Below are 135340 nucleotides of genomic sequence, written 5' to 3'. Positions count from 1 at the left end.
ATGAGTCTTCCAGATATTGCTGGGCTACAACTCCCATCATCCCTGACAATTGGCCACAGGCTGGGACTGTTGAGTTGAAGTCTGACAGCCTTTGTGCAGGGGGCACAGGCTCCCCACTGCTGACCGACATGATCCATTTAGACCAGAGGTTTTCAAACTTTTTGAGTCCACGGCTTCCTTGACCAACCACATTGTTTCTGCGGCACCCCTGTGGGGCTCAGGAGCCCAGTTACCGTATTTTTCGCTCTATAAGACGCACCAGACCACAAGACGCACCTAGTTTTTGGAGGATGAAAACAAGAAAAAAAATATTCTGAATCTCAGAAGCCAGAACAGCAAGAGGGATCGCTGCGCAGTGAAAGCAGCAATCCCTCTTGCTGTTCTGGCTTCTGAGATAGCTGCGCAGCCTGCATTCGCTCCATAAGACGCACAAACATTTCCCCTTACTTTTTAGGAGGGAAAAAGTGAGTCTTATAGAGCAAAAAATACGGCATGTCACCCCTTGCCTGCAGAGCTGGCAGCCTCTTGCCCTTTTTCAAACATTCTCCCTTGTGGAGGGTTCCTTCAGCCTCCGCTCCCCTGTCCTTGGGAGTCCTCTGGGCAGCCGCTGCTGTCACCCCTGGTCTCTGAGCTGCCCCCATGCCCACCCCAAAGAGAGGTGCCTCCTCACACTGCCCCACAGCGGCCTGGAAAGAAAATATCCCCAGCCTTAGTGGTCCAACAGAGACTGGCCAAAGGTGAACACCTTACCTTGGAAGGCAGAAGTGGCAACAGTGGGCGCTGCCAGGCCTACATGGCGGAAAGGCTGCCCTTCAGCACTGGGCATTGAGCTCCCAGGCAGGCCTTGCACACAGCAAGCACAAGAAAGGCTAGCACCGTGCTTGCCTGCCTGCCCAGCCTCCTACTTCAATTCTGTCCATTCCCAAAAGCAAGGGCTGGCGGACTGGCTGGCTGGACTCTCTCACCCACTTGTTTGCTGGCAACCACTCACCAGCCCCAGAGGCACCATTCACCTGGAGATCTTGTAGCTGGGGCTGCTGCAACAAACAGCTATGAAAGCCTTTGGGAGGCAGAGAAGCAAGAGGGCAGAGGAGGGAGGGAAGGAAAGAGGGAGGGAGGCCAGTGTTGCCCACAGCACCCCAACCATCATTCAAGGCACCCTAGGGTGCCACAACACACTTAGCAAGAACAGTGGAGCTGGATTGCCTCCTGCCCTATAGTGGTACAGGAGATCTTACTATTTATTTTTTTTTGCAACATTTATATACGACTTGATTGTAAGAAAACCACAAAATGCTTTACGAAGATGAATAAAACAATAAAATGATCAGTTAAAAGAAGATTAAAAATAGGTACTGAAAACATTTATAAAATCAATTAAAGTCAATGATAAGCTAAAGACCGCACATCAAGATTCTCCATGTCTGGATAGATAAAATAGCAAGTGCCTTAAAAAGTACAGAGAAGACTCTTGCCTGATGTCAATAGGCAGGGGGTTCCAAAGTGTAAATGCTGCTACACTAAACGATCAATTTATTGTGAATGCAGAACAAGTATTATGTGACACCAGATCCACAGATTACTACCTCTAGTGGGTCACTTTTGACCATAGGAGCCAACTCCTAGAAGCTGAGGGGGCTTCTGCCCCCCCAATAAAATATCTGAGGAGGCTGCTGCCCCCCAATGTTGATGGGCATTGCCATTGAAATGGTGTCTGTACACTGCATCATGTGATCAGTTATGCAGGGGGGGCTTACCTGCCCCCCCAATATTTTGTTCAAGTTGGCAGCCCTGTTTTTGCACTTTGCAGGATCTTGTAGTGCTTCAATATGTTTAACTTCATGCAAGAGAGCAAGTCAAGAAATATATACGTATAGACTCATAATTGCATTTTGCAGCCTTCAGTTGTGTCTTGAAACTGTTCTTGGTTATTATCTGCCCTTCACCAGAAGGCCCTAGGAGAGGTTACAGAAATAAAAAATGCAGCTTTAAAGACAGTATAAAACAAATTGCAACCATGACTTGAGCAATGGTCTCTCCGCTGGCAAAGGCACAAACTTGGCATGTGTTTTGTTTCCTACGGCCAACCTTGGCCAACCTGGTGCCCTTCAGGATGTTCTGGACTGCAACTCTCAACAGCCCCAGAAAGCACGGCTGATGATCAAAGATTTAAGAGAGAAAGTGGCTTGGTCTTGCTCTAACCACACAGAGCAGGAGAGGGAAATTTTGTGCCAGCCCTAAAATTAAAAGGGAATAATTACAGGAAGCTTTCATACCCTGCTCAAATGGCCGTCACTGATCTCACTTTCTAGTCTAGTGCATTAAAGAAAGAACACGCAAACACACACACAAAAATCCAATCAAACTACTTGGACACAATCCAGCCATAGTTAAAACGTTTTCTTTAAAAATGCTTTGATTTCAATAATAATAATAATAATAATAAATTTTATTTATATCCCGCCCTCCCCAGCCGAAGCCGGGCTCAGGGCGGCTAATTCAAGTGACAGGACACCAATCAGCTACTTCCACTGAGACTTAAATATGCTTAACTTTGGCTGAATTATATCCTCTGCTAAGAACAAAAGATACTTGGCATTGCAACTACATCAGGCCAGCTGAAAATGTGTGCCAGGATGTTATGGCTCTCCAAATACACATTGGCGCTGTATCTTTATAGCTTTATATCTTTTCCTTAGAGAGAGAAATAATAATATATACATATGTTGTGTGTGTACTATATACACTTCTAATTCAATGAGAGATGAAATCATTTCACACACACCCATCCTTGAATTTCTACTCTTATCCCACTGGCTCTATAGCTTTACTGATCACAATTGTTCCCATACGAACTCATTTCTTTCCTTCCTTCCTTCCTTCCTTCCTTCCTTCCTTCCTTCCTTCCTTCCTTCCTTCCTTCCTTTGGGTTGCAGGATTTCCTTAACAGATCAGTTTGTTGAATTAGGATTCTTCCATGCTCTCTCTCATGCAAAAACCCTCGCTTGTGTAGGAAACAAGGCAGAGGTCGCGCAAGGAAAGGAAGCTGGCACGATTTCTGAAAAGACCCCTTTTGGCAAGGATCTGGGCTTCTCCTAGGCGTTTTTGTAAGTGAATGATAAAAATATCTTCGAATGACTCCTTTCTAGAGTAATGTCATGGGCATTTCTGAAGGGGTTTGCTCTGAAGGGACAAGGAAAAAAGCAGACTCAGAATGCTTTTCCCCCCAGCGAGAAAGAGCTCAGCTTCTTTACGAAGAAAGGCAGATTTCAGGCTTGTGGGATCTACTTTGAAACACAAACTGAAGCCCTTTGATGCGCCAATTGGCGCCTGGTGCAAAAGACCAGGAATTTGTTCTGAAGACCAGAACTGAACTGAACTCATACCAAAACTCATTCTTGGTTACCCCAAGTATCGCAGCAGCGTTATTTAGCGGATAGGGTCCTTTTGTTGCTGCCCTTGTTAAGTCACTGTGAGTCAGAAATCCTTGCCGATCTACTGCGAACCACTCAGAGATCTACCAGGAGAAGCAGCAGATCGACCATCTGCCCAAACCTGCCTTAGGAAGAGGGGGCTTAGCTGTGTATATATTTAGGGAAGAATGAATTCTGTTCAACCAACCCTCGCCAGAAATCCCAAATATTGGCACACCAGGCAGGCAGAAAATCCTGAACAATCGCAGGTGGAAAACAGCTTTCTCTGTTCAGATGCGACACAGAGAACCCCAAGAAGCTGCCATCTGGTTCAGTGTTGTCCACACTGGTTGGCAGCGGCTCTCCAGGGTTTCAGGCAAGGGGTCTCCTACCCCATCGGGGACTGAACGTGGGTCCTGGGACCTTCTGTAAGCAAAGCCTTCTCTCCGCCACTCAGCTACGGCCTTTGCCAGTTAAAAGAAATACAATGAGGTACCAGGTCTGTTTGCAAAAGCATATTCATAATAACGAGGTGGAGACGGGTGGGAGACGATGGTGTTCCCTTATAACGTTTAGTATTTCCGGAAAAAAAACTACTGTAATCCCTGCACTTTGCCGCGCGCATGGAGACAGGGTTATTTCTTTGCAAACAGGCATAGGATCGGGAGCAGCATGGCTATGATGTCTCCCAGTGATCCCAAGTTTCGGGCACATATACAGCTGCAGGAAAGTAGTGTCGGGGTGGGAGGTGGGGGAGCGAATTTATTTGGGAACCAGGATTTTCAAACAAGCAACCCGGCCCTCCGCGGAACAAAACGGACCCTTCGCTTCTCACGTGTAAATGGGATTAACTGGCGTGGTGCAGTTTGAACCCGGGGTAGGTTAGTATGGCTTGAAGTCCATGCTGCAGCTTTGACGCCTCCGTCAGTGCCTCTCCCGCTATATAAAGGGATTTTGAAAAGTTCCATTCCTTCTGGAACGCTTCCTTTTCTGGGGGCGGGAGAAAAGATCTCCAAAAGGTCAACATGAAAAGATTGTCACGAAAACAGAATGGAAGCGATTATGTCGATTTTTTAATTTTATTTTTATTTGTTCTCTTCGGGGCCCCCTCCTAGAAAAATCCTCTTTTCTTGAGGAGGTAAAGGGAAACGAAAATAATCCATATTAGTATCGGAATGCCCTTTTAGTTTGTGGGATTATGGATAGTTTTGTGGGAGGAGTGAATCCTTTGGCATCAAATTTTCGCAGTTCGAAAGCATTATGCTTTAAGGAAAATGAAAAAAATATATATGAAGCATTCCACCGGAAACACTGTAATCTAGTGTGATTTATTCAGGGAACTGTGTGTGGAACCCGTTGGAGCCTTCAGTGACGATGAGTAGCAAATAAGAAATTCGTGGGGAAATTTCCGTTTCCAGATTTTCTTAAGCGAGCCAGCAAGTGTTAAAAAAACAACAAACCTCTTAGCCTGGTCGTCGGATAGTGGGGAAGGCAAACCCAGGTTTTATAATAGCATTAGGATGGCATTGAAATGCAAAAGCTTCAACTTTAACCCATAAAATATGGTGGGTGTTTTGGGACAGAGTGGCGGGGAGAATTAGGAGCAAAAAGATAGAATACATATTTTTTTGGAGTAACGTCTACAAAGCTGGGCGGCGCAAAGCCGTGCAATTCTCAAAAGGGCCGCGAGGGGCCGCCCTTGCTCACCGCAGACCTGGCAGAGCAGCTGCCAATCAAAACAGCTTCGGATACTTGGAAATATATAACACTCCTAAAACAAAAAATCGTCATTCACCTTTTAAAACCAATGTTGGCAGGAAGGGTCCTAAAATTAAATGTCGCACATCTATGCATTGCCAGCTTCCTTATATATTTAGCAGGTTTTGTCCTACTCCCATCAGATTCTCGATGGAATAATATTTTAGGAAATATAAATGTAAATGCATAGCTTTAATTAAATAGGCGAACTCTGTGAATATGCCGTGGGTTTCTGTTTTCACGTGTCTGAGTGTTTCACTGTGGGTGCATGCATTGGCGTATGATTTATTTATTTATATATAAATATTATAAACGTCAGAGGAGAACTTGGAGAGTCGTGCTGCCATGTTTATTGCGTAGGCACCTCGTCCCACGATAGTGCAAACTGATATACTCTCTAAAATATAGGAGGAAGAGCATTTTAAGCCAAAGAGTAAATATACAAACAAAATATGCATTTATTGAACGCCCGTCTTTTCATACAATCTACAAGCAGAATTTTGCTTCGGTTAAAATACGCCGGAAGGCTCATCTCTTTCCTGGGTTATCGATTTCGTCCTAGTGGATGAATGTTTCAGAAAATTGTAGAGGCGCGGAGCGTAAATGTTGTCTTTTTTAAAACAACAAACATTACAAATTCACGAATTTATTCTATTTAAATTAATTTTTGCTTGCAAAATCGGTAGTGCCTGGAGCGAAGCAACCGGATTCTCATGCCACCTCCGGATACTTTTTTTCTCCAGCATCCTTTTGCCTGGAAATAATGTATAAAAGAAAGAAAGAAAAATGCGCTTTTAAAAACTGAAAATCTTCCGGCATCACAATGGAATTTCCAGTTTAGATACTAACAATGTTCCAAATCTGCGGGGTGTGTAATTGTGCAGTTTCTCTTCCTCCCCGCTCCTCAATATTTACCTTTAAAAAAAAACAACTCCCTCCCCCCCAAAAAACACACACACACAATCCAGACTGTTCGGGGTTAGAATTTAGAAATGACCATCTAGGGATGTTGTGCGTGCGTGTAAGAAAAACAAATTCGGTTTCTATCTCCATAAATTTCATAAAGTTCGCTCCAGAAATCCATTTCTTCAGTGAAATGCTATTAGAAGTAATTAATTAATTAATTAATTGGGAAATATTAATCGAGGTCGAGCATTTAACCCCGAAGTAGTCACCACTAGGAAAATAATCTTTCAGGAAAAGAGAGATTTCTTTTTTTCTTTCTTTCTTTCTCCCCCAGAACAAACAAGGCGGGCATGGGGGGGGGGGGGGGGGAGGACGACACCCAACCCTGGAGAGAAGTAAACAAGCATATTACCTTAACGTGATTGCAATAAACAGGCCAGACAATTGACAGAAAAGGGAATTTGTTTAACCTCTCCTGCCCTTTCTCATTGAAACAAACCGGTCCCTTTTTGTTCCCGGGCGGCTTCAGTGGGAGAAGAACAGAATCCGGAGGTCAGGGGTCAAGAGCTTCGCCCATTCTCCTTGCTTTTATTTCCCTGCCCTTTTTCACTCAGGGGATCATCTTTAAAAAAAGGGGGGGTGAGGAAGGTCGCTTGATGACCCAGAAGTGTCCCTAGACATTCCATTACAGGAGATGTGGATCTGGATAAGCCAAAGGATCCGATCTGTCAGGGGAGGGAGACCGAATCTTACCTTTCTAGGTCGGGGGAAGGAGGCAAAGAGACCTCCCAGACCATGCTAGGATGTTGCTGGTGGTATATTATATTTGGCACCCAACTTCTCGAGCTCTTGATTTCATAACTCCGAGCTTGGTTTAATTCTCCCGGTTGTAGCCCATCTCCATTCCACCAAACTCTTCTAGAAGCCCTTTGGCAGGAGAAGCCGGGCAGGAAAGGTTTATGGAATAAAGCAAGATGGAGAAAAGGGCGCGATGGAAAAGCTAAACAGTGGGCGAGATCATTCCGGGCAAAATTGAGCGCTATGAAGTCTCATTGATTTCAGAGAGAGAGAGAGAGAGAGAGAGAGAGAGAGAGAGAGAGAGAGAGAGAGAGAGATCCGTTTCGACCATCACTAGCACCAGCGACAGTTTTGAACTTTGGGTTGGATCGGGCCCCAACGTTTCGGTTCTGTTCTGCTTCTTCTTGAGAGTATATTACATAAAGCCAAGCTATTTGAGAACACTCAAAACGCAACCCAAAATTTCAAACGGTGTTGTTCTGGTGTTTCTTTAAATATATATATTTAAAAATATAGAGAGCATGATACTTGCAGAACAGAACGGGAGAAGGGTGGTATTTTTGAGGAGGGGTTTATATTAATAAAAACGATAAGAAAAGCGATCACACATCCACAATGTGGATATTCAGTTGCTATATTACATGTGCACGCGTATTGCAGTTTTGTCATTCCTAACGCGGAGACTACGTTCGGCTCCATTCGCGTCTCAAGGAGTTCACATGAACATTGCTTCGTCAAGTACTGGAAATCTCTATTAGACAACTTTCCCTGGTTTGCAAGGAGGGTGCGTGTGTGTTAGGTGGGGAAGTGGCGGAGGCGAAAGGCTGGACTTTGACAGCTTCGTGTTGAAAAGTTGTTCCAGTGTAGAAACTGAAGTATTTTGATTGCAACAGCAATGGGATATTATAAACTGGCCTCTTACACCCGCACGTGTGTGCGTGTGATAGTGACTGTCCAAAATGCGGCGACTGTTGCTATCCACGAGCACGTGCTTTCTCGCACACATTTACACAGGCGTGAGAAAAATAAAACCAGTGATGTATCGTCACTGTCAGTCACTTAGTCACACGTACACACCAACAGATAGATGCACACACACACAAACACACAGGCGTGTTATAAAAAAAATTAAAACAATTATACGAATGTAAATCGACAGTCCCTGTAATACATACACAGCAATAGGTGTGCCTCCTTCCACCCAAGCTATTGGCGTGTTTATAAGGCAGGTTGTGTGTGTGTGTGTAACTTAGACCGACCTGACTTTTTCTCCAGCCATCTATCTCATCTGCCGTTCTTTATGGACACTGTTTTCACACAAACACACGCGAGCGCGAATAATGGAACTGGGTGCGTAAGGGGAACGGTGCTGAGTGAGGACGCAGACCTCAGATCAGAAACCTGCCCGTCGTCTCTCCCTTCCTTCGAACTGGGCGCTCCGTTTATGGTGTGCACGCATCCCTCCCCCGGGTTCCGTCACCCTAGTCGTGAGGATAGTGTGCTCTGCCCGTGGGCAGAAATGCCCAGATAGCGCGCAGTGCGGAGGGAGCCTGCGCCCGCGGGGAAACTCTGGACTACTGGAAAGGGGGAGCGGAGGTTAGGGGGCAAGTAGGGGGCTGTGGATTTCTTCGCGTTAGCAGCGCCCCAACCGGGACAGGCGACCGCGAGCTCCGGAAGACGGCGGCGGCCACAGAAGAAGCCTCGCTCCGCATCTGGCTCCTCAATCCAGTCCAGCGGAGCGTGTGGACGCCGCCTCGCTCGCATTGCCAAAACTCGGTTGGCAGGGCTGGAATGAGAACGGGGCAGCTTTCTCGCGGTGGTTCTTCAGACTAGGCTACTAGGGGGCTGGAATAAACCCCTCGATGGACGGAGACCCCCCCCTCTCTCTCGGTGGGGCAAAGAGAGAAACCCCCATGCTTGAGAGTTTCCCCCACCTAGTTCCCCTCTTCGCCTTTTGCGACCCCCGCCGCCTCTTCTTCCTGCCTTTTGGAGGACTTGGGATTCCTCTCCGTTTTCTCTTTCCAAACTTTCCCCCAAGTCTGCGAACCCTCCATCCTTGGACGCCAACTATTGCCCCTCTCCTCCCACCCCAAATATTTCAGCGATGTTCCCCATCACTCACCCAACCTCTGCCTCTCTTCCTTCCTCAGCACAAGTCTGTAAGTTATTTCTCTCCCCCATTTATTCTTATAAGAAAAGGAAAAAGAGCGACGAGGCTTGTTATTATAGATATTCATATATTTATTAGGCGAGCATTAAGAGCCAGGAGCCTCGGAGGAAAGGAGGCGCCGGGGGCTTTTTATAGGTGACGTATAGACCTACGTGGGGTGCTCTGGCCCCACATGGCCCCTGCTTACAGGCTTCCCACATCCTAAAATGACATTTCCCCGCAGTCCTCCTCTTCCTCCCGCCTCCCTCTGAGGTGAGGAGGGAAGAGGGGCGGTGGGGGGAAATCAGCCTTCGTTGTTCTGCTCGGGAGACGAGCGACGGAGCTTCAGTTGCACAGAGAGGCACAGAGACGGAGGAGCGCAGGGAGGGAGCTCTAAAAAGGACCCTCCATTTGTGGGAGGGGGAGCGCTCAGGGGACACCCCCTCCCAGGAAGAGAGATCGAGAGCTGAGATCCAGCAAAGCGGACGGGGTCGCCAAGTCCTCTCCAGCAAGGTAAGGTCGCAGTGGTTCCTATTGCGTGGCGTTTGCTTAAGACACAGTAGAGAGGGCAGAAAATGACTCTTCATTTCTTTCTTTTTAGAAGGGTTCTTGGCTAAGGAGCTGCGGAGATCTGGGGGTGTTTGTCTTGGGGGTACAGAAGAAGGCTGGAATATAAATGATGATGGCGGGGTTGGGGGGGGGGCTTTCCCCACCACAACAAATCACAAGTCCTGTAGTGGAATTTCTGACCTTTTACTGTCTGAAATTGACTTGGGCTGCCGCAGTGGCCCCAGACACGTGTCTTCCTTCCTTCCGTTTAGGGAGTCTTAAGATTTAGAGGAGGGGGTGTGGAATACACACACACACACACACACGCTTGTGTGTTTGTGCATGCGTGCGATGTGTGTGAGTATGAAACACAAGCCATTCTAAGGTTGTTGACTGACTCTGTCTGGATTGTCAAGAAGAGTTTTCTCGCTACACATCCTTCTGGATCCTAGCTCCGTCTCCATAGATGAAGGCCAGCTGAAGCTCTCTTAGGCAAAAACTTATTATCTGTGTGTTTGGGGGTGGGGAGAGACTTTATAGCACCTTGTATGCAGGAAGGAGAAGGGGCAATATAGTAATTTTCTCCTTTAGGATTTTGATTGATTGAAAAAAAATGTATAGACCCGCTTTTAAAATTAGGATGTAAGGTATATATGGGAGCCCTTTTCATCAGCTCCATATGAACTCTCCGTGCTTCGCATGGAGTAAGGGGAAAGGCGAGGGACAGCAATTCGTTGTTGTTTTTTGTTGTTTTTTAAGGCTGGGAGTAATATTTGCACACCGTTAATCCGGATCGCAGTCCGATATTCTCCTTTTCACACAAGGGAGGACATGGAGGAAACGTTCATTCATTCGTATGGGGGCTAGGGAAAGAGGTTGGGGACTGAGAGGGTTTGGTTGACCGTGAGAAGCAGATAACTTGTGAATTTTCTCCCCATCGTCCTCAGAGATGTTAGTCTGGTGGTAGTAGATTCCTGGCGCACTAGATAACGTAGTGGGCTGGACCAGCTCTGCCCTGGACTCTGTGTGGATGTGTATAGAAACTATGATATATTAGTTGGATATTATCCTTCCTTTTGTGAGTTTAGCAGAGTACACCCCTTGCAGTAAAAATGGGAAGATTGCACACCCAGCCCTGACTTTATGACTTTCTTATCTGTTATGTGTGCTTGTGTGTCTATATCAATATCTAAACAGATTACACACACGCAATCCCAAAGCGAATTGTTTCCTGCAACGCTCAACTATTCCCTCTCGGAAAGCACAGAGCAGTTTTACAAGCAAAGGTCGACCCACACAGACACACACGCACGCCGACTCCTCGCTCTCGAGGTCCCCGGTGGTGTGTGCCTTTAAACACACCCAGACACACAGCACACACCCGCCGCACCATGGTCACCATTGGAAAGTTGCCTTGGCAGAAACTTCACTCAATAGGGCGACAATGGAGCCCCCGGGGCGGGCGGGACAAAAGGGGTTGGAAGTAGTTGAACTGCCAGGCACGTCCACCCCCCGGGTGCTTGAATTAAAAAAGAAGAAGGAGAAGGAGGAGAAAAGGAAATAATGAATGAGAGAGAGGGAGAGAGAGAAAGAAAGAAAAATGAAAGAAAAGAAATGTACGGGGGGAAGAGGGGGGGGGGAAGCTAGAGAGGGACTTTTCTTTGCGCTGGTGAGAAAATACTCCGGGCAAAAAGTTGGTTCGGCGTCTTCATTTCAGCGCCAACGGAGCAAAGCTAATTCAATAGGAAACGCGAAGGTTTCCAAATAAAGAAGGGCTGTTAACGTGAAAAGTTCGTCTCTGGCGAATTAATTGTTAGGGCAAATAAACTCAGCCACGGAGAGACGGCAGTAGGTCGGGAAGGGGATTATTACTATTATTTTCTCTTAACTGCTGGCTGACGTTTCCTCCGCAGTTACGCAATGATTTTTCAGTGCTCGTACTTTCGCGGAGAGAGTTTAAATCTAACCCGCACAACGCTATCTCAGATACTTCCGGGGGAAAGGAAGGATGTCATTTGCTGTTGTTGCTTTTATTTTATTTTTTTTAAAAAAAATTTATTTATTATTTTTTAAAAAAATAAAATACGACCCTTTGTCATAAAGCAAAATGAGACAGAAATCGTGGCAGGGCCTGGTGTTTTCTAAGAGAGCGCAGTGATACTCGGAGCATCTTCTAAATGGGAATTTGTATTTTCCCGTTCAGAAATCCGAAGCGATCAGCAAGATTTTTGTAGCTATCCCATCTATTGTATAGCTGCCTCTTCCGAAGTTTGGTTACTGCTAGCGAAGGTTTGAATACCTGTTCTTGTGGTTTCAACGTTTTATACCATAGCGCCTCTTTATTATCCTGTGTTGTGTGATCGTATATTTATATATCTATCTATACATACATACATACATACATACATACACATATATATACATATATATGTATATATGTATATGCATGTGTGTGTGTGTGTGTGTGTGTGTGTGTGTATATATATATATATACACACACACAGATTGAGTCTACAGTCCAAGTTGGGAAACATTAATGGCCCAGAGAAAAGAGTTGCAGAAGCAACGGTTGGTTAAATAATAATAATAATTTTTTAAGCGAAGCATACTGAAAAATGCAGATTATTTTTTGTGTGCATATGGAAAATAAATTCATTACATAACATACATGGCAGGAAAGAGAAACAAGACGTTTGGAGATAAAATAATAATAACAGGTGTACAGTGCTAGCTTAGACAGGTCTACTCAGAAGTAAGTCCTATGAAGTGGGCCTTATGACCAGATAAGTGGCTATAGGAGTGCAGCTGCAATTACTATAAAAAAGGGAGGGGATCCAAATACATAAATAAATAAGACAGCGACTAGAGTTGCTCGAGGCTAATGAAAGCACGGGGCGGGGGGAGACGTGGAATCAAGACGAGAGAGAGAAGAGAAACAAAACGGGAAGGAACTGATTTAAGGCTCCAAATGCTCGAATTCCAATTCAGACGTCCACACGCCCACATTCACCTAAACACAGCACCGCCTCGCACCGTCGGTTTTATTGGGGGGTGGGGTGTCGTCTGTTCCAGCGCAACACAGGAATGGCCTGCAAGGGGTTAAACTGATTGCTCATGAACTTGGCCTGTCTGTCTGTCTGGATTTTGATGGATGGGGTAGACCCCGCTGGCAAGTTCAGGCGGCAAGACCTCCCCCGCGGCTTCGGCGGTCCTGGGAAGCAGACGACAGAGGGAGAGGGAGGGGGAAGGGGAGGGGGGCGAGGGAGGGGAGGGGGAGACTTCACCTCCCCGTTACTCCCCCTCGCTTTACTACCGCAGCCTCCCACCCTTCTACCTCGCTGCAGAGGAGGGCGAAGTTGCCCGATCTCGGATAGAGAGCTGGTCTTTCCCTGGCCTCTTCAAGGCCCCTAATTCGCTTGGAATGGGATGGAGAGACAGGTAGAGGGAGAAGGTGGATCCACGCGATGGAAGGAGAAGGCAGGCTGGGAAAAAGCGGGGCTGGGTTTCAGCATTTGGACAGCGCCCGAGGCAAGGTAACCACGGTGGGCGAAGAGGGGCATGGAGAGAGAGGCAAGCGCAGAAAGCGGGGGGTCAGTAGAGAAGAGGGTCTCTAGGGCGACCCCCTTCCTCCCTGGCTTTCAGATCACACCGTGGGGGGGTGAAGTTGGGGAGGGAGCCTCTCTGGGTTTGGAAATTTGGGGTGGGGAAAGAGGTTTTCCTAGAATCCAGGTGCAAATCCAAAGTGCCCGCGAGCTGTTCCTCTGGTTTGCCATATCCGCCCATCTGGTTACCGACCTATGGCGCGCACCCCATCTATCATCAGGAGAATTAACAGACAGACAGACAGGATGTATGGGTGGCTATAAAGGCAACAAGGAGGGGAAGAGAGAGAGGGTCACCTAACCACTGTCACAAAAATATCAGTTATGTCAAAAAGGCTATGATCAATATCCTTCCCGCTCCAATACTTTTTCTTCTACTCAATCCCCCATCCCAAGATGCGGAAAGACTTGGGGGTCTGCTCAGCAAACCCCATTACCCCCTGTCCCACAATACCTTCTCTCAACGCCCTGCAAAGAATGCGGCAAAACCAAACATCCCCCCCAAAAACCGCCTCTTTTACCTGCCCAGAATTCCACCCCGTTGGTCATTCCCCTATCCAGGAGGGTTTGAGGACTGGTGGGGGTCTGGTGGGGCAGGTGGGCGGGTATAGTGTTGGTTTTCTTCTTCTAAGCCTGCCTGAGCTGTTTTCAAAAGGCCGTCCTTATGCAAGCCTATCAGAATGGACTCCCTCTCCCCCGCCCCGCCACAAGCCACTTTCCCTTTTTAATTGGAGCTCCACCGGAGTCTTAATTACAGGCTGAGAGAGGGAGGGCAGGCTGAGATTTCTGCTCGGTGAAGAAGCCTGGCCAAGCGCCCCCTCCCCTCCCCCTCCTCCTCGCTTCTCCCCCTCCTCCTCTTCTTCCTCCTCCTCCTCCTCCTCCAGCCGCCCCTGATTGGCTCGAGTAAGACGCTGCTGCTCTGACGTCACCCAGCCTGCCAGCAGACCAGGCTTTCTTGGAAAACGACCAGAGCTTTTGGAGCTAAGAGGAGCTGGCTGGGCGCGCGGAAGGAAGCCCAGCTAGAGGCGCCCTCCTTCTCTTAAATCCCTCTCCTCCCCACCCCTCTCTCCGCTCCCTCAGAGCCAGAAGGGGGAAAGGGGGGCCGGCCAAGGAGGCCCCCACAGCGAGACGGAAGCCGTGGATCATCCTCGGCTGGGAAATAAGCTACGCAGCAGCTCCAATCGCCTTTCGCCCCTTCTTCTTCTCCTTTTTATTATTATTATTTTTGTTATTTTCTTGGCCACGGATTTCTTCTGTCTGCCTGCCTGCCTTCTCCAGCACCCGTGCTTGGAGCTGCCGCGTGTAAGTGCTGATCTTGCTTGCTCTTCGCCGAGAATCCTGCCTGCCTGCCTTTCTTTTCTCTCGCTCCCCCACAACCACGGGGGAAGGCGTTAAAGGCTGTGGGTTTTTGGGCCCACCATCGTAGAAAAGAGAGATGGGGATTCGGCTGGGTTAGAGGCGGTGGAGACGGCTATGGAGTGATGGCGCTGCTCGCCTTTGAAACAGCGTCTGGCGTGAGGTGTGGGGGGGGGCGTTCAGGGGGGTGCTGGCGTTTTGAGGGGGGTGGGGGGCAGAAGGGGAACGGATTTGGGAACGATCGAGGGTGCCGGGGGGAGAAAAGAAATATCTCCCCCCCCTTCTATAAGAGAAAGTTGATCTTCCTTTGCTGCTTTGAATAAGCAAACGAGGCAAAGAAGGAAAGGAAGACGAGCACGTGTGAATTGCAGGTTTGGGGAAGGGAAGTAAGATCGTGGGAACGCGGGGAAGAGAGAAGAAGGCGCTCGGGAAGAAGGAAGAGGGTGTCGGGAGAAGTCCTCCCAGGCCTTCCTTGGTTGCAAGCTTTGGATCTTGACAAAGCCGGGTCTGCGTGCGAGTGTGTTTTTGCTCCCACCCGCTGGAAAAAGCTTTAAATAGGTAGGCAACCATGGCTTTGGGAAGTAGCTGGGGTCTTGGGATGTTGCGCACGTGAAGGCGAGGGAGCCAAAGGAAGCAGGGGTGGGTGGAATTGTTCGAGGCTGCGATCCCCTGACACGCTGCGCGCCGTGCGTGATTATTGGCTCCCGAGTAAAGCTTGCTTGGATTGTACTTGCACGCGGGTGGATCGGGTAGCTGCGTTACGCTGCCGTTGAGGAGCGTGGTGGCGGTGGCGTCTTCCCGCAGTCCCAGATTAAAGCTATCCCCTGATAGCATACGGGTTGTAACCAATGCTAGTCCTGCTGGGTGTGTAGAGCCATTAAAGTGAGTGAGGATGAACTAACTGAGGTCCATTGCTTTCAATGGGTCTACTCTGAGTAAAGCTACGTTAGCTACCACCCTTTGCCAAGTCAAGGCATTCCGAGAGTCTACTGTGCGTCTGTCTTCGGTTCTTGGGCTGCTAGAACTAAGAATGTTGCCAGGAGGCCTTGAAGTTCATCGCTAGCATTTACTAACAACACTAACAGCAGAAAGTAATAACTGCACTAACACTAGCGATGATGGTGCTGGTAAATAATAATTATATTAAATAATTATTAAATAATAATTATATTAATAATGCATCATTTTTTGGTGTCTTTTGTCCCGAATCCACCACCCGAGGCAGCTGCCTCAGTCGGCCCACTGTTGGGGACGGCCTTAAGTTTCAGGCTTATATTCCACGTTTATGGATTTGTTTCCAAGATGCGCGATAGAAACGAGGGGACGAGTTGTTGGTTTCTTGGACATTCACATAGTTACTGAGGTGCTCTGAGCGGGTCCTTACCAAACCTTAGAAAGATATCGACCCACTTCTCCCAAATGCTCGCTCTTGTAAAAGCCACTTCTGAGACTATTATTTACGCGGAGGGCATTCGAAAGATTCTTCACCCACCAGTTATTTCATAAGGCTTTGTTCTTTTCGAAGGGCCCTTGGGTTTGTGGTGAGCGTGTGCGATTTGCATGGGATGGTTAATATTGCAAATTCTCTTAACAAACAAAATGGGTTCTGTAGTGTTTCGATGCCCATGGTGGAAAATATTTATATAAGAGTATATATATAAGAGTAACAGATTTCAAGACACGTGTGAAATATCCCAGGCTTACGGTGGATATTTTTTGAGAGAATGATAATGACAACAACAATTACACTTTTTACATGATGTCTGGCCTTGAAAACACAGAGAGCATCCCATTTAGAAGCATTGCTTACTGTACATTACCGAAATGAGGACAGCCACTAAGAATGAATCATTTAATTTGCTGTTATTGGAGGCAGAAACCCTAACTAACGTGGGGGGCGGGCGGAACTTGGATATATTTTCTATCGCAAGTTACAGCCGCTGCATTGATACCTAGGTAGCAGCGAATGCTTGTGCGTCTGGATTTATTGCCTTTGCTTAACTTTCATTTTATTAGGTATCATTTCTCCTTCCTTACCTTTCTTTTCTTCCTCTTATTTTTCAGAGTCAATTAAAATAATAATAGTGAATTAGAACGATTTCCACCCATTAGGCCTCAGCCTTGAGCGTGTGCCTGGGGATATAGCATATGATATTTTAAGTTGCGCCCCTCAAAACAGGCCAGGCGCTCAAAGGACGTGCATTCCTGTCTAGATCACGGTCCCCTCACTCCCCGACGCTTGTTTGGAAGGCAGTATAAAGAGAAAAACAAACACACTCTGGCCCTCCTCTCTCCCTCAGCTTTCTACTCCATTTCTGGAGCGGCCGCATTTACACCGTTCATGATGGGACTCTTAATTACTCGGCAAAGCGAGGCTTCCCAGTTCACCGCCCTTACTTTTCCCCCAACCAGCCCGCTTCTTATTTCTCCAAAAATACCCCCCTCCGAGCCCTTCGGGATCTGCGGTGCGAAGTTGGCAAAGAGAGAGGTGAGAGGACCCAGCACAAACCAGGAGATTCACCTGACTGAGTCCACCGAGCAAAGAAGCGTGTGTGTGGTTATTCGAGGTTGGCTAAAAATAACTTTCCCCTAATTAAAGAAGACCTGACGTCAGACATGCTCAGGCATAAAAAAAGGGGGAAGGCCTCGAGAGATGATGTGTGTAGTTTTCTTTCTTTCTTTCTTTCTTTCTTTCTTTATTTCTTTCTTTCTTTCTTTCTTTCTTTCTGTCTTTCTTGGAGAAGAGGAGAGCAGGAGGGCTTCTTTAATTTTGAATGTCTTGGAAAGCGAGTGCGGCAAGGTTGGGGCTACGATTCTTTCTAGCTGGCTGGTTGTGACCCTTTTTAAAAATGCTCATCTCAGTAAAACCAGGCACGATCTCTCTCTCTCTGTGTGTGTTATGATTTTGCCACGCTAAAAAACCCTACTCTGGTGTGCGTCTCTCTCTGTGTTGTGCTTTTGGGCGTTGAAATAACGACACGGTGTGGAACACAGTCAGCCTAGGGGGGTTGTGTAAGCATGCTGGAGGGAGGGAGGGAGAGGGGTGGAATGGAGAAATATCACTGGCGAAATCTGGCGGCCGCCATGTGAGCGTGGTAGCTGCCGAGCCTGCTCCCCCTGCGAGCCTGCGGCCCCGGCCACTGCGAGCTCGGCCTGCCTTTTCTGCACCAGCGCACCGACAGACAGACAGCCGTGTTACATGGCTCCCTGTTGGGACTTCCACGCGATTTCCTCCCTCCCCTCCCCACGCCTCCCTCTCCCCGCCACCCTTAAATCCCCACATTTAAAGCATTCCTTTGCAGCAGCACAAAGCTGTTAGAAGGGAGCGAAAGCTTATGCCCCCTAGGCCCATTTCACAGCTATAGGGATGGGGAGCATTTCTCCTGAATGGTACCCCAGTATTGGGAAGATCTGACCTGTCCAGTCTTCCAACACGGACCCGTTCACTTCAGAGCAGCCACACTGGCTGCGGTGGGGCACATTCCCAGAAAGTGGGGTTGTAGATTCTTTCCTCTCTCCTCTTCTCTTCGCCCTCATTTTCATCCCTGTATCTTCTCTCCGCCTTCCACCCATTGCTCTCCTCTTGGACTGGGTGAATAAATATTCTTCACCTCCCAGAATCGGGCTCAGCTACGCGTCTGAGGTGTAGGAGGGATTTTGAAAGATGCTTTTTGGATTTAGTGGCGTGCTTGAAATCTTCTCCCACCTACTACTCCTAGGTAGGGGATGGCGGTGACGTGGCTGCAGCCAGGACACTCTGTCTTTGTACTGAGGCTTGATGGATCCGAGTTGGGCCTGGTTAGACTGACACCCTGCAGTCTACCAAAGTCTTGGAGGCCAGGGAAAAGAAAGAAAGTCTACAGCCCTCTTCGGGAAGGTTGGCAACCACCTTAAATGCAATCCTTATAAAACAACCAATAACTGTGACTTGTTATTTCAATTAGAGTCGAATTGCATCTAGCTTTGATGATCTGGTGGAAGAGCGAACGAGTCTGAATCGATTTGTTAGAGTGGAATCCTATACATTTCTAATCAGAAGTACAACCCCCAAGTTCAGTGGGGCTTACTCCCAGATAAGTGGGTTTAGGGGTGCAGTTTCAGCCTTTAAGATAGCACCAGACCCTCTGCAACAACAGACTAAGAGGGTTGCCACCGCTCTGGAAGTTTTCTTCATCTTTTATAATTTCCGAGGAGGGGAAAAATATTTATTTAATAGGGGACTGTTCATTTTCCATCCGTTACAAATAGCTCTAGCCAGAGGCGGATTATACCTAGATTAGAATTTCTTTTTTTAAGGTTGGGGGAGAATTTTTTATTATGTAACCTGATGCACGATTTTGCTATTTGTTTACTGTCCCTTACCAGGAAATTTCCCATTGTATTAGAAAGGAGGGAGCGGAGGGGGCATTAAGGAGATTTTATTTTATTTTGCAAGAGGCGAGCGGGTGAGAGATGGTGAACAGATGATGCAAATATGTGGCGGCAACGAAGGCACGTTAAGGGAAGCTAGCTTCCAGCACCTTGGCCAGTGCCTTCGCCCTCGGATTTAAGCAACGCTTCATTCTTGGGCAGCCGGTGGAGAAGTAGGGAATTGTGTTCCGCGGCAGAGTTAGTCCCCAACCGCATTTTCCCATCCGGAGACCCGAGGGAGGAGACCTCTCACTGGGGTTGCGGGAAGGCTGGTGTGCTCCCAGTTTCCAAAAGCCTCTCGGAGGATCTGTAACGCGAGACAGCACCAGGAGGTTAGGCCTAAGGCTGCTGGCAAGACTATCCCGGGCTTGGCCAGAGCTAGCCTACCTGCTGAATGATGGTGGGGGTTTGAAAGGAAAGTGCTGGACAGAAATGGGGCAGGAACGACTGCTTGGCCAGGCTGGCTAGTAGCTTGGCACCAGGCAAAAGCGGATCCGGTCGCCTCTTGCGTTCCTTGGTTCCTTTCCTTCTTCGTGTTCTGTGGATTCGAAACCCCCCTCTGGAAATAGTGGTTTGATCCAGGGATTATTTGATTTATTTAGATTATATTTAAATTCCTTATTTCCTTCCCTTCATCTCTCCCTCCCCTCTTTTTACCCGTCGTTCACCACCTCTCTCTGTCTTATCAATATTCTATCTATCCATCCACACATATCTTCTTTCTTTCTTTATTTCCACCACCCACCCACTCAGCTAACAAATCTGTTTTATCCGGATTCAACGCACACGTAGAACAGCCATTCCCCATAGCGGAGAGATCCTGTGGCATTTAGCATCGATTTGAAACATACCGTTCAACTGCACGGGCAGATGCATAGAATATTGACTAGAGGAGACAAGTCAATGTGACACACACACACACACACACACACACATTTAATGGCAACGACAACGTCTTAGAATTAGCATGCTTGCAGAGGGGTAGCCATGTCTGTCGGTTGCAGCAAAAACAGAGTCTTGTAGTACCTTAAAGGCTAAGACACTCTGACTGTGGCAGAACCTGTCGGTTCTGGATTTAGGTTATCGAATCGTCTGCCTAGCTTGCAAGCTACCTGTGTGTTGGAGCGGGGGCGGGGGGCAGAAATCAGCTCGTCCAAGTGGCTTCTGCGTATTTGCGCACAGAGAAATAATGAATGCAAGGATTTTCCTTGCATGTTTTACGGTCATCCTGTTCAGGCGCTGGAGGAAATATCGCGCGCTTGGCCTTGAGATGCCGGCTTCTGTTTTCCACGCAGGAGTAGAAGCAACAACAACAGTACAGGCAGAAACGAGCGGCGCGTTTCTACAAGGCCAGGTTGGAGGGGGGGGGGCGCCTCGTTTTATTCCGAGAAGGGGAACCGGTGACCTTCCAGATCCTTCCTGGACTACATTTCCCATCATCCCTGACCACTTTCCACGATGCCTGGCGCTAATGGGAGTTGGGGTCCAGTAACACCCGTGTGTGTGTTTCACTAGTTCCCCATCCTTGATTCAATCGCAAACCCCAGAATGAATGTCCGTGGAACCCAGAACGTCATTCCGAACGTCTTTTCGCTAGAAATCTTCGGAACTTGATGGGCCTTCCCTTCCCTTCCCTTCGCTTGCAACCCACACGGAAAATAAAATAAATTGAGAGAGCATCATCCACACACCCCTCCCCACCATTGCACCGCACATTTCGCTCCTGCAAAGGTGCCGGGCCCTGCGGGCAACAGACGTGGACTCAGGTGGAAAGATTTTATATTTTCACGGAAACATGTAAGGGAAGGCGCAGAACATTAAGACTCTACACAGAAGTGTGAGGATTTGGGAAATGGCATTCGGGAAGGTGGAATTTTAGGGATGGCTACTAAGCGCAGGGACCTACTAGCCAGCCATGGATAATCATCCTTTACTAAAGAGAACCACACCTCCTTCTTTTAGGAAAATCTACGACAATTCCCCCTGGACCTGGGGAGAGGATCATTAATGTTTGGATTTTGTTTGAAAACCCCAAATTCTCAATGTTCAGTATCTTTCCCCCGCTTTCCCACCAATCTTCTAGTCCAGAGAAATCTAATTCAAGATTAGTCCTTTAAAACAATCTGTTTTGCAAATACACTGGATTAGGCCGTGGGAGGAGGGGAGGGAGTTGCAGATCTGCTTCTGATCCGAAGTCAGATCCCATTCACTGCTTTCACTCCGGTTTGATCCACTCGTTCTCAGTCCCACCCAATCAGAGCCTTTCAAACGGCAACAACGCGTGTACCATTCGGGTGTGTGTGTGTGTGTGGGGGGAATCTCTTCGGAAAGGACGAGCGGTGTTTTTAAAGCGTGTTTGTTCCGAGTCAAAATTAAAAGAAAACGGAGGGTGGGGGAGAGTGAAGGAGCCTAATTTTCCTCCAAGAAATGGTGGGGGGAATGGAGACGGAGGGCGTCGTCCCTGAAATCTAATCCCACCGTTCATTCAAAGGTTCTGGAATTAGAACACAGTACCTGGTGGACCTCCTCCGAAATTACGACTTATTTTCGGTGGATACCTGTTCCACTGACTTAGTTTCAGTCTAAGTGTATTGATTGACCTATGGAATGGTTTGAGAGCCCCTTAAGGTCCCTTTTCCATTGTACCTGGAAGGCGGTGCGTAAAGATTTTGCCCTGGGGTATTCAGAGAACTCTAGTGTTTCCTTAGAGCTTCAGTCCTAACATTACTTGGAAGTAAGCTTTGATGAAATCAAAGGAATTTACTTCCGAGGTCGTTTATTAAACTAGCCATTAGCCTTGTAGCTAGTTTTTTTTTAATTAAAAAAAATCTTTATGGGGGGGGGGGAAATCACGCGAGAATGTTGATTTAATGTTGATTTAATTTTTGAAGTAGAATAAGCTATTAGATCATATCCATTGGTGCTTTGTGCAGGTCAAGAGCCCGGAGATAAGAAAGACCCCCTTACCCAATATAATCTATCTAATTATTAGATTGCTATATGTGTGTGCGCGCGCGCCTGCATAGCGACAGGAAAACAGGAAAGACAGCCTTTTGAAAATGGTTAAAAGCAGAGATCTATGTTTCCCTCCCAAACATTCCAAAAAAGAATCCGAAAAGGCTGGATTGCTTTTGGGAATGCGCGCTAGAATGGAATCCAGTGTGTGGAGAATCTTGTTGATCTCTCTTGCCCCAGTGGCATAAGGGTGAGCCTAGTGCCTGGATATCAGCCGGTTTGGACTTGCAATCCTAAACCCACTCACTCCATAACAGCGCAACTCTAAGCATTTATATCCAGAGACAAGCTGATATCCTCAGAAGTAAGTCCTGTGGAATTCAAGCGGGGTTTTTGGTTACAGGAAAATGGGATTAAGGGTCGCAACCTAAATCTCCGGGAACACAGTGAGATTTACCTCTGGGTAAATAGGCTCAGGATTGTGGAGTCAGTTAGATCCCGCCGCCTTCTGAGATTAGCAGCAATCTAGAATTCCATGCCGGGAATGTGATCTGGAGGTGATGTTAGAAGGCTGTTTAGGCGTGGATAGCTCAGTCGGTAGAGCACGAGATTCTTAATCTTAGAGTCGTGAGTTCGACCCCCACGTTGGGCAAAAGATTCCTGCATTGCAGGGGGTTAGACAATATGACCCTCGTGGTCCCTTCCAACTCTACAGTTCTAGGATTCTGTGGAAATGAGTCACATATACCTTGGTGCATTGAGATCAGTAACCTGCTGTGATTTAAACTGCAGTCCTCTGCCTGCACTCACCTGCAAGTAAGTCTCATTGAGCTAAAAAAAGGCCTGTCTTCTGAGTAGACATGTATAGGAGTTCCACTGAAAATGTGCTTGGCATTGGCCTGTTGGATGCTACTTTTATTTCGGAATAAAGGGTGGACCTGAGGCTGTTGATTCGCTATTCTAGAATTCCTTAGGTGCCGCTCCCTTGCCCCGGCTTCTAACCTTCCCCTTCATTCTCTGCTCGTTTTCAATCAAACATGCTTCGCGTTGCATTTCCGGATCTGATCTCGGTTTGGGGACCGTTTGGAAACCGACAGGAGGAGAGATTGTGTCTGATGCCGGTTCAGACAGTAATCGCTTCTAATGCCTGTATTGTTTGATCTGTGAGCCTATCGCTCGTTGTCGATCGCTCCAGTGTGTTAAAACGCGTTGAGAAGCGAGGCGTTGGTGCTGAAGGTGAGGCGGGTGTCTTCCACACACAGCAGATCAAAGCAAAGACGCCTTACGAGAAGAAGAAAGGGATAAAACCATTTATTTATTTTAATCATCTCGCCTCCTAATTCTGGGTGGTGCTTATTTGATAGAGTGCTGGAGCCAAGGGCGCGCTGCAATGTGTGTGCATTGTAAGTCAGAGGCTGGAGGCCGTAGAAAAATACGAGATAATTCATATTTCGTAACTGGGGATTTTTTTTTTGCAAGGCACTTGTTTTCCATTTTCAACTCTTCCAGGGAAAAATGCATCGTTAAGAGGAGAAAATATACTGAACGATTAGGCTCCTCAAACTCAGCTGACGACACATTTTTGCCATGCCCATGTTTGTTTCAAGAGGGAAACTGTCTCTGCTTTGATTTTAATTTATTTATTTATAATTTTTTTTTTAAAAAAACAACATGTTGGGAGACAGGAATCCAGACAGCATTAAACACTTTACATTGGGGGGGGGGGTTCAACAGGAGATATGTATTGGCTGGGGTTTGGGTATTTATAACTAAAAATAAAAATAAAATCCCACAAAACTCGTTGGAACTGAATCTCAAGCATCACTGCTGTCCTACGCGTTCCAACGTAAGAAGAAGCCCCCTCCCCGTGCTCAATGTGACGATTTAAACATGTATGCTCAATGTGACGATTTAAACATGTATGGGATAGGGGCCATAATCGGGCACGTTTGCTGCAGCCGTTAGCAAGTGTCTAAATCTCTCCCAATGAACTCAAGGGAACTTCATAGGGCTTAACTTTCGCTGGATCGGACCCTGGGACGTGAGAAGGGCTCCTCTTTCGTGCTCCGGAGTGCAAGAATCCTCTCCATCCCCAGTGATTTTAAAATGATCTGATTTCACCCCCCCCCCCAAGAGTCTGCAAAATCCCAGGCCTCCCCCACGCCCCACCTCCCAACAAAGTGGTGTTAGATCGCCCTTAGTCAAGGGGCTGAGCGCTAGTTCAGATCTTAATTTGCGGCACCCAGGGTTTAGACTGGAAGCCCCCATTGAACAAAATCAAGACCCCCCACGCACGGGTTTCTTTGAGCCCCCCCAGAAAAGAGGAAATGTGCGTTGCAGGAAGCCCCGTTCACTTCAGTGGGGCTGGCTGCCAAGTGAAATGGCACAGGGTTGTGTTGCAGGCCTTAACTCAGGCAGGGAGAGAGGGCTGGGGGTTGGTATGGCAAACTTCAAAGAAATATTGTTGCCTAAAAGGAAAGGGGCGGGATGTGTGTTGGGTGGGGAGGCGTGGGAGGGAAAGAGCAAAAGAGGCGGGAAGGAGAGGTGATTTGAATGCGAGGCCGCCCATTGGCTGCCAGCCCTGTTGACGTCACTTCCCAAAGAAGGGTGTTTAGCATCAGAAAAGGAGTATAGAACTTGGTCAGTAGAAAGAGGGCGAGACATCAGCCCAATATCTCAGGGTGTGATTTGAATGTAAACCAGCTGCTTCCCCCCAAGGGAAAATGCCTCATTTCAGATAGTCAGAACTCAGCAATGGGTGACTTCTGCCAGCCATAACCTGCAGAGCAGGTCCTTCTCCCGCTTTTCCTTCTTAAATAAGTGCAACGCTGCTCTTTTCCTTCTCTCGTCTTCCAAAAAAGTTTCACTTTCTTTTATATCTTTCTCTTTTTTTGCTTTTTCGATGGCAGATCGAAGATCCAAACCTCGCCACTCTTGTTTTTTCTTCTGCTACCCCCGCCAAGTTGAGCCCAGCTTTATGAGGAGGGGGAAAAAAAGAAAAGAGATAGAGAGAAAAAGTGGAGGGGAGGAAAGCAAGAAGACGCCTCGGAAGAGGGAGGGCTGTTTCTGTCTTTGGTTATCTAGCTGTATGAGTGTTATCAAGCCATCATAAAGCTAGATAACCGAAAGTAGAAATGACTTCCAAAGACTTCTGAGAGCTGGGAGGCGAAGAGGAGCAGCACGGAAGAAGAAGAAGAAGAAGGAGGAAAAGTCCGGAGAGCTGGAGACAAGGGGAAAGAAAACGAAGCCAAAAGATCAAGATTCTCAGGGAATGAAGTTGTCTGCGACTGCTGGCGTTTGAGAAATGCTCCCCGCGTTGTTTCAACACAGGTATCCTCCTATATATGATTGCTGCTTTATTTATCTTTCTAATTTGCTTGTTCTTTTAGGAGTTTTAATGATGATTCACTCTTTTTTTCTGCCCTCAGCAATTATGTGTGCGGGTGCATGCAAATGCCCCGAAAACCAAACCGGAGCAGGCTTGTGAGAACCTGGGGGCAAGTGGGAGGTAGCAGAAAACACAAATGATCCAAAATAGATGTGTGTGTGTGTGCACGCAGATATATATGGCTTGAAATTAATTTGCAAGACTTGTAGATGCGCCCCAAAGTATTAAGACAGTGCAAAGTGTGGGGAGGAAGAGGCTGCTGGGTGTGTGTGTGTGTGTGTGTGTGCAGCGACTGTGTCTGAACTCTTTTGCAACAATGCCCCTTGATCAAATTATTCTATGTAGAAAGCCTATTAGCATTTGGAATTTCTCTCAAGCACACTACACGCCCCCCCCCCGCTTTTCCAGGATCTTCCTTGGTTTGGGTTTGTTACAGGCCTCTCCCCCAAAACTCTGCCCCCTCTGTGAGGTCAAGTTCTTGATAATTTGATCACTTTTCACGGGCTTTGGCAGCTGCTTTTGTGTGGAGTTGGGGGTCTCTGTGCAGAGTGAAGTGGAGCAGAAATGAAGGGAGAGTTTCTTGAATAGAAAGGGGCCTGGTTCCTAGGGCCAGACTTTAACATTGAGACTCTGCCTGCATATAAACTACCTGTTTTAACTGCTGAGACTTTTCTGTCTCTCTCTCTCTCTCTTTCTCTCTCTCTCTCTCTCTCTCTCCCCCCCCCCGACAACCCCCCCCACCCATTCCCACTCTCACTACCACCTCCCCTCCTCCAAGTTGCCTGAATGGTTAACATTCATAAAGGATTCTTTACCTCCACTGCAAACCCCAGAGTTGAAACATAATATGTATTACAATGTCTAGCAAATAAAAAAGCAATTGGGGAAATCTGCATTCTGTTCCCATGGCAACGCAAAGCACAGCGCTAGCTCGGCCTAGTCTCTCACTTCTGGCACATTTTAGCCGCCAATTTGAGGCAAATAAGTGCTTTTTGCCTGATTTGGTTGGAAGCAACTCTCCTCCGTCCCCCCCCCGCCAACCTTAAACCATGGAAAACAATTCACAAAAGATCACTATAATTCTTTCAGGAGCTGACTCCCTAGTTGGTGGCTGTTGTTGACAGTCATTCCTCCCCCCCACCACCAACAAAATACAACAACAATGTTTAGAAAGGTCCAGGGAATAGAGCTCTCCCCATTCCCCCCCCCCCACTGAGGGTTTGATACATTGCTTAGTATTACTAATCAATTAATTTAATTAAGTAGGTGTGTTAATTACTCACCTTTCAGTTGAAGGTCTCGGAGCAGGTTACCTAGTTTAAAAGAAAAAAACACAACCCAGTAAAATCTAATATGCAAATGGCAGAACCTGGCACAATTTGTTTATTTATTGCATCTACCTATCTATCATCTATCATCTGTCTGTCTATCTATCTATCTATCTATCTATCTATCTCTATCTCCCCTTTCTGCAAAGGCACCCAAGACAGTTTAACACTTTAAAATACTAAAACAAAATATAAATCTGGACCTGTGACTTGTGGTGTGGAATAGGATGGGGGCATGGTAGTCTCATTGCAGCAGGCCGCGATCTAGCCTTTGCCTGCCTCCCTTGTTCTTATCTTCCTTCCCACAGGGCTGTTGGTGCTGGTTGGTGTTCCCATCATAACCAGTACAGATAAGCAACAATTTAATTCCTCAGACCTTAACAGCAACAGCTTCTCAATTTGTGGGACGCAAGCCATTGGGGCGGCATAAAGCATGCAGGGGTTCCTTCCTTTCTCCATCACCAGTTATGAACTTGGTTGTGTGTGTGTGTATTTGAGAGAGACAAAAACATGTATCTGGAAGAAGGAAGCTCAGGTAGAGGTACTATTTTGCTCTTATAAGACTAGCCAAGTCAGGGCATTCATCCATCCAGCACATCATGGTCTATGCTAGAGGTAGCCATATGGTGCCCTCCACATGTTGGATTAAACTCCCATCAGTCCCAGCCAGCAATGCCAATGATCAGAGACAATGGGAGTTGTAGTCCAATGATAATGGCCATTACCATGTTGACTGCCCCCAGTCTACCCTTGCTGGCAGAAAATCTTCAGGGTTTCAGACTGGGTCTTTTCTTAGGTCTACTTGCAGATGCTGCCAGTTGTGCCCAGGACTGTCTGTGTTGTGCTCTACTGCTGAGCTAAGTGTCTTCCCTTGTTGTTTTAGTGTTTCCCTGGTTGTGTAGCTTTTAGGCATAAGCAGAGGTGCTCCTGTTCTACTCTTATAATGACAAAGTGGGGTTTGCTCCTCCAAATCCCCAGTTCTTGCACACATGGAAGCTGAAGTCCTCATGACTATGTGCAAAGATTTTTGCACATCCTCCCAAATGGGTGTTGAGTTGGGAGGCCCTGAAATGAGTTGAAATTTAGTAAAAGTCAGAGTTTATTCTCTCCGCCCCCCAAAGCACTGCTTTACAACCAGTGCCTTAAAACCTGGTTGCACTACCCTTGGGATATGTAAAGATGTAATATGGTTCCACTGAGCATGTACAGAGTGATTCCCCCCTCCCCAAAACCGAATAACCACCAAATCTAACACATCTATGTTTGTGAAGTGTGTTGGAGAGCAGGAACCAAGCTGCCTAGACATGTAAGGCATAGGCTTATAGGAATGTGTGATTATGGTAGAAATTAAACATTCATTTGATCCATCTCATGCAGTATTCAGTTCCTTGCAGAAAGCAGCTTTATGCTATGAGGACATTCACAAGTTAGGCATGAGAGTGATGGTGGAAAGGCCATAGCTTAATGATAGCACACATGTTCCCAGGTTGCCAGCTCAGTTCTTCTGGATCTCCCTAACAGAGTTGTGAAAGTCTCCTAGCTAGAACCCTGGAAAGCTCCTGCAAGTACAGTAGATAACACTGAGATGGATGGACAAATGATTTAACTTTGTATAAGGCAGCTCCTTAAGTCCTCCTCTGCTGTTTATCACCACATTTGTTCTTCAGGGCTGGAACATCATAATAATCAGCCCCTTACCTAACAGTTGTCAGTTGGTCTGTCTGTGATTAAATGGTTTAGTTCTTTTTCTTAAAGCCACCCCAATAAGCGAATTACACACCGTGCTTGTAATTGGTCACTTTAGGAATAAATTGGGGGCATACTGAATTTGACCAGGAAAGTGGAATTGGAGAGGGCCGTACCACTGTATAAGGATTTGCTTATCTGTAACTTTTCAATATTCATACCACACTTGCATCCCAAGAGTGTGCATGTTTACTCACAAGTAATTCCGCCTTGGTTCAGTGCAATTTATTCCCAAATAAGTTTGCCTGATAATACAACCTGTGTCTAATTCTTTGCAGTCGGTGCAAATGAACCCCTGTGCACTTAGTGTTCCCTTTAATGTTTAGGACGGCCTTGCAAAACTGCTTGAATCAAGGTGGTTTTATTGTATCTATAGAACTCAAAGAGAAACAAAGGCACTACAGTGGTACCTCAGCTTACATACACTTCAGGTTATATACGCTTCAGGTTACAGACTCCGCCAACCCAGAAATAGTGCTTCAGGTTAAGAACTTTGCTTCAGAATGAGAACAGAAATCGTGCTCCAGCGGTGCAGCAGCAGCAGGAGGCCCCATTAACTAAAGCGGTGCTTCAGGTTAAGAACAGTTTCAGGTTAAGAGCAGACCTCCAAAATGAATTAAGTACTTAACCCGAGGTACCACTGTATAAGCATAAATACAAAGGTGTGCTAGGTCTAGAATATTGCAGATGTAGACAGTTGTGCACATTGGATACTTTAGTACATTTTGCACATTTTGCTGTGGCTGTAGGTGTTCCCATCTTCTTAAAGAGTCAGGCATTTTCTCTCCATTGCTATGCTGCTGGAGAAGAATCTTGATCAGAGCAAAAAAGTAGATTTTACCAAAAGTAGCCTACCATTTATAGGAAATCTGAGTGGGTTTCGCTAATGGTTGCAATCTTGTACTTTTTCCCTGTCAGTATAGAGCCCAAAGTAAATGGAGGGGGAGGAATGGAACTCTGTTCCAGCTTTGTTAAAAGTGCTTAACTTTTAAATGGTATGAATTACTACTGAGTCGTTCCAGCTGAACTCTGTGGGGCTTGCTTCTGATTATGATTCTTAAGATCATGCTGTACGCTCAATTGAACAGAACAGGAAAGAGTTAAACCTTGTTCTTGCCAGTACATGCTATGTGGCTTTTAAAAAAACAACTTGGAAGCAATAACCACAATGTTCAGTGGTACTTACTCTTAAGTAGAGCTGGGTGAGGAATTTGATTTTCTGTGAAATCTGATGCATATTAATATGAATGAACGGATTGGAATGCTAATTATCTCTTTTATTCTGTGCTTCTCTGAATTTTGTGATACATTTCCTGGTTCAAATGTAGCAAAATGTATCAACACGGGTATTTTGGATAAAATACATGTAGGTGTATATTGAAATGCATATTGAAATACCTTTTTAAAACTATTTTTATTGCGGATTTTTTTAAAAAAATGCAAAAGGGGGACAGGACAAACTTACGAATCAACACACATGAAATTGGCTTGAAACAGACAGCTCCATCCAATCCTACTCTCTGCTAAACATATTTAGGATGCAGTTTGTCTCCCACTGAAACATATGGAACTTAGAAGAATGGAATGGTGGTGCTTCATTTTGGTTGGATTGGGTGTTTTTTAACAGCTTCATTTCTTGTGCAGAAAATATTTTCAGGAAGTATTGTTTTAGAATATTCTGTGCTATTCTTCAAGATCTTGATTGGATTCACATTGGCGATTTTTTTTGAACGAGATTTGGATAGGTACTACCCAACAAGATTAGCTGGAGTGGTTACTTGACTGAATGTATAGAAAGATAGTTCTTGGAATCTATTCTTTGAATGAGTGGCTGCTTTTGGAATTCATGCAACAGAAAGATTGGCCCTAATTTAGTTTAGATCTGATTCGGTAATAGATCTGCTGAATCTGAATGTCAGTGTCACTGTATTTGACTTATAGCATCATGGGTTTTAACGTAAGTAATTTCACTGGAAGTTGGGTGTGCAGGGAGTCTTTTTAAAAAAAATTTGTTTCTTAATTTATGATAACTGTTCATTTTGTAGCTCTTTCTCTGACTATCCTGGACTAGTTATCAGTCAGTAGTGCCTATTGTTTTTTGGATGGGTGTATTTACTTCCAGTATTCTGATCTATTAAAAATATACACCTGACCATTTATCAAGCATTTAAGGAGTTAATTGTTTCAAATTACTTTTCTTTGATGCACCAGGCAGTATTTACATTGATGCATTTTTAAAGACTACTGAGCACCTTCAGGTTCATCACTTGATGCCTGAAAAATTAGGACATGGGTAGGCAAGCTAAGGTCTGGGGGCTGGATCTGGCTCAATCACCTTCTAAATCCAGCCCGTGGATGGTCCAGGAATCAAGAGTAGAATGTGTGCTTTTATTTAAATTGCATCTCTGGGTTATTTGTGGGGCCTGCCTGGGGTTTTTACATGAGTAGAATGTGTGCTTTTATTTAAATTGCATCTCTGGGTTATTTGTGGGGCATAGGAATTCGTTCATTCCCCCCCCAAATATAGTCCAGCCCCCCCCCAAGATCTGAGGGACGGTGGACCGGCCCCCTGCTGAAAAGGTTTGCTGACCCCTGGATTAGGAGATGACTAGAACATGTAATAAGGCAGCTGTTGCTAAGTGGAAGAGCTACATCTCCTTTGCATGCAGAAGATCTCAGGTTCAATCCCTCGCATCTCTAGGTGGGGCTTGGAATGTCCCCTGGCTGAAACCCCGGAGAGCTGCAATAAAGAGGTAGATGGGCCAACGGCCTGATTAGAAAACAGCTTTCTTTGTAATGCTTTCCAATGGGTCTGGTTGACATTCAACTGCTAGCCACCCAGAGCCAAGCATTCAACTTGCCTGTGTGAGTTAGTTGATACTGAAGAAGGGAGATGTGGCCTATGTTTGGCAGATGCTCAAAATCCATCTGCTTGGTTTCAAATATTTGTTCTTGATGTGGGACAACCTGAGGCCAAAATCTTTGCATACTCTGAAGAACATCTAGGGAAGGACTGTAGATCAGCGGTGGAGCATCTGCTGTGTGTGCAGGACACCCCAGATTTGATCCTTGGCATCTCCAAATGGGACTGGGAATGTCCGCTGTCTGAAATCCAGGAGGGCATTTGCTCTGTCAGTGTAGATAGTATAGAAAGACAGTATTGACCAATGGCCCAACCTGATGTTTAAGGCAGCCTCCTATTTACCTTGCAAGTTGTTTTGCAGGTGAAAAGTCACACCAAGCTAAGAGGCCAGTATCCAAATAAAGGCCTTTTGTTCATTTTTAGAGCACATCCATTTATATGATGCTTTTGTATTTGGACCCCACCTTTTTTTCTATGATGGAACTCAAGCTGGTATGAATGGGGCTCCTGGGCAGTCTCTCCTCCAAATACAGCCCAGACCCAGACCTGCTTAGCTTTCAGCAATGTTATTGCCTCTTAAGACCATGTACTGGGACTTACCTGTCTTTCAAAGAGGTAAGGAGAAGACTAAGGCAATTCACAACTGAAAGAGGGGAATAAGAAGAGCAAATGGTTTCATTTAGCTCTTTAACCAACATGTTCCCAAAAGAGAAAGATGGAAGAAGCCAAAGGAGCGGGGAGTGGTCTTGCATTCGAATCCTGCTTATGGGTTTCTCACAGGAAGGAGTGCTTTACCCAGTACCAACCACCCTAGGCTTTTAATATCCTCAGAGGAGGCCCGGCTAGTAGTGCCCCTAGTGAGTATGGCCTGGAGGGCCACTATATGAAGTAGAGCCTTTTTAGTGGTGGCACCGCAATTCTGGAACACCTTCCTTGTTTAATCAGGCTGTCCCACAGATTATTTTAGGTTAGGTAACACCTTAAGGCCTAATATGTTCCATCAGGCCTTTGGGACATAATAGGAGTAGAATTGTTAGCTACTCTGGGATTTTATGAGTGCAAAGGTGGGGCATAAGAAATAAGATAATAATCATCTTAATTGCCCACCAAGAGCATGTTCCACGATCTGGTGCAGCAATAAAACTGCGAGTGTGTTTGAAAAGCTAAGCAGGGTCTGGTATGGTTTCAAACTGGTTGGGGTACTGCGTGTTGAGATTCCTGCATTGCAGAGGGTTGGACTAGATGACCCTTGGGGTCCCTTCCAACTCTACAGTTCTGTGATATACTAGGATATAAATTAATTTTATCCCCTTGAGTCCATGAAGTCATGGCTGCAATCTTAGGCATCCTTACTTGGGAATAAGTCTAATTTTTAACCTAGTGGGATGCACTTCTGAATATACATGCACAGAAGTGCTTTGCAAATCTGCTTAAATAATTTGTCTGCCTGGGGTTGAGGATCAGGCCATAGGTTTGCAGCTGGCTATAGACAACTGAGTGTAAGGAGCCAGCCACAAAAATAACATGCAAAATGTGTGGGAAAGTGGAGCTTCGGGTCTGGAGGCTGGGTATGGCTCTTCAGATCTCTCCATCTGGCCCTTGGTACTCTCTCCGGGGCGCCCCCCCTCCCCATTCACACCCTCTTTGGGCCTACTGCATATTCTTCTTGAGTGCTTTTGCAAGGCTGGAATGAACTGCTTCTCTAGATGGAAATAATAATAATAATAATAATAATAATAATAATAATAATAATACCCGCCCATCTGGCTGGGTTTCCAGAGTAAGATGTGTTTAGAAACTGGACAAAGGCAAAATTTACAGTCATTGCTCTGTCCACTTTTGTTTCTGGCCCTGTGCTTCGCTGCTATGTGGCCCCTGGAATGCTGTCCTTAATGGAATGTGGCCCTCAGGATGAAAACAGTTAATAATTCCTGAATTTGAGAATGTTACTGTGTTAAATCGTAGACTCACCAACACAAAGGAAAAACTTTTAAGGAGTTTATTTTTGTTTGTTCTAATGAGAAGTCATTGTACAATATATGTACGCTTTTTTTTTTTAAAGACTGGAAAAAAAATAGCAATGGTGCTAATTCCACAGGAAGCCTCCCAGGAAAAAGGGCCCTGTGAGTTTGAATGCTTGAAAGCATAAAGGCCTGGAATTAGACTATCATTTAAGGAAGCGTTACTAATCCAAAATTACAGCAGCAATTCTGTGATTTGTCGGGGTCCCACATGCATTGCCGGAATGAAAAGGTGTGGATTTTCCAGAAATGGAGCTCAGCTGTAGCACATAGTCTTGGGAAGATGAGAATGAATTATTTCTTTCCTCACGCTGTAGGGAGACGAGAACGAAGGTGCCATTTACGCAACCAGTTTTTGTTCTTTCCAAACCATGTGGAATAGCATTCTGGACGCAGCCCCGGAGTGTGATGCAAAGGCCGAAGAAAAGCCATTGGGAGGGATCACTTTCTGTGTAATAATGTTATGCAGTGAGGCTCTTTGTTTTTAAAAATCTGTATATAAATAAAATGTCCATAGAGTCCTTGTGTACATGTTGGACAGCACCCAGTCGACTTCCTATTCTTAAAGGTAAAGGTACCCCTGCCCGTGCGGGCCAGTCTTGACAGACTCTAGGGTTGTGCGCTCATCTCACTCTAGAGGCCGGGAGCCAGCGCTGTCCGCAGACACTTCCGGGTCACGTGGCCAGCGTGACAAGCTGCATCTGGTGAGCCAGCACCAGCGCAGCACACGGAAACGCCGTTTACCTTCCCGCTATAAAGCGGTACCTATTTATCTACTTGCACTTAAGGGTGCTTTCGAACTGCTAGGTGGGCAGGAGCTGGGACTGAACGACGGGAGCTCACCCCGCTGTGGGGATTCGAACCGCCGACCATGCGATCGGCAAGTCCTAGGCGCTGAGGTTTTACCCACAGCGCCACCCGCATCCCACCCTTCCTATTCTTAAGCCCCACTAAAAAAGAGTTTGGATTTGATATCCCGCTTTATCACTACCCGAAGGAGTCTCAAAGCGGCTAACATACTCCTTTCCCTTCCTTGCCCACAACAAACACTCTGTGAGGTGAGTGGGGCTGAGAGACTTCAGAGAAGTGTGACTGGCCCAAGGTCACCCAGCAGCTGCATGTGGAGGAGCGGAGACGCGAACCCGGTTCCCCAGATTACGAGTCTATCGCTCTTAACCACTACACCACACTGGCCCCACAGCGGCATGGCTTTCAGAGCTGCAACTTGAGCTGCCCTGAATATTCTTGCACTTTCAAATTGCCCTACAACAGAGGTGGGGAACGTTTTCCTGGCCCCGAGGGTCTTTTTCTAGCGGTGCTAGGGGCCAGAGGCAAAAGTGGGAGGAGCTACATGTGCGATTTCCCCTTTTGTACAGTAGTCCAGTTTCTACATATACTGCTGTCTCCATTCAGACAAGCAAGAAGCATGGTCAGAGTCCAAGAACACTTTCCAGGCATTCGAAAATGGGGCCAGTGGGAAGAGTCTCAAGGGCCAGACAGAGAGGCATCTGGCCCCTGGGTCACTCGTGGCCTCGAAATGAGCATATTTAATGTGACCAAATAAAACACTCGTGTGCATGGCATCTTCCCCACTTCATAGAATTGTGGAGCTGGAAGGAAGTGCCATCTAGTCCAACCCTCTACAATACAGGAATTTTGATTGAAGCATCCCAGACAGATGGCCACCCTACCTCTGTTTAAAAGCTTCTGATGAAGAAGAGCCCACCATAGAGCAGTGGAACATTTCTTAGCTTCCTTACTTCATCTTGCCTTCCCTTTAGATTATACAACCTTTCCCTCCCACTTTTCCCTTTCTGTCTTCAGCCCCCCTTGTCTTTTGAGGTGATTTTGTCTATAAGTGCCTGTGACATTGCTTTGCCCACGTAGCGCTGTGTCTCCGTCGACAAGACCATGTTTGTTTGTGTGTTACATTTACAGTGGTACCTCAGGTTAAGAACTTAATTCGTTCTGGAGGTCCGTTCTTAACCTGAAACTGTTCTTAACCTGAAGTACCACTTTAGCTAACGGGGCCTCCCGCTGCTGCCATGCCATGGCCGCAAGATTTCTGTTCTCATCCTGAAGCAAAGTTCTTAATCTGAGGTACTATTTCTGGGCTAGCGGAGTCTGTAACCTGAAGTGTCTGTAACCTAAGGTACCACTGTAGATCTCGCATTTCCTCCAAGGTGCTTGAGGTTCTCCTTGCTCCCACAGGAACCTAGGAAGCTGCCTTGTGCCAAAAGACCATTGGTCCATCTACCTCAGTGGATGGGCAGCAGCTCTCTCAGATTCTGATCTCCCCCAACTCTATCTGGAGATGCTCAGGACTGAACCTAGAACGTTCTGCATGCAAGGCAGATGTTTTGCCGCTGAGCTGAAGCACCAGAAAGGATACAAGAACAGCTGGTGTGGATGCCGAATTTCATTGCATGTGAACTGCGTGCTTATCATGTGCCACTAACAAGTGTGGCAGCTGGGCGTATTTGACTAGAGAGACAGTTTGTGTGTGTCAGGGGGGCAGCATGCACAAACATGATATCATCACTTGGCAGCAACTGTTATCTTAGGTAAAGGGTAAAGGGACTCCTGACCATTAGGTCCAGTCGCGGACGACTCTGGGGTTGCTGCACTCATCTCGCTTTATTGGCCGAGGGAGCCGGCATACAGCCTCCGGGTCATGTGGCCAGCATGACCAAGCCGCTTCTGGCGAACCAGAGCAGTGCACAGAAACGCTGTTTACCTTCCCACCGGAGTGGTACCTATTTATCTACTTGCACTTTGATGTGCTTTCAAACTGCTAGGTTGGCAGGAGCAGAGACCAAGCAACGGGAGCTCACCCCGTCGTGGGGATTCGAACCGCCAACCTTCTGATTAGCAAGTCCTAGGCTCTGTGGTTTAACCCACAGTGCCACCCGCGTCCCTAACTGTTATGTTAGGCTATAGCAAAAGAGAGAAGAGAAGGCATGCAGGGCCAGTCCATCAGCACAGCTAAGATCAGGAACTTTTGCCTCCCCCTTTCGTTGAAAATTTCCACCGCAGCTTGGCTTTAGGAAAACTTTAAACTAAAAACTTGTACCTGAACCTGCTCATTTTTCTCCCTCCCAAACCATTTTCCTTTCCTGTTGTGGCCTTGTACCTGGGTTTCTTATTTCTCCCTCCCTCCCAAACCATTTTTTCTTTTGTCTCATGAACTCTTACTTGAAGACCTGCAGCAAAATGTTTAAATTTCCCCCACTGAATAATATTGTACTAGAGGCGATATAATTTGAAAACACAGTTGCGGGTGTTAGATCTGCACATGCAGAACATCACTTGGTGGTACATGTAGTTGCGAGCTTTTGACTTGTTGGCAAGGGACCAATTTTTAATCTGTGGGGATGTAAGATCAGGCCACATTTGGTTCTTCCCATTTGGTTTTGTGGTGTTACTTGATGGGGAGAAAAAGAAAACATGAATGGTGCTTTTCTTTCTAACAGTGCATGGTAATTTCTTTTGTTTTTTCAGTGTGTCAAAAGCGAATGTTTGAGGTTTGCAAATTTAACCAAGGTCAAATTTATTTGGTTGTAGCCAGCTGAATGGCAGGTGTCTGGTCAACTCCAATGAAATTTATATAGCACTTACCGAGTGTTCAAAGCACCTCACCTGAGTTTCATAATCTTTGCAACATCTCTGCAAAGTTGATCAGATCACCTGCTTTGTTAGCTCAGAGCATTCATTTACTGCTTTCTGAGCAAACAAGCTGCCAACATGGTTTTTGAAGTGCATGTATGTGTGGTATATATCATTATAACATATTATGCATGCATGCACAAAATATTTAAGTGCATAAATAATTATATATTTCATCAGTAAATTGTATCGAGTGCCCAAAAATTGTATTATTTGTAATGTGTCAGTATTGCCGCCAAAACTGCCCTCACTGCAGTAGAGTGGTGAGGCTGAGAAATAGGAACTTTTAAAAGACCAACCTTGTACATTTTGTAGCAGAGGTGAGACTAAAAAACTGTGGATTTTCTGGTGTACTGTTCACCTCATAGCTATTTTGTAGTATGTTAGGAGAAATTCACACACCAAATGCAGATGATTTTTTATGAAGATTCTTTTTAAAAATAATAAAAATAATAATAATGGCAAATTGCTGCAAAATGTGGAGAACTGAATTTAAGATTGGGAAGGATATAAAGAAATTGAGAAAATAAAAATGGACAGATATTTCCAACCATAAGTGGGGCTTGAGTTGGTTGTTTTCTCTCTGCCTAACCTACCTCAGAGGGTTGTTATGGAGGTGAAATAGAGAAGGACTATATATTTGCTCTTTAAGCAAAGGTGAAATAAGAAGGTTGTGTTGTTACACTACACTCATTTTTTTAAAAAAAATCAGTTGGCTGTAGGGATGGACAAATCTGTCAGTTATGTGAGTTTCTCATTTTTCCAGTCTTTAAGTCCCGTTCACTCTTATTTCCTCAGCAGTATTTTTTTTAAGTCTGCATGAAAAATTGTGTGCATTCTCATGCACGTTTCTCCTAATAGACACATTTTTTTTTGCATGCCATTTCGTCTTAATGTATGCATTTTTGCAAGCCATTTATCCTACTATAATGCATTTTGATACATTTTCACTGTTACACACATTTTTGGGGTGCGCTATCCCTTAATATAAGCGCCTTAATGCATTTTTCTGGTTAGAGAAGCACATCACAACATTCGGAGATTTGCGAATCGCTGCCCTGGACTCCATTGGGAGGAAGGGTGGGGTAAAAACTAAAGGAAGTAAAATAAAATAAGAATTTGAATGATAGTTCTGGTTCAGTTTATTGCGTGTTGGTCCACTAGGTAGGTTTGTGTTACAATGTGAACTGGATGAATTTGTCCCCCACCCCCCAAATCCTTAATTGGCATTTCTACTTTGATCATGACTTTCTCTCCCCCCCTTCATTGTGATCAAACTGAATTACACGTCCGTGTTTCTCTCTGTGTGCCTGTAGAATGTATTGCCCCCCCCCCCAGAAGGGGAAAACCCCGCCGACCCTGACAAATTTGCGTGTCAGTTGATCTCACCTGATCTTCAATGGCTTCCTTTCTCTTCAGCAGAAATCACAATTGTTATAGTTGATGGCTATATTGATTGCCTTGCTTTTGGCTTAGTTAGGGGCAAGTGAGCCTCGACAGCTCGGAGAACAGGAGGGGGAGAGGGGAGAGATTTTCGACAAAGTCTTGGTCAGTTGGTCTCTTAGAAACAGGAGCCGCTGTTCCTATAGAAGAGAGATGTTCCATTCACCTTGGCCCTGCCTTAAGCACCACTCTTAAGTGGGCCTTGCACATTCACATCCAGGCTCCTTGAAACCATTGAGACTGCAGCCATTTGAAAAGAAGGCCCAGCCTTCAATGGCAGGACCTTGGGCCATTCTAATTGGTTTTGGTTCAAGGGGCTACTGGATTTGTGAAAAGCCCATGGGCAGCTTTCCCACGCCGTTCTCCAAGCAAGTGGAGGATGGAGGAGGGTGCTAACAAGGCTTGCAGGGGGTGGTGGTAGCTTAGAGATGGAGAATGGAAAGGCAGGAGCGCCATATAGGGTGAATTGAAGCCTCTCTTTTTTTGCTGGCAAAGCAATTTATTCACTCATCTAGGGACACAGGTGGCGCTGTGGGTTAAACCACAGAGCCTAGGGCTTGCCGATCAGAAGGTCGGCGGTTCGAATCCCCACAATGGGGTGAGCTCCCGTTGCTCGGTCCCTGCTCCTGCCAACCTAGCAGTTCAAAAGCACGTCAAAGTGAAAGTAGATAAATAGGTACCACTCTGGCGGGAATGTAAACGGCGTTTCGTGCACTGCTCTGGCTTGCCAGAAGCGGCTTGGTCATGCTGGCCACATGACCCGGAAGCTGTACGCCAGCTCCCTCAGCCAATAAAGCGAGATGAGCGCCGCAACCTCAGAGTCGGCCACGACTGGACCTAATGGTCAGCAGTCCCTTTACCTTTACCTTGTTAAATGTCTATCCTGTCCTTCTTCCAAGGAGATGGATGCAACATACGTGGTTCTACCTCTTCCCCCTTCCGCTTGTTCTCACACTAACCTTGTGAGGTAGGCTTTGCTGAGAGGTGGTAGCAGTGAGCTTTGTGTCCAAGGGTAGATCTGGAATCTCCAAGGCGCTAGTCCCTAATCACTAGCTACATCAGACGATAGCGCTGCAATAAAATCCCACGGCAATGGCCTGTTCTTTGTATAATTATCCCTGATGTAATTGCTTCCCGTATGCACTGGTCTGCCTGCCTGCCTCTCATTATTAACATGCTGTGTATTGTGATTTCTTCCTCCTTTGAGGACCAGCTTGTACATGTATCAGAAACAAGCAGGAAATCATCCCCCCCCCACTGGACTGGACAATGTGAGTTGTTTGGCAGGGGGTGGGGGAATCACTTTTAAAAAAAATTATTCCCCACTTCAACAAAGCATGCACGAACCAGCTAAGTCACAGGAAAAGACTAGACCTATTCCTTCTCCGTATTGTGCTTGATTTTGATGTGTAGTGCAGTGTATGTAGAACCCCTTTCGCTGTAGTAGAATGTTCACAAACACAGTTGCCCACCTGGAGCCTGAAGTGGTACAGTCCAGGAAAAGCTTCACTCCTTATAAATCCATAGAAAGTGCAGACTGGCTTTTATTGGCTAGCTGCTCTCATTTTGCTTTAGTTCAGGTAGTTTGCGGAGGCTGTTTGGTGGGTGGGGATATAGAGCTCAGGAGCCAACACCCACCTGTGCATATGATGAACTGCCCAATGCTGAATCTTGAGTACGGATTCTTGCAACTAGGAGCTCCACTTGCTTTAGGAAGACTTGCATTTGGAAACTTGCTTGCCACAAGCACAATTTGCTATGCCTTTTTCTTTTCTTTTCTTTTTATAAGCAGCACTCTGGAGCTTGTGCGTGGCCTTGTGCTTCCTGGTTGTGAACAGACCCCTTAGTTAGCTGAATAATAATAATAATAATAATAATAATAATAATAATACAGTGGTACCTCGGGTTAAGAACTTAATTCGTTCTGGAGGTGTGTTCTTAACCTGAAACTGTTCTTAACCTGAGGTACCACTTTAGCTAATGGGGCTTCCCACTACCACCACACGATTTCTGTTCTCATCCTGAGGTAAAGTTCTTAACCCGAGGTACTATTTCTGGGTTAGCAGAGTCTTTAACCTGAAGCGTATGTAACCTGAAGCGTATGTAACCTGAGGTACCACTGTAATGGCACTTAGCATTATAGATGAGGATTTAGAACCTTAAGCCTCATATAAATGCTAAGTACCATTATTATTACTGTGCTAGCTAAGGGGTCTGTTCACATGCGCGTTTTAATTTGTCCAAGGTACTTCAGTTACGGTACATTATCTGGGTAATCCTCAGAATAGCTCTGTACGATGGGTCACTATTGTTAGGAACATAGGGAGTAGCCTTATACTGAGTTAGGCCATTGGTCCAACTACTCAATGTTCGTCTAAACTGAGCGGCAGTGGCTCTCCAAGGTTTCAGGCAGGAAGCCTTCTCAGTCTCACTGGGAGATGCCTTCTGCATGCAGAGCAGTTGCTCAGCCACTGAGCTGCAAACCTCCACTTGTTCCCATTTTAATTTGTTCAGCGAGGAGACTGGGGATGAAATTTGGTAGCTTGTGAGTCGGTGGCAGAAGCCTCCTTGGTTCACAACCCAGCCTCACCGTAGAGATGTAGTTCAGCTGGGCAAAACCAGTGTTTCCACTCTAGAAAAAGGTTTGAACTCAAGACGTTTTCATTCCAGCTGTCCACCAAATCATGCCTCTCTCCAGTACCCATTCTGCTGCTGCTGTTATTATTAAATTTCTATACTGCATAATATATGAAAATATCTCTAAGTGGTATACAAAAAAACTGAAGGAACAGTAGACAATTTAAACAAAATATTGCAAAAACAGACAGTTACCTATAAAAATGTTACATTAATACACTAATACACTGTTACTAATATACATATGGAACTGTGTGGAACTGAGGTCCAGCAAGTTCCAGCTGACCTCAAAAGGACCAGCTTTTTATGGTTTCTCTCTTGTATGAATTTTTAAAGTGTGAGATTCCAGTCACCTTGAAATGTAAATCTGGCAACCCCTGATGCAGGGCATCTTTGATGTAGGTGGTACCAGGGCTCTTTTTCAGCTGGAACTTGACGGACCTCAGTTCCGGCACCTCTCAGGTGGGTGCCATTGCCTTTTCAAGAGTATGAAGAGTTCATGGTGAGTTCCAGCACCTATTTTTCTAGGGGGGGGGGAGAACTGGACAGTACCATCTTTTGGAAGCGAGTGAAATAGGCCTTTGCTCGTTTTGTGCCCACATGAAGTGTTCATGTTGATGCACTCTGGTGACATGATAAGGAAAATATGCAACTAGTTTATTATGACTTGATTCATTTTTCACTTTACTTCTGAGGGAAAATAGCAATAAACTTTATTGAGCCGCAGTGATGGTACCTGGATATTGATGGGTTGTATCAAACTAAGTTCTACTTGTAGCAGACCCGTTGAAATTAAGGGAACTAGAATAGGGCCCTGCGGGACTTGACATCTTTCCACAGGGCTTGCAAGACAGAGCTGTTCCACCAGGCCTTTGGCCAAGGCACAGTCTGACTCCTTCCTTTGGTGATCCTCGTAGAACTCTGGTCCAGTGGTTGCCATTAATTTGATTTTGAATTGATTTTAGATTGAATTGATTTTAGAATACTGTGTTACTTTTATTGTTGTTAGCCACTCTGAGCCCGGCTTTGGCTGGGGAGGGTGGGATATAAATAAAATTTTATTATTTATTATTATTATGTCCACTAATGGACCAGCTATGAGTAGGACCACTATTGGATACAACTTTCCGGCATGAAAGTTCTCTTCTTGTTGATGATGCTTTTAAAGGGTTGGTGTACTATTTAGTTTTTCTTATCTGTATTAAGAACTAACCCCCTGATTAAAGCTTTGCAAAGAGCCCAGGGATCCATTCTTGCACATGTATGCCTTCATAGAAATCTGCAGAAGGCAATTGGTAGCTCTTGTGTGGTGTAGTGGTTAAGAGCGGTAGTCTAATAATCTGGGGAACCGGGTTCGCGTCTCCGCTCCTCCACATGCAGCTGCTGGGTGACCTTGGGCCAGTCACACTTCTTTGAAGTCTCTCAGCCCCACTCACCTCACAGAGTGTTTGTTGTGGGGGAGGAAGGGAAAGGAGAATGTTAGCCGCTTTGAGACTCCTTAAAGGGAGTGAAAGGCGGGATATCAAATCCAAACTCTTCTTCTTCTTCTTGTCATGAATTTCCATTCTGATGTATGTGTCTCATTGCAAGGTGCAGCCTCTGCCTTAGGATTAGTGTGGTTACTCTCCTCTGTGGAATTTCCTCAAGTGAAACTAAGAAAGAAGTCCCATAGCTCAGTGGCAGAGCACTTGCTGTGTCTTCATGCTAGAAAAGTCCTGGGTTCAGTCCCTAGTATTATAAGTTGAAAGAATCTCTGGTGACAGAACCTTGGATAGCTGCTTCCAATAAACACAGTGTTGGGCTATGTGAAATAGTAAGTTTATACCTCACATCCAGAAAGACAGTCCCCCTTCAGAAATGTATCTGCACTGGGATGTGTGCTCCATTTAGACTTTTGTAACTGGGGAATTGATTGAAAATCGGACAGGAAAAAGAGTATGGCTTATTGCAGACAATAAAGGCAGATGAAAGATTCACGCCCTGTGCTAAACTGACTGATGGTCTGGCTTGCTATGAAGCTTCATGTATTGTTCATGAGAGGTAGGTTTCTTTCTTGATGTTTCCTGCAAAAGTTTGAACGTGTACAGAAGAGTACAGTGAAACATTTTAAACTTTCCTTACACAAAGGATGGTGGCTCGCAGACAGTGCAGGTGTGATTTAGCTTGTGTGGTGAGAGATTCTGGGCCCCTTTGTCTCTGAACCGTTTCTCAGGCAAAGCTCTCTTTTGCATGATTTATTTACACCCTGCTATTCAAACTAATTTTGTAAAGCGGCTTAGCATTACAAGAAACATGGCAACAATAATATACTGTATTAAAAATTAAATAATGCACTAAAAATACACACCTTTTTTTTATTTCAAAAAACGCAGCAGATCACTGATTGTGCTGCACAGAGAACCCTCCAGACGTCCTTTTATTGTGAATTCATGATTATTTGCGCTCAGGCTCCTGTCAAGGTGGCCATATGCAATATTGCTTTCAAAGCAGTTTGTGCCCATAAAAGTTTTGGGGTGACGATGCTGTTTCAGTGCATATTTTGTCATTTCTTGCTGAAATTCCATAACTTGTTTGGAGCTTTTAGTTTTGCTTGTCCTGCTTTTGTTGCGCTGTGGTCCCTCTGGAGAGCAATAATGTGTTGGCAATGGGGAAGCATTGCAGAATTGCTAACAACTAATAAAGTAGAATAAATGCACCACTAATAACACACTATTGTTGTGTCAAGAACATGGTGCACCTGTGATAAATCACTAATCTAGATTGGCCTTTTGTTATCTATCTAAACACCTTCAGAAATAAAAACATATTCAAATGGCATCTAAAAATGGTAGGGAAGGGGATTGCTGGATCTTCCCAGGGAGAGATTTCCACAACTGTGGTGCCACCACTGAGAAGTTCCTATCCCAGTTGGATCTTTGCCAATCATAGGCTAAGAAGCTGGACCTCTGAAGCCAATCTTGAAGCATTGGTTTGAATGTAAAATGAGGAAGTGTGCATGTGTATAAATATATATATTGCACAGACACTTTAAATTAATATATTGTCATGAATGCTCAAAGTTGGCGAACACCAACGTTTTCAGATTAATTTTGCGAATTTTCCAAAACTCAGATAGACGTAACTGAATGTTAAAAGGCACCTACAGTAAATGTGATTGCAGCATGTTAGTGATGACTTGTGTATATCTGACAATCAGGGTTATACATCTTACTTCTGGGCATTCTCAGAATTCATTGGTGATTATCAACATTTGCAAAGGAATGTGAATAGGCACCAAGTTGTGAAATGCACGGTGTGTATATGGTTAGATATTTATATAAAATCAGGGCTGCAAGTTTGGGCTGCTTAATCAATGTGATTAATCAGCCAATGCTGTAATTACAGATCAAAGTTTCTACTTCTCACTCGTCAAGGCTGACATGAAAGCACAGGCTCTGTGGCTCAGGTTTCTTGAAAGCCAGCCACTGGTGAGTCTGCCCACGCTTTGACCACCTGCTCCTTAGACAAGATTTGATGAAATAGATACTTCACATTTCCTCTTCCATTTTACGTCCAAACCTGGCAGATAGTTTTCCTGTGAAGGTAAAACACCTGTGTTTTCTTCTGGCAATAGGCTTCGTGGCAACACTGCAATAGGGAATGTTTTGAATTCTAAAATTCAATGAAAAATGAAATAACAAATGTAAGCAATGGCCATCCCTTCTTAAAAAAAAAAAAAGAATCATTGGCGTTTTTGTATCTTAAATTACAATTTTTGTCTTTCCTCTCTGAAGACAGACTCTCCCCTTTGTGGATCCTCAGAAATGCTTCTACACTGAGGATTTGTAGTGTGAATTTGTCATTGGTGAATCAGTTAAAAAACGAGAAAGTAAACTATACATGGTTTGGATGTCAGGTCCTAGACAATGAATTGTCACGTGGGACTATGCATGTGCAGCCCAAGATAGTGACTGTCATCCAAAGAAGTTTTTTTTAGGGTCCTCCCAATAGGATGATTTTATTTTTTAAAAAAGAACAGACTCCCATGCCTTATCAAACACTGTTTTTGAAGGTACCCTCATTTTCAAAAGCAGATTCCTGTGTGAGCTCAGACTTCTCTTTCTCTCCCCCCACCCCAATTAGTTACACAAAACTGGTTGTGCGATTTGTTAAATTGCAGCTAGCGACTAAAGGTAAAGGTAAAGGGACCCCTGACCTTCAGGTCCAATCGTGACCGACTCTGGGGTTGTGGTGCTCATCTCGCTTTACTGGCTGAGGGAGCCGCCGTACAGCTTCCGGGTCATGTGGCCAGCATGACTAAGCTGCTTCTGGCGAACCAGAGCAGCGCACGGAAACGCCGTTTACCTTCCCGCCGGAGCGGTACTTATTTATCTACTTGTGCTTTTATGTGCTTTCAAACTGCTAGGTGGGCAGGAGCTGGGACCAAGCAACGGGAGCTCACCCTGTCGCGGGGATTCGAACCACCGACCTTTTGACCGGCAAGTCCTAGGCTCTGTGGTTTAACCCACAGCGCCACCTGCGTCCCACTAGTGACTACAGATGCTTAAATGTCATCCACACTTCAGTGCAGGGATGGGGAACCAGTGGCCCTCAAGATATTGCTAGACTCCCATTGTTCCCGACAACTCCCATTGTCCCTGATGCTTGGCCATGTTGGAAAGGCATGGGAGTTGAAGGAAAGGGGAAGAATAAGCAGTGGATACAAGATGCTGAAGGAAGGGCAAGCCTGAGTTCGGGGGATTTTGGGATCAGTGGCAGAGAGTCTGCTTTGAATGCAAAAGGTATCCAGTTCAATCCTCTTGAGGAAGGACTGAGAGAGACCCCTATATAAAATCCTTCGAAACTGCTGACTGCCAGTGTAGAAAATACTGAGCTAGGAGGACCAATGGACTGAGTTGATGTAAGGCTCTGTTCCTCTGATGCTCAAGGATTTTGATCTCTGAAAAGTCCTTTGGGAGCTGACCTGATCCGGGCTTCCTGGATTTGTATGAAGTATGGAATGGAATTATCCTTTGGACTTTTGTGACACAGTTCTTGGCTGGGAACATTCCAAAATGGTTTGCAAAGATTTATTTTAGGATGTTTTTAGAAATGCTTACTTTGCGATAAAATGCCTATTTAAACACTTGTTTTTAAACACATGTGAATACTGTTTTTTTGTGGCAATAGGGGGAAGGATTGCAGACTTTATGCCGAAATGGGACAGGAGGGCATTTGGAATATAGATGTTTGAAATTGACATGGATTGGGAATAGAGTGGCCTATCAATCCCTATTGTAGGCTAGTATCTAAAGGTTGCCGCATCTAACCCCCCAAGGGTCCTATTGTGCTTTTAAGAATTGTGGCTTCCACTGTTGCTGCAGCATTGTACTGTAGTTTGTCCATCTTAAAGAGGGAATAAGGGCAGCGGGGATAGGATGCTGTGTGTCACAAAACTGTTCATTCCTTCGCTTTAGGCTTCAAATGTGAATAGAAATGCATATCATGCCATCCACACTGAGACATGGCAAAAAGGTCTGTATTAGATGCCTCACATCCAAATGAATGTACATTGCATTTAGTTTAGAGGTGTACAGAAATGGTGTTAACACAAAAAATTTTTTTCCTTCCAGTAGCACCTTAAAGACCAACTAAGTTAGTTCTTGGTATGAGCTTTCGTGCACACGAAAGCTCATACCAAGAACTAACTTAGTTGGTCTTTAAGGTGCTACTGGAAGGAAAAAATTTTTTTGTTTTGACTATGGCAGACCAACATGGCTACCTATCTGTAACTAGAAATGGTGTTGGTCAGGCATAGGCAAACTCAGCCCTCTAGATGTTTTGGGACTACAACTCCCATCACCCCTAGCAAACAGGACACCAGTGGTCAGGGATGATGGGAGTTGTAGTCCCAAAACATCGGGAGGGTGAGTTTACCTATGCCTGGTGTTGGTGATAGGTATTGCTGGGTACCAGCCAAGGCTCATGGCTTCGAAGGAGGTCAGTGCTGATCTCTAGAACCCCTTACTCTGTTGTTTTTCCTCTTGCTATTGCCCCCTGCTCTGGGGGGTTCAAGGAACTGTAGCCAGCAGCCACTGCTTGCTTACTCACCTGCCCTTTCTTTGGGAGCACTGGTGGGGATTAGGCAGCAACAGCAGAAGGGAGAGGAGTGGATCATATTAAGGACATCCTGTCCAAAGTCTCTCCTCTCCCCAGCTTGGAACACCACAGGCACGAACCTCACTGGTGTTAGAATTCAGCCAGGCACCAGGCGTGTTTTGTGACTGGAGCAGGTCCAGTTGAGACCACTTGGAAATCTATGGTTGCCAGCTTGGTGACTGGAGAAAGTAATATGTCACTTAGAGGAGGATCTGAAATATTTTCCTCGAAGCTCTCATTTGTTTTATTCTGGAGTGCTTTATTTGAAGTATTAATGTGTTGTAAACCACTTTGAGCTTTGCTCTTTAAAATACAAAGTGGTATAGCATTGAAATTATCATCATCATCTCCATTGCAAAAAAGAGACAACAATAACCTAGGTTTAATGTGCCATTGGCGATTAGATTATATATCTGAGTTTTTAACAATGACCTCACCACCTTGAAAATTCCTAATCCAAGATACACTCACTAGACAATTACTCATCTCTTAGTTAATGGAGGAAAAACTCAGTGGGTCTTTTAAAACTTCTTGGTCAATAGAAGAGCAAGCTGGCAAAAATGCCAGGAAGTTTCTGACTTGTGATGCTGAAATATCATCATTGACCTGACCAAAGAGCTCTGATATTTTTCTTCTTCTTAGAGCTCAGCTCTGTTTCTCCTTTCAGGGAAAGTTTGGCTGCTTCTTATGAGATGTCCTCAGATGGTTTACCCAGTGCAGATTCTTGTGATTGGGGCATACGGTAATATAGGTATAAAGGTCCTGTATAAAGATGGCGCAGAGACCTGAATTTGTATGTCATTTTGAAGGGCCCAGTGCATTAGTACAGGGGTCCCCAACTTATATGGGACCAGGGGCATATTTGGGGGAAGATAAGAAACCATAAACTACTCATTCCAAGAAGAAAACCTAGTGATGTTGAGAAGTTGCTTCCGTTCCAAACCATTTTCACCCCCGCCAAAAAAACAAGTAAAATGTGGATGAGAAAGGAGCAGGCAATTCCCCTCCAATAGCTCCTCAAATGACCAGAAAACCAATTTTCGAAAATTGTGATGGGGAAGGAAGCATGGCGAACCCCATGAGGGATATCTGAGAGTGCTGTGTTGCCCATGGACGCCATATTGCGGGTCCCCAGTACTAGGCTATAGTTGCTACTGTGGCACTCTTCCTTGATCATGCTCTCATTAATGGGATTGTTTTTGCATATGGTGACAAGAAAATCTTGTTGTAGGCTAAAAAACGATTCCTTTAAAAACTGCTGTTCTATATTTCTCTCCCCCTCCCCATTCCCCACCCAGATAGTTGTCAAAGATTTGTTTTTGCTTTCAAAAGCTCTTTGCATCTCTGGCTAAGAGATGTTGAAAGGTGTGTTTTGATGTATGCCTACAGATGAAAGATACGCACCATTTTTTGGTAGCAAACTGGACCTTGTGTCTATTTGAATACATATTCAGATCCTTCCCCCCCTTTTTTTCTTAGTTATTTATAATGTACTGACATCAATGGATTTTTATTGGCATACGAGTACTTCAGTTGTTGCCGCTGCAAAAATCCAGCTTTTTGAAGTGGGGGAGAAAGTGAATTGAGCCTTCTGTATTTATGATGACTTGGTAAATCGGGGATGGGGGTGGGGAGCCCTGGAGATGTTGCTGGATTCTCCACCCCTCTTGTAAATCATTTTTATCCAGATATCCTGCTCACCCCTCAACAGTCTCCAGTAGGGCTCTAAATGAATTAAACAGTTTTTTTTAAATTGATCAACTGTTATTTAGCTGATTAAAAAAATTCTATATGTACCTTTTTTGATATATTGACAGCTGGGGTAACGTAATAATTTAACAAACAATGCCTGCCTCTTCATGTAGTAGCTATTATTTTCTTTTTATTTCCCCTCATGGTAACACAGCTGACCAAAAACAGCCCTAAAACGTAAACAAGCATGCCCCCATCTTAGTCTCACTGGACAAAAGTTCCCTTGACTGACAAATCGACTTAAGTTTAAGTTGATTGACCTACCAAGTTAAAAGTTTGCCAACCTGATTTCCAGATAGGGGGTAAATAAGAACCTTCTGAATCCAAATTTCACATGACCTTTGTGGCGTGGGTCTTTCTGAGCCAAAAGGAGGCTATCCTCCATACATGGGCACACACCCTTGTTGATATTATCTATGCATGAACATAGAGGTGTGCTCAGTGGTGCACACCTGCTCAGAAATCAGTTCAATAATTAGGCTGCGCAAGAGGGGCACGCCTTTGTCTGTGATGCTCTGTCTGTGATGCAGGCAATAAACGTCTGTTCTCACCCTGCATTCTGTTAATGAGATAGAGACAGGTAAGCATCACACATCTCAACTTCCTTGCCTTCAGCTACATCAATGAAACAGTGACAAGCTATTAATGGGAGGTGATGGGCCGAGTGCTAATTAGTGCTTCTCCTTCTCTCTTTCCCCTCCACCCAACTTTTACTAACCCTGTGCACCGAGATCTTTCTCACAGTCTTTCCCTTAAGCTTGTTGTCCTTTGTTTTCAAGTAGTTCATATAAAGCAGATGAGCAGAGGGATTTTTTTGGGTGTGGGTGGGTGTGTCTGAATGGTATATCACCGTTCAAACCTACATGTGCTTATTCAGAGGTAAACCCCAATGAATTCAATAGGTCTGAAAGCCCAGTTAAGTGCGTATAGCAACTGTCAACAGCCAGGTGCTCTCCAGATGTTGGGCTACATTTCCCATCATCCTTGACCTTTGACTCTGCTGACTGGGGCTGTAGTCCAAAACAGCCAGAGGGCATCATGTTGGAAGAAGACCAGTAATGCAGTACAGTGGTACCTCAGGTTAAGTACTTAATTCGTTCCGGAGGTCTGTTCTTAACCTGAAACTGCTCTTAACCTGAGGTACCACTTTAGCTAATGGGGCCTCCCGCTGCCGCCACGCTGCTGGAGCACGATTTCTGTCTCATCCTGAAGCAAAGTTCTTAACCCGAGGTACTATTTCTGGGTTAGCGGAGTCTGTAATCTGAAACGTATGTAACCTGAAGCGTATGTAACCCGAGGTACCACTGTACAAGGAGCCATCTTATACCAGGTCAACCTGGTTGCCCATCTAGGTCTAGTCATTGATAGACCCTCTGCTCTGTGAATTCATTCATTCTTTGTTAAAAATGCTAACTAGTGGAGGCTGCTGCTACTTTTATAGTTGTGAGTTCAATGGCTTTGTGTCCCATTCTGGGGGATGCACTTTAAGGCGGATGCAGACAAGCTGATATGGGTTCAGAGGAGGGCAGTGAAGATGGTCAGGAGTATGGAAAAGAAGTCATAGAATGAAAGGCTGAAAAAACTGAACATGCTTACTCTGAAGAAGAGAAGACTGGAGGGACATAAAAACATCCATCAAATCTGTGAAGGGCTGTCACATAGAATACTTGTTTTCAGCTACCCTGGTGCACAGGAGAAGGCCAAACAAGCTTATGTTACAGAACTGTGGATTTGGGTAGGAGACATTTCTTAACTCAGGGATGGGGAACCTCAGGCCTGGGGACCACTCTCTATCTTGCCCTTGAGACTCTCCCCAAACCATGCATCCTTTTATCTCCAGGCCACTCCCCTCACCAGCTCTGCTTTGCACCCTCCTTGAGTGTTTTTGCCTGGAGGGGGCATGTCCTTGGACTCTGTTTCTTGCTTGCCTGGGTGAAGGATAGAATGAGTGTGTGGGCTGGGTCAATTAGCATTTGTTGCTCCACCCAGTTTTTCTCCTGGCCCCACCTACCACTAGCATGTGGTCCCTGAAAGGTTACCTGGAAGGGAATGCGGCCCTTGAGCTGAAGCACTTTCCCACCCCTGTCTTAACTGTACAAGCAGTTTGACAATGGGACCGATGACCTAGAGAGGTTGTAGGGTCTCCCTCCCTGGGTGCCTTCAAGCAGAATCTGGACACCCACCCATTGTGGGTGCACAAGCTCTTCATTTCCTGGATCAAGCAAGGGGTTCGGTAGATGGAATTGCATACAAGGCCCTCTCCAACTCTAGGAGTCTACGTCTCATATGAAGGTGCACTTCCCTGCAGCAGTAGTAGGGAACCACTGGTCCTCCTGCCATTCTTGGGCTCCAACTTCCATCAGCACCAGCCATCAAGATCAGGGATGATAGGAGGTGTATACCAACATCATCTGAAGGGCCACAGATTATCTATCACTGGTCTACACTGATTTTGCCAGTCTAGGTTCACCCCCTGGCATAAAATATTGCATTGTCGTTTATAATGGTGGTATTTAAAATTCTTAAGGCACTGTGATATACCATATTTTTTGCTCTATAAGACTCACTTTTTCCCTCCTAAAAAGTAAGGGGAAATGTGTGTGCGTCTTATGGAGTGAATGCAGGCTGCACAGCTATCCCAGAAGCCAGAACAGCAAGAGGGACTGCTGCTTTTGCTGAGCAGCGATCCCTCTTGTTGTTCTGGCTTCTGAGATTCAGAATATTTTTTTCTTGTTTTCCTCCTCCAAAAACTAGGTGCGTCTTATGGTCCGGTGAGTCTTATGGAGCGAAAAATATGGTACCTGATAAGCGGTGGTATATTTACACACACACACACACACACACACACACACACACACTTTAAATCAGAAACATGCATTTCTATAGGGCTTGTTTTACTACGAGTAGGGTTTCAAATTTGATTGTTGATGTCGATCCAGCAGTACAGACAGAGCATTTTTAGACTCTAGGCTTGGTTATCATTTGTTTCCTCCCCTTACACAATAATGTGTTTTACTTGCTCGCTTCAAAATGTGGCAAGCCAGCCCAGCTACTTTTGGGGGCCTTTCTGCTTATTCCACTTTTGGGGGCCACCTGCCCCCAAAGTCCTGCCCTGATGGCAACAGTGTGCCTACCCCCTCACAGAAATGAAGTTTGCAGGGTTCCTTGTATGAGAGGAATTAAACCAGATGAAGGCTGTGATATGGAAATGTCCCTTTATGCTGTGATGCACTTTACAGGCAGTTACAGTCATGTTTGCTGTGAGCAGAGGGCATTTCCCTGCAGCAAGCTCATTGGCGTCGCGCGGTCAGGTGTGCATCCTTAAACACCCATGTGGAGAGCCACAACCGTGTGGGACCTTCCTAAATTCATGGACGTTTTAAGGATACACACCCAACCATTCATGCTTTGGTTGCAGAAAATGCCAACGCATTCATCAGGGCAAGCACAGACGTGGATCATTGCTAGGGACTTGGGGCATCTGAAAGAGTAGCCAGCCAAGGTATTGCATAGTGACCGATTCATCTCCATGACTGAATGGCTGTTGTCTAGTCCCTCTCTTCTTCTTTGTCCATCTCTCTCTCTCCCTCCCCTGCACCCTGTTTTTGTGCTTGCTTTGGCAGAGGGGTTGCCTTGCTAGCTCTTCAAATGCAAACAGTTATTTTGTTTGTTTTTCAGACAGTGGTGGTGCTTTGTAGGCACACGGAATGGAGCGAGGCGGGTGGGCAAAGGGTGGCCGGCGGGGGGGTGGGGAGACGAGAGAAGGACTCATTCACATTAGCGGAGTTCTTATTAAAGCCGGGTGCGCAATGGCCAGTTGCTCGCCACAAAACCATATGCTGCTTCCCAGACATAAATCCCATGCAGGAACAAAGCCTTCTGTACCTTGGGCCACAGTTTGTTCTCCCTCCCTCCTCACTCTCTCATGCCGGAGGTTTCCTAGTGCCAGGGAGATATGATAATTCTCATGGAGAGGGAGGGAGGCAGAGAGAGGGAGGGAGGATAAAAATGCCTTTGCTCTTTGTGTCTGTTTAATTCAATGCGAATCCCCAGCCCTGGACATCATGAATGGTGGCTTTGTATTGGCCTTTCCTAAGCCTCAACTGCCAAGTCTCCCTCCTTCCCTGGCCTCCCCCTTGTTTCCCACCATTGGATGCCGATTAACAAACTAAATTATTTTCCCTCCCTAATGATGTTTTCCCACTTTGCACATGGGGTGGATGGATCTGGTGGGGGAAGGAAAAGCTTCTTGCAAAAGGAGATGCTAACCCGGCCAGAGAAAAGGAGCTGGGAAAGGAAGGAGCTGGATTAAAGAGCTTGTGTGTGTGTGTGTGTGTGTGTGTGTGTGTGTGTAGTGGAATACATGCTTAATGGTGAGGAATTTATTTTATTTTATTTTTTTGCTTTTTCTAGCATTCCTTCTAATTACATGAATCAAAATGGGGGTACACTGGCCTGGTTCGCAAGGCACCCTGAGCCAAACCTTGACTTAGCGACACCAATGCTGAGCTAAACCAAGGTCAAGCTGGTGTTTCTTGAGCCAACATCAAACATTGGTTACAGCTTGTAGTAAGCAAGGGTTGCCACACTTTCAAAGAGTCAAAACAAAAGTTGTTGAGCCTTTTTGGGGACAAAGTTGTTCAGCTTTTTTGGGGGGAATTTGCCAACAACATACGCCCAACATATTCGAAGCTTTTGGGTAGGACAATTTGCCAACAACATACGCCCGACATTTTCAAGATGTTTCCAGTGATTTTCAGAAATTATGCCCAGACACTGTTTCTGACGGACGATTACCAGATATGTCTGGGGAATTCCGGGTGCGTGGCAGCCCTACAAGGAGAGAGCTTAACTGTGATTCCTGGTTTGGACTTTGGGTTGATGGGAGCACAAAGGTCTAGTGAGGAACAAAGCAGCTGCAATTTCTTCCCTGGAAACCAACACGATATTGCTGAGCCACAGTTTAGCATGCTGTGTGAACCAGCTCACTGTTGTGATATACTGGTGAGGAGTCCATGGCTTAAATTTTATCTCAGCCCATAAGTTGAGCTCCTTGCATGGCCTTAGGCAAGCTAACATGTTTTCAGGCTCTCCCCCCCCCCCAATTTCAGGATGACACCACCCTACAGGGCTGTTGTAAAGGGCCTTTAATCTGAGCTTTACTTCGTAGTTCTGTTAGTTTGGTTTATTCCATTTGTTCATTGCTTCACACAGCTTAAAAAGTGATTTATAAGGACATTATAAGGATGACGGAAGTCTTAACATATGGATTTTTTTTTATGTTACCTTTTTTGTATTTGATGTGATCTGGGTTTGTTTTTTTTGTTCTCTTTGTGGTGAAGGGACTTAATATGTAAAAGAATAAAAATTAAAATGCCCAAAAAACAAAGAGTGCTTCTCGACTGAGTGGGGATTCAAACCATGGTCTCCCAGCACTCTAAACATTGTGCCATGCTGGCATTAAGGGACATGCTAGACTGTATAATTTCATCTGTGTGGGTGATTGTATTTTTTTAAAAAATGTTCCCCTGTGGAAAAGAAAACCTCCCTGTATTTAATAGACTAGAATATGGTACACCGGAAAACGTGAGACCAACTGGTTACAATGTCCAAGGTAGAGTGTGTCATATTTCCACCTCTGGCCTGAAATGGCACCGTTTGGAATTCTGCCACCTCATATTGCTTAATGCATAGATAAGCTCCTAGGTCCTATCTCTACAAGTGACAGTATGAAATAGTAAAAATCTGAGTGGTTTGTTGTTGTTTTTTTGGGGGGAGGTGTCATCGCAGACTGTAATACTTCAGACTGCAATGTGAATATATCCAATGCATATTGCATATTGGATAATAAAATACCATGTTAGGGAGAAGGTTGGATGGATTATGCTCACTTTCTCCAAGCACAGAGTTCTGTTTTTGTGGGAGAGCAATCAAACGTCTGACATCTCCCATTCCATCTTGAACCCACACACCTACAGCTTAAAGTGGTGTAGTTCGGCAATGACTTTACCACTTGATTCTGTCAAATGAGTATAAACTGGAAACCAGCCTACCAAGCGGAGTCCTCAAATTCCTTATTTTAAGGCCTGCATAGATCATCTGAAAACTAAATTCTCTTTCGGCGTCCATTTTTCTGTGAATGGCAAGCAGTAATTACTTGACATCCATCCAGACGTGTGGGAGCCTTTCTCTAATTGAGATGAATTTTTTTCTTCTTCTTCCTTAATCAGACGTGACTGAGAGTTCATGACTTGGGATGCGGTGACACAAAGAGACAAGACATCTCTCTCTCTCAGCTTGGAGAGGTGAGTCAATGGACTTGGACACAGAAGGCAGAGGGGCTGGGTGGGTTTTTATTTTCTAATCATGCACATTCTATGTATGGGAGCATCTACTCCAGAAAACCAGAACCAATCATATTGGTTGCTTTGGGTGCTCCTATGTAAAAGACATAAGACGAAAATATATTAGTGGGAAGAGAGTCAGTTTTACATAGTGGTTAGAGTGTTGGATGGACTGGGGAGATTCAGGTTCAAGACTCAAAACCATACATTTAAAGCAGATAGGTAAAGATATAGGGACACCTGACCATTAGGTCCAGTCGTGGCCGACTCTAGGGTTGTGGTGCACATCTCGCTTTATTGGCCGAGGGAGCCGGTGTACAGCTTCCGGGTCATGTAGCCAGCATGACTAAGCCACTTCTGGCGAACCAGAGCAGCGCATGGAAACACCATTTACCTTCCCGCCGGAGCGGTACCTATTTATCTACTTGCGCTTTGACGTGCTTCCCGACTGCTAGGTTGGCAGGAGCAGGGACTGAGCAACCGGAGGTCACCCCATCGTGGGGATTCGAACCGCCGACCTTCTGATCGGCAAGTCCTAGGCTCTGTGGTTTATTCCCCCAGATAATCCTGGAGCTGTAGTTTTTTAGGGATTCAGATACTCCAATGTTATCTACCCCAGGTATGGGGAACCTTAGGCCTATGAGTCAAGCTTAGCCCTCCAGGCCTCTCTATCTGGACTGCCATGTTCGACACCTGAGGTTTCCCATTGCTGGAGTAGATAATACTAAAGCAGTTTCACATATTCACATATCCTGGAGTGAGAGAGAGTAGAGGTAGAGGTAGAGTGAGGGAGAACAGACTTATAGTATGATCTACCACTACTGTTACTTTCTCATCTTCACTCCCTTCCCCAGGGAAACTTGGGTTGGGTCAGGATGACAAACACACTTCTTAGAACATCCATGAGTTTGGTTATTGTGGTCCTTCCCTCCCCTCCAAAAAGTTAGCTACTGCCCACCACCATATCAACAGTGCAGTAGGAATTGGTCCTGTGATCCAGCAAGATCAAGAGTGGGAGGGCAGGTATCTGAATCGCATTGAATTCAGAAAGGTAGCAAAGGTTAATTCACACCCAATTAGTGAGTTGCAAATGGCTAGGAACAAAGTACCAATTATCCTGGTAGCAGATGTGTTCATGCTTCAGCTCATAGGTGGTGGCAGACTTACAGCCTCAGGGGTGTGACCAAGTGCCTTTTTTATTCAAGGATGAGCAAAGTGTACGACCTGTTCTGGCCATGTTGGGTGTTTGAATAAGAGTGAAGGGGAACTGACCCAGAACAAAGAGTGTGTAAGGGGCAGGTCTCTGTATTTAGGCAGTAGAGAGCAGGTTTGGGGGCAGGTTTTGTGAAGGGCACCTGCTTTACATGCAAAAACTATGAGGCTCAATCCCTGGAATCTCAGGGGGAGGGGAGGGGGCTAGGAAGGATCCCTGCCTCAGACCCTAGAGAGCCATTGCCAGTCTAAAACTGGGCAATATGGTCTAGCAGTCTGACTCTGTATAAGGCAACTTCCTAGGTTTCTGTGTTCAATCAGCCAGAATTGGGTACTTCAGGACCTGGGAGAGCTCCCCTGGATGAACTGAAGTTGTTCTGACACATTCCAAAGACTAACCCTTATATTTGCAAGCTGGCCTGCTAACTGCCAGAATCATACCATATATATGTAAGACAAATGTCATTTTTACCAGATAGGACTCACGTTACTTCTGCGCCGCTGTGGTGCAGATATTGCCAGTGAGGAGAGGGAAACGATCTCATCCTTTTGCCCTCACACAAGAAATTCTGGCTCCATCTTTTATTGTGTGTTAAGGCCCCAAAAGCTGAGTGCTTGTGTCTGTGAGTACAGTGTGAGAGTGTATAGTGATATATCAGTTTACAGGGATTATCTGTGTTTTTGTCTTCCTGTGTGTAACCATGGCATTATGCCCATGTACCGTACTCTGTGAGTAATGACGCTGTGCCTTATTGTCTCCCGCGCAGAGGCTGTGCGACATTCTGCTGCCGAGATAAGGAACTTCCAATTTGGCACGAGCTGCAAACGGCGATGAAGATGGAGGGCCACTGCGTGCGTCTCTGGCTTTTAATTCCCCCTGCCCTACTTCCTCCTCCTTAGTCCTGCTCTCCCCTCCCTCAAAGCCCATCCGTGCTGTGTGCGGTGCCCTCAAAGAACAAGTAGGAGGAGGCTGTGTGTGTGTGTGTGTGTCTGTGTTTGTGTATGAAAGAAGGGCAGCCCCTCTCCCTGAGAAGAGACCCTCTCAACAACTCCAGGCCACCCTGCTGCAGCTTATAGGTTCTCGGTGCCAGGAAGCCATTTTGATGGAGTCAAATGCCGTTTTGTAAGATGGCCGCATTGACGTGAGGTAGGTTGCACAGCTGCTGAATCGTTACCGTAATGCCGAAGCCCGCCCTCTCCTCCCTTTTGATCTCGCTAATTAATTAACCCACAACGGCAGAACAATAGGCCAAGCTGGCACATCCCCATTTCTGTCTGTGCCACCTCCTTCCTCAGGCAGAAAAATCCTTGCCCTCCCGCACGAATAATTGAACTAATGGACTTTTCCCGCTTACCCTTCCTCATATTTTTTTTTTTTTTGGGGGGTATGTGTTTATGCCTGTATGCTGCCCATCCTGTTATCCAAATGAGGGTAGAGGCGCAGGGAGGGAGGAAAGAAATTGGTGCATAGGATGGAGTGGGGAAGAAAGGAATGCTTTTATTTCTTTGCATGCAAAAAAAAAAATACTTAGTGATTTTTAAATGCAGGGGGGTCAGTGGGAGTGACATCCCCCCCCAGTATAAAACCCATCAGGGCAATGACAGGATGAGCTAGCTTTGCTTTGGGTACTGTAATAGCAAACTGTAATGTCTGTTATTCCAAAATGTATACGCATAAACACACATGCTCAGTCTCTGTATATTCAAATATGTTACCATATTCAAATATATCTGTAAGTAATTTGACATCGTACAAAGGATAGAAATCCACCTGTTCCTTTGTTTTGACTTTTTATGACTGCCTGGCCTGTAAATGCTTTATTTTATTTTACTTATCTATTTATCTATCACCTCCATCCCACCTCTCTTCATATTAAAGACTCAGTGCAACAGGATAGAATACCCCACCCCACCCCCCACCATACAATATTATCAAGTCAAACAATGCAGAATCAAGCCAATCCTATAGGTCGTTACTGCAGTAGACCGCTTCCAGTTGTGTGTGTATGTGGTTTTGTTTGTGTATGTATGAATGAATGTGATCAGGGGTTGTATTCAAATTAGGAGAGTGTTCTGTCAGATTTCTCCTTGGTGCGACGGAACGTTCTCTCTTTCTCTCCCCCCCCCAGTGTTCCCTAAATATCTTCTGGGTTTCCCCCCAATGCTCCAGTGGAGGATGGCATGGGGTACACATAGGGAAAGAGGGGGAAGATCCTCTATAAGAATCCTAAATAAGAATTTAGTACGATGCCATCCACATTATCTATATGTGTATACATAAGTGTTAAAAGGCGTAATATACATTTGTTTCTCCTAAAGAGGATCAATTTGGACATTTCCCTGATGCCAAGGGGTAATCTGTTTATTCTTAATTCTACTTTCCATGTAGCAACTCTGCAAAAAATACAACACAGGAACTCCACGCCCATTTCAGAAGTAGTCCCCAAATAGCACTAACTGGAATACATGCCAGTAGTCTAAGGAGGGGCACTGCCGCGTTCACAACCCGAAGTTTACGTATCCAGAGGGATACGTAAGCAGAGGTACGACTGTGTGTGTGTGTGTGTGTGTGTGTGTGTGTGAGAGAGAGAGAGAGAGAGAGAGAGAGAGAGAGAGAGAGAGAGAGAGACAGAGAGAGAGAAATGTGAGTGTGCACGTATTAGGCATGGCTAGTTTCTCCATTCTCTTAAAAGAGAATTTCTCATTTGACCATAGCACTTGCCAGGTGCAATCTGAAACAATGCTCTGGCAATTTTGTAATTTCTGCTGCAAAGCCAAAATAAAATGTAAACAGTGCATGAGTTAAAAACAATGTAAACAGTGCATGAGTTAAAAATAGTTAAATGCTGCCTTGTGCAAATATACATTTTGGAGGCAGACTTGCAGTTTGGGGGGGGGCAGGGGTGGGGCTGAAGGGGCATTGTGCCCCCCCCGAGTTTCAGAGCATATGCAAATAATCTTTTGGAGAGCTTGCTTTTCTGATTAGCTCTCTGGCCTGTTGCAGATGTAAACTTGCCAGCTTCGTAAACCTTGGTTTATGAAGCCAGGAATGAGCATTTAGAACAATTCACTGAATGAATATTGTTTTATACAATTAAATAGGCCTTGTCCTAAATGTTTACTCCACAGTCATGTATCCTTTTGGATTTTAACTTCAGCTTGCAGGCACCAGGGAGGACTCTGTGGGTGCATTTGCACTCTCAAGCGCCCCTGTTTTATGCCATTGGGCCTGTGGGAGCATCTCTGCGCTAGCTTTTTGGCTGAGAGAGGTGGCATCTGTCCACCCCCCATAGTACCTTCTGGGACCAAAGGCGAGAGCGCTCCCTCCCTCCCACTGCCTCAAAGCTGCTGTAAGGGCTTTTCTGATCTCATGCTGTCAGCTGATGGTGACAGCACACATGAACGATTTTGGGTCACAGTACTATCGAAATTGGAGCACGGGTGGTGCTGTGGGTTAAACCACAGAGCCTAGGACTTGCCGATCAGAAGGTCGGCGGTTCGAATCCCCGCGACGGGGTGAGCTCCCGTTGCTCGGTCCCTGCTCCTGCCAACTTAGCAGTTCGAAAGCACGTCAAAGTGCAAGTAGATAAATGGGTACCACACTGGTGGGAAGTTATACAGCATTTCTGTGTGCTGCTCTGGTTTGCCAGAAGCGGCTTTGTCATGCTGGCCACATGACCTGGAAGCTGTACGCCAGCTCCCTTGGCCAATAAAGCGAGATAGCGCCGCAACCCCAGAGTCGGTCACGACTGGACCTAATGGTCAGGGGTCCCTTCACCTTTACCTTACTATAGAAATGCGCCTAACATTGAGTCAGATGATTGGTCCATTGTGTATTTCCTACACTGTCCAGCAATTATTCTCTAGGGTTTAAATGGGGTATCTGCAGCCTTATCTAGAGATGTTGAGCACTGAGCCTGGCAACTTCAGTGTGGAAAGCAGATTCTCTGCTGCTGAGCTATGGCCCTTTCCTAATTTGCAGTCCCCACCAATTTGCAGGGTGAGGTGCATCAGGTTCTAAATGAAGATATTTTTGTCTTGCATGGGGAAGTTTGCCCAGATGTCTGTGGGGACCCCCTCTGGCACACCTTCTCTTCCAGTCTGAATGCCCCACATGTCCACAACACAAGCACACACTTCATATTAACGGGAAAATGATGATATCCTTAACCTTAAAGCTAGTGGGATGGGAGAACTTGTGGCTTTCCAACAGTTGTTGAGCTCCAACTCGTATCGGCCCTGCCAAATATGGCCAGCGATAAGGAAGGATGGGAATTGTGGTTCAGCAATAACTAGGGGGCCACAGGTTCCCCATTCCTGTTTTAGATGTGGGTGAAACTCAGCAAGTTAAAGGATCACCTAGGTAAAGGTAAAGGTAAAGCGACCCCTGACCATTAGGTCCAGTCGTGGCCGACTCTGGGGTTGCGGTGCTCATCTCGCTTTATTGGCCGAGGGAGCCAGCATACAGCTTCCAGGTCATGTGGCCAGCATGACTAAGCCGCTTCTGGCAAACCAGAGCAGCGCACGCAAATGCCATTTACCTTCCCGCCAGAGCAGTACCTATTTATCTACTTGCACTTCAAAGTGCTTTTAAACTGCTAGTTTGGCAGGAGCAGGGACCGAGCAACAGGAGCTCACCCCGTCGCGGGGATTCAAACCGCCGACCTCTTGATTGGCAAGTCCTAGGCTATGTGGTTTAACCCACAGTGCCACCTGCGTCCCTAAAGGATCACCTACACAGGGCCAAATCGACTTTCTGTGCAAGAAATAGGATGCAGACCATGACAGATTTTTTTAGAATTTTTTTTTTAAAAGAAAAAAATCATTTCCCCATCAGTGCATCATATGGTTACATCCTGATCCGGCAAAAGAAACAGGCTTCCATGTGCAGATCAATATTTTAGATTCTCTTTCTCCCACACCTGCAGTTGGTGTAGACAGTGCCGTTTGATGTAGTGTTTGAAGACATTTCTGTATTCAGACCCACCTCTCCCCTTGTCAAGCTATTGAGAAAGCTCTTAATTTCGTTGTGAGATTCTGGTTCCTGAGTGACCTGATAAGGCCTGCATATCTGGGAGACATTGTGGCTGTTTAGCTCTATATTAATAGCAATGGTTCCTTGATACCTTCTGGATTTTGGACACTCTAGAGGAATTTCACATTTGCACCACAGGAAGTTACTGGTGCGCTCAAATCTATTTCCTGTCAAGCTGCTTGCCTCTTGTCATCTTCATTTAAAAGCCTGCTCTTCTTGGATGTGTATAGTTGACCATTTAATGATAAAGAACATAAGTTAGACCTTGCTGGGTCAGTCCAATGGCCCATCTTTTATACTTTTATACTTTTCTCTCAGTGGCCAGTCAGAAGCCTGCAGGAAACCCTCAAGCAGGGTCTAAACACCACAGCCTTCTCCTCCCCTATGGTTTCCAAATGTGGAGGTACAGCATAACTATTTGTCATTGATAGCCTTCTCCTCATGAACTGGTCTCATCCTCTTTTGAAGCTCCTGTAGGAACAAGTACCATAGTTTAACTATGCACTGCACAAAGAGGTGCTTTCTTTTACCTTTCCAGAATCTTCCAACATTCAGTTTCATTGGATGTGCACATGTTCTAGTCTCATGAGAGAAGGAGAAATCTTTTCTCTATCCACTTCTTCCATGCCATGTATAATCTTATAAATACCTGTCATGTCCTATCTTACTTGCCTTTTCTCTATACAGTGGTACCTCAGGTTAAGTACTTAATTCATTCCGGAGGTCCGTTCTTAACCTGAAACTGTTCTTAACCTGAAGCACCACTTTAGCTAATGGGGCCTCTCTCTGCTGCCGTGCCGCCAGAGCACGATTTCTGTTCTTATCCTGAAGCAAAGTTCTTAACCTGAAGCACTATTTCTGGGTTAGAGGAATCTGTAACCTGAAGCGCATGTAACCTGAAGGGTATGTAACCTGAGGTATCACTGTACTAAAATGCTCCAAATGTTGTAACTTTTCCTCAGAGGTGAGTCACTTGATGATTTCGGTTACCCTTTTCTGAACATTTCCCAACTCCTGTATCCCTTTTGAGGTGAGGGTTGTGGAAAAAAGGGCTGCCTCTATGATTTTGAGCCTCTGCTTAGGACGTGACCTTTACACTGAAACGGAGAATCTGGCCACCTCTGATGAAATCCCTTTTGGACACTGACCAATTCCCGAACTGAAGCCATGACATAGCATCTTTGTTTTGGGACACCTACACAGTTTGCTTGTCCTACACAGTGCAGGCCTATCGAAGTTGATTTACATGGCTAACTTAGGTTCACTTCACTAGGCCTACTCTTGAGTAGAACTTGGTTGGATGCAACCCATGATGTTTCAGGAAAGAAGCTGGGATTCCCCCTCCCCCGCATGCACTTCTGGCATATGACAAACAAATAAACAAAACTAACAATAAACATGCACGCTTTTGCTAAAGCTAGTACAGTGGCAACTTGGTTCTCGAACACAATCCCTTACAGAAGTCCATTCGACTTCTGAAATGTTCAGAAACCAAGACGCGGCTTCTGATTGGCTGCAGGAGTTTCCTGCACTCAATCAGAAGCCACGTCGGACGTTCAGCTTCCAAAAAACGTTCAAAAACCAAAACACACACTTTCAGGTTTGCGGCATTCGGGAACTGATTTAGTCATCAGCTAAGCCGTTCAAGAACCAAGGTTCCACTGTATCCCCAAACCTTACCTAGGGTTTAAATGCATTCAAACCAAATGCATAGTCCTAACTAGAGTTGGCAGTATTGGGGAGCTGGTAATTGGTAATGGAAGCTTTCAGGATTTAATTTTACTCTTACGTGACTCTTTACAAAGTCATCTGTATTTGTGATGATGGGCTCCATAAATCTCAACTGTCTGTCTCCCTTCCCTTCTTCGTCTGTCTGTCTTACCATGTTCTATCCATCTCTGCTCTTCCATCTGTTTCTTGAGATGTTCCTTGGACTGAAAAAGCATGTTAACAGTGTTCATGGGGGGTAGCGGGTGGGTGGGAATTTGTCTGGCTGGTATCATAAATGTGCCAATGAGGGAGGCATTGGGTCAGAAGCCAGAAGTGACCAGATGGTGTTCCAGCTTTTCCAAATCCTTGTCTTGGGGCTCCTCCCCTCTTGAAAATGGTCAGACTCCTCGCTGCTATGAGTCTTCCTGATCCTACCTAATCTCTCTTGGATTGGATAGAAATATGCCCTTCCAAGCAGAAACCGACGCAGCCTCCCTTGTGTCCATGATCTGAATATGAAGGCTCAGATCTCTAAGCCATGGAAGGGATTGTGGATGCAAATTCAGTCCTTGCATCCTAGCGCTGTAAAATTGGAAATGCAATTTTACTGGAGAGCCAGTATACATGTAATGAAGAGAGACGGGGGAAATGCAGGTTCATAGCTGGGTGGGGATTCGGTTCCAACTGGGAAGCCTAATTTATTTATTTATGCATATTTAAATAATTTATATTACTGCCCTTTGCACAGGCCACAGGATGGTTTGCAATAATAACCTACCTCACAGGGCTAATGTAAGAACAAAATGGGGGACGACGACACCCCTGTATACTGCTCTGAGCTTCTGGGGTACTGGGGGATGCAGAGATACAGACAGGGAAAGTACTATTGATGATGGCTACTAACCTTGATAAGGGACGCGGGTGGCGCTGTGGGTTAAACCACAGAGCCTAGGACTTGCCGATCAGAAGGTCGGCGGTTTGAATCCCCGTGACGGGGTGAGCTCCCGTTGCTCGGTCCCTGCTCCTGCCAACCTAGCAGTTCGAAAGTACATCAAAGTACAAGTAGATAAATAGGTACCGCTCCGGCGGGAAGGTAAACGGCATTTCCGTGCACTGCTCTGGTTCGCCAGAAGCGGCTTAGTCATGCTGGCCACATGACCCGGAAGCTGTACGCCGGCTCCCTCGGCCAATAAAGCGAGATGAGCGCCGCAACCCCAGAGTCGGTCACGACTGGACCTAATGGTCAGGGGTCCCTTTACCTTTTACTAACCTTGATAGCTTGATTGGCCTCCACAGTTGGTAGCAGCAACGCTTCTGAATGCCAGTTGCTGGAAACCACAGGAAAGGAGAGTGTTCTTGTGCTCTAATTCCTCTTACTGTTTTCCCACACACATTTGGTCAGTCACAATGAGAACAGCATGCTGACCCTAGATGGGCCATTGATCTGACCCAGCGGGGCTCTTCTTATGACCTCATGAAAACTGCACAGGTGTAAGATTCATTGTAACCCTGCCCTGGGATTGAAATAGAAGGCAGGAGAATGTTTTGTGAATTTTGCAAAAGCGAAAGTTGCAATTCCAGAAAGAGGACTCTGTTAGTCTGCTGCAGCAGAAAGTGAAAGAATGGAAGCATAAGGCCTGTATCTAATTAAGTCCTATTCAGAGTAGATGCATTGAAATTAATGAACCTAAGTGAGTGATGTCTAAGTTCAGTAGGTGTACTCTATGTAGGACTAGTGTTTGGTACCACCCTAATATGTTTATTATGCCATAAGCTTTCATGGACTGGAGTCAACTTCAGATGCATGAAATGTTATTCTGAGTTGACAGACACACACACACACACACACACACACACACACACACACACAGTGGAAGAAAGGAAGTAAGCCTTGAGACTAGAGGGAAATGAAATGAAAATGCCATACTTTTTGCACGTGTATATTGAGTTTTTCCTTGTAAAACCTGTCCAAAGGACCTGAATATCTAGGCGAGTTTGTGGCAAAATTCAAATCCACCAATGCAAATCAAGAACTTGATTTCCTGGTGGTTTCGCATTGTGTGATTTGCACTAGCCAATTTCTATCTCCCCTTTCCACATATGTTGGTTTTAGTTCTACAGGGTAGTGGAACTGCTGTCCTGTCCTGCTTTGAAGGCTGTGAATCCTAGCTAACGCTTACTTGGGAGTACCTCCCACTGAACTCAACGTGACTTAACTTCAGAGTGGATGTGTACGGGACTGCATAGTAAGAGTATGATTTGGGCGTGAACTCTCTGAAGGGCCTTGGGCAAGCCACAAACTGCAAAACATTTCATGCCTATGACCTCAGTCACCTCTGCAACAATCCTGTGAGGTACGCCAGTATTATCCCCACATACACTTGTGTGCTTTCGTGTGCTGAGTGATTAGGGACTTTCTAAGGCCACCAAATGAGTCTTATGACCAAGTTGACCTTTTGAATTGGTGTGGCTTGTACTGTTACTATTTTAGACTCCTTGGATTAAAAGAATCAGGAATTCCTTCTGCCCGACAGCTCATAGGGGCTGGGTGTGTGTGCTGAGTATGTTTAAAAAAACATTTTTTAAAAACCAGCATTTTGTACTGTAGTACATGAAGTAAAGAGCATCCATTGATGAATGTGTCTAAATATACATGTCTAAATATATCACCACTAGTGGACATTGTGCTTTACACAGCGACATATTAAGATCAGGCAGGCACCTTCATGGTACTCTTTTCAGCATTTTCAGCAAAAAAAAAAATTTGTTTAGACAAGTCTACCCAAATATTTAGAATGTTGACGTGTGTTTTAATGTGTTTCCAGTGTATTGTTGATTTTAATTTTTTGAACGTTTTAAATTGCTGTAAATTATTTTATTGATAATTTTATTGTTTTGTAAACCACTTTGATGGGTTTTTTTAAAAAGCAAGTGTATACCGTATTTTTCTGTGTATAAGACGCCCCCACGTATAACACGACCCCTTTTTTTTAACCCCAAATTAAGAAATAAATTTATTTATATATTTAATTGCAACATTCCATGTATAAGATGTTAAACTTTAAAAAAATGGGGGGGGGGATATAATCGTATACACTGAAAAATACATTAAATAAATAGGCACCTTCCATGGAGCTCGCACTCTAAAACAGCCTTCACCAACCAGATATGTTGGACTACAATTCCTATAAGCTGTCCAACAGGTACCAAGGTGGACTGGGAAGTCTTAGGGCAACAAAGGATGGATGGCAGTAAGTGTATATATATATATATATATATATACACAATTTCAGCTTCGTTTCAGTTTGGATGAAGACTGTTAAACACAGGGCTGTGATGTGAGAAGGGCGCAACTCTTTAAAATAAGGATGTCTGGCTATCCTAGGCCAGGACTTACCGTGGCTTTGTCTGCCTGGCTAAGAAGGTGAAAGTGAACCAAATTGAACAATGTTCTGCTCTCGCTCAGAGGTGGGGGCACGACTTTGGCTCCCTGCCAACTACAGCTTTTGCAGCCTTTTGTTATCTGATGTTTCCAGCGCATGCCTGGCAATCCATTATTTAGGATTTAGGTTACGGGTTTTTTGGTGTGTGCACGTTTCTTTGTTCCGTTTTTAAAGGAGGAAGGTTTTTGCTGTGGAATTATGTGGATTTTCTAAGGGTGCTCCGGTGCACGCCCAGGGACACACGCTGTGGCTCTCCATGCATGTGACGAGGGTAAAATGAGAGGTCCGAGCATGAAAGATTAGGCACGCATCTAAGGACCTGCGTGGGAAAGGTGCCAAGAAGCAAATGATCAAAGAGGAACATGTGCATCCTGCACTAGAATTTGCTGGATGGCCAGATCTGTTGCAATTTATTTCCTTTCTTTCTTTCTTTCTTTCCCTCCCTCCCTCCCTCCCTCCCTCCCTCCCTCCCTCTGCGTTTGTGTAGGTCCTTGATTGCGTGGCCAGCTAAGGGAAGGCTTGCAGTCTGACCTGGTGTAATAAGGAAGCTGGCATAGACAAAGGAAAAACCAGGGGAGGGGGTTACTACAGCTCAGGCCTGTAGTAGTTGAGTGAACCCATAACGATGGAGCAAGCTGGGATTTGTCTAGATCAGAGGTGGGGGACTTGTCTTCTGCAAATGTTGTTGGGCTTCAACTTCCATCATCATCCCTGACCATTAACTACATTTAGTGTTGTTGTTGTTGTTGTGTTGTTGTTGTTGTTGTTGTTAAAAAACAGGTTTTTAAAAAAGTACAATACCATAATACAAATATTTTAAATGCCCTAAATTAAACTTTACACTTATGGTTGAGAGGCAACCATTTGTTGAATTTTGAATGGTCAGGCTTGATAATTTAACTGTTTTGCTATAATGTAAATTCTTTGATCAATTAATTGGAATTAATTTAGAGTTAGAAAAGAATGGAAAAACACAGATTTATATTTGCTTTTTGTAATTTTCTATGTATGACTTGGTATATGAGGTGATAAAGTACTATATATTTTATAATTATAATTATATGTATATATATAATTTGTGTGTGTGTTATTTTTTAAAAGATAATAGGGAATTTTGGTAGTGTGCAATTTTAATCAAGTGGTGAATTCATTCAAAACCGGTGATGATGAACTGATCCTCTTTTTAAAAATAAAATAAAATAGGGAGCAGCCTTGTGGGCCAAATGGGGAGGCCTGACAGGCCTAATTAAGCCCAGTAGATGGAGGTTTCCAACCACTGGCTACTTTGTCCTCATCATGAGAAGGGCCATAGTTCAGGGGCCATAGCTCAATTGCAGATTTAATATCCTGGGCTCAATCCCTGATGTTTCCAATAGGAATGAGAACCCCCAGCCTGGACCTCTAGATTGCCAAACTGTATAATCCTGACCTAGATGGACCAATGGCCAGACTCGATTTAAGGCAACTTTCTATGTTCCTATGAATGGAAGAATTGCCATGGGGAGCCAGATGAAGCCCTATCTAGTCTAGCATTCAGTTATTAACAGGGGTTAACCAGGTGCTTCTAAGTGCTTTGCAACCAGAGCATGAAGGTGATAGTCTTTCCTGGTAGCTGGTATTCTGAGGAGGCTTAACTCTCATGGCCAGTACAATTGCTAGACCTCTGCCCTCAATAAATTTGCTTAATCCCCCCTAAAAAAAGCCACCCTGAAACAGTGTGCAGTGAGTTCCATAGGTTTCCTGTATCTATTGATTTGTATATCCTGCCATTCTAGTTTCCATGTACCACTCAGAGAAGCATTGTGCACACATTTTGCCATGACTCCAGAGTCCAGCAGCAGTCAAGACTCGGAGTCAGAGGTTGCACATTTGCTAGCTCAGGAACCAGGCTAGATGTAGGGCCTGCGGCTGATGCTGAGGAACATGAACTGCCAGAACAAGCTCTTGTATCTGTAGGGCCAGAGCCTGGACCCTCACAGACACTTTCCTCTGAACCTGAGGAAGCAAGTGCCTCATCCCCCAGGACCTCACCAGTCCAGTGGTGCAGGTGGGAGACTTGGAAACAGAGGAGGAGCACTTATCTTCAAGCCAGAATCTAGAGTTAGTCACAAGGGAGCGGAGTCTGAGAGAGATGATCCAAGTGGAGGAGCTTTAAAAGGCTCAATCTGCTCTGGCCTTTGTGGAGAAAGTTGTTCACTTGGAGCTATCCATAGTCCTGCAACTTTTGACCAGCCCTGTCTTCTTTTCTGTGAGACCTGGCAGCGAATCAGATCAGAGCATATTTATGCATTAAATCAGGGGTCAGCAAACTTTTTCAGCAGGGGGCTGGTCCACTGTCCCTCAGACCTTGTGGGGGGCCAGACTATATTTTGGAAAAAAATAATGAACGAATTCCTATGCCCCACAAATAACCCAGAGATGCATTTTAAATAAAAGGACACATTCTACTCATGTAAAAACACGCTGATTCCCAGACCATCCGCAGGTTGGATTTAGAAGGCGATTGAGCCGGATCCGGCCCCTGGGCCTTAGTTTGCCTACCCATGCATTAAATGCACAACTGCTGCCTTTTATCTGTCCTGAACCTTAATGCAAGACTTTCCTGACCCCAAGAAAGAAGGATCTCTCTCTTTCTCTCCATTCATTCTATGGTGTTTGTAACTTGAAAGCCTTTAGACTGAGGGTGAGCAGGAGAGTTAATCATGACCCTAGACTAGGAGATTTGGCCAAAGGTTGTCATCCTAAATGCACTTTCAGGGCAGTAAAAGGCATCTTGCTCGAATGCACCTCTGTGCTTCTGGGTAAACCTGTTTGGGCGTTTGTGTTTTGTTTCCATTTATGAACAGCTTCCTACGAAGCGTATTGAAGTGATTTAACAATAAAAACACAAACAATTTGTGCACTCGCCCACACCAATTTCATATATAAAAACAACTTAAGGACCATTAAAGACACAGACTAGGATAAATTTTTTTAAAAATCTCCACTTAAAAAGCTTGTTGGAAAAGGAATGTCTTCAATAGACAGCAGAGGAGGTGCCCCGTCTCATATGTAAAGGGAGGAAGTTCCAAAGGCGGGTGCCGCCACACTAAAAGCCTGATTCCTACATCATACAGAACGGACCTCCTGATGAGATATGATAGCTATAGGAGGTCCTCTCCTTCAAAGCACAGCGATTGGCTGGATATATTGGTTGTGAAATGATCGTTTAGGTACCCTGTTCCCATCGTTGTGCCTGGACACTGAAGGCCTTCTGGTGTTTCCTTCGCTGCGAGAAGCCAAGTTACAGGGAACCAGGCAGAGGGCCTTCTTGGTAGTGGCACCCACCCTGTGGAACGCCCTCCTACCAGATGTCAAAGAGAAAAACAACTACCAGACTTTTAGAAGACACCTGAAGGCAGCCCTGTTTAGGGAAGCTTTTAATGTTTAATAGGTTATTGTATTTTAATATTCTGTTGGAAGCCACCCAGAGTGGCTGGGGAAACCCAGGCAGATGGGTGGGGTATAAATAATAAATTATTATTATTATTATGAGCTAAATAGGGCTTAATAAAGCAGTGCCAGCACTTTGGAGGTAGCTCAGTAGCTAATTTGCAGCCAGTGTCAAGTTATCATAAGGCAGGAGTGGGATAGGGAATCTTTTTCAGCTGGAGGACATCATCCTGTTTTGAGCAACTGTCCTGGGGCCACATGCCAGTGCTTGGTGCGGCTAAAGGCAAAAGTGGGAGGAGCAATGAATCAAAGCATTACTGTTGTACAATAGGCCACTTTTAATACACTCCCACATCACCCTCTCTATCCTTCCAGGCAAGCAAAGTGCGTGATCAGTGTTCAGGGACACATTCCAGCCAGGCAAAAACACATAGCTAGGCTGCAAACAAGATGGCAGTGAGGGGTGTGGCTTGGGCAGAGGGGGTGTGGCTAGGGAGGGTTCTAAGGGCCAAATAGAGAGGCCTGGAGGGCCACATCCAACCTCTGAGCCTGAGATTCCCCACCCATGCCGTAAGTGATGCGAAGTAACTACTCTGTATTTTAATTGCTGCGAAGCTCTTTGTGGGACCAGATTGTAGGTTAGTTTGCCACAAAGGCCACGCTGGCCCTGAATGTGGCTGTTCAGCAGTGATGAGGAGCAGACGGTGCATGGACAATGACAGTAACGAACTGCCAGAGATGTGCATGACGGCCACATTTATGCTCTCTGGATTTTCCCCTTTCCCCATGACTCAAAGAGGATTTTAGCTTGCAGTTTCTAAGACCTCCCCTTCTCTTGCTGTTGGCCATGTATTATTCTGCCATGAACTGAGAGGGGAATTCTGTGTGCAGGTTTTTAGAAGTGTCAGAAATGATCAATAGTTAAATGCAAAGATGGTGGTGAGCTGTTAAGGGAAAGCCAGTGAACTGATGGTTGGAAAGCATGCGAGGCCCGAGAGGCCTGTCAGTGATAATTCCTGGAGGGGACAGAGAGGTTGCTGGTGGATTGGAATTGCCTGCATTCCAGCCCTAAGATGAAGTCCAATCGATGACCACATAACAGGCCTGGGTAAAAGTCAGAAGCTATATCTGCCTCCTTGACTCATTCTGCCTGGAGGAGAGGAGAACTGGAAGCTGCCTTATGCAAGATTGGGCTTTTACTTGTCTGTCCAGCATGGTAGTACATAAGAAGAAAATTGCTGGATCAGGCTAAAGGTCCATGTAGGGTAACATCCTGTTCTCACAATGGCCAACCAGATGCCCATGGGAAGCTCCCAAGCAGGACCTGAGTGCCACACTTGTGATTTCGTGGCAACTGGTATTTAGAGACATACGCTGTGGGTTAAGCCACAGAGCCTAGGACTTGCCGATCAGAAGGCCGGCGGTTCGAATCCCCGCGACGGGGTGAGCTCCCGTTGCTCGGTCCCTGCTCTTGCCAACCTAGCAGTTCGAAAGCACGTTAAAGTGCAAGTAGATAAATAGGTACTGCTCTGGTGGGAAGGTAAATGGCATTTCCGTGCGCTGCTCTGGTTTGCCAGAAGCGCCTTAGTCATGCTGGCCACATGACCTGGAAACTGTACGCCGGCTCCCTCGGCCAATAAAGCGAGATGAGCGCCACAACCCCAGAGTTGGTCATGACTGGACCTAATGGTCAGGGGTCCCTTTACCTTTACCTTACACCTGACAGCAAAGGGAGAACATAGGTATCGTTAACTAAGAGCTACTTGTAGCCTTATCCTCTGTGAATTTGATTGCAAGAACCATCAGTCCCTGATCTCTGGCAGAGGTGTGTTCATATCACCTGCTCCCTCACCTTTTAAGAAAAAAAAAAAACTTGAGGTGACAGCGGATTGAACCTGGGACCTTCTGCATGCAAAGCGTGCCCTCTACCTTTGAGCTATGGTTTTGAGTAGGAACTGAGGTCTCTGGAGCTACCCCAGAATACAATATCCTTGAAACACAGAGTCCCCATCTGCACTATGCATTTAAAGCAGTAACATACCTCCTTAAGCAGTCCTTGTTCTCCCTCCTGCTCCACTCCTGGGCTTGTAATTTCTTAAGGGTGCTGAGAGTTTTTTAAAGGTAAAGGTAAAGGTACCCCTGCCCGTACGGGCCAGTCTTGACAGACTCTGGGGTTGTGCACCCATCTCACTTAAGAGGCCAGGGGCCAGCGCTGTCCGGAGACACTTCCGGGTCACGTGGCCAGCGTGACAAAGCTGCATCTGGCGAGCCAGCGCAGCACACGGAAACGCCGTTTACCTTCCCGCCAGTAAGCGGTCCCTATTTATCTTCTTGCACCTGGGGGTGCTTTCGAACTGCTAGGTTGGCAGGCGCTGGGACCGAGCAACGGGAGCGCACCCCGCCGCGGGGATTCGAACCGCCGACCTTTCGATCGGCAAGCCCTAGGCACTGAGGCTTTTACCCACAGTGCCACCCGCGTCCCCTCATAGGGGTGCAATTCCAAAAAGAGGTTTAACAATCAGTGGTTTACACCCACCCCCATCTTCAAGATGTCTTTGACAAAAGTGTCTCTCACTAAATGTAAACAAACTGTGAAAAAGACTCTATGAACTGAAAGTGGAGACATTGGAGGTACCATTCCCTGTCTATCTGTTTTGTAATACCAAAAATTCCTCAATAAAAAATATTTTTTTTAAAAAAATCAGTGGTTTAAGTCAGGGAATTGTAGCTCTGGGCAGGGAATAGGGGTCTCTTAAGCACTCGCAACACCCTGAACAAACTACAATTCCCAGGATTCTTTGGTGAGAAACCTTGATTGTTTAAAGTCGTATGCCTTAAATGTAAAGTGAAGATGGGGCGAGGATCCCTTAAACCACAAATAATTGCTCAAAAAGTTATATTTTTGCAGAGTTTAATCTCCGCCCCCCCCCCCCAAGCAGGTTTATGATCTAATCAGGCCCTGGCTTTGTGATCATGAATCTGTTGTTAAAGCATTTTTGCTTTAGGCAAGGTTTCTGGTATTTAAGCTGCCTGTAGCTGAGATGTGGTCAGATGGTGGATCACAAATAGCCCTGGGGCATGGTCTTCATCTTGCTAAAGCTAATCAGGTCTGTGTCTGGTCAGCGCCTGGATGGGTGACCACCCATGAAAGCATCACGTGGTGGGTGTGATCCTTGAGTTCTATGATGGAAGCAGGGACATGTTTGGCGCTGTGGTCTAAACCACTGAGCCTCGCCAATCAGAAGGTCAGTGGTTCGAATCCGCGCAATGGGGTGAGCTCCAGTTGCTCTCTCCCAGCTCCTGCCAACCTAGTAGTTTGAAAGCATGCCAGTGCAAGTAGATAAATAGGTACCATTGTAGCGGGAAGGTAAACAGTGTTTCCATGCGCCCTGGTTTCCATCACGGTGTCCTGTTGCACCACAAGCAGTTTAGTCATGCTGGTCACATGACCCGGAAAGCTGTCTGTGGACAAAGCCAGCTCCCTCGGCCTGAAAGCGAGATGAGCGCCGCAACTCCATAGTCTCCTTTGACTGGACTTAACCATCCAGGGGTCTTTTACCTTTACCTCTTTTTTTATAGTTCCTAACATTATTTGGAGGAAACCATGACCGTTAGAGATATAACTGTTCTTGAAGTGAAGGGTGTTGGTTGATGTGCCCAGGGTCCCTTAACACAGATGAGTTATGCCATAACAATTGAGAGATTCTGAACATGCCACCTTGTTTGAAAAACACAACACACATCGCCGGATCACAGAGATGTTAGTAAACAAAAAAAGTAGACCACGCAAGATGGAAGTCGGCCAATTCCCATTGCAGCTTATCTGTAAAGGAAGCCTCTTATGAAAGAATTAACCATTTATCTGCTCCGAGACAGGCAGAATTGCAACAAACTTGAAGATGAAGAAGGAGATTATTTCGTTCTCATTCTGTCTACTTAGTCTTTTTTGTCTGGTGACTAGATAATGCTGGAATCTCTTGCAAGAAAAGCCGGGAGAGAAGTAGCAGTAGATTAAATACTCATTTATTATTTCTGTGCTACTACAACTAGGACTGGGTGCTCAATAATGGTGGATGTAATCCTTATATTATTTGCGCGAACGTTTAATTAGATTAGACAGGCTTTGTAAATATAGTAAATATAGTTTTGCTGTGTACGTATGCAACATGGAGGTGCCCTCCCATGTTTTCACGCTTGGGCACGTTTATGCTGTGGGATGTGTATGCTGGCATGTCTATCATCATTTTCAGTTGCACCCATTTCACACCTCCCTTTTGTTGACATGTTCTTTGCTCCCCTCCCCCAAAATTGACTAAATCAGATGACAGTAGATTCTATTTATTTTAAATAGTGTGCTGGAGTAGAAGGAAATCTAGTCACACAGAGTCTTACACAGCACATAAACTATGGAACTCCCTGCAGTGATGGAGGCCGTGATGGCTACCATCTTGGGATGGCTTTAGAAGAGGATTGGACAGATTCATGGAGACAAGGCTCTTCAGTGGCTGCTAGCCATAATGGCTATGTTCTGCCTCTACATTTGAGGTAGCAATGCTTCTGAATACCTGGTAACCACAGGAGGGGAGAGTGCTCTTGTGCTTGATTCCTGCTTGCAGGTTCCCCACAGGCATTACGAACCAGGTCCCATGTTTGATATGGGTATAAATATTTGCATCAGGGTGGATATGTTCTTTGGCATTTGAAGCCCACCTGGGCGCATCATAGTCCCGCATTTGAATCCATCACATTTGGTAGCGTTTTGCCCGTTGCAATTAACTCAAGCCTGTTAATTTAGTGAGATTAATAGTAATAGTAATAATAATATTTTTTTATTTATACCTCGCCCTTCCCAGTTCAAAAACTGGGCTCAGGGCAGCTAACAACAAATTTAAAACACTTAATTATAAAAGCAGCATAAAATACGGTATAAAACATCAATGACAATAAAATTCAAAAATCAAAAATCAATCAGATAATCCTCAGGGCTAGCTGGCTGAATTGGCCCTACTTGGGCCAGCGAGGAGGCCAGGGGAGAATTTGCTGTGGGGTCTCAGAGCGGGTGATCTAGACGCTGAATTGTCTTCCCGGATTTACATTTGCACACTCTAAATCCACATACTCCCATTCCGACTGGCTTGACTTGTAGTCCATGTTTCACGTAGCAATAATGTGTGCATGTATTGTGAGTTAGGTTTACTCTCAAAGTCTTCATTCAGCAATGAATCTTTGCAGTCCTTTTTGTAGCTATCTTGTGCACGGCAGAAAGAGAAGGCCACAGTTCTGAATGCATTGAATAGTTTCAGGGGATTTTTTGAGGGGGACTGAGTTCCGGCACCTCTCAGGTAGGTGCTACTGCCATTATAAGAGAACAAGGAAGGAATTCATGGTTAGTTCCAGCACCTCTTTTTCTAGGAAAATAGCACTAAATAATTCCATGCAAACAAACAAACAAATGGCAGAAGACATTCGCAAAATCAAAACTTTGTGAACAACCTTATGGTGAAATAGATGATTTAAAAGTTCCTGTCCACCTAAGTTTTTTTTAATTTAAAAAATAGCTTTAAAAGATTAGCTTCCTTTGTATCCTATAACACCCACTTTAATATTCAGATATCATCAATGTGTGCCTCCCGATCACCCCCCCTCCGCAAACACTCAGAAAAAAATGTTTGGGATTTCAAAATCTGGCATACGCCAGAGCCATTGTGAGATCCACTTTGCAAGAACTTAACCTGTCCGAAATAGGTACAATTAGCAACAAGAACATCCCCGCTGGATCAATTTGAAAGTCCATGTTCTCTGGCATCCTGGTCTCATGGTATCCAACAAAATCCCTGCAGAAGCCTGCAAGCAGGAACTGAGTGACCAGCCCCACCCCCCTTGAATAGTGGAAATAGAATAGGGCCATTGTGGCTAGCAGCCATGGAGAACAGCCACTTGCCTCTACAGTGGTACCTCGGGTTACAGACATTTCAGGTTACAGACGCTTCAGGTTACAAACTCCGCTAACCCAGAAATAGTACCTCGGGTTAAGAACTTTGCTTCAGGATGAGAACAGAAATCGTGCTCGGGCGGCGCAGCAGCAGCGGGAGGCCCCATTAGCTAAAGTGGTACCTTAGGTTAAGAAGAGATTCAGGTTAAGAACGGACCTCCAGAATGAATTAAGTTCTTAACCCAAGGTACCACTGTAGTTGTAGGTGGCAACTCACTCCACAACAGCTCTCTAAGGAAACAGGACATCCGCATAGTCGGACAGAGGATGGTAGTAATGATAGGTTCCAATTCGACAAACGAAGCACTATGATGCCCTCATACAGATCCAGCCAGATGGGCGAGGTATAAATAATAATAATAATAATAATAATAATAATAATAATAATAATAATAAATCTGTCTCCAAGAGTCTTGGCCGGAGAGCTTCCTGATGAACCAGGCCTTGAAACAGCAACATCTTGTATTAATAATAATAATAATAATAATAATAATAATAATAATAATTTATTATTTATACCCCACCCATCTGGCTGCTGGCTGGGCTTCCTCAGCCACTCTGGGCAGCTTCCAACAGAATATTAAAATACCGTAATACATCAAACATTAAAAGCTTCCCTGTACAGGGCTGCCTTCAGATGTCTTCTAAAAGTCAGATAGTTGTTTATTTCTTTGACATCTTGTGGGAGGGCGTTCCACAGGGCGGGTGACACTACCGAGAAGGCCCTCTGCCTGGTTCCCTGTAACCTCACTTCTCGCAGGGAGGGAACCGCCAGAAGGCCCTTGGAGCTGGACCTCAGTGTCTGGGCTGAACGATGGGATGGAGATGCTCCTTCAGGTATACAGGGCCGAGGCCGTTTAGGGCTTTAAAGGCCAGCACCAACACTTTGAATTGTGCTCGGAAATGTACTGGGAGCCAATGTAGGTTGATGCGATCCAAGTGCAGTTTGGAGATCCTGAAAGATGAAATTAAGAAGCGGGACCCACAAGATTGTGTTTTTGTAGCTTGGGGGGAGAACCGTAATGTGTGGCTGTTGGCGTGCTTCCTCCCCACCCCCCCAAACACTCCCACCGCTGCCCTAATAGATGCCTCTTTGTGTGCATGCTTGTCTGGGGCAGGGCTATTTGCATATTGAGAAGACTTTATTCTCTTGCTATCCCTTGGCTCCAGAGAGCTGGGCGAGACATCCTCAAAGGATGATACCCACAGTGGCGGCTGATCTGCAGGCCAGGTGTAGCTGCCCCCCCCCATGCTGTTTGAGCCCCATCTGCTCCACGTGCTTATGGGCACGTTCCTACCAGGGGAGGGGGGTATATGTGGGAGAATTAAACCTTCCCTGCCAAGATCTCCATTGTAATTTATTGGCTGGGAAAGGGAGTAAATTAAATAAAACAACAACCACAAAGCTTGAAAAAAGAAATTCCTGCCTTCAGATAAGCTATACATTGAATCTTGCTTTTCTTCTTTCCTCTGTCTGCTACCAGCAGTGGCAGAATTTAGAAAATCCCTCGGGCTGTAAGTGCCCTCATTGTAACTGTGACACTGCTCTGCAAGGCTGGGTTTAAGTCAATGTTGTTTTAGCTGCAGAATGCCAGTGAGCGTGGGCTTCAAGCTATCTCCCTGAGCCTCTGACTATCGGGCTTCTTTTACCTTCTTTTCTAAGGGCTTTAAAAAAATTTTTAAGAGAAGGTTTTCCCCAAGATGAAGGTGTGGTGGTGAGATTTCCCCCCCCCTCCCACAGGATTGCTCTCTGCAAGGCTGCTGTTTAAAGGAGCGCAGCTCCTCTTCCCTTTCTTCCTTAGCCCTTCGCTAGAGAATATTTACCTGCCATATCGCTTAACTTTGGGCATGATCCAACTAAGTGCTACTCAGAGTAGACCCACTGAGGTGACTGGACCAAAGTTAGATGTGTCCATTAATTTCAATGTGTCTACTCTGAGTAGGACTAGATACAGGCTGCAAACCTTTCTTCCCATGCTAAGTCAGGATTTAAAAAATTGCTGGGGTGAGACCAAGGGCTTGAGACCATCCATTCTTTTTGTCGGGTGAGAATTTTAATGTATTTATATGAAGATCAGACCATAAGCTGCTCTTGCCATGTGGGTGCATAGGAGAAGATGAGGGATGGGCAAATATGTCCATTTTGTCCCCCCCATTTCTCATCCCCCCCCAGTCTTGCATTCAGTTCTCCACATTTCCACATCAGTTTCTGATATATATTTTTAAAGTTCACATGTAAATTTATCAGTATTGGAGTGCATATTTCTCCTAATACAGTATATATATTTTTCTGTGTGAAATTTCGCCTAATATATACATATATATTTTTGCAAAGCACTTTTCCACAGTACAATGCATTTTTGCACGTTATTTTCACGAACATAAGCCTTTTTGTGCATGCTTTCCCCTAATTATATGCAGTTTTGTGCACATGGCTTGGCTGGAGAGCTGCGCTGCAAGATTCAGAGAGCTGCAAGTTTTGTAAGGTTCGTTTGCTGTTTCGGAAAGTGAGGATTTGGCACGCTCTCCTTCAAATGCGAACCAAATCACTTTTCTCCCCTATCCCTAGGGGGACACTGAAGTCCCAGAAACACAAATCTGAAATACCTCTTGGTAGCACAGCAGTGGAGGAGTTAGCTTGGCAGTAGGTGTTAAGTTAAAGCAAATTGTCAGTTCATAGCTATCCCTCCCACTTGCCCTATGATAGCGATTGTCATTTTGGATCTTCCCCTCAATAGCTTACCAGTGTTTCCCAGACTTGGGTCTCCAGCTGTTTTTGGACTACAGTTCCCATCATCCCTGACGGCCGGTCCTGCTAGCTGAGGGATGATGGGAGTTGTAGTCCAAAAAACAGCTGGAGACCCAAATTTGGGAAACACCAGCTAAATCTAAGGCTGGGAAACCTGTGGCCTTCCAGATGTTGCTGGACTCCAGTTCCCATCATCCCTGACCATTGACCAAGCTGGTTGTGTGGCTGGTGGGAGTCATTTGGAAGGCATCCTGTTTCCCATCCCTGACTTAGGCCATCTCCGGTACACAGTTAGCTGGTTTCTTTGGATCCTGTCTGAAATTTATGGCTTCCAACTGCAGCCCAACTGGCCATTCCAGCACCTGCCCCCTTCCCTTTGTGTCTGAATTCGCACACATTTCTTCCAAGAGGAGCTATGGAAATATTCTGCCCCTCGTGGGTCCTTTCGCTGTTCAGACTGTCTGGGGGAGACTTCAAGGCAGCTGCAAGGGGTCGTGTTGGTAAACATTTTCCTAGGTTCACATTTTTTTTGTCTCACACTCCCTGCCTCCCCTGCTCTCCTCCTTTCCCTTTTCTCTGTGGCACGCACAATGAGACCATTGTCAAGGGCCGATTTGAATGAAGGGGGGTGTCTCTGGGCATGTTCCCAGCATTGCGGAAAGGGCTGGAGTGCGGGCGGCGCGGGGGAAACAAACACAAACTCTCTTGGGCCAGCCAGAGAAGACCAGACCAGACTGAGACAGATGCCTAAATTAGCAACAAAGCCCTTTCAGTGGCCCCTCCTCCCAGCTTTATGCTCCTTGCCTCCGTAGACAAGGACAGCCTTGTGTGTGTGTGTGTGCATATAGAGCTTTGTGTGGCTTGGACAGCAGCTTGTGTGTCTCCCCATGTTAATTAGTTTTGCATGCATGTCTGATAAGGTGCCAATGAATATGTTTGTCCTCCATTTGCTGGCAAAAGCTGTTTTAACGGTAGGGGGAGGAGGAAGGAAGACGGGGAGGGAGCTGGCATTGGAAGGGTGTCTATAGTGTGTGTGTGTGAACATTGAATGCAGCCTTGAAGCTTTGGATAATTGAGCTACAAAAAGAGGAGATCTGGGGGGGGGGGGAGGTAAAGCTAATGTGGGTCTCTCCCCCCCCACCTACCCCCATCCCAGTGTGCCTGTGTAGGAGTTATGCTTTGTCGAAATGTGATCTGATATTTTAGACTGGCTGATGGGGCAGTTGCGGTGGCGGGTGTGCATGTGTACAGACAAGAAAGAAGGAAGGGAAATTATAAAATGGTAGCCGTGTTTATGATCTCATTTTTCCCATTCTATAATTCTGTTATAATATTTTTTTTCTTTGGGGGGGGGCGGGATGGAGAAAGCTCCCTTCCCTCTTTTTCTACCCTCCCTCCTTCCCCACACTTTCCCACGGGTTCCTCGCTCCTTTTTGATCATATGCTTGTTTATAGAAGCCTTTAGCACCTCTTCCTACATGCCTGTAAAAAAGCAAGTTGACTTTCTGGAAGACGAGCAGAGAAAAGGAAATGTTGAATGAGATTGTAATGAAGCATATGCAATGTGCAGTAAGGTGAGAGCGAAGAAGAGTGTTATGGTTGAAACAGGATGTGTTTATGGGGGCGGGATGAATGCAGAAAGGTTATTTGGGGGCAAGGAATCGCAATTAATTTTAAAGGCCTGTTGCATATTTTGCTTCCTCTAAGTCACTCAGCATAGCATATTTAGGCTATACATACACTATGACGGGGATGCGGGTGGCGCTGTGGGTTAAACCACAGAGCCTAGGACTTGCCGATCAGAAGGTCGGCGGTTTGAATCCCCGCAACGGGGTGAGCTCCCGTCGCTCGGTCCCTGCTCCTGCTAACCTAGCAGTTCGAAAGCACGTCAAAGTGCAAGTAGATAAATAGGTACTGCTCCAGTGGGAAGGTAAACGGCGTTTCTGTGCACTGCTCTGGTTCACCAGAAGCAGCTTAGTTATGCTGGCCACATGACCTGGAAGCTGTACGCTGGCTCCCTCAGCCAATAAAGCGAGATGAGCGCTGCAACCCCAGAGTCAGTCATGACTGGACCTAATGATCAGGGGTCCCTTTACCTTTTATACACTATGACTATACCTTTAAGGCACATTCAAAACTCATTCTTTCCAAAGGATTTCTGGGCACTGTAGTTTGTTATGAGTTGGTTGGAATTGTACTTCTCTGAGGTGTAAAGTACAGTGCCCAGAATTCTTTTTGGGGGAAGGAATGTGCTTCAGATTATAAAGGTATAATGTGTATTCAGCCTTGGTCATTATCGTTGCCCGCCCCCATTTTATCTTCTCAATAGCCTTGTGGGGTCGGATGGGCTGATCTAGGTACTGACGGGACTGTTGAAGCTTTCATGTGCACACACACTTCTTCAGATAAGTGTGCATGCACACAAAAGCTTATACCAAGAACAAACTTAGTTGGTCTCTAAGGTGCTACTGGACAATTTTTTATTTTTAACATATATTTAAATAATAATAATAATAATAATAATAATAATAATAATAATAATAATAAAAAAACTGGTTTGAAGTCCATATCATGATATCAGTTTCATAATTCTTGACCTGGCAATATATCGCTAATCATGATGTGTGCATGTGCTATGCAAAAACCACAATGTGGGAAAAACCATGAAGCCAATCAATGCTTCTCTCGATTCCTGCAGCCCCTATAAATTCTGCCGGATCAGCTCTACCCTGCCTCCTGCAGAAGGCAATGAATCAGAAGAGCATGCACCTCCAAAAATCATGATGCAGGAAAAACCATGAAGCCAGCCAATGCCTCTACATAGCTCCATCCTTATTTCAAACCTTTTGATATATCAGTATATTGTGATGTTTAGCTGGTGAACATATCACAGTGTTGAAAACTAGACATTGCCCAGCCCTACTGACCCCAGCTCCCTGTCTTCACAATAAGGTTCACAATACTGAGCTGAATGGACACTGCTCTCACTCAGGATTTCCTAGATTTCCTTTCCTTCCTGTTTACATTTTTTCCTCCCCATGTAGACACCTGCAACTCAGGATAAGTGAGGCCGGCTGTAGTCCACAAAAGCTTATTCAGTAATAAATTTGTTGAGTCTTTTATGGTGCCACAAGACTCTTGTTATAACAGAACGGGCCAACCATGCTGAGCTTCTGTAAGGATTCCCGAGTTAATATATGTGAGCTGCATTGAAGGACCGAAATGTTCTCCATCAAACCTTGTTATGATTAAATGAGAGCACCAGCCACCTGCAGACTGCATGTTCAGGGGCACGAACCCTTCCCGATCACTCGTGTACAGTCTAGGAGGGCCGATGCAAGAGTTGAGAGCCACCGTTCAACAAACAGCAGCAGCCTTGCAATAGGAAGTGCCTTTTTAATGAGAGAGCCCCTTTTGCACCTCCAGGCTTTTGCGCTGGCATCAGTAATTGGAGCCAAATGTAAGTGTCTGCAAAAATTGGAAAGGAAGGGAAGGTGCCACGGCTTAGTAATAGAGCACCTGCTTTGCATCTAGAAGGTCCCAGGCTCCATCCCCAACACCTCGAGGAAGAAGACCTGAAATCCTGGAAAGCCTCTGGCAGTCAAAGTAGACCATACTGAGCTAGATGGACCAAGGTTTGCCCTGATATTCAGAAGCTCCTTGTGTCCCTAAGGATGATGTTGTTGTTTAGTCGTGTCCAACTCTTCGTGACCCCATGGACCAGAGCACACCAGGCACTCCTGTCTTCCACTGCCTCCTGCAGTTTGGTCAAACTCATGTTGGTAGCTTCGAGAACACTGTCCAGCCATCTCGTCCTCTGCCGTCCCCTTCTCCTTGTGCCCTCCATCTTTCCCAACATCAGGGTCTTTTCCAGGGAGTCTTCTCTTCTCATGAGGTGGCCAAAGTATTGGAGCCTCAGCTTCAGGATCTGTCCTTCCAGTGAGCACTCAGGGCTGATTTCCTTAAGAATGGAGAGGTTTGATCTTCTTGCAGTCCATGGAACTCTCAAGAGTCTCCTCCAGCACCATAATTCAAAAGCATAAATTCTTCTGCGATCAGCCTTCTTTATGGTCCAGCTCTCACTTCCATACATCACTACTGGGAAAACCATAGCTTTAACTATACGGACCTTTGTTGGCAAGGTGATGTCTCTCCTTTTTAAGATGCTGTCTAGGTTTGTCATTGCTTTTCTCCCAAGAAGCAGGCGTCTTTTAATTTCGTGACTGCAGTCACCATCTGGATACCAAGCACCAATCCTACTAACAGCAGACCTGGATGCATGTAGTCCAGAGCAAAGAGTGCAACTGAGCAGAGAGAAGATGCACAGCTGAAAAGTGTGGGAATGTTTAGGAAAGCAGGAGAGGATATATTAATTAATATGATTCCTCATCACTCACGCTAGTGGGCAAACAGCAGAGCACATCTCCTTTCAGCTTGCAGGAAGCTGCTGATGACTGGTTTCAGTCTTTTAACTAAGCAACCCAGGATGCCTTTGTGCACACTGGATTCTTCCTGGTGATTTTCCCTTTATTTCCCTCTTAAAATAATAATAACACAAAATAGTCTTCTTAAAAATAAGAAAGTTTTGCTCACATTCAGTTGCTCACAGCAGTAATCTGAAGGCAGGCTTTATCTTGTGGTTACAGTTACATTAAGTTAAGGAACACTGGTGGAACTGTGGGTTAAAACACAGAGCCTAGGACTTGCCGATCAGAAGGTTGGCGGTTCGAATCCCTGCGACGGGTTGAGCTCCCGTTGCTCAGTCCCTGCTCCTGCCAACCTAGCAGTTCGAAAGCACGTCAAAGTGCAAGTAGATAAATAGGTACCACTCTGGCGGGAAGGTAAACGGCATTTCTGTGTGCTGCTCTGGTTCGCCAGAAGCGGCTTAGTCATGTTGGCCACATGACCTGGAAGCTGTAAGCCGGCTCCCTCGGCCAATAAAGTGAGATGAGCGCCACAACCCCAGAGTCGGTCACGACTGGACCTAATGGTCAGGGGTCCTTTTACCTTTACCTTTTTACAATTATATTTGTGGGATAAAACACGTAGAGAAAAGAGGTCTGAGCTGAATCTCGGACTTGCAACATGTGGGCTCCACTCTTTGTAAAGGATGAGCCACGTGCTGGCTAAGAGCCAGGAGCTGTAGAGAAGGTCCAAAGGGAAGATGGCTGCGGGTCAGCTAGGGTCACGCCCATCTACCTGGTCACACTCAGGGGGAGCTGTCTCCCAACAGGTAGTCTTCCCTATCTGGAGCCACATTCCCCTGCATGACCATTCTAGGAAACAGGGAATATTGTACTTGAATACTCTAGCAATACATCTCACAAGGTGGCTGTGGAGCAATAATCCTATACACCTCCAGGAAGTGGGACGAGCTGCATTGGCAGGATCTTATTCCTCTGGGTCACTTGGGCCATTACTTGGTGAGAGGACATCTGCTCTGCAAGCTAAAGGTTCCAGGTTTGGTTCCTGGCATCTCCAGGTAGGGCTTGGACAGACCCTGGCCTCTAACTCTGGAGAGCTACTTCCAGCCAGTATAGACAAAACTGAGCTAGCTAGACCAATGGGAAAGGTGCCATCTTATATTCCTGTTTATACTGCTTGATGCATTTTCTTGGTTTTGTAGTAATCAGTTGCACTAAAATTCTAGTTCCTCGGGAAATACACTATGATAAACATATTCATATGATTCAGGGGAAATTTCCTTCCCAGATTCAGATACGGTGATCTTCAACTGAGTAGTACCTTTTGCTGTTCTTATTTTTTTTCCTGGGAGAGCAATGTCCAGTGTAATTTATAACTTGCACAATTCTGTATATCTGTGGTGTAGTCACATTTGGACTGCTGTCTGCACTTCTAGAGAGCCCTTAAGAAAAGAAGGTAGTATATTGGCCCTGGAAAATGTACAGAAAAGGGATCCTGGGACTGAAGTATCTTCCCTATGAGGATACTGGGTGTTTTAGTCTAGAACAAGGGGATTGCAAAGGATGTGGAAGAAGTGGCTAGAGTGAGCAACTGCTGCCTCTCTTATAGTACTAGAACTAGGAGCATCTAAAGATTTGTGGTGACAAATCCCTCTAATAGCTAACTCGGGGTGGGGGAGGCTGACAGAAAAGGAGCCGAAGCAGGACCACTGAGAAAGAAGAGGACGGTTTGGGCATGCTCAGCAGAATGCAATATTTGGCAAAGTATAAAATCTTTTTTAAAAAAACTTAAGTCTGAAAGGGGACAAACATAGAGTCTTGAGTGTCAGCTGGAAAAATTAAAACAGAAAACTAGGGAGAGGGAGAGGGCAGGAACTGTCTGTTTAGGATCCCTGAATGGGAGTGTGCATGTTGGGCATGAGGATTCACTGCAACACTTTGTCACAGTTTTCCACATCTCAAAGGATATTAGCCGTAATCGACAAAGTGAAACCTCCTGGTATAGTGGTAGCATATTTCTGTACATACCCTGTTTCTGAACTTCCATAAGCATCTGGCCATATGCATCTTTGTTAAAAACGGAATGTTGCATTAGGTGGACTTTTGGTGTGATCTTGTTCATTTTACACACTAGTTGAAAGAGACTGTGATGCCCCAACAGAAGAACCTTGTCGTATTTGCACAATTCATAACCAGGTTGTCAAATGCTCCCCCCCCCCATTGCATTATCATTATTATTACCTGTGTATCTGTTATACAAATAGAACAACAGTCCCAATTCATTGTGTTATCACCCAAGGAGTTTTGTGTCAGTATAATGATATGTAAATTATCACTCCTGTGTACTAAATTTCTGATTATCTGAGCGTTTTGGATATCCCCTGGCCATTTTGGATAGATGAGATTGCACTTTATTGCAAAAGCGCAGGAGCACTATGTTTGTTAATTGGCCATTTGTAATGGTGCAATTCATATTCTTTTTGGCAACCATCCCATAGATCTCGGGGTTTTCTACTTGCAGTGGTTAATTCACAATTCATTATTTCAGTATTCATTATTTCCACTTTCACATTCATATACTCCACACTGGAGTTGGCTTTGCTGTGTTGTTGTATCTGGGTGTGTGCATGTGTTACTGTGTATGCATATATCTCCCGCTCCCCAAATCCAACTCAGGTGTGTTTAAAGGCCAACATACCAAAGTCACCCTTTGCAAAGCAGTATATGTAAACCAAAACATAGCTATCTTTTTAAATTAGCACTCTCTGAAATTTGCAATGCATTTCTGCAGCCAAAGATGTGTATACTATTGAAATTAACAAACATTATATTAGGGGAAACTGCTTTTCCAAAACACGTCTATTAAGGAAAATTGCATACAAAATATGTTTTTTTAAGGGTAAAAGCCCACTAAAATGCTGATGAATTTTCTTGAGGATTTTTTAAAATCACAGATTGCTGAAGAAATGTAGAGAGGTGAATTTAAGATTGGAGAAGTATGAAGCAGAGGGAGCTGAAGTTGACAGGCTCATCCATCCCTAACTCCCACAAGTCAATAATTTAACTTATATGTAATTTGGCTTGCTCTGTGACGAGGTGCTGGCTTCTGTAGTGGGTTTTCTCTCCTCTGTCTAGTTCATCTGCAAAAAAATACCATAAAGTATTTTGGGGTACCCTTTATATGGCCTTCACTTTAAGTGAGATACTTGCAAATGTCCTTTTAAAAAAATTGTCGTGGTGTTTTGGAGCATGTATATATTGAATTCGAGTTTTATAACTCACGGGAAGTACCCAAACAATTTTAGCATTTTTCCAGGCATTTTAAAATTCTTAAGATCTTTAGTGTTTTTAATGCTTTTTTATGTGGTTTGCTCCTTTTTGTAGTATCTCTTCTGTTTTTATATTGTGACTGTTCTGTTTTTTTTTATTTTTAAAATGGCTTTTGAACTGTATTGTTCATTGTCCAGAAAACATTATTTGTTGGACAGTGGGAAAAAATTGTTAATAAATATCACAACACACACACACGATTTCAAGTGAAATTAAACTTTAAAGTAATAATGGTTGTGATCAATAGCAGTTTTTAACAAAACAGTCCAACAGTGCTTAAGTTCTTCATGCAGAAAGTCTGACATGAATTAAAATAAGTATCAATCAAAAGTTGAACTTCAAGTAGAACTTATCATTATGGTCTTAGCATTTGGTGCAGGAAATAAAAGGTTTCATTGCTTCCTTTCTAAATGTCTGTCACACCTTTCTCCCATGATGGTTGTTATTACTATATATATATATATACAGTGGCGTAGCGTGGGTTGTCAGCACCCGGGGCAAGTAATTTGTGCCCCCTAACCCATGGATTTTAGCACTCGAGTCTCTTCCGCCCCCCCAGATGTTGCGCCCGGTGCGGCCGGCCCCCCTGCATCCCCCACGCTACGCCACTGTGTGTGTGCATATATATATATATATATATCCATACACACACACTCCAGCTTTTCCCCTCATAGGACTCAAGGCAGCTTATAGATAAAAAGAACTGCTAAAAACAAAAGCAGTTACTGTATTTTTCTGTGTACAAGATGCCCCTGTGTATAAGACGACCCCTATTTTTTTGAACCCGAAATTAAGAAATCAATATTTTAAATATCGAACAGAACAACTTTGAGGGGGGGTTTTTTGGGGGGGGGAGGTCGCCAGAGCCCAAGCCTGAACCCCTATGCATTCACCATCCATGTATAAGACAGCCACCAGTTTTTGACTAATTTCTTTTTCCAAAAAAGATTGTCTTATACACAGAAAAAATACTGTACTGAGGAGGTGGTGAAGGTGATGTTGTGGGTTAAAATAATGTGTTTTAGGGAATTCCTTTAAATTCTTCTTTTGGCTTTGGGGAAAGAGCCCTTTAGTACCATGGACAGAGCCGTGTGGGAAATGAAAGATACAAACAAGTTACAGTAATCCCCAACCTCTAAATACCGTACATATGGCCATATTATTTATGTAATGTGCGGGGACTGTGACTTAAAACACAACACAACACAACAAGAAAGGAGTATACAGGACCATGGCTTGTAGTAATTGAAACACTGGGGGAGGGAGGGAGGGAGAACGTGTGTGTGCATTTGTATGTGTGTGTGTCAGAGAGAGAGAGAGAGAGAGAGATCACTCTTCTCACCCATTTTGTGAGAATCCCCTTTCTTACCTTCTGCTCTTCCGTTTATCCTGGTTCTGATCAAGGAAATAAGACATTCTCTCAAGTGATAAGGTGTTTTCAGGATCCATCCTTTTCCTGTGACTGTAGTTTGTTTTGACTGTTTTTAATATGGAATTTTAAATTGCTGTTACCTGCCCTGGGCTGGTGAAGGATGGATTATTATTATTATTAATAATAATAATGATAATGATAATAATAATAATAATAATACAGTCATACCTCGGGTTACAGCCGCTTCAGGTTGTGCATTTTCGGGTTGCGGACCGCCAAAACCTGGAAGTATCGGAACGGGTTTCGGCAGTTGCGCATGCGCAGAAGTGCTAAATCACGCTTTGCACATGCGCCAAATCACCGAATCGCAACCCACACATGCACAGACGCAGGTTGAGAATGCTGCGGGTTGCGAATGTGCATCCCGCACAGATCATGTTCGCAACCCGAGCGTCTGCCTGGTTCCCTGTAACCTCACTTCTCACAGGGAGGGAACCGCCAGAAGGCCCTTGGAGCTGGACCTCAGTGTCCGGCAGAACGATGGGGGTGGAGACGCTCCTTCTGGGCCATTTAGGACCAACACTTTGAATTGTGCTCAGAAACGTACCGGGTTCTGCTTTGTATGCAGAAATTCCCAGATTCAAACCCTGGCGTTTCCAGGTAGTGATGGAAATCATAGAATCATAGAATCATAGAGTTGGAAGAGACCACAAGGGCCATCGAGTCCAACCCCCTGCCAAGCAGGAAACACCACCAGAGCACTCCTGACATATGGTTGTCAAGCCTCTGCTTAAAGACCTCCAAAGAAGGAGACTCCACCACACTCCTTGGCAGCAAATTCCACTGTCGAACAGCTCTTACTGTCAGGAAGTTCTTCCTAATGTTTAGGTGGAATCTTCTTTCTTGTAGTTTGGATCCATTGCTCCGTGTCCGCTTCTCTGGAGCAGCAGAAAACAACCTTTCTCCCTCCTCTATGTGACATCCTTTTATATATTTGAACATGGCTATCATATCACCCCTTAACCTCCTCTTCTCCAGGCTAAACATGCCCAGCTCCCTTAGCCGTTCCTCATAAGGCATCGTTTCCAGGCCTTTGACCATTTTGGTTGCCCTCCTCTGGACACGTTCCAGTTTGTTAGTGTCCTTCTTGAACTGTGGTGCCCAGAACTGGACACAGTACTCCAGGTGAGGTCTGACCAGAGCAGAATACAGTGGCACTATTACTTCCCTTGATCTAGATGCTATACTCCTATTGATGCAGCCCAGAATTGCATTGGCTTTTTTAGCTGCCGCGTCACACTGTTGGCTCATGTCAAGTTTGTGGTCAACCAAGACTCCTAGATCCTTTTCACATGTAGTGCTCTCAAGCCAGGTGTCACTCATCTTGTATTTGTGCCTCTCATTTTTTTTGCCCAAGTGCAATACTTTACATTTCTCCCTGTTAAAATTCATCTTGTTTGTTTTGGCCCAGTTCTCTAATCTGTCAAGGTCGTTTTGAAGTGTGATCCTGTCCTCTGGGGTGTTAGCCACCCTGGAGAGCTGCTGCCAGTCTGTGTAGGCAGTACTGAGCTAGAATGACCTATTATTCACTCTTATTATCACCTGATGGCAACTCAAACAGTTCCATGAATCTGCTTCGCACCTTTGAGCTGTGAGTCATCAAGTGTCAGGTAATAGGAAAATATGAGCCGATTTGTCAAACGTTGACGATGTTCTGTTCCTTTAAATAGGAAAGGTAAGAACTTTGAGAGTTTCCCACAAAATCTGTGCCTCCCCAGCAGTGATTCATCCAAGCAAAAACCTCCCCCTTCTCCTCCCCCACCAGTTTTCTTTATTGCTTGACCAGTCACCTTCTCATTTAAATCCGATCACCAGGCAAAACGTCGCTCCATCGAAAAGTCCTCGCTGAGTTGAGATGTGGGGGATTTTCTGGTTGGGATAAATATATTATATATGTCTTTCCATGTGAGCAAAGCTTCTTAATGAATCCATGGCAGGAAATGAGTTGCCTTTGCCAAGGCTTCTTGGCACAATCAGAGTCACGTAGTCAAATGAGCCAAATGAGCCGTTCCAGCAAGAGACAGAGAGTAAGCAATTCAATGAAAGCAACACTTAAGCCATGTGCATAGAGTATATCCTAGGATTTTCCCCTTTTGGGATCAGGCGTCTGGGTGTGTGTGTGTGTGTGTGTGTGTGTGTACACTTAAAAAATAATAATCTTCCCTCTATTCTCTCCACCTCCACGCTGTTTCCCCTTCTCCCCCAGGAAATAATTTCACTTTCCAGTCTGGGGAAGGATTCTTATTTCCTCCCCAAATATTTTAAAAGATGTGTGGCCTTATCTAACACCCTCTGTCCTTTAGTGCAAAATCCCTTGTGTTACTGGACAGCATTATTGGGCAACAGAGGAATCCCAGTGCAATAGTTATGTGAGCAGAAGCTTGTTGGGCAAACAGCAATCTTTGCTTCTGTTTCCTCTTGCAGAGGTCCCTCTGCTGATAGCAACACCTGGGAAGGAGGTGGTCTTTCAGGTATTTTGGGCCCAAGTCATTTAGTCATTTAAACACTGATGTGAGCACTTTGAATTGGGCCCAGAAATGAACCAGCAACCAGTTACCAGCGCTTCAATTTAGCGCTTCATTGGATTCGACTCTGTGTTTGTGTTTGTGTTTGTGTGTGTATGTGTGTTGAGTATGGCAGGGCAAGATTCATTGCTGTGGTCAGCGGCCTGCTTTTGAGTATAGGTAAAGGTAAAGGTAAAGGGACCCCTGACCATTAGGTCCAGTCGTGACCGACTCTGGGGTTGCGGCACTCATCTCACTTTGCGGGCCAAGGGAGCCAGCGTACAGCTTCTGGGTCCTGTGGCCAGCATGACTAAGCCGCTTCTGGCGAACCAGAACAGTGCATGGAAACACCGTTTACCTTCCCGCCAGAGCAGTACCTATTTATCTACTTGCACTTTGACGTGCTTTCAAACTGCTAGGTTGGCAGGAGCAGGGACTGAGCAACGGGAGCTCACGCTGTTGTGGGGATTTGAACCGCCAACCTTGTGATCAGCAAGTCCTAGGCTCTGTGGTTTGACCCACAGCGCCACCTGCGTCCCGACGCTTTTGAGTATATTCAGGTTCAAACGGCAAAGCAGACAAAATCAAGTGTAATTTAAGCATATGTGTTCCTGTGGAATAATTGCATCTGATCTGAAATATGGCAGAGTGGCAGAGGATGAAAGGCTGTGCCCCCGCTCCCAATGGTTCCAGGTTGCAACTTTAGTGTTAGGGTGGCATCTTACATATTGCCAAAAAAGAGAACAAGCAAGGGTGCTAATTTGCATAGAATTTGCACATGGTTGTATATATGTATGTATGCCCATTTCGGCATAATTACTATAATTTAAATAGAAAAAACAACAACATATCACACCAAAGCAGGATGGTGGTGGTTGTGACTCAGTGACCCATGTGCCTGCCCAGTCTGCAGCCCAAGTGTTCTTTCTGCTATCCCTACAGTTCTTTTATCTTTAAATTGGACTTAAACTAGACATTCCTTCAGATGGAGGACGCTAGATACAGAACAGTCCTCTATAAAGTAGGACACAGCATTGGCCACCCTATTTAATACTTAAATATGCTAATATTATATGGACTTTTGTAATGTAGGGGTTGACCTCTCAAATGCCGTTCCTATTTGCAGTCCCCATACACCACCTCAGTCGTTAGTAGATGGCAACATAGCCAAGGAATCTCCTAACAGTTTATGGCCTGAATTTTGTTTTAGTGCTTGGCATATACACTCCCTTTGTGCACAGATTTGAGGGGTCCCCCCCTTGTACTAGGTAGTGTGCAGAGAACCTAGGCATTTGCAAGTTGTGTAGACTTTGTTCTAAATATTCAGAGCAATCGGCAGTGATCCTGTGTACCATTCTCCCCACAGTATTCACTGGCCATCTGAAAAGAGCTATTTCAGTAGGTTGTAGTCAGCTTAGAAGCTGGTATAAAGAAAGACAGTTCTATTACTTTTGCTTTTTTGGGGGGATTTGCAAAACTAATTTGTGAAAAGTAAGTTAGTGCTGAAATAAAGCAGAGCAAAAGAAAACCCTAAGCCCTCTACTCCAAAATGTCTATTTATACAGGATCTTTATTTGAGAGCTGGCTCTTTAGGCATGGCTTCACTCCCAGGGATGTGGTGGGCTGTAAGCAAGTGAGCCTGGGAGCTGGGCCTTTTCCCTTGCAGTGCTACAGCTCTGAAACACAAAGGTGTATTGAATGTAGCACAAAGATAGTCACCTAGCCATATACTTATTCAACTGGAGAAGTGTTTTGCTCCAGAGGAGTGTTGTGCAAGAGAATGCATATGTAGGTAGCTGGTAACTCTGTTGCACAATAGATTGCACAACCTGTTTCCTCTGTCACACAACATTGCAACTCACATGTTCCCTAGCACAAAACCACTTGTTCTAGTCGTGGGCTGGGCTGGGCTGGAAAGTCTTGAATCCAAATCTTTCATCAGTCACAAATTAAACTAGCTCACATTATCATAGCTACTAAAAAACATTTTCACTCCATATTTCCATTACAAATGGGCTAAAAGTGGCTTTACAACAGGCATGCCATTCTCCCCAAATCTGTCTTGCAGATACCCCTACCATGGGGATAATGCTAAGTCAGCTACCTTACAGATCCATTGTAAGGATTACTGAGAGGCTGTCTGTGAAGTGCTTTGAACACTATCAGGAATGGAGTCCCAACATCTTGACTATCTTTCTTTCTCTCTTATTTTTAAAAACTTCATGGCTGAATAGATATGATCAGTTTTAATTTTCTTTTTTAAACGGGGTGAAAGTTGCATGATAGAAACATGTGCTACACACAGGCTCTTTACTCCATTGTCATCCCTGGTCAAAGAAGGATGAGTGTATGAACATCAGACAAAAAAATAGTGGTTTGTGCATGTGCGTGTGTACACTGCAGGAGTGGGGAGCCACTACCTCTCCAGATGTTGATAGATTGCAACTTCTATCATCTCTTACCATTGAGCTGGAGTCGAACAACATCTGGAAGGTACTAGGTCCCTTTCCCCTGGTGTATACTGTGGTCAGTTATGGCTCTGTCATATCAGTTGGCTGGTTAAAGCGTTGGACTAGAACTAGGGAATCCCACAACCAAATCCCCATGCGGCCTTGAATGACTCACAGGGTGCCTTTGAGATATTCACTCGCTCACTCATCCTAGCCTACTTCACAGGGCTGTTGTGAGGATAAAATGGGTTGGGGCTGGAAGAACCATGCATGCTACCCTTTACTCCTTCAAGGAATGGTGGGATATCAATATAAATGCTAAACTCTCTGACCTGGTTTGCACAGAACGTTAACCACAGTTTAGTGTTACGGTGAGCTGCAGCAAACCTTGATCTTGCGGCCTCCTCCCTTCCACCTGCCTGTGAGGAGGAGATTGGAAGCTTCCTCTTTCATTTTAGATTAACCACAGTTTAGCATTACATCCAAACCCTAAACCGTGATAAATGGTAGGTGTGATTTGTTGAGAAACAACCCAGCATCTCAAACTATGGTTTGTAGTCTGCTTGTTTCTCAGCAACCATAGTTAACGTTAACCACAGTTTGTCATGTCTGGATGACTCTGCAACCCCTGTGAGCAAATATGACTCCTCTTAATGTCCATCTTCAGCCTTAGTTTATATTTTATCCATTTATTAAATTTGTATACTGCTCTTCATACGAAGATCTCAAGGCGGTTCACAGCATAAAAATGCAAGATAAAAACAGAAAACCTGAACTTGCTGAAACTTCCTCTTTTTCCATCAGGGTCCAGTTCATCTGGCTTTCATATCACTCCCATCTTCTTCTTCTTTTGTTTTCAAGTGGGAATGAGGTGTGTGTGTGTGTGTGTATACAGTTACATGGGGGATTGTTTAAAAGAGATTTGCCCCCATCCCATCCCACATGACCAGCCTCAGCTGCAGCTCCCTTCTTCTTAATCTGGAGATAAGTGCGATTATCCAGGGAAGGGCTGTTCTGAGCTTTTGTAACTGTGACAGGGGAGCTTTCGAGCTGCACTTTGCCGGCAGAGCGGAGCTTAAAGCCGGGGAATGAGATTCCAAGCATGGCTTTGCATCTCGTTGCCTGCCGGGAACATGAGCGCAGGGCAAAGATGGGAGTGGGGATGGGAGCTTTATTTGGACTTTGCTTATGAGGTGGAAAAAAGGAAGCAGGAGGGAAAGGCATGGGGGACGGGGGACGATGACAACAACACACACAGAGACCCGCTTGCCTAGCTTTGCAGTGAAGAGACACACAGATGGTGTGCCCAGCCATCAGCATTCCTTTGGGACTGGGCCCAATGCTGTGTGGAAGTCGTTTTGTTGTGCTTATTTTTCAACAATGCTCTGTTGGGTTCCTGGGTGATTTGCTGCTGAGCTGCTTTTTGTTTTTTTGCAGTGGTGTTCTTTGATTCTACACACACACACACACACACACACAGAGAGAGAGAGAGAGAGAGAGAGAGAGAGAGATTTCTTCTATATCCCATCCTTCTTCCCAGACAAGGAGTGGCAGTTTAGCATCACAGCAAACCCTGCCTCACAGCAATCTTCACAACTGGCTGGGCATTGGGGCAATCCTGTTTTGGCTGGGGGGGAGGTTGTAGTCTCCGCCTGCCCCTCCAAATGCTGAGGTATCCCGTTAGAGCAGGGGTCAACAGACTTTTGCAGCAGGGGGCCGGTCCACTGTCCCTCAGACCTTGTGGGGGGCTGGACTATATTTTTTGGGGGGGGAATGAATGAATTCCTATGCCTCACAAGTAACCCAGAGATGCATTTTAAATAAAAGCACACATTCTACTCATGTAAAAACACGCTGATTCCCTGACTGTCCACGGGCCGGATTTAGAAGGTGATTGGGCTGGATCTGGCCCCCCGGGCCTTAGTTTGCCTACCCATGTGTTAAAGGGATCTGGGGGGAGTGGTCATGTCCATGTGCCCTGGCGGGGCCAGGGCCGAAGGCACTCCCCCAGACGGCAGTCCCTGCTGGGGTCACCCTATTGGATATAAGTCTTAGGAACCCCCACCTGGATTGACCACACATCACTTCCGGTGGGCAGGCCAGAAGTATTTAGATTGCCCCATGCCCAAGCCAAACCTTTCATCTGCATTCAATAACGTTGTGGCCTGTTTTGACTCACGAGAGCTGGTGCAGCACCATAGTTGAAGGTGGACCCTCAGGCTTTGCCTCACATGCAAGCCAGCTAGCATCTTTAGAATCTTGAAATGCTTGGGACCTGGAGACCCTCAGGAGATGCTTCTCCCCCTACATGCTTCAATCATCACCTGAACCGCAGTGGTTGTTGTTGTTTAGCCGTGTCCGACTCTTCATGACCCCATGGACCAGAGCACACCAGGCACTCCTGTCTTCCACTGCCTCCCGCAGTTTGGTCAAACACATGCTGGTAGTTTCAAGAACACTGTCCAACCATCTCGTCCTCTGTTGTCCCCTTCTCCTTGTGCCCTCCATCTTTCCCAGCATCAGGGTTTTGAACTGCAGTGGAGGGTGTTCCATTAAGGCAAATGGGGTGCCACTCCACTAACCACAGTCTGCCTTCAGCCAGCCCCATCTGCCTCCCTTCTTACATACGAGTTATGCATTTATTTATCATTAAATGACTATAATGCCCTTCCTCCCAAAGGAGTGCTGGGCAGCAACCACCAAAATGTAAAAGCAATGCAATTAAAAACAAAACAAAGCAGTTGTTTAAAAGAATGGGAAACCTCGCCTTCATATGAATGGTGCATTCTTAGAATCATAGAGTTGGAAGGGACCACGAGGGTCATCTAGTCCAACCCCCTGCAATGCAGGAATCTATTGCCCAAGGTGGGGCTCGAATCCACAACCCTGGGATTAAGAGTCTCATGCTCTACTGACTGAGCTATCCCAGTATTAAAAGCAAAATGGTCTTGAAACTGTTGGTTGCATCCAACTGTGTTTTACTTGGAGTAGACTCATTGAAATTAATGGACATGACTAATTTAGGAATATGGGAAGCTGCCTTGTACTGGGACAGACCATTGGTTCATCTACACTGCCTGGCAGCAGCTCTCTAGGGTTTCAGCCAGGGATCTCCTTCAGCCTTACCTAGAGATGCCAGGTATTGAACCTGAGACCTTCTGTGTGGTGTAGTGGTTAAGAGCGGTAGACTCGTAATCTGGTGAACCGGATTCGCTTCCCCGCTCCTCCACATGCAGCTGCTGGGAGACCTTGGGCTAGTCACACTTCTCTGAAGTCTCTCAGCCTCACTCACCTCACAGAGTGTTTGTTGTGGGGGAGGAAGGGAAAGGAGAATGTTAGCCGCTTTGAGACTCCTTAGGGTAGTGATAAAGCGGGATATCAAATCCAAACTCCTCCCCTCCTCCTCCTTCTTCACACTGAGCTATGGCCCTTGCATACGTTCATTAATCTCAGTGCAACTACTCTGAGTAAAATTTAGTTGGCAGCAACCCCTAACCTGAATGGAAGACTTCACAATTCAGTACTTCATATTTTAGGGTAGAACTAAATGTTGTTATACAGGGTTGCCATTTCCCTCCTCCCCTTTCTTTCCTCTTGTAACATCTCCTACCAATGCAATTCATGACACGATGCCATCGCACGATGCGCTTTCACCTGCCAAGGAGAACCCATAATGTGCATTGTGTTATACTGGACATCAACCAGGAAGAGGAGGGTGGGAAAGAGAACTGGAGCAGCGGTAGCAGCTCTCCATCTCTAGTTCCAGCCTTGGCCACTAGTGTCACAGATTCACTAGCAGTTGCCTAGCATGTTGGCAAGTTCATGATTAAGAACAGGAGTGGGGGGACTTTTTCATCCTGAAGGCAACATGCCCTGATGGGCAATGTTCCAGGGGCCACATGCCAGTCGTGGGTGGAGCAACAAATGCACATGTTACTTTCATATAAGTAGATGAGTTTCTTCTCTTTTTCTCTCTCCTGTCTCCTCCAACTTGGAATGCAGTGGCACTGTTTCAGCCTGGCAGAAACACTCAAGGAGGATGCAAAACACGATCAGTGATGGCAGAGTTTGTCAGGCCAGATAGAGAGGACCTGAGGGCCACATTTGCCACTGGTTGCAAAGTTCCCCAGTCCTGATTGAGAACATCCAATATTTCCTTGCAAGTTCATCATTAAAGGGCTCTGCATTAGCAAATACAAAGGAAGTTAAGGTGTGGGTGGATAGATTTTGTGTGTGTGTTTTCCCTTGCTCCGCGGCAGCTCCAGAGGCTGGAGGAGAGAGCCATTCTATGCTAATCAGCACAAAGCAGCTGCTCACTGAAAGTGGGGAAAGGGGTCGCTTTCTTTAATTCAAAGCGTATGCTGTCAATTTGAGCTTCACCTTGTAATCTTCCAAGCTGGAATTTGGCCAGTGGATTTGCATCAAGCAACCGATGGGTGGTGGCGGTGGCAGCGGTGGCAGCTTGCCCTTACCCTGCTTTGAAAAGCTGGCAAGCAACACTTCCAAATAGGTGGGCAGCGGATCAGAACGGGCTCTGCTGGCTTCCTCCCTGCTACTTTCTGGACAGAATCCCCTCCCATGGTGCTCCGAATTGGGCAGCAGGTTGCAGTCTCTTTCTCTCTCTTGATGGATTTCATTTCTCAAGATTTTGCAGAATATTATTATTATTATTATTATTATTATTATTATTATTATTGGATTCCTGCCTGGTTACACACACACACACACACACACACACACACACACACACACACACACTGGCTTGCATGCAAGAAAGAAATGAAACCTAAAAACAAAGTAAGCTGACAAGCACAAAACCAACAGCAATTAAAGACAAGCAACCATTTTAAAAGCAGCAGAATTCACAATTAGTCATTTTAAACTCTGGACTTACGGGTCTATTTTTATCTCGCCCTCCTTTTTAGTTTAAATGGCTACCGGTTGTATCCAACCTTAGTCTCGCTCACTGAAATTAATTAATAAACACAGTTAACTTAGATCTGTTTAAGTGGATCTACTACATGGTTAGAGACAGATCAATGTTTATTACCTCACTTCAGCAAGACCTGATGTGTTTTGGGGCTCCTGTTGAGTGTTGCCCCAGACATCTGCCCCAAAGTCCTGCCCCAATGGCACCACTGCACACAATAAAATATTGGGAGGCCAGTGGTTTCATACTCCTTCCATCTTCTGGTTCAAATTTCTCTTGTTAGCCTTAACCAGCAAACTCATTCATTGCCCAAGTAGTCCATGCAGAAGTTGAGTTTAGTGGGATTGTGTAAGAAAATAAGAATTGTGTAGCTGGGTGAAACCAAGCCCCAGGTTGCCCACTGCTCTGTCTTCCAAGAACAGCCAGCCAAATGCCCCTAAGAAGTTCTCATAGTCTTGGAGATTGCCATTGACAACCCATGAATGCATCTAGCTATACATGCCTGGGCACTCCTTGGTTACTATTCCCTTGATGCAGGGCAGTTGAATGTGTGAATGTGAGTTTGGAAAGCATCGTTCAAAGGCAATAGAAAAGTTACGCTGGTTGTGTTGTATCTGTGTTGTTCCATTTAGAATATTTGTTTGATGATGCATTTACTTTAATTTACTTTAATTTACTTTAATTTATTTACGGCTATTAGCCCATAAAATATGTACAAACATAAAAACACAGAGACATAAAAACCGATATATCTGACAACAGAAGGTGAACACCATGATGCAAGGGTGGGTCATTGAGCAGAGCCAAATGACAGCTTGGGGCCAGGAGAGCTCCAAGGGACGGATCACAGAAAAAGGAAAACTGAAGACGAAATCCGACATGCACTCTCATCATAACAGTCCGATTAGTTTTGATGTTGTTGTTGTTTTCTGGTGGTTTTTGAGTGTGAGATAACCGCATTCAGGAATCTTGCCACCTGCAGAGTTACAGAAGGATCTGTATCCTGCAAAAGCAGTGCGGCGTGTGACTCAACAGGCCTGCCAACCAAGCGCAGTAAAGCAGGACCCAGGAATTTAGTCCTGGCTATGCTATGTAGGGGACAGTTGAACATTATATGTGAAAGAGATTCAACAGTTTCCCCGTCACACACGCATAGCGGAGACACCAAACCCTTGGAAAATCTGTGGCTCAGCTGGTTCGATGGAAGGACATTGAACCTTGCCCGAATAAATGCAAGTCGGTGTGGTACTGATGAAAGAGATGACATGTATGATGGAAGGCCAAGTGGTGGGGTTATTCCGTGATACCTGGGGGAGCAGACACCCCCACCCCTGGCGAGGTTGTGTTGATTTTCAATGTCCGCTAATCTTTGCTCAATAAGGCTTTTGGCTGAGCGTAAGTTCATCTTTAAGGAGTCCGCTGGGGAAATTCCGATGCTCAGAAGTTTGGCATGGATTTTTCCTACCCACGGGTTGACAAAGACGTCCCGCCAGAGGCACTGAAAAAGGTAATGGTTGGGAAGCCTATGCCAGCTGGACAGTTTGATGATGCAGTCATTGTGTGATGAGCAAGCTTATGCTTTAATCTAGAAGTGGGGGATGACAAAATACTGCTTCAAAATCCCACAAGCTCCCTTGATGTAATCAATAAACAGTGGGAGGACGGAAGAGGTTATGAGATTAACCCCACCCAATGGACTAGAATGTGGTCTAAACCTCCCTTTAAATTCATATCAGCAAAAAGGAAAGAACTCGCCCTAAAACTCATTTAAAGATGGTACCTAACACCAAGGAAACTAGCACTAATACGCCCAAGAACCTCACCAAAATGCTGGAAAGGATGCACATCCACAGGCACATACCTCCATGTGTGGTGGGAATGCCCCAAAATCCAACTCTTCTGGACAGCAATCATACAAGAAATATGCAAAATAACAAAACAAGTATTAGAAGTCACCCCGGAACTGGCCCTACTAAACATCTTCCAAGACAATAATGTCCACTCACATCATTAAGCACTCATAATCTACCTACTCTCAGCAGCCAGAAACATCATAGCCAGACACTGGAGAGACTTGTCAGGAGTAAGTCTGGGCCAATGGTATCAAATAGTATGCGAAACAGCCTTATTAGAAAAACTAACCAATAAACTGAAAATGACACAGGGACAAATAGAAGAAGACGCCTTCACCCCGGTATGGCTCCGTTTTATCACATACATAGTCCAACAAGATGATAAAAAATCTGCCAACAGCTTACAAATCAATCTGGCTAATCTGATTAAAATACACACTCACACTCACACCCCTCTCACACACAACAACAAAGCTCACTACAGCCACCCAAAGACAACTAATAACACTCTAGGCCACCACCACCCCATCTTCTCTCACCACGAAGGAAACACAATGAGCGAATAATAAGAGAACCCATACAAGTAATGCTGACACATAATCCCACACATACACTAAGTAGAAGGATAGAAGCATAACCACCTGACCTCACTCCACTCATCATCCCCTCTCTTTCCCCCCAACCTAATATTGTATATAATACTAATGTCTCACAACAAATGAAACTATATTGTAGAAATCACAATTTGAAAAAAGAGACAACATATTTGTTTTTGTTCAATAAGAAATCTCATTCATATATATATATATATATATATATATATATATATATATATATAATGATGACTATGGACCTCCAGGCTTCTCTGTCCAGCCCTCAGAGCTCTCCCCATGCCACGCCCCTCTCTGAACTTGTTTCACAATCTCCTCGAGTGTTTCTGCCTGCTTGGAATGTGTCTTTGAACGCCGGCAATGCCTCTTGCTCGACTGTGCGGATGAGTGTTCATAGAAACCAGCCTATTGTACAATGTAAAATGTACACCCACTTTTGCGTCTGATGCCACCCATCACTAGCACATCGGCCCTGGAAAGTTGCCCGCAAGGAAATGTGTCCCTCGGGCTGAAAAGTGTCCCACTTGTTCCCACTTGTTCATCTGGTCTCAGGGCCGGCCCTACCATTAGGTAACTGCCTTGGGCAGAGGATGCTGGAGGGTGGGGAGTCATGGTCAAGTGATGGAAGACAACCTGCTCTGCACCATTTAAGCTAGTCAGGTTCCATCTGTACTATGATTTCAGCCTCAGCCCTACCCACCTCACCTGCAATATGAAGATTACACGTAGTACTGGTCTACCGTACAGGACTGAGAAGTGTTCTGGGCACTAGGGGTGTGCTGTGTAATTCCTTTGTGTGTGTTTTTGCTGTGAGTTGCCCAGGATGTGACGGGTTAATATGTGGCCCCTTTCCCAGCTTCTTCCCTCCATGCTGCTACCGCCACCACCATCACTGTCTCACCTCCTCCTTCCTCTGTATGCAGCAGGCAAGCCTTCAGCCTGGGTTCCTGCCCTGAGCTGTGTTGCTAGGGAGCCGCCAGCCTAGGCTGAGCTATGCAAGGGAACAGCCTGGCCTGTCAAAGTGTCTGAGATAAACCATAGGCCAGACTCTCTACAGCTGGGCTCAGGCATGCCTCAGCTCTTGTCTGGGGCCTGGGAATGGCCTGGGTCTGTGAGGTTCAAGGGCAAACTTGCTATTCATTAGTTGGGGGTCCTTGACATTCCCACTCTCTCTCTCTCTCTGTCTCCTCTTTCCCTTATTGCAGTGTTTGTGTGTTTTCTCTTCCCTCCCCCTCCCCAACTCCTATCCTCCTTTTGATGCATTCCTGGGTGCCACTGCTGAAGCTACTCCCCCCTTCTCTGTAACCCCCCCCAATCCTCTCCCATGCATAGCCCTCCCCAGGAGACAAGGGAGGGATGGAGAACAATGGTCCAAGTGAGCCTATTCAGAGGAGGAGGCCCAGACGGACTTGGCTGTCTACCTCCTTTGCCTGCCTGTGTCCCTTGAAGTTTGCTCTCCGCGCCCCATATTTGTGGCTTCTCATCTGAACCCCCTTCCTGTTTTTGCGAGTGCATCTGCAGGGGAGAGATTAGGGGGCTCAATTGACTTTGGATTTCAGATCATTGATGTCCTTATTATCTTGATATTTGCAGGAAATTGTAATTTGAGATAAGGAAATGTCAGCTGCGTGTTCTCTCCCCCCTCCCCCCTTTTCCTCTGTCTGCAAAGAACCCCCCACCCCACAAAGCACAGGCAAAGTTCTTGCTTAAAGAAAAATGTAAATGATTGCCTTAAGAGGAGCTTCAACTCAGTGCAAGGGAAAGAGCTGGCAAAAATCTTGTGTGTGTACACACACACACAGCTCCAGTAACCACAGGAAAAACATGCTGCGTAGGCAGAACTCTGAAGCTCCCCTACTTTCCCTCTCTGAATGGAATATTTCTTACCTTTTTAGCATCTGAGTCTCCCTGTAATTATCCAAGACAAACAGCATGTGCAATTGGTTTAAAATGATATTTTCCCCCCACCCCGGGCCCCTGGAGCAGAATGGAGGTGTAATTGTGCTAAGGAGTTAGCAGGGGGAGAATATGGCTTTCCCCCCCTTTTTTTGGTCACGTTTTGAGTTGGAGGTCTTCAGCCAGGGAAAGGGTATGAAAAGCCTTGATTTGCATAAATAGCATGTGTCTCTACAAAAGAGAGAGAGGGGTGGGAGCAAGAAGAGAAGAAAGAAAGATATCAGGGGCTTGCAAAATTCAATTGAGACTAGAGAGGGAGGGGGGGCAGAAAGGAGGGTGGAAAAAATTGACAGTGAAAGGGGTTTTGCTAAGTAATACCCTGGCGAGATTAAATTGTCCAGAAAGTTTCTCCCCGTGTGCTGATGAAATGGTTGATGGGGTGAGGCGAAGGAGGAGGGACGGAATCCCTCCTTTCCAAAGGGCATGAATAGAAAATTTGGCAAAGGGAAGGAATCCGATTAAGCAGAAAAATCCCTGACATTTTATTTATGATGAATGTGTGTGTGTGTGTGCGTGCGTGCACCTTTTGGTCAAAACCTCACACTTCCAGTTTGGTGTGGTGTTGCTCTCCAAGTCCCAACAGAACCACCAGCTTTCTCAGTGGCTGTGTAACAATAACAGCCATTTGACGAACGGGAGCAGAATTTGTTCAGGGCCTCGGAACAGAGGCAATGGGTGAGTTATTGCAGTGATTTACTCCAAAGCAAACGGCAGGTTTATCTGAACACACCCATCCCATCTCAGATAGATTATCCTTGGGCAAAGGTGGAGATTGCACCTGTGTTTTGACACTGTTGCAGGGTGATCACCTTCGGTTGGGTAATTGTGGTTTCGGCATCTCCCCAGCCCTAGTCAACCATCATGAAAACATGGAATAAAACACCCCCCCAGCATTCTTATTTTTTGCAAGGGACCTTGGGCTGCCTTTGCGAAAGCAGAAATTAAAAGAGAGCAGGGTCTCCCTATTGAGTCGCTAGTCTCGCCTTTATTTATCCGAGGTGCAAATGTGCAAACTTTGGGATAGCAGATGGCAGAGCCTCTTCTCCCACGGACGGGGTTGGTGCCTGGGTGCCTGGGTGTCTCCTGCCAATTAGTGGCTCCCTCTCTTTGATTTACACAGTAGAGGACCCCCCCCCCACTCCTTGCTCGCGAGGCAGAGAAGGAGCAGGTGCTCCTCTCATCAATTTGGCATTGGTTCACTCTGCCGACATCGCTTGAACCCTGGGATGGGAACTCCAGAGCAGCTGCTCCTCTGGCAGGCTGCTGCAGAATCAGCTTTACCTGGTTATCGCATCCTGTGCTAAGAGCTGGTGTGACAGTTTTATCATAGAGGCTGCTTCATTGGGGCAAGTGGGGTGCTGCCCCATCAACCTCACTTGTGCCCTCAGCCAATCCCTCACCTTGGCTGCCTTCTTACTTCCACCTAGTCCAGGGGGTGGCACTGCCTGTCAGCTTCCTCCACCTTAGTCTCAGTGTTGTTCTTGTAGAACTCAGCAGGAAAGAGGGTGGGGACAAGACTAGAATACCTGTCATTGGCTCTCTGGCGCCACCTACTGTTAGCCTCCCTGCCTTCTGCCCTACCATTCTCAACCAGCACCAGCCACCACTGGATTTATGGCTTCTCTCAAGAACCCTAGGGATTGTAGTGATGAGCATGCTTGGGAATTCTCCCTTGGTTATCTCTAGCCACCCGCTTAGAAACCACAGTAACCTGGAGGCAGGGGGTCTTAAACCAGTTTGTGTCTGTAGTATGTATAAATTTGCCCTTGCATCGATTTGAGCTCCAAGGCAAAACCAGCACAATTCCCCCCCCCCCCATACAGTAGACCGATATGAGTAGCTTATTTTCAAGGACAGAATACTCAGAGCTCACTCAGAGATCCCATGGCAGCATATGAGGCTTATTTTTATCAAAGTACTGGACTGATCTTCTTCACCTTTAAAGTTTTATTGTGAAAAAATGTATACAAAAGGCCAAAAGGGGATCTACAGCTGTCACCTGTATGCTATTATCCATATTCTAACAATTTTAGGAACTGGGAGATCAACTGATGACTTAGGGGATATTGTTGTAGACTCATGTTTATATATACATGTTTATTTCACATGCAGTTTTGGTTGTCTGCTCATAAATCATTTTTGTACAATTTTCATTGGATCTGAGTTCCTTTGACATTGTCTGTCTTCTTTTGCATAACTGGAGACCCTCTCATTTGTTTTGGTTGGGTAGGAATCAAAATTCCTTTTTAATCGGGTCTTTGGCTTTTAACTATGGTTTTTTTTGCATGGGTGGGATGTTTTAATGTTGGGGTTTTTAAAATCTATGTATGTGGTTGCTTTTTGCTTAAAATATTGTAAGTTGCTTTGAGGTGCCATAGCTAAAACAACAACTAATAAAGATAACAATAATAGGAATAATCTACATTGAAAAATTTGCCATGGCCTAGAGTGATCTGGGCAATTTATTGTGTTGATTTGTGGTTTCAGAAGAAGCTATTTGAACCAAATTATTTTCTTGTTTTTATAGATTATTAAGATGGGGAATTTCAAGAACTTGGAAAACGCTGATTTTTTGGTCACGTTTACTACGGATGAAGGCATGCCTGCTTTTCCTGTTTCACATGGACCTGATTTTCAAACCATCTTTCTTCAGGATACCCTACACAGCAAGAACTTTCTTGGGACTCTAGGCTTTGAATTTTTGGATTGTCTAATGAGACAGGGGAACTGGGCCAGAAAAGCCCGTCTCTGGACATGGAAATGGGACTGTGTTGGGTCTCCATCTTTCTAGGGTCTGCCATGCTTTGCTGATTTGGATCACACATGGAAACCAAGAGCAGCTCTGTACAGCTAGATGCTGAAGGAGGAGGAGGAAAACAACCATGGCAAAGAAGCCATGAGAACTTTCTTATCTGTAGTCATTGATGTCATTAAGAGGGATGTGATATCATTGATATGGCTTGTGACTCAATGGAGATAGACAGCTGGGGGACCTGAGCTGATTGTGGGGGGCTGATTTCACCTAGGATCACTTAACCTTTTTGGCACAGGAATCAGAAAATGACCGGGCTAGTAGCTTTTCAAAATTATACCTATTATTTTCCACTTTGACTTGGCTACACCATATTGAGTGTATTCTTGGGTGCAAACTCAGGCGACACATGACACTATGCAGGCCTGTTAAACATCAGTGTAGCTTCTGAAGTGTGTACTATTTCACCAAAGAGTTCTGCCATGGCTCCAGATTTCAAGGGAAGATCATTGATTGGGGAAGCTTGCCTGCTGTTCCTGATCTTAACTCAGGAACCTAGGATTCCCTAGGACTGGGTCTCACACCTGTCTGCAAGAGTGCTGCAGTACTCAACATGAATTGCAGCTTCTGGGTCAAGCACAAGGGAAGCCCCACATAGAGAGCATTGCAACTAATCCAGTTTTGATGTTTTGGTTGGGCTCCACAACATGACAACACATGGTAACAACATTGCAGGTATGGTCTGAAGGTAGAGTCTGGGTCTGGTCTGTGCCTAAATGGGTGACTTCCTGGGAACAATATAGATTCTGTGATGGAAGAAAAGCAGGCTATAAATGTCAATCAATCAATTTCCTTTATTCGACCGATAGTCAGAAATAAAACATTACACAATAATTATAAACTATAACATCATAGGGGTACATAAATAAGGTAGGGCCACAGTACTAGACCTCTCACAGATAACCCACAGGCTATAAATGTAAGAAATCTAATAGTATTTTTTTAAAAAATGAATGTTTATTGAGATTTTAGAAAACATAGAAATCAAACAAACACATATATCAAAACAGAAAACAGAAAATACACACTTAATAAGAAAAAGAAAAAGAAAAAGAATCCACTTTTAAGTTTCAAGGTTCTATATCCCTCTTTCCTGACCTCCTCACATCTCCCTTTTTTGTATTCCTCTTTATTCCATCAAATTCAGCAAATTCTAACCCTCTTTCAAACCTCATTTATAATTATATATTCCCACTGAAATCTAATAGTATTTTATCACAAATTATGCATGTACAAATTCATTCCGTCTCACATGTGTACATCTCTAAACCTATTTTAGCCTAAAATATCTGTTTCTAATGCATGGTTGAGGGGGAGGCAAGCCAAGAACAGTCTGTCAGAATTTGGAGAATCCAAGTTCCAATTCTCCACATTAAGTCTGGGAAGTGCGAATCAGGTCTGTTAGCTTCAGAACTGACAAAACAAATTCCTCAGGTATCTCTAGTACAGAACAGTATGTCGCTGCAGTTTAATTTTAATGCAAAGGACAATGACAGTGTGGTGTAGCTGTTGGAGTGTTGGATTAGGAATGGGAAGACTAGGGTTCAAATCACTGTGTGATTTTGGGCCTTTTCATCCAAACCTACCTCACAGGGTTGTTGTGAGGACAATAGGAGGGGAAGTATGCATACCATTCAGTGGGTCTTGATTTTGAGTAGATGGTATAGGGTTGCGTGATAAGTCCCATGTCATTTAATGCCGCCTTGTCTATGTGCTCCATTTGACATCTGAGGTGCTGGCTAGGATTGCAGTGGTTTGCTTTGAAAATAACATGTTTCCCTGTATTATATATTGTATTTTATCAATGTAAACTGCCACATGCGTAACGGGTTAATTGGGTGGTCATGTGAAAAAGAGAGTGGTGCTTCTGTACCTTTATTAGTTGATTCCAGCAGGTGTGGGTTCTTGTCATGCTCCTATTAAAGGTGCAAGAGCCCATTCCTCCCGCACTGCTCCTGGCTGCCCTACACTGATCTTGTATGGCATAGCAGGTAACAACACAATTTTCTTTTTTAAATGGAGCTTACTTCCAGGTAGGTGGGTACAGGATGCACTGGAAACAATGGGAGTGTACTTCTGAGTACACTTGTGTAGGATTGCATTGTGAGCTATGAACCAGAAGGGTCCCCAAGCTTCTGCTATGAACCTTACAGAAGTCACTCACAGTCTCACCCTCTGATCCCTTTTGCAATGTGGGGATTGCATGAGACTTACCTTAGGGCATCCATTTCCAAACTTGTGCCCTCCCAGCTGTGTTGGACTGCAACTCCCATTGGCCCCAGCCAGGGCAGCTGTTGTCTGGTTGGGAGTGATGAGAGTTGTAGACCGTAAGAACTGGTTGAAGAAGTCTGACATACGGGATGGTTGGACTACAATTCCCATCACCCCTGACCACGGGTCCTGTTAGCTAGGGATGATGGGAGTTGTAGTCCCAAAACAGCTGGAGGGCCGAGTTTGGGGATGCCTGGATTATAGCAAATGTGAAGCATTTCCAACACTCTATAAATGCTGAAGTATGAAATGCTAGAGTTGCAATCCTGTATCCACTTAGCTGGAGGCAATGTGAGCAGATATGTATAGGACTGTGTCGTCATTGGCCAGATCTGTGCTGGGTTGATTTCAAATCTTGTCATTTGGATATGTTTCTCTTTTCCAACATGCTTTTGATGTTTCTGCCATTTAGAGTCTAATTTTGACTTGGTTCCCTACTGGCTATCAATTCTGTGGTTTATTGCTGCCTTGCCCCTTATTGTGATGTGGTTTTATATTTCATTGTTGGGGGGTTGTTGTTGTTGTTTTTTACATTGTTTATGACTGCCATTAGCACAAAAACAAAACCCAATACCTGTCTGTAATCCAATTCTTTATTATTATTATTATTTATTAAAGTTCAATCATTGTGACAATAAATCATTTTGATGGTTTCACAAACAATCTCTCTGCGTGTTTTTGCTGTGGCTGAACAGGGTAGATGCAATGCAGATGTTCACATTTTTTGATGCCCTTGGTAGCCAGCCATTATATTTGGTTGCCACCCAGTTAGGATGGTATTTTAGAGAGGAGTCCACTTCCCCTTCAGAATAACCAGGCCTCCTGTCCCCCAACAAAAAGGCTGGCAAAGGGAATTCTTTGCAAACATGCATGTAGGATCAAAATAGCAATAATCTTAATTTTCATATATATGTTTATGCACAGGCATAGCCGGGGGGGCGGGGCAGCTGCCCCCTATATCAAGTAAATACATAAAGACACTTAACTGAAAGTAGAAATTGCAGAAATATTTTGACAGATTTTTCTGAGCACTTGGGGGTCAAAAGAAAGCAATTTGAAACAGTTATTGTTGAGACATTTCATTTTGAATCTGCTAGACAGAGCTAGACAGAGAATGATGACAGGTGGATGTCCTCTTTCCCCCCATAAATCCTGGCTATGCCCATGATCTGAAGAGTCCCCTGTAAAATCACTAAGTTCACTGTCTGGAACATAAGAAGAGTTTGCTGGGCCAGGCTAATGGCCCATCTAGTCCAGCATCCTGTTCTCACAGTGGCCAACCAGATGCCTCTGGGAAGCCCACAAACAGGATTCAAGCACAAGAACTATTTCCCACCCTGTGGCTTCCAGCAACTGGCATTCAGAAGCCTTGCTGTCTCCCAATGGTGGAAGCAGAGCATAACCATCACGGCCAGCAGCGATGATCTGAAAATAAGGTAAAGGTAAAGCGACCCCTGACCATTAGGTCCAGTCGTGGCTGACTCGGGGGTTGCAGCGCTCATCTCGCTTTATTGGCCAAGGGAGCTTCCGGGTCATGTCTGTGGCCAGCATGACTAAGCCACTTCTGGCAAACCAGAGCAGTGCACAGAAACACCGTTTACCTTCCCACCGGAGCTGTACCTATTTATCTACTTGAACTTTGACGTGCTTTCGAACTGCTAGGTGGGCAGGAGCAGGGACCGAGCAACAGGAGCTCACCCCGTCGCGGGGATTTGAACCACCGACCTTCTGATCGGCAAGTCCTAGGCTCTGTGGTTTAACCCACAGCGCCACCCACGTCCCTTGATCTGAAATTACCTGCCAGCAAACCTGCCTCTTGTCTGAGTCTTTGGGCAGCAGCAACAGAAGACTCTAGAAAGGGGAGAGGCAGTTTCTCAGTCGTGCTAAGCTTTGGATGTGCAGTGGTACCTTGGTTTACATACACTTCAGGGTACAGACGCTTCACGTTACAGACTCCACTAACCCAGAAATAGTACTTCGGGTTAAGAACTTTGCTTCAGGATGAGAACAGAACTTGTGCACCGGTGGCACAGCAGCAGCGGAAGGCCCCATTTGGTAAAGTGGTGCTTCAGGATAAGAACAGTTTCAGGTTAAGAACGGACCTCTGGAATGAATTAAGTTCTTAACCCGAGGTACCACTGTATTCAGAATTGGGGTGGGAGATTCTTGGTGTTCCCAGATGACTCGAAAGCCCAGTGCAACATGACACTAGTCCCTCCTACTGACTTCTGCGCTTGGGCCAGGGAACTTGGCAGCAAAATTTTTAAAAAACCTTGCCACTCTAGGATGGTCACCCGGTCCTGGCAAGCAGGCAGTTGACTGAGAAGAGATTTATGCTCACTGCTGACAGCCTGGCAACTGCATTTGTGGACCCCTGATGTCTGTGTTGTCTCTCTGCGTGTCTGTCTGCATTTTATATGTCAGGGTTAATGTGAGTTGAATGGCGAATGTGCATAAATACTGGCCATTGTCCACGTTCACCACAAGGGATGGAGAATCTGCACATATTAACAGCCTGAATAGGGAGCTGGGTATACACTGTCTGGCCGATATGCAAGTGAGGTTGAGGGATGTGGGGGTCTTAGACCTTGCCTGGGAAAGCTGAATCATGCCCAAGAGGACAATATCGACCATGACCATGTAATCTAGGAAATAACCAGCTCACACTCTCAAGGTGGGCTTAATCCACAGCATCCTTTGGGGTATCTGCACAGCAGCCACCCAACAGGGGAAATATCTGGCTTCTTCTGTCCCCTTGTGAACATTTTCCCATGATACAATAGAGTAGGAACAGCGCCAGAATTTATGTGTGTTCTCCGATTAACTACAACTCTGTAGGTTTATGTCGTTCAACGGAAAGCTAGAAGCTTTTGCCATACAAAACCCACAAAGGCAAGGAAAAATCACACACATGCAACCAAGGAATGGCTGCTTGATCGTGACCAGGGTTTAGCGCCATGGAAATTCATGTGATGAATGTATAATGTGATGGTGATCCGAACACCTATGGAACTCAGAACACTCATTCTCTCATGGTTCTTCTCTTCCCAATCCATCACGAAACCAGGATGGTGCTGGTGATTCTTTCCCACCCAGAGCTCCCCAAATGAACAAAGGAGGTGGGATAAAGAATGACCATATTGTTCTCTGGGAAGCACATGCAGGCAGATCCCCTGCAAGGCCAAGTTCTCCCCCCCCCTTTTTTAAAGATATTTATTGAGATTTTACAAACAAAGAAAATTACAATATAAGAAAAGAAAAATAAAAAAGACAAAGAAAAAAGATACAAAAAATACAGAAAAAATACAAAATATGTAAAAAATAAAAAAACAATTAAAGACAAATCAAACTTTTCATGTCTTATATTTCAATTACTCGTTTCCTGACCTTCTCACACCTCCCTTTTTTGTATTCCAGTTCACATAGTTAATTCAGCAAATCCTTTCCCTCTTTGTTTTTATCCTAATTATAAATCTTGACATGTTAAACATCATATTTTCATCTAATTATCAACCCTTTTTTGCATATTCTTTTAATTTTGTTACTAAAACCATCTCATTTCAATCCTGCATCATTTTAACATTCATTAATTTTACAGTGTTTCTGCAGATAGTCTTTAAATTTCTTCCAATTTTCTTCCACCAACTCTTCTCCCTGGTCGCGGATTCTGCCAGTCATTTCCGCCAGTTCCATATAGTCTATCACTTTCATCTGCCATTCTTCCAAGGTGGGTAGATCTTGTGTCTTCCAATACTTCGCGATGAGTATTCTTGCTGCTGTTGTAGCATACATAAAAAAAATTCTGTCCTTCTTTGGCACCCATTGGCCGACCATGCCCAGGAGAAAGGCCTCTGGTTTCTTCAGAAAGGTATATTTAAATACCTTTTTCATTTCATTATATATCATTTCCCAGAAAGCCTTAATCTTTGGGCACGTCCACCAAAGGTGAAAGAATGTACCTTCATTTTCCTTACATTTCCAACACTTATTATCGGGCAAGTGATATATTTTTGCAAGCTTGACTGGTGTCATGTACCACCTGTATATCATTTTCATAATATTCTCTCTTAGGGCATTACATGCCATAAATTTCATACCGGTGGTCCACAACTGTTCCCAGTCAGCAAACATAATGTTATGTCCAACGTCTTGTGCCCATTTAATCATAGCAGATTTAACCGTTTCATCCTGTGTATTCCATTTCAACAGCAAGTTATACATTCTTGATAGTATCTTAGTTTTGGGATCTAACAGTTCTGTTTCCAATTTTGATTTTTCCACCTGGAAACCATTTTTTTTATCCATATTATAAGCCTCCCTTATTTGATAATAATGAAGCCAATCTCACACTTTATCTTTTAGTTTCTCAAAACTCTGCAATTTCAATTTGTCGCCTTCTTGTTCCAAAATCTCCCAATATTTTGGCCATTTGGCCTCCATATTGAGCTTTTTCTGAGCCTTCGCTTCCATCGGTGATAACCACCTTGGGGTTTTATTTTCAAGTAAGTCTTTATATCTTGTCCAGACATTAAACAATGCTCTTCTGACAATATGGTTTTTAAATCCTTTGTGAGCTTTAACCTTGTCGTACCACAAATATGCATGCCACCCAAAAACATTATTGAAACCTTCTAGATCCAAAATGTCTGTGTTCTCAAGAAGCAGCCATTCTTTCAACCAGCAAAATGCTGCTGATTCATAGTAAAGTTTAAGGTCTGGCAGGGCAAATCCACCTCTATCCTTAGCATCAGTTAATATTTTAAATTTTATTCTGGGCTTCTTGCCCTGCCAGACAAATCTAGAAATCTCTTTCTGCCACTTCTTGAAACAATCCATTTTGTCCAAAATTTGCAATGATTGAAATAAAAATAACATTCTTGGCAATACATTCATCTTTATAACAGCAATTCGACCAAACAAGGAAAGCTTCAGATTTGACCATATTTCAAGATCCTTTTTCACTTCTGACCAACATTTCTCGTAATTATCTTTAAACAAATTTAGGTTCTTAGCAGTCATGTTAACCCCCAGGTATTTTACTTTCTTTACCAATGTTAATCCCGTCTCCTTCTGAAACCTCTCTTTCTCGATCGGTGTTAAATTTTTCTCAAGAACCTTAGTCTTTAACTTGTTCAACTTAAATCCTGCAACTTGACCAAATTCCTGAATCAATTCTAATACTCTTTTAGTACTAGATTCTGCCTCCTGTAATGTCAATACTAAGTCATCTGCAAACGCTTTAAGTTTATACTGTTTAGCTCCGACCTGAATACCTTTGATCAAATGGTCTCTTCTAATCATGTTTAGCAGAACCTCCAGGACCGAAATAAAAGGCCAAGTTCAAGGCTAGTATTGAGAGGGTGGTGTGTGTGTGCAAGAGAGAGAGAGAGAGAAGGTGGGAATGGCATGCTAATTTCCACTGCAAAGATGCAAGGCTAGGAAATCTGCATGAGGTGATTATTCACTGCTGCCACCAGGCCCTCCTACAGGCTGGTTTGGTTCCCTTCCCCCCAAATAGCACATTAAAGAGAAACAATGGGGGCTGATTGCCTTCTGCTTAAAGGGGGATGGGTGGAAAGAGGGGGAAGGTTCTCCCTCTGCACACCTCAGAGAGGGAGAGAGGGAGAGAGAAATGACAGCTCAGATGGATGGATTGATAGATAAGACAGATGTATTATTATATAGCAGATCTCTATCAGACAGCATCAAAGAGTGTTGATGGTATATCATATCAGTCTAATATCGGTCATTGTTGCTGTCAGTTACACAGTACTTGTCAGATCTCCAGAATCCCATCACTGGATCTCTAATCTCTGTTTAATTATTATTATTATTTCATAACTCCACAGCATTTTTTGAAGTGCACTTTGCAATTTGTCTCAAACAGTCGCACTTGCAAGATAAGTTTGGCCCGACTGGCAAGTAAGTTGAGTCCTGTTTGGGGGACGTCATAAAAGCCAGTTGTGGTTTGATCCTAGAGTGGTCATTTCTCTTTTTCCCTGTTTATGAAATTTCATTGTTGCTATCCCTTAGGAATTGGACGTGGAGTGATCTTTGCACAAAACAGACCACGGCCCTGTGTGAATCTTATGAACAGTGCCATCATAAAAGAACATTTAAGCCCACTGAAATAAATTGGTTCTTAGGCCCGATCTGCACTACACATTTAAGGCAATATCATAGCACTAAGTCATGTCTTACCCCAAAGAATTCTGGGAAACTTTCTACTCTCACCATGCATAAATTTGTACACCTTAATCACTTGTTTGCCTTTTATCGAAAAAGCCCCAAATCTTGTAACTTTTCCTCATAGGGAAGTTTCTACAAACCCTTGATCTATTCTTCTTTCACACTCTAGTCTCATTGGACCTATCATTCACAGGAATTGCAGTCTCTTGGGTTTTTTTTTTAATATTTATTTATTGCATTTATTGCATCTCCAAAGAGATCAAGGTGGCATACACTGTCCCCTTCCTTTAATCCCTGCAGTAATTCTATGAGGTAGGTAAGGCTAAGAGACAATGACTGGTCCAAGGTCACCCAGTGAGCTTCATGGCTGGGTGGACATTTGAACCCTGGTCTCCTAGGACATAGTCTACCACTGTAACCACTACACAACACTGCCCCACACACTCCTTGTTCATTTATATGTTATTTAGTAAGGCGGTATTTTGTGGATATTTAATGAATCTGCTAGCTTCACAGGACTCAATGCAGCATCTGTCAAATGAAGTCTGAAGGCAGGTGTGCAGTTAATTAATTTATTTAAAAAATTCATTTCACATTCAAAAAAGAAATATAACGATGCAAAACAACGGAACAAGGTTTGAAAAGCATATATGCTTTTGCCCGCATTTATATAACTAAATACCAAATAATACACTCAGGCTGCAATCGTAGATGCACTTACCTTGGTAGTACGTCTCATAGAGCTCAGTTGGACTTACTTCGGAGTAGGCATGCATAGGATGGCACTGTAATATAAATATGTAACATCCATAGAGGTATGTACCTTGTTTTGCCAAAACTCAATAAAAGGTTTTCATCCCGACAACAACAACGCCAAATCTGTCATTTTGTATGAGCTCCTTTTCTTCTTCTGATATAATTGCTTACCTTAAACATAACTGTGTAATTATACCTTTTATTTCTCCATTCCTCAAAAGTAGGAATTGATGTTGTTTTCCATTTAATAGCAGAGTAAATTCTTGGTGTTGCTAACATATACATAATCATTTCATGATATGTATATTCTTTTAATAACAATACAAATAATAAGAGATCCTTCTTAAGTTTTACATGTGTTATCAGGGCTATCCTCTTTCTTTCTTTCTTTCTTTCTTTCTTTCTTTCTTTCTTTCTTTTTTGAAAAATATGCCCTTACTTGTTCACAATCCCACCACACAGACAAGCATTTATTTACATATTCTTTCAGAGATTTCGGGAGAGGTAGAAATCTGTCACAGAAATACAACAACATAGAGTCTTGTGGCATCTTAACAACTAACTGATTTATCATGGCATAAGCTTTTGGATTCTAGACCACGAAGGCTTATGGCGCGATTAATTTGTTAGTGTTTAAAGCGCCACAAGGGTATCACAATTAGAGAGAGAGAGCATGCAATGCTTTCAGCACTTGAGTGGAGGACAGCTCCATTGAAAACAGAAACTTTAAACCTGATATTAAGCCAAGGTTAATTAGCAATGATAAATAGGCTTGCACTTGCAGCTCTAGTCTCTGTTTTACAGAATTTTATTTATTTAAGGGATTTGCTTATCCCACTCTTCAGTCAAAAAAGGCTCCCAGAGAAGCTTATAAACCCTTAAAAAGAAAAAGGGGAAAGAGAAGGGGGAAAATAATAGACACAATCTAAAAAGGCATGACATGAAAGGAAAATGGGTTGGGAGGGAGGAGGAAATAAGCAGACATGTCTAGTTCTCACAGACAACCAAGTCCCCTTCCCAGGTTACTCCTCTGAAGGGGATGCCATATGGTTACTGAGAAATGGTTTTGCTTATGGGTTTCACAACCAGCTTCAGGTCAGGCATATTCCACCCATGTATACGTGCAGGGGTCAGCAAACTTTTTCAGCAGGGGGCCAGTCCACTGTCCCTCAGACCTTGTGGGGGGATGACTATATTTTGTGGGGGGGGAATGAACAAATTCCTATGCCCCACAAATAAGCCAGAGATGCAATTTTAAAGAAAGGACACATTCTGCTCATGTAAAAACACCAGGCAAGCCCCACAAATAACCCAGAGATGCATTTTAAATAAAAGGACACATTCTACTCATGTAAAAACACGCTGATTCCCAGACCGTCTGCGGCCAGGATTTAGAAGGCGATTGGGCCGGATCCAGCCCCCGGGTCTTAGTTTGCCTACCCATATGTTAGTGTGATTGCTTTCAACAAAGGAGCCTGATCCTGGAAGTCAGTGTGTGAGTTGCTGTAAAGGCTTTCCACCTGCAGATTTATTTATTTTTTAAAGCTGTAAACAGCTTAGAAGCCATTTTGGCATATAAGAAATATATAAATTAATAAATAATATCAAAGGATTTCTTAAACGATATCAAAGTACAGGGCAATTCACAGAGTAAGATAAATGGGGAGAAATGGGTAGCAGTGGTAAAGTCCCTTTCCCCTCAAGAACTGTAAGGGAGGAGGAGGGATGTGGAGAAGAGGAAGCAAGAAAGCCATATACAGTGGTACCTTGGGCTACATACACTTCAGGTTACTTACGCTTCAGGTTACAGACTCCACTAACCCAGAAATAGTACCTCGGGTTAAGAACTTTGCTTCAGGATGAGAACAGAAATCGTGCTCCGGTGGCGCAGCGGCGGCAGCGGGAGGCCCCATTAGCTAAAGTGGTGCTTCAGGTTAAGAACAGTTTCAGGTTAAGAACGGACCTCCGGAACGAATTAAGTACTCAACCTGAGGTACCACTGTATAACAAGTGATGGATCCAGCTTTGGAATTAGTGACCTTTGGCTTCTGTTTAGCCCAGGGCAGGGATGAAAGCATTGAGCCAAGGGCTTTGCATAAGACGTGGGCTTTGAGGGGGCATTTGAAGCAATCACACTATACAAGTGTTCTAGAATGAAGTCCCAGGTGCTAGGAGGAGGACAGGGGAAGAATGGAGCTAGTTAAGGCCTTGTTCTTCAAACAGTCGGTCATGACCATTGGAGGTTTGTGCATTAAGACAAATGGGGGCACTGCTCTACCAAACTTAGGTTGCCCTCAAGCTGTTCCCACCTACCTTCTTCCTTACATCCAGTCTAGGTGAGGGCAGCACTGTCTGTCAGCTTCCTGCTCCTGCCCTTTCTTTTTTTGCCCCTATAGAACTCAGCAGGGAGGAAGGTGGGGTCAAAACTAAACTTAGTTGGCTCCGCCTCCACCTGTCATCGGCTTTGGTTTTGATTAGCCTTCCACCCTGCCAGTCCCAACAGCCCTGATATTAAATGAGTTGTGCCAGTAGCCAGAAGTTCACATAGCAATTTTTAGACTCTGGATTAATGGTGCTGAACACACACACACACACACACACACACACACACACACCTCTGTCAAGCCTCGACAACACCCTCAGATGACCATGCATGCTGCTTCACTTCCTTCAAAAAGTGACAAGTCAGCCCTACTGTGTATGGGCTCCCTCCTGCTCCTTCTCCTCAGTGGAGTTCTGGATGGCGACCCCAAAGTCCTACTCTGATAACACCACTTTGTTTTTCTTTATCCTGCGTGAGCCTGCATGTTCCTCAAGATCACTGAGGTTTACTTGTCAGCAGACATGAAGAGAATTGTGCTCTTAGTCTAGAAAATTCCTTTCAAAACCATAAATTCCTCCCCCCCCACCCCTTGTTCCTTAACAGAAGCCTCCCTGCAAAATAAGGTAGCTGCATATGTCTAACACTATATATTCAACCAATTTACTATCTCTCTTTTAATATTACCTACCTAATATCTAACTTATCCCATCTAAATTTATATTTTAATATCTGAGACCGGTGATAAAATCTAATCTAATATCTAACTTTTAATCAGGTCGACCTTCCTAATATCTTTCTCTCATATCTAATCTAGTCTCCATCTAGCACATTGATTTTCTTTTCCTTGTTACCATCTAAGAGCGCAAGTAAGTAGAGCTCTGCTGGGTCAGGCAAGAGGCCTATCGAGTCCATCATCCTGTTGTCACAGTAGCCAGCCAGTTGCCTCTTTTGGGAAACCCACAAACCGGACTTGAGTGTCCCCCCCCCCAATTATTTTCACACTTGTGATTTATTTAGTTATTGTTTATATACCGCTCTTCATCATAAGATTGTAGGGCGATTCACAGAATGAAATACAGTGGTACCTCAGGTTAAGTACTTAATTCGTTCCGGAGGTCCATTCTTAACCTGAAACTGTTCTTAACCTGAAGCACCACTTTAGCTAATGGGGCCTCCTGCTGCCACTGTGCCGCCGGAGCACGATTTCTGTTCTCATCCTGAAGCAAAGTTCTTAACCCGAGGTACTATTTCTGGGTTAGCGGAGTCTGTAACCTAAGCGTCTGTAACCTGAGGTACCACTGTACAGGATAAAAACAAGTAAATAAGTAAAACAAAACAGCAAAACAATAACCTCTCCCCTTTCCCACAGACACATTTAAAAGTCTGTAAAATATTAATTAGCCAAAGGCCTGGTTGAAGAGGAATGTTTTTGCCTGGCACCTGAAAATATATAATGAAGGCACCAGGTGAAACTCCCTAGGGAAAGCTTTCAACAAACAGGAAGCCACTACAGAAAAGGCCAGTTCTTGTGTTGCCACCCTCTGGACCGTATGTGGAGGAGGCACATGAAGAAAGGCCTCAGAGGATGAACACAGAGTCTGGTTTATATGGGGAAAGGCAGTCCTTCAGACATTGGCAGTCCTGAGCCGTGTAAGGCTTTATAGGTCAAAACCAGCACTTTGAATTGGGCCTGGAAACTCAATGGCAGCCAGTGGCAATCAAGCCAGGATTGGTGTAATATGCTAAAAAATATATATGCTTGCGATTCAAAGCAACTGGCATTCAGAAGCATACTGCCTCTGTGTAATTTTATACACTTCCATCAAATCACCTTTTACTTGCTGTTTCTCTAAACCAGTGGTTCTCAACGGTATGGTGTGTCACACTGGTGTGGCAGGAGAGGGTGGCAAGTGTGGCAGAAAGATTTAAGGACAATCAAAGAAACATTTACCGTAAACATTTCAGTGTAGTATAGTATGGTATCAAAATAGTTTCTTTTGCATATACAACCAGAAACAGCATCCACGCCTCTCTTCAAGACCATTGGCCATTCTTCTAGAGCAGGGGTCAGCAAACTTTTTCAGCAGGGGGCCAGTCTACTGTCCCTGAGACCTTGTGGGGGGCTGGACTATATTTTGAAGAAAAAATGAACCAATTCCTGTGCCCCACAAATAACCCAGAGATGCATTTTAAATAAAAGCACACATTATCTTCATGTAAAAACACCAGGCAGTCCCCACAAATAACCCAGAGATGCATTTTAAATAAAAGCACACATTCTACTCATGTAAAAACACGCTGATTCCCAGACTGTCCGCGGGCTGGATTTAGAAGGCTGTTGGGCCGGATCCAGACCCGGGCCTTAGTTTGCCTACCCATGTTCTAGAGTTCTCCACAACATATTTCAACTGTGACAAATATGAAAGATCAGAAAAGGCAAAGGCTTCTTTGTGTTGATGAGGAGTTTGCTTATCTCAAATTAGACCTATTATAAATGAGATCACCCAGCAAAAGCAAACTCATACCTCCCATTGAGTTTGTATACGTACTTAAGGTACATATGTAAGAGGCTTGTTTATCATTATATTTTGGGAGTGATTCATGTTCTTCTGTAGTTTATACTTTCTGGATGTCCCATGACCATATTATAAAGCAGTTGTGTTCTATGTTATAAAACAAGCACTGCTTTTTGCTTTCCAATGTATTTCTTATCAATAAGAAATTCAGTGTGGCACTCGCAAGTTTTTATTCTGAAAGTGTAGCCCAGAGAAAAAAGTTTGAGAACCACTGCTCTGAACTATAAAGTCCCTTTCCATGTAGAAGAGTTCCTCCAACCTCTTGATGATATTGGTTGCTCCTTTCTGAATCTTTTCCAGCTCTACAATATCCATCTTGAGGTGACTGTGACCAGAGCTGTGCACAATATTCCAAATGGAGTTCCACCGTAGATTTGAATAGTGGCATTATTACATCAGCCACTTTTTATTTTCCATTCCTTTCCTAATGATCTGCAAAGTAGCCTGGAATTCAGCTTTTTCCACAGCCACCCCACACTGGTTTGACATCTTCATTGAGCTGCTATCCACAATGACTCCAAGCTCTCACTCCTGGTCAGTCACTGACAGTTCAGATCCCATGAGTGTATGGCTGTAGCCAGGATTTATGTTAAGGGAAGCAGGACACCCAGCTGTCATCATCCTCTGTCTAGCTCTGTCTAGCAGATTCGGAATGAAATGTCTCGACAATAACTGTTTTAAATTTCTTTCGACCCCAAGTGCTCAGAAAAACCTGTCAAAATCTTTCTACGATTTCTACTTTTAGTTAAGTATTTTTATGTATTTACTTGATATAGGGGGCAGCTTCCCCCTTCCCCGGCTATGCCCATGCATAAACATATATGTGAAGATAAGATTGTTATCATTTTGCTCCTACATGCATGTTGACAAAGAATTGCATTTGCCATTTTACCACCCCCCCTCCATTCGCTCAGTTTAGAGAGATCCTTTGGCAGTTCCTCACACCCCCATTTTGTCTTAAGGACCCCACAAAGTTTGGTGTCATCAGCATACCTGGCCACCTCACTGCTCACTCTTAACTCTAGATAATTTACAAAAAAGTTAAAAAGCAAATGTCCCAATACTGATCCTTAATAATAATAATTTATTATTTATTCCCTTATTAAAGGTCCATATAGTAAAAGCTATGGTTATTCCAGTAGTGATGTATGGAAGTGAGAGCTGGACCATAGAAGTGAGAGCTAGACCATAAAGAAGGCTGATCGCCAAAGAATTGATGCTTTTGAATTATGGTGCTGGAGGAGACTCTTGAGAGTCCCATGGACTGCAAGAAGATCAAATCTATCCATTCTTAAGGAAATCAGTCCAGAGTGCTCACTGGAAGGACAGATTGTGAAGCTGAGGCTCCAATACTTTGGCCACCTCATGAGAAGAGAAGACTCCCTGGAAAAGACCCTGATGTTGGGAAAGATGGAGGGCACAAGGAGAAGGGGACGACAGAGGACGAGATGGTTGGATAGTGTTCTCGAAGCTACAACAACAACAACATTTATCCCCTGCCCATCTGGCTGGGTTTCCGCAGCCACTCTGGACGGCTCCCAACAGAACATTAAAAACACGATCAAACATTTTAAAAAAACAACCCTAAACAGGGCTGCTTTCAGATGTCTTCTAAAAGTCAGATAGTTGTTTATTTCCTTGACATCTGATGGGAGGGCGTTCCACAGGGCTGGCGCCACTACCGAGAAGGCCTCCTCTTCCTGGTTCCCTGTAACCTCACTTCTCCCAGTTAGGGAACCACCGGAAGGCCCTCAGAGCTGGACCTCAGTGTCTGGGCTGAAGGATGGGGGTGGAGACACTCCTTGGGAGAATATACTTTCCCTCCATCAGAAGAACTATCCCCTTATTCCTGCTCTCTGGTTCCTGTTACTTAACCTCACCTTGCCACAGTATACCTGCTTATACCACCTAGTGTGGCCAGGTGTCAAAAGAAAGGACCTTGAATAGTTGCACAGAAAGGGGAGGTTCCATAGGTGTTACCTGTAAAAATGAAGAAAGTTTGTGATCCCATGACTGCAAATAAAAAGAGAAAAATGACAGATTATAAAATACGAAAGTTCATTAAAAAACAGCAGGCTGTGAATAATAATAAAAAAGCAACCCTAAATTGTCTTAAGCGAAATTGCTGTAATTTTGCAACTTGCTCTGTGATTATTATTATTTCTAATAGAAAATGGAGCTCTCCAGTAAAATGATCAACAGAAGCTCTGATGATTGACCTGGGAAGGACTCTGTGAGGGTTTATGTCATAGTTTCCTTAGCCCCCCGGTAAAAACTGTGATTAAGTGGTGCACGTAAAATTGACTCTACCTGTTCATTATTACAAGGACAGTATCTATTATTTAAAGGAGCTTTATTACATCTGTGCTCTAAAAGCTTTGAGGGCACACCAAGAAAAAAAGCTCGCCTGTACTTAGAAGCAGGTAGCCTGTTTAAATAGAATTAAGACTTGGAAAACCCAGATTTGCGATGTTGGGAGAGGGCATAACAACGCTCCTGTGCTGTGCAGCTCAGTGGTACAGCATCTGCTTTGCATGCAGAAGGTCCCTGGCACCTTCAGGTAGGTCTGGGAATGTCCCCTGACCCCGAAAAGACTGCTACTGTAGCCTTATTGGAGATCACTGATTGGGTCTGCGTTGCTCCCGGACGGGAGGAAGGAAGTCAAATGACACCGAGGTTGGTTCAAAGAAAGAGTTTATTCTGCTCTCCGGATAGCAGAAGGCACTTGCGTGGTCAGTCCACAGCAAGTCCAAAGAAATGAGAAGTTTCATGCAGTATATATATCCTCCAGGCACCCTCTCCCTCCTCCAGGCACCCTTTCCCTCCTTCCCCAGGAATCCAACCACGTCAGCCTATGTACACAGGTTGACATCACATATGTTCCTGCTCTGGTATTCTTAACCATAAAAGGGTATTCTTTCCTGTACTTCTGACCGTAAAAGGATCTTCCTGTTCCTACTCTTATCTTGGAGCAAGAGGTCACCATCTCCGAGAACACACTCTGGCGCTGTTCCCAGACTGGGTCTGTGCGTCTTTGTGGTCAGGACGTAAGATAAGGCACAGACGTGTGTTCTCTGTTCTACTGGTACAGTCAAGGTTATCCTTGCCATCACAAACTGATAAAGGAGAGGGCTCTGAGCACTTGTTTATACAGCTGGGTTTTGGCTCAAGAGCTCAAGTTTATGCATTTTAGAAATGCTAAGAAGAAAAGTGGGGGGGGGGGTTCGAGTCAGTTTTAAACTGACTGCACAGAAACCCATTCCTTCACTACCAGTCAGAGCAGACAACACTGAGCTATGAAGGAAATGTGTCTGACTTGGTCTGCTTCCTGCATCCCAATACAGCTTTTGTAGGTTAGCCTCTGTTAGTCTCTGTTTAGCAATATACAGTACTTGGCTTGCTCACAGTTCATAAATTCATAGATTCATAGAGCTGGAATGCAATGCAGGATTATGTCGCTGTCCCATACAGGGATCGAACCTGCAACCTGCAACACTCTAACCAACTGAGCTATCCAGGATGACTTCTAATGGGCACCATGGCTGGGTTCTCCCTCCACTCTCAGAGGCATTAGGCCTCTGAATGCTAATTGCTGGGAATCACAGGTTCATGCCCAGCTTGTGGACTTTGCATCTGGTTGGCCACTGTGGGAACAGGATACTGGACTAGATAAGCCATTGGCTTGATCCAGTGCCGGGTTCCTATTAAGTTCTTACATTCTTAGTCTTCTGTCTGATTTTCATGCACTGGTGGTAGTTTGTTTTTGTCTTGAATGAAGTTTATTAAGCGATCCAGCAAGACTCCCTGGCCATTTTCAAGTGGTACTGGGACTTTGAAACCCTCTGAGTTCAGGCTCAGGAACTCTCTCCCTTTTCCTTTTTTAATTTATATATATATTTTAATTTATACTTTTCAGATATATACATTTCACTGATTTTACAAACATTTTGGCATTTTAAAACTTGACTTCCTTCCCACTCTTACTGAGGTTCCTTAAATTTATTTTTAATATCTTTTGCATATCCAAATTAATTTAACTTACTCATTTATTTATCTTCTCTCTCTCTCTCTCTCTCTCTCTCTCTCTCTCTCTCTCTCTCTATATATATATATATATACACTCTTATGTAGCTGCAGGTTATTACAATAATTCTGCCAGTGTTTTTATCTGTTTACAATTTATCTGTAAATATTCAATAAACCATTCCCATTCTTTTATTAAAAGTTTGTCATCTTGATTTCTTATTCTTCCGGTAAGTTTCGCCAGTTCTGCATATTCCACAAGCTTTTGTATCCATTCTTCCTTTGCTGGGACTTTCCTCTCTCCCTTTTCCAGTGCCAGGACCCCTAGGTTAAACCACAGAGCCTAGGACTTGCCGATCAGAAGGTCAGTGATTTGAATCCCCGCAATGGGGTGAGCTCCCGTTGCTCGGTCCCTGCTCCTGCCAACCTAGCAGTTCGAAATAAATAGGTACCGCTCCAGCGGGAAGGTAAACAGCATTTCCATGCGCTGCTCTGCTTCGCCAGAAGCGGCTTAGTCATGCTGGCCACATGACCCGGAAGCTGTACGCCGGCTACCTTGGCCAATAAAGCGAGATGAGCACCGCAACCCCAGAGTCGGCCACGACTGGACCTAATGGTCAGGGGTCCCTTTACCTTTACTAGGGCCCCTAGGCAATCGAAATCTCGGGGGGCTCTCTCCTAACACGGTTTTGATTTTACCAACCAACAATTTTAATAAACCAATTCTATTACACAAAACAAATCAATATTATTTTGATTTGTTGTTGAGGGACCCCCAAAAGGCGTGGGGCCCGTAGGTCAATGCCTACTCTGCCCATTTGGTAATCTGGCCCTGCTCTCTTCGCATCTGGGCTCCCTGCACCAAACAAATCCCATTCCTGGAGCCTCAGGCAGTCCTGGCGACCTTTTCCATCACCCCCCTCGAGGGCCATCACACCAACTATTTAGGTCTTTCCCACTATTTATAGCAAAATCCCCCTCCCCACCTCTTCCTTCAATGGAGCTTCAGACTTGCCCCAGACTGGCCTTCCTCTCCCCCCCCCCCCACCCCAACCCCAATAATTTCTTCTTCTTTTTAAGGGAGGGGGAAGAGAAAACAACCTGCCAAGCTCAGGCGTTTGGCTGTGTCTTCCCTGCCTCCCCCCCGCTTTCCTCCTTGGTGCAGCTTTCTGGTGAGAGAGAGAGACCCATGGAACTTTATTTAAAAGGAAGAAGAAGAAGCAAGCCCATAGAGGGCCGACACAATGGGGGTTTTATTCAAATTTGTTTAGAGTTGAACGGATTTGCATGGAAAATGTGTGAGAAAAGACGGCGCCAATGACCTCATCCCCAGCTGCTATTAACGTTCAATTATACGCTGAATAGAAGGCACTGGGAGAACAGACTTGGACGTGCAGAGAATCCAGGTTGGGACGGGAAAGTGTGAGAAACTGCTCCTGCTAACCCCCCTACCCACCCCTTTCTCCTCCCTCCCCTTCTGCAGCGCCCCTCTCCCTCCTCTGGAGGAATGCAGGGAGGGGCGCGGAGCCCAGAGCAATCCAGAGCTGGCTGCTTCCCCCACCCAAAAGACCCCCAGTTATGTTGTGCTCAGGGGGTGGGGAGCGGAGGAAGGTGCTGTTCTAAGTGCCCTTCTTCTTTTCCCCCTCCCAGATCTTAAAACAAATCTGAAAAAGTTGGCCAGAAGAGGGTTTTCTGCATCACTGGACTGTCTACTCCCCGCAAGACTTTTAAATAAAGACCCCTTTCCAACACACACACACACACACACACACACACACACACACACACACACACCGATGCCTTGAAAATATAATGATGTTTTGCGATACAAAACGCACCTACTAGGGAGTAAACCTCGCTGACCACAATAAGATCAGCTTCCGAGGAAATGGTTCAGGAGTGCCAACTTGAATAAAATATTTTTTAGGGGGGCAGTAAGTTCTGCCCTGCATAATCAATCACATGATATGGCGGGCACACACTATTTGAATGTCTATCAACTTTTTGGGGGGGCCCTCAAATATTTTATGTGGGGGGCAAAGGGACTTCAACCCCTAGGAGTTGCCTCCTAGGAAACGGTTAGTCGTCCACTGTGTAAACATCGTCGTCAGGAGGAAGTCCCACTGAAATCAGCAGGGTTTACTTCCGTGTAAATGATGGATAATAAGTTTCAGGTTGCACAGGTGCCAAGGCACGCTTACCTGGAAGGAAGACACCCCCCATTCTTCCACTTGAATGGGTGGGGTCTTCTTAGTAAGGATGCTTAGGATCCGGCTGCAAAACTGGGCTGCTAAGCGCGTCTACTTGGGAGTAAGTTTCACTAGATTGCCTGGCTGGTAAAACGTTCATGGGTCGTAGATTTTGATTCTCTCTCTAGGTCTCTCCCCCCTCACTCACGCCACCAATCCTCCCCAACTTTGTAACAGGCAGACTTAAAAATCTTGCAATCCGGGGAAGAAGAAATGTAAGGTGAAGTCAGCTTTCCAAAATAGAATTGTGATGTAGAGCTGCTGTGGGTGTTAACAGGATGCGACAAGCATTTGATCCGGATTCTCTGCACCTCTAGTCGATTGCGCCACATTTTATTCGGAGCGGAGTGACGGTTTCTAATGCATCTCCCCACCTTACTCCAAAAATAACATACACGCAGGCACGCATTGATTAAAAAGAAAAAGCCCCTTCCTTTTACAACAGGACATAAAATTTAAATTTCAAAATTTGGGGGACAATCTCTAAGATGAGCATGCAAGTGCGGGGGGTGGGGTCCCCAAGAAAAGTGTGTCAAAAACGTTGCGGTAAGATTTATTTCCCAGGTGCCTTTTCTTGCTTTCACCCACATTTTGTGAGGGGTGGGAAATGTTCTCCCGAGGAGGGCAAGAATAAATTATTAGAGCAACGGCTGGGTGAGAAAAGGCTGTCTTGATTGTATCTGTGAAGTGGGGGGCGAATAAAAGAAGGAGGGGTTTAATTGCATCAAGTCTGGGGTCGCACAATAATTATGCACCCCCTCAATTAACTGTGCTTTAAAGGGGAAGACACGCTCCCTCTCTTTCACACACACAAACCCAAAATGGGTGCAAAGTTTGCGCGCCCCTTCCCTCAATTAACGTTGCTTTGGGAAAACAGACATTGCGCCCCCCCCCAGCAAATCTGATTTTGCATTCCACGCAGGAACTTCGGGGGCTAGGGAAAAAAAACAGCAGCCCCCCTCAAACCCCTCTTCCCAGACCCAGACAGGCCGCCCCGAGGTGCCCCTCTACAAGGTTCTCAGGCTGTCTCAGCCTCAGACAAAGTCCCCGACTCCGAAGTTCAAGTTCAGTCGACGGGACGGGCGCTTGGCCGCGGAGCTCTCCATTCCTTTCCAGGCCCGGGTCTTTTGTTCCTCTTCTGACAATCGCTCTTTATCCAGCCCTAACAACACCCTCCCCCGTTCCCCTCCCGTCCCGTCCCCGCTTTCTTTAACTTGGCACCGTTTAGCTGCCTGGTCTGCAAAAAACTTCACAGCTCCGGTTTGTTGGTTCCCTAAGCACTCCAATTACCCCCTTTTCTCTTTCCTCACATATATGTATATCTGTATATATGCCCCGCAAGCGTCTCTCTCTACACTCGAAGGCTGGGCCGGGTAGAGATAGCCGGAGACGGGCTTTCTTCTCGCCCAAAATCCTAAGACGGAAGGTGGGCCGTGTGTGTCTGTTTTGGCGGGGGCGGGGGCGGAGTTCCAAAGAGAGTTTCCTTTCCAAGTTTTTTTAAAATATTATTTTTTTAAAGGGCTTTCTGAAGCACGAGTTCAAGTATCTGTCCTTTTAAAAAGCCCCAGAGACAGAGACCAGTTTGGGGGTTCATCCAAGACAGAGCTCTGGAGAAATTGCATTCAGGTAAGCAGGGGGAAATCCCATTATTCTTATTCTTAATAATAATATTTCACTGTCCATTACCCTTTGAAGGCTTTGCTCTTTTAACAGGCCCTCATCTCCCCAGTATGACAGCAGACTGAAGCTGAAATACCAAAGTCACTCTGTTTTGCTGGGTTGAGGCAGTTGTTTTGTTCAAGAGGGTCATGTTTTTTGACCCTGGGCAGCGTCTCAGGAGAGGCAGGTTGATGCTCTGGTCTGTGAAGGGTCTTTGGGACACAATGAGGACTGCTGCCATTAAAACAACAAACCTACCCCCTATCAGGCTCTCCTGCTTGAAGGAGGCCCCGGGTTTCACTGTCCCAGCCCTGGGGGTTGTTGGGAGTGGGTGAGCTCCTGTTGCTTTAAGGGTGAAAGGAAGGTCAAGAGAAGGTCAGGCTGTAATAACTGAAGGCATGCATTTGTGACATACATTAGGGCACAAGAGGTGTGTGTGGAGGGCCCAACTAAATGTACCTGGGTGTACCTGTCTGTATAGGAATGCCTTGTTTCTTTCTTTCTTAAAATCTTCTCCTGTTAATAAATACCATTGGGGAAACTTTCAAAACTTTCCCCTCTTTTGGGGATAACTTCACACACACACACAGCCCTCTCACTTAAAAGCAGCAGGCCAGTTATAAGATATGATTATCTCTTTTCTATCTTGGAGACAGTGGGCTCCAGAAATACAATGGAACCAGATGAAGGGAGAGGGGGGGGACCAACTAGCTATGCCTCCCAAGCATGAAATCAGGAGATATGAATGGCAAGAGGAAGAAGGTTAGAAGTCACCTGGTGGAATTCTCTTACCATCTTCTTCCTTCTGTAGTGATGAGGAAGCTATGGCTCTCCACACATTGCTAGACTAGAAATCCCATTATCCTTTACTTTTGGCAAAGCTGGTTTGACAGTGACTGGAGTTATAGTCCCAACAAGATCTGCAGGGACACGGCCCAGGTTCCCCATCCACACCTCCCCAGATTTTATTTTTATAATGTGACATGATTGGTTGTGCTGACCAGCTATGGCCAGTGAAATGCAGCTTCCAGGAACTGTAGGAATAAATGAAAGTTATAAGAGGGAGTCTTTCAATAACTCCGTTTTCTCCGTTCCAAGCAGTAGATGTTCTGTATGGGAACAGAACTATATCCAAGAAGCATTCTGCTTCCCCTGCAGTGTTCACTGCTTGCTCAATTTATTGGTTCAATTTATGCCACAGATATTGTCAGCTGTGTGCATTTAGCTGCAGTTGCGCTGCATCTTAGGTTTCATGACCTTAAAACTCTGCGTTTTTAGTCAGAATGAGGAAAAAGTAAATTCAGGTGAATTTATTTAACAAAGGTCCCTTTGGTGCACAGAAAGGTAATATTGCAGAATTGGATGATTTGGGGTTGATTTGAAAAACTAAAACACCACCAGGACCCTATATATTTTTTTAAAAAACCCAAGATTTGAAAATGCCATCGTATATTGCACATTTATCTGGGACAAAGTCCAATTGATTGCAAGGGGGCTTTTTCTGAGTAGACACAAACAGAAGTTACTCTCTGGTAAGTGTCTGTAAGATTGCAGCCTAAATGGACTTTGACATCACTCCAAAGATGGCTGGATGCAGTGATTCCATATAACTTTTTGTTTTACTTCAAAAATGAAATATAATCCAATGATGTTTTCCTCTATAGCTGAACTCTATAGTTCATCCACCAACCTCCCAGAAGCTGTGGTTGTTACTAGTGTATACCTGGACTCACATGTGCGCATCCAGCACTCATGTATGTCCATACGCACACTGCTGAGAGTTTTAGGATCTTTTGCTGGAGTTGTAACATGTGCTTGCCTTCTCTATGAGTATGTGTTTTACCTCAACTCTCAGCTTACAGGAAGCTTTCACACATAGAAATAAAGAAAGCTTGGTTTATTACATGAAATAAAAGTAAATAGGCAGTAACTCCTACAACACACACACACACACACACACACACACACACACACACACCTAGATCTGAAGTGTGAAAGATTCCCCAGCTATATAAAAGAACCCTACAGCAAAACTTTCCAAACTGTGTATCTTGTTAGTGTATTGGCTGCAGGGTGTAGGTGTGTTGGGCGAATGTTCCTCACACTCCTCCCAGGGCAGGAGAGGGGTTAGTTTAACCTCCTGTTTGCTAGCAAAACTGAATTGTTGTGTTGGGAAATGATGCATGTCTCAAAAGCGTGTCACCAACATGAGAAGTTTGGAGAGCTCTGCCCTACAGAAAGGTAGGCATGACAATGTTGCCATAAACCCACACTAGAAGTGGAGAGGTGGGGGCGGGGGGAGAGAAAGGAAAGTATACCTGTCCTTCAAGTGAGACAGAAAGCTGAGTCCTGAGGAGTGCTGGCTAAGGGTCCTGTTGGAGCTAGACAAGGTAGCTAGGTAGCTAACTACTGGAATGTTTGGGGTTTTGATATGAGCAATTCCCATCTTTCCCCCAGAGTTTCTGCCCGTTTCTCACCTGGCCATCCTGCTTCCTTCTCACTGTGTGTGTGTTTTGCTTTACAAAAGAGTATAAGACTTGTAATAGTGAACCTAGACATCTCTTTGCCTGCTATCTGCCTTCAAATCACCTTGGCATTGTGTGGATGGCTGCCATTGAGGAGCTGATTTACCTAGCAACTAAATTTGCATGTGCAAACCTTTAGGGATGCGGGTGGCACTGTAGGTTAAACCACAGAGCCTAGGACTTGCTGATCAGAAGGTTGCCGGTTCGAATCCCCGCGACGGGGTGAGCTCCCGTTGCTCGGTCCCTGCTCCTGCCAACCTAGCAGTTCGAAAGCATGTAAAAGTGCAAGTAGATAAATAGGTACCACTCCAGCAGGAAGGTAAACAGCGTTTCCATGCACTGCTCTGGTTTGCCAGAAGCAGCTTAGTCATGCTGGCCACATGACCCGGAAGCTGTACACCGGCTCCCTCGGCCAATAAAGCAAGATGAGTGCCGCAACCCCAGAGTTGGCCACGACTGGACCTAATGGTCAGGGGTCCCTTTACCTTTAACCTTTAGGTGAGGTGTGGGTGAACTCAAGATATACCTTTCAGGAGGCAAGGTTGGAATCAGGGTTCTATCAGGGTCACCAAAGTTCACTATGGAGGGTCTCCTGTCATATTAGAGCAGGGTGGTCCTTGAGGGTTATTTTGGTGGCCCCCACAGCCCCCACAGGGCTTTGGAAAGGAGGTCTGAGGGCTCTGACAGGGTCCTAGAGTACTACCGCCTCTTTCTCAAAGCCTAGTTAGCACTTTCTCAACTTTGAGAAGGAAGTAGGAGGACATTGGGATCTTGCCAGAGACTTGTGTCTTCTTCCCCAAAGCTCAACGCCTCGGTTTGGGAAGGCAGTGCAAGGGCTGGGGAGCATCAAATTTTGGGCTCGCCCCCCCCCCCGTGCATGTGACCAGGCAGTGTGTGGCCCATGAGTTCCATGCTGAAGTACTCTTACAGCCCACTTGGTATGAAAAGTTTAACCAACCTGTATAAGAGTTATGCCAACCTTATTTTTAATGGTGTGATCTACTGGGATAAAACATGGAGATGAGTTCAGATTCACACACTCCCATTCACAGGGGCTCTAATTTACCTTAAAAATATATATGCCAAAATAAATCTCTTTCTTTCTTTTTATTATTATTTTTATTAAGACTTTAAACAAAACATATTATCTGAAAACATATCATCCTTAATCCCCCCATTTCCCCCCTCCCTCCCATAAAACAACCCCCACACACCCCCTGACTTCCTTCAGTTCCAGTCTCTGGTTTCTCTATGAATGCCATTCTCTGCATGTTACAAATTTGTATAGATCCTCAATTTGTCTAGCTGTTTGTTATCAATAAAAAGTTTGTGATTGTTTATTCAAAACCTGCCAAGGAGTCCAGTTCACTTTGTTGTGTCTTTAAGTACTTTGTTAAAGGTTCCCATTCATCTTTAAAGTCGCAGTTATCCTTGTCCCATAGTTTATGTGTCAATTTTGCCAATTCTGCATAGTCCATCAGTTTTTCTTGCCATTCTTCTTTCGTCGGAGTTTCCTCAGTCTTCCATCCTTGTGCTATTAAGACTCCCGCTGCCGTTGTCGCATACATGAAGATGTTTTTCACAAAATAAATCTCTTTCAACCCCCAGCACTACCTGACAGCTCTTAGTCAATAGCCAGGGATAATGGTAGTTGCCATCCAACAGCATCTGGGGACCAAATACTGCTACTAGGCAAAATGGGTGGTTGGGTGCATGTATTGCCAACTTGCCCATCATCTCAGGCAGCAAAATGTTTTAGTCCACTGCTTTTTGAAGGTGTTGCATGTAGGGGTGTGTATAGATGATAGGAGATGATATATTTAATAGATATTTTACTTCCTTCCTCCCATTTGTCAGTTCAGCAGAGTGCATCCCTTTGCAGCTTAAAAAGAAGCTTAGGTAGGCTAGTTTTAGCCTTTTTTTAAAAAAAGGAATCCAGGATGCTTGAAGGCAGGCATCTATCAAGCATGCATCCTTGGTGTGACTGCATTGTTAATATCCCACATTGTAGACCAAGGTGCAATAGAAGAAACCTCGTTTCTGAATTGTGCAATGTTGGGTAACAATGTGTTTGTTCTGATATCCATTGCAAGTTGACCTACAAACATACAGCAATTGGAATATATATGGCAGCCATTTGGAATTTCGAGGGCAAAATGGTACCATTTAATGGGCACCGGATGACTCATTTACTCATGAAGGATGTCATCATGTGAGGCTGCCCTAGTCAAATGATGTACAGGGTGAGCCTTTCTTTGTGTACCCACCTGAGATGGTAGTGATGGAGGAGGAGGAAATAATCTAGGGGAAATATTAATACCTACAGAAAAATACATCGATTCTCTCTCTCTCTCTCTCTCTCTCTCTCTCTCTCTCTCTCTCTCTCTCTCTCACACACACACACACACACACACACACAATGCAAATTATATTATACTGTCACAGCCCCTCTGTATATGTGTGTAGAAAAAAAATGAGTGCAATCCTAAATCTTTCAAGCAGACACTGTACTCTGTGTACCATCTATCTCCTTACCCACTGCCCCAATTAGCTGAGCAAAGGCTTTTGAAGCATCGGGTTGCCAGGAGGCAGAGTTGAAGCTCAGTCAAGCAATGCACCCTGGAAGAATCGAGTTTGCTGATCTACAAACAATAAACTTCTGATCAATGCAAATCCCTTCTCCACTTTCCCAAATCATCTAAATCACTATAATCTATTAAGTCACTAGTTTCAGAGGGTCAACCTGCCCTCTTAAGCAACTTTCTTCCCCCTGCCCCAGTCTTCAAAACTGCTGTGTTAGAATGCAACTCAGCTTGCACTGCAGGCCGATGTGTCTGCATGGGAAAGGAGTAGATAGAGTTAGGAATCTTCCAGGCTTCCTAGACTGTCCTTTACCTGTGCTGACCTTCCTTCAGGCTAAACCAGGGGTCAGCAACCTTTTTCAGCCCTGGGCTGGTCCACCGTCCCTCAGACCATGTGGTGGGCCGGACTATATTGGGGGGGGATGAACGAATTCCTATGCCCCACAAATAACCCAGGGATGCATTTTAAATAAAAGGACACATTCTACTCATGTAAAAACATGTTGATTCCCACACCATCCGTGGGCCGGATTAGGAAGGCGATTGGGCCAGATCTGGCCCCCGGGTCTTAGTTTGCCTACCCCTGGGCTAAACTAATATTATCAAACTACACAGGCCCCATCAATGTTTGTTGCAGTGGCACAAATAACCGGTTTTCCTGAAATAAAGCTTTTTCTTTTCTTTTTAAAAGTGACCTGAAACCAGCAAGAGGAGGTCATCAACCTTGGGTCGCCAAATGTTGTTGGACTACATCTCCCATAATCCCTTACCATTGTCTAAACTGGCTAGGCATGATGGAAATTGCAGTCCAACACCATCTGCAGACTCAGTGTGAGGGAAGCTCTGAGGCTCTTGGAAGTGATACAAGGAGATGGTAGCTGCTGAAACATCTTCAGGATAATGCAGCAATGCCCACATCCAAATCTTTCTCCTGATTATGGAATAGATACTAGTGTAACTATGGTGGAGTGAACAAGGCAGTAGCCCTGGTCATAGTCCAAACATGGGCACAAAATAGGCATCAAAGTTCATGGCATACATCAGCATTTATTATTATTGATAGTATATGCATCAGCAGCAGTCTGAACACCTGAAATGATGGAAATGGACAGAGGATTAAATCTGTGAATTTAAATTTAAATCAATCCTATGTGTGTGGAAGAAACATGAAAGTAAACAGGCTATGAAGGCCTTTTAGCAGACTAAAAACAGTTAGGCACTTTTGTGGGAATTAGGCAATTCCACCTTTTATCCCTGTTTCTTTGTGGCCTGCTGACCTTTCCCCCCCTTTGTCCCCATTGCTAAGAATGAACCACGTGTTTTAGTAAAAACAAAAAGGTTTACTGACATTTCGATGCAGGTAGCAAATATGTCAAAGTATTCTGCAAGTAAAAATACTTCTTAGCTACAAAATACAAAGTTAGGTTGCAAGACGGAGTATGGGCTCTGAATAGAGCCCAGGCTTACACTGCTGGCTTGAAAGGGAGAGAGAGACTGAGACAAGGAGGAAGAAGAGAAGATCAAGATTCTTTGTCCTACTTCCCGCCCCAGGAAGTAGGAAATATGACATCACACAAACCTGTCTTCTCTAGGAATACAGGAACTCTGTGAGCCTTCATATGCTTATTTAGCAAACATAATTGTCATTTTGACTGCAATTTTTGGCAAGTTAGTCCCCTCCATCTATTTCAATGTTCATACTCTGAGTAGTGGCTACAGCCACAGTCTTCTGCTGCATGGTCTGCTTTTCAAGCTCCTTCTCCTTTGTTTTAACTGCTTTTGGGAGTTGCTTGTTCATTTGCCTGCAAGTTACATCTTGCTTTGTTTGTTTAGGTATTACTTTTATCTTCCTTTGTCCTGTTTCATTTTTGTGTAGTCTGCCTTCTGTGTTTTTGTTGAAAGGTGGTGTATATTTCAGAAAGAAAAAGGTAAGGGTAATATGCTACTTTACTAGATGTGAGGTGTTTATACAGTGGTACCTCGAACTTAGGACGCGGGTGGCGCTGTGGGTTAAACCACAGAGCCTAGGACTTGCCGATCAGAAGGTTGGCGGTTCGAATCCCCACGATGGGGTGAGTTCCGTTGCTCGGTCCCAGTTCCTGCCAACCTAGCTGTTCAAAAGCACGTCAAAGTGCAAGTAGATAAATAGGTACCACTCTGGTGGGAAGGTAAACAACGTTTCCGTGAGCTGCTCTGGTTCGCCAGAAGCGGCTTAGTCGTGCTGGCCACATGACCCGGAAGCTGTACGCCAGCTCCCTTGGCCAATAAAGCGAGATGAGCGCCACAACCCCAGAGTCGGCCACGACTGGAACTAATGGTTAGGGGTCCTTTACCTGCCTTGAAGTTAATCCATTCATGGAGTCCGGTCAACTCCTTAAACCATTCGAAAACCAAGGTGTGGCTTCCGATTAGCTGCAGGAGCTTCCTGCACTCAATCAGAAGCTGCGTCAGATGTTTGGCTTCCAAAAAATGTTCGCAAACTGGAACACTTATTCTGGGTTTGCGGCATTCAGGAGCCAATTTGCTCAGGAGCCAAGTCGTTTGAGTACCAAGGTACCACTGTATATGGGAAGGGCCCTTAAAAGTAGAACATCCTACCCACCTGCTGTCTTAAGTGGTACAATCTGGAATGGAACCATCTCATTCTGCTTAAGGCTGATATACATCAGCTTTTAAGGTCTGTTGACATCTATTTGCAACCCAGTAAAAATGCGGGTGGCGCTGTGGTCTAAACCACAGAGCCTAGTGCTTGCCGATCAGAAGGTCAGCGGTTCGAATCCCCGCTACTGGGTGAGCTCCCATTGCTCTGTCCCTGCTCCTGCCAACCTAGCAGTTCGAAAGCACATCAAAGTGCAAGTAGATACATAGGTACCACTCTGGCGGGAAGGTAAACAGTGTTTCCATGCACTGCTCTGGTTCACCAGAAGCGGCTTAGTCATGCTGGACACATGACCCGGAAGCTGTCTGCGGACAAGCACCAGCTCCCTTGGCCAGTAAAGCAAGATGAATGCTGCAACCCCAGAGTTGTTCGTGACTGGACTTAAAATTCAGGGGTCCCTTTACCTTTTAAAAACTGTTTGGGGCTGGAAT

The 135340-nt window shown here is 45.0% G+C and overlaps 1 long non-coding RNA gene across 1 annotated transcript; it reads left to right on the top strand.

Moving 5' to 3' along the window:
• Positions 1 to 24844: 24844 nt before the first annotated feature.
• Positions 24845 to 105175, top strand: LOC128401515 (uncharacterized). Its single transcript, XR_008327482.1, has 4 exons — positions 24845 to 25226; positions 55109 to 55183; positions 57202 to 57581; positions 104813 to 105175. It is a non-coding gene; the product is annotated as an uncharacterized LOC128401515 (long non-coding RNA).
• Positions 105176 to 135340: the final 30165 nt, after the last annotated feature.

Source organism: Podarcis raffonei, chromosome 14 (genome assembly GCF_027172205.1).
Source record: "Podarcis raffonei isolate rPodRaf1 chromosome 14, rPodRaf1.pri, whole genome shotgun sequence".
In the NCBI taxonomy this organism is placed as follows: domain Eukaryota; kingdom Metazoa; phylum Chordata; class Lepidosauria; order Squamata; family Lacertidae; genus Podarcis; species Podarcis raffonei.
This window is presented reverse-complemented; position numbering and strand designations above follow the sequence as displayed.